The sequence below is a fragment of the Oncorhynchus kisutch genome, linkage group LG7 (genome assembly GCF_002021735.2).
Source record: "Oncorhynchus kisutch isolate 150728-3 linkage group LG7, Okis_V2, whole genome shotgun sequence".
Classification (NCBI taxonomy): domain Eukaryota; kingdom Metazoa; phylum Chordata; class Actinopteri; order Salmoniformes; family Salmonidae; genus Oncorhynchus; species Oncorhynchus kisutch.
In genome coordinates this window covers 34,874,224-35,018,402 of record NC_034180.2, presented here as the reverse complement: position 1 = coordinate 35,018,402, position 144,179 = coordinate 34,874,224, and the positions used below count along the sequence as shown (strand labels likewise).

At 43.4% G+C, this 144,179-nt stretch overlaps 4 protein-coding genes across 7 annotated transcripts; 3 read left to right on the top strand and 1 right to left on the bottom strand.

The window, feature by feature from the left end:
* The first annotated feature begins 50,177 nt into the window (after positions 1-50,177).
* LOC109893760 (cysteine-rich motor neuron 1 protein) lies at positions 50,178-96,986 on the top strand. The gene is made up of 15 exons (XM_031829004.1): positions 50,178-50,954; positions 55,519-55,680; positions 55,900-56,073; positions 64,899-65,141; positions 71,036-71,215; positions 76,201-76,404; positions 77,987-78,115; positions 79,057-79,210; positions 83,047-83,168; positions 84,344-84,562; positions 85,065-85,280; positions 91,674-91,895; positions 92,700-92,825; positions 93,325-93,503; positions 94,070-96,986. Exons 1-15 carry the CDS (start codon positions 50,666-50,668, stop codon positions 94,259-94,261), a joined length of 2,811 nt encoding a protein of 936 aa, XP_031684864.1. The 5' UTR covers positions 50,178-50,665; the 3' UTR covers positions 94,262-96,986.
* A 626-nt stretch (positions 96,987-97,612) lies between these two features.
* eif2ak4 (eukaryotic translation initiation factor 2 alpha kinase 4) lies at positions 97,613-120,035 on the bottom strand. 2 transcript variants are annotated; one of them, XM_020488086.2, is made up of 40 exons: positions 120,001-120,035; positions 117,891-117,965; positions 117,639-117,754; positions 117,229-117,331; positions 116,905-117,078; positions 116,742-116,822; positions 116,349-116,497; positions 116,159-116,259; positions 115,883-116,040; positions 115,227-115,765; positions 114,577-114,692; positions 114,299-114,453; positions 113,705-114,138; positions 113,545-113,608; positions 113,370-113,459; positions 112,975-113,097; positions 112,361-112,465; positions 112,056-112,122; positions 111,883-111,962; positions 111,463-111,564; positions 111,332-111,382; positions 110,923-111,159; positions 110,465-110,540; positions 109,917-110,038; positions 109,683-109,732; positions 109,397-109,565; positions 107,636-107,752; positions 107,434-107,499; positions 107,085-107,255; positions 106,804-106,938; positions 106,598-106,705; positions 106,208-106,336; positions 103,384-103,470; positions 103,054-103,166; positions 102,893-102,951; positions 102,370-102,473; positions 101,962-102,030; positions 100,369-100,413; positions 99,548-99,663; positions 97,613-98,067 (listed from the first exon to the last, which is right to left on the bottom strand). In XM_020488086.2, exons 1-40 carry the CDS (start codon positions 120,001-120,003, stop codon positions 98,010-98,012), a joined length of 4,917 nt encoding a protein of 1,638 aa, XP_020343675.1. In that variant the 5' UTR covers positions 120,004-120,035; the 3' UTR covers positions 97,613-98,009. The 2 variants fall into 2 exon arrangements, with proteins under 2 accessions (XP_020343675.1, XP_020343674.1); XM_020488085.2 differs by lacking the exon at positions 120,001-120,035 and having other exon boundaries at positions 117,891-118,300.
* A 67-nt stretch (positions 120,036-120,102) lies between these two features.
* On the top strand, positions 120,103-123,869 carry LOC109894530 (actin, alpha cardiac-like). The gene is made up of 9 exons (XM_020488091.2): positions 120,103-120,196; positions 121,271-121,421; positions 121,588-121,716; positions 121,864-121,974; positions 122,084-122,168; positions 122,572-122,733; positions 122,872-123,063; positions 123,180-123,361; positions 123,484-123,869. Exons 2-9 carry the CDS (start codon positions 121,293-121,295, stop codon positions 123,625-123,627), a joined length of 1,134 nt encoding a protein of 377 aa, XP_020343680.1. The 5' UTR covers positions 120,103-120,196; positions 121,271-121,292; the 3' UTR covers positions 123,628-123,869.
* A 2,650-nt stretch (positions 123,870-126,519) lies between these two features.
* Positions 126,520-135,955, top strand: LOC109894529 (rho GTPase-activating protein 11A-like). 3 transcript variants are annotated; one of them, XM_020488087.2, is made up of 12 exons: positions 126,520-127,265; positions 129,078-129,145; positions 129,285-129,381; positions 129,478-129,734; positions 129,840-130,003; positions 130,111-130,251; positions 130,414-130,488; positions 130,892-131,065; positions 131,167-131,305; positions 131,546-131,654; positions 132,552-132,669; positions 132,807-135,955. In XM_020488087.2, exons 1-12 carry the CDS (start codon positions 127,134-127,136, stop codon positions 134,324-134,326), a joined length of 2,994 nt encoding a protein of 997 aa, XP_020343676.1. In that variant the 5' UTR covers positions 126,520-127,133; the 3' UTR covers positions 134,327-135,955. The 3 variants fall into 3 exon arrangements, with proteins under 3 accessions (XP_020343676.1, XP_020343678.1, XP_020343679.1); XM_020488089.2 differs by lacking the exon at positions 130,414-130,488; XM_020488090.2 differs by lacking the exons at positions 132,552-132,669; positions 132,807-135,955 and having other exon boundaries at positions 126,523-127,265; positions 131,546-132,270.
* Positions 135,956-144,179: the final 8,224 nt, after the last annotated feature.

Genomic DNA, 144,179 nt, shown 5'->3' with positions numbered 1-144,179 from the left:
CGTTGTCTCCAGTCAGAGCTGACTGAGATCTGTGGGCTGAGCTGTTACCTGGGGCTAGGCAGGCAGGCAGAGAAGAGAGGCGAGGACAGGGCGGGCTCCTTTTGCCCAGCTCCTAAATTACAGTGCTGCTCATCTCACTGTGCCCGAGGCCATGTGTGTGCAAATACAGACAAACTCTCTCTGTTTCTGTAATCACACATACATACACACACATGCATGCACACACATGCACACACATGCACACACATACACACACATGCATGCACACACATGCACACACATGCACACCAACCCCCTCAGTTGCTTGCTTACTCACATACACACACACACACACTTATCTTTGAACACAGTGTCCTAGATTAGCAGCTATATAGTGGCCTTGGATGTCCTCCCCTGAGACACATGCAGAAATGATCCCATAATGGCTCCTGGCACTAAATGCTCCCTACTCTACTCTGCTCTACTAGCCTGGGCTCACTGTGTTCCCGGGGTGAGGCCACAGGGCATACCCGTGCACACACTCCAAAAACATCACACACACACACACACACACGCTCCAACCTCCTCAGATCCGCAACAACTGCTGTCCAGACCCCAATAGATCAGACCGTGTGAAAGGCGTGGTGGTCTATTATTCTCATTCAACATGGGAGCCTGCAGTGTTTTACAAGTCTTTATGCTTTGTAACAGCATTCACTAGACATGTATCACACTGAAGTACTTTCCTTGTTGAGTTATTGTGCCACCATGTTTTATTATGAGAAAACATGGTGGCATTATATTTATATAATATCATCACTCATCTCTACAGTGGTTTGTCTCTTCCATGTCAGATCACCTCTACCAGGCTGATCATAACAAATAGACTTCGATTTCGGACGTTTGAAAAGGTCCTGAGAATGTGGATATATGCCTTACCCGGTGATCACAGCAACAACAAAAAGCCGATTACCCAGCTCTAGGTCATGATGTTCAGAGCCGAAGTGGCTGCTCAGACCCTCCTGCAAAAATAAAAAGCCTTTTGTGAACTAACACTCACACTTGACTTTTCCCTCCCTTACTAGCCCTGAACTTGTTGATAGATATTTTATTGAGGGAAAGTGTACTTACTATGACTGAGATGTGTGGTTGTCCCACTTAGCTATGGGTGCACTAACATTAAGTCTCTCTGGAGTGTATGCTAAATTACTCAAATGTAAAAGTAAAAATGTGTCTATACCATGTCAGGTCATTGCTACAGTGATGTGTCTATTAGATGTCAGGTCATTTCTACAGTGGTGTGTCTATTCAATGTCAGGTCATCTCTACAATGATGTTTGCACACACTGTATATCGACTTTTTTCTATTATATTATCGACTGTATGTTTGTTTATTCCATTTGTAACTCTGTGTTGGTGTTTGTGTAGCACTGCTTAGCTTTACCTTGGCCAGGCCAGGACGCAGTTGAAAATGAGAACTTGTTCTCAACTAGCCTACCTGGTTAAATAAAGGTGAAATAGTTTGTCTCTGTGAATGGTTTGTCCTCTGAGAAGTCAACTGTAAATTACGGTGTTCCTCAAGGTTCCGTTTTAGGACCACTATTGTTTTCACTACATATTTTACCTCTTGGGGATGTCATTCAAAAACACAATGTTAACTTTCACTGCTGTACATTTCAATGAAACATGGCGAAGCCCGAAAATTGCCCTCCCTAGAAACCTGTGTTTCAGACATAAGGAAGTGGATGGCTGCAAACTTTCTGCTTTTAAACTCGGACAAAACAGAGATGCTTGTTCTAGGTCCCAAGAAACAAAGAGATCTTCTGTTGAATCTGACAATTAATCTTAATGGTTGTACAGTCGTCTCAAATAAAACTGTGAAGGACCTCGGCGTTACTCTGGACCATGATCTCTCTTTTGACGAACATATCAAGACTGTTTCAAGGACAGCTTTTTTTTCCATCTATGTAACATTGCAAAAATCAGAAACTTTCTGTCCAAAAATGATGCAGAAAAATGTATCCATGCTTTTGTTACTTCTAGGTTAGACAACTGCAATGCTCTACTTTCCGGGCTACCCGGATAAAGCACTAAATAAACTTCAGTTAGTGCTAAATACGGCTGCTAGAATCCAGACTAGAAACAAAATATTTGATCATATTACTCCAGTGCTAGCCTCCCTACACTGGCTTCCTGTTAAGGCAAGCGCTGATTTCAAGGTTTTACTGCTAACCTACAAAACATTACATGGGCTTGCTCCTACCTATCTCTCTGATTTGGTCCTGCCGTACATACCTACACGTACGCTACGGTCACAAGACGCAGGCCTCCTAATTGTCCCTAGAATTTCTAAGCAAACAGCTGGAGGCAGGGCTTTCTCCTATAGAGCTCCATTTTTATGGAATGGTCTGCCTACCCATGTGAGAGACGCAGACGCATCTCTTCAGTGGGTCATATGATTGAGTGTAGTCTGGCCCAGGAGTGTGAAGGTGAACGGAAAGGCTCTGGAGCAACGGACCGCCCTTGCTGTCTCTGCCTAGCCGGTTCCCCTCTTTCCACTGGGATTCTCTGCCTCTAACCCTATTACAGGGGCTGAGTCACTGGCTTACTGGTGCTCTCTCATGCCGTCCCTAGGAGGGGTGCGTCACTTGAGTGGGTTGAGTCACTGATGTGGTCTTCCTGTCTGGGTTGGCACCCCCCCTTGGGTTATGCCGTGGCGGAGATCTTTGTGGGCTATACTCGGGCTTGTCTCAGGATGGTAAGTTGGTGGTTGAAGATATCCCTCTAGTGGTGTGGGGGCTGGGCTTTGGCAAAGTGGGTGGGGTTATATCCTTCCTGTTTGGCCCTGCCCGGGGGTATCATTGGATGGGGCCACAGTGTCTCCCGATCCATCCTATCTCAGCCTCCAGTATTTATGCTGCAGTAGTTTATGTGTCAGTGGGCTAGGATCAGTTTGTTATATCTGGAGTACTTCTCCTGTCTTATCCGGTGTCCTGTGTGAATTTAAGTATGCTCTCTCTAATTCTCTCTTTCTCTTTTTCTTTCTCTCTCTCGGAGGACCTGAGCCCACGGACATGCCTCAGGACTACCTGGCATGATGTGTCCTTGCTGTCCCCAGTCCACCTGGCCGTGCTGCTGCTCCAGTTTCAACTGTTCTGCCTGCGGCTATGGATTCCTGACCTGTTCACCGGACATGCTACCTGTCCCAGACCTGCTGTTTTAAACTCTCTAGAGATAGCAGGAGTGGTAGAGATACTCTTAATGATCGGCTATGAAAAGCCAACTGACATTTACTCCTGAGGTGCTGACTTGCTGCACCCTCGACAACTACTGTGATTATTATTATTATTATTTGACCATGCTGGTCATTTATGAACACTTGAACATCTTGGCCATGTTCTGTTATAATCTCCACCCAGCACAGCCAGAAGAGGACTGGCCACCCCTCATAGCCTGGTTCCTCTCTAGGTTTCTTCCTAGGTTTTGGCCTTTCTAGGGAGTTTTTCCTAGCCACCGTGCTTCTACACCTGCATTGCTTGCTGTTTGGGGTTTTAGGCTGGGTTTCTGTGCAGCACTTTGAGATATCAGCTGATGATAGAAGGGCTATATAAATACATTTGAAATCAAATAAATAAATAAATAAATATGTCTATTCCATGTCAGGTCATCTCTACAGTGTTGTATCCATTAGATGTCAGGGAATCTCTACAGTGTTGTGTCTATACCAGGTCAGGTCATCTCTATAGTGACGTGTCTATTAAACAGCAGGAACTCTCTACAGTGCAATGTCTACACCAGGTCAGGTCATCTCTATAGTGATGTGTCTATTAAACAGCAGGAACTCTCTACAGTGCAATGTCTACACCACGTCAGGTCATCTCTATAGTGATGTGTCTATTAAACAGCAGGAACTCTCTACAGTGCTATGTCTACACCATGTAAGGTCATCTCTACAGTGGTGTGTCTATACCATGTCAGGTCATCTCCACAGTGATGTGTCTATTAGATGTCAGGTCATCTCTACAGTGGTGTGTCTATTAGATGTCAAGTCATCTCTACTTTGATGTGTCTATTAGAAGTCAGGTCATCTCTACAGTTATGTGTCGATTAGATGTCATGTCATCTCTACTGTGATGTGTCTATACCATGTCAGGTCATTTCCACAGTTATGTGTCGATTAGATGTCATGTCATCTCTACAGTGGTGTGTCTATACCATGTCAGGTCATCTCTACATTGATGTGTCTATTAGAAGTCAGGTCATCTCTACAGTTATGTGTCGATTAGATGTCATGTCATCTCTACAGTGGTGTGTCTATACCATGTCAAGTCATCTCTACATTGATGTGTCTATTAGAAGTCAGGTCATCTCCACAGTGATGTGTCTATTAGATGTCAAGTCATCTCTACTTTGATGTGTCTATTAGATGTCAAGTCATCTCTACTTTGATGTGTCTATTAGATGTCAAGTCATCTCTACATTGATGTGTCTATTAGATGTCAAGTCATCTCTACATTGATGTGTCTATTAGATGTCAAGTCATCTCTAAGGTGATGTCTCTTTTCCATGTCAGGTCATCTCTACAGTGGTGTGTCTATGCAATGTCAGGTCTTCTTCATAGTGTATAGTGGTGTGTTTATGCCATAGCGGTCAGCTCCTTAGTGTATGGTGCTTTGTCACTGCCATAGCGGTCAGCTCCTTAGTGTATGGTGCTTTGTCACTGCCATAGCGGTCAGCTCCTTAGTGTATGGTGCTTTGTCACTGCCATAGCGGTCAGCTCCTTAGTGTATGGTGCTTTGTCACTGCCATAGCGGTCAGCTCCTTAGTGTATGGTGCTTTGTCACTGCCATAGCGGTCAGCTCCTTAGTGTATGGTGCTTTGTCACTGCCATAGCGGTCAGCTCCTTAGTGTATGGTGCTTTGTCACTGCCATAGCGGTCAGCTCCTTAGTGTATGGTGTGTCATCCATGTTTGTGGGCCTGCAGTCTGACACAGCAACCAAAGAGGAGACATGTGTCTTTAATTAAAGCTAAGCTCTGTGTCAGTCTAATTGCTTCAAAAGCTGCAGCCTCTCTCTTATTGTTCTCCGGCCACATCAGACTAACACAAACTGGTTTCCTTTTCTTCTAATTTCTTCAAAACCCACGCTGTCATGCTATGGACCTATCAGCAAGGTTGTTGTTTTTTTGTCTCTACCCCTATCGCCCAGACACACACTCTCTACTGTAATGTGGAGTAGGTCTTCTGATGACCTCATAGTGGGTTTGATGTGGCAGAGGGTGTCACATTAGTAACCTGAGTCAGCAAATTCAGTTTCTGTCCTTTACTGGTTCTTCACCTTGACTTCACTGTGTTGGTACCCAAACAAAACTATTTGTTATTGTTGGTAAAAACACGATGTACCAGCATGAACCATCAATCACAAAAGAATCATACATTCTAACATTATGCAATGATACTTTTAATTGTGCAAATTACACCCCACTTCCTGTGTGTGTGTGTGTGTGTGTGTGTGTGTGTGTGTGTGTGTGTGTGTGTGTGTGTGTGTGTGTGTGTGTGTGTGTGTGTGTGTGTGTGTGTGTGTGTGTGTGTGTGTGTGTGTGTGTGTGTGTGTGTGTGTGTGTCTGTGTCTGTGTCTGTGTCTGTGTCTGTGTCTGTGTGTATGTGCATACATGTGTGTACACTACAGCTCCAGAAGTCTATTCTCTTTGATGTCCACAAAGTAGTGCCCTCATGTCCAGCCCCTCTCTGCCAGGAAAACTGGGTCCCCCAGGAGCCCCACTGGCTGCTGAGCGAAAAAGGCTCTTTTTGATGTTCTAAAGAGGGACGATCTCCAATGTAATTTAGCCTTTCATCTGCTCCTTCCTTTGTCTGTGATTCATCCAGACTTTGGCAAAGTTAGCGACCTTTTCACAAGTCCAAAGTAATATCATACAGCTTTAAAAATAAACAGCTCCTGGGTGAGAAGGGAAGAGGGTCCAATAACAATACACCAAAGGACTGGGCATTTGCTAGCTCTCACAATCATCATGTTATCCATCATCAGTAGTATACAGTAACTATTTTGTTTCATTTAAGTAAATGCTGCAATCAGATCAGAGTAATGCATACATGTGGTATTTGTTGGGTTTTGGTTATTATACACTAATACAAGTTTCAAATCACAAACTATCCACAAATCCACAATTGGGTCTCACTGCTGACACTATGGTGTTAATATTTGTGTCATTCTCAAAACTTTTGTCCACGACTGTAGATCTAACATCTTACTCCAGATAAAACATCTTACTCTAGATCTAACATCTTACTCCAGATAAAATATCTTACTCTAGATCTAACATCTTACTCCAGATAAAACATCTTACTCTAGATCTAACATCTTACTCCAGATAAAATATCTTACTCTAGATCTAACATCTTACTCCAGATAAAACATCTTACTCTAGATCTAACATCTTACTCCAGATAAAACATCTTACTCTAGATCTAACATCTTACTCCAGATAAAACATCTTACTCTAGATCTAACATCTTACTCCAGATAAAATATCTTACTCTAGATCTAACATCTTACTCCAGATAAAACATCTTACTCTAGATCTAACATCTTACTCCAGATAAAACATCTTACTCTAGATCTAACATCTTACTCCAGATAAAATATCTTACTCTAGATCTAACATCTTACTCCAGATAAAACATCTTACTCTAGATCTAACATCTTACTCCAGATAAAATATCTTACTCTAGATCTAACATCTTACTCCAGATAAAACATCTTACTCTAGATCTAACATCTTACTCCAGATAAAACATCTTACTCTAGATCTAACATCTTACTCCAGATAAAACATCTTACTCCAGATAAAATATCTTACTCTAGATCTAACATCTTACTCCAGATAAAACATCTTACTCCAGATAAAACATCTTACTCTAGATCTAACATCTTACTCCAGATAAAACATCTTACTCTAGATCTAACATCTTACTCCAGATAAAACATCTTACTCTAGATCTAACATCTTACTCCAGATAAAATATCTTACTCTAGATCTAACATCTTACTCCAGATAAAACATCTTACTCTAGATCTAACATCTTACTCCAGATAAAACATCTTACTCTAGATCTAACATCTTACTCCAGATAAAATATCTTACTCTAGATCTAACATCTTACTCCAGATAAAACATCTTACTCTAGATCTAACATCTTACTCCAGATAAAACATCTTACTCTAGATCTAACATCTTACTCCAGATAAAACATCTTACTCCAGATAAAATATCTTACTCTAGATCTAACATCTTACTCCAGATAAAACATCTTACTCTAGATCTAACATCTTACTCCAGATAAAATATCTTACTCTAGATCTAACATCTTACTCCAGATAAAACATCTTACTCTAGATCTAACATCTTACTCCAGATAAAACATCTTACTCTAGATCTAACATCTTACTCCAGATAAAACATCTTACTCTAGATCTAACATCTTACTCCAGATAAAATATCTTACTCTAGATCTAACATCTTACTCCAGATAAAACATCTTACTCTAGATCTAACATCTTACTCCAGATAAAACATCTTACTCTAGATCTAACATCTTACTCCAGATAAAATATCTTACTCTAGATCTAACATCTTACTCCAGATAAAACATCTTACTCTAGATCTAACATCTTACTCCAGATAAAATATCTTACTCTAGATCTAACATCTTACTCCAGATAAAACATCTTACTCTAGATCTAACATCTTACTCCAGATAAAACATCTTACTCTAGATCTAACATCTTACTCCAGATAAAACATCTTACTCCAGATAAAATATCTTACTCTAGATCTAACATCTTACTCCAGATAAAACATCTTACTCCAGATAAAACATCTTTACTCTAGATCTAACATCTTACTCCAGATAAAACATCTTACTCTAGATCTAACATCTTACTCCAGATAAAACATCTTACTCTAGATCTAACATCTTACTCCAGATAAAATATCTTACTCTAGATCTAACATCTTACTCCAGATAAAACATCTTACTCTAGATCTAACATCTTACTCCAGATAAAACATCTTACTCTAGATCTAACATCTTACTCCAGATAAAATATCTTACTCTAGATCTAACATCTTACTCCAGATAAAACATCTTACTCTAGATCTAACATCTTACTCCAGATAAAATATCTTACTCTAGATCTAACATCTTACTCCAGATAAAACATCTTACTCTAGATCTAACATCTTACTCCAGATAAAACATCTTACTCTAGATCTAACATCTTACTCCAGATAAAACATCTTACTCCAGATAAAATATCTTACTCTAGATCTAACATCTTACTCCAGATAAAACATCTTACTCCAGATAAAACATCTTACTCTAGATCTAACATCTTACTCCAGATAAAATATCTTACTCTAGATCTAACATCTTACTCCAGATAAAACATCTTACTCTAGATCTAACATCTTACTCCAGATAAAACATCTTACTCTAGATCTAACATCTTACTCCAGATAAAATATCTTACTCTAGATCTAACATCTTACTCCAGATAAAATATCTTACTCTAGATCTAACATCTTACTCCAGATAAAACATCTTACTGTAGATCTAACATCTTACTCCAGATAAAATATCTTACTCTAGATCTAACATCTTACTCCAGATAAAATATCTTACTCTAGATCTAACATCTTACTCTAGATCTAACATCTTACTCCAGATAAAATATCTTACTCTAGATCTAACATCTTACTCCAGATAAAACATCTTACTCTAGATCTAACATCTTACTCCAGATAAAATATCTTACTCTAGATCTAACATCTTACTCCAGATAAAATATCTTACTCTAGATCTAACATCTTACTCTAGATCTAACATCTTACTCCAGATAAAATATCTTACTCTAGATCTAACATCTTACTCTAGATCTAATATCTTACTCTAGATCTAACATCTTACTCCAGATAAAATATCTTACTCTAGATCTAACATCTTACTCCAGATAAAACATCTTACTCCAGATAAAACATCTTACTGTAGATCTAACATCTTACTCCAGATAAAATATCTTACTCTAGATCTAACATCTTACTCCAGTGCTAGTGGTACAGGTCTGGAGTAGGATGTTAGATCTGGAGTAAGATGTTAGTTCTGGAATAAGATCTGGAGTAAGATATTAGTACTGGAGTAAGAGAATAGATCTGGATTAAGATGTTAGATCTGGAGTAAGACATTCATTCTGGAGTAAGATGTTAGATCTGGAGTAAGATGTTAGATATGGAGTAAGATATTAGATCTGGAGTAAGATGTTAGATCTGGAATAAGAACTAGAGTAAGATATTTGTACTGGAGTAAGATAATAGATATGTAGATCTAACATCTAACATCTTACTCCAGATCTAATATCTTACTCCAGATCTATTCTCTTACTCCAGTACTAATATCTTACTCCAGATCTTATTCCAGAACTAACATCTTACTCCAGATCTAGCATCTTACTCCAGTACTAATATCTTATTCCAGATCTAATATCTTTCTCTAGATCTAACATCTTACTCCAGATCAGATATCTTTCTCCAGATCTAGTATCTTACTCCAGATCTAACATCTTATTCCAGATCTAACATATTACTCCAGATCTTACTCCAGATCTAACATCTTACTCCAGTACTAATATCTTATTCCAGATCTAATATCTTTCTCTAGATCTAACATCTTACTCCAGATCAGATATCTTTCTCCAGATCTAGTATCTTACTCCAGATCTAACATCTTATTCCAGATCTAACATATTACTCCAGATCTTACTCCAGATCTAACATCTTACTCCAGTACTAATATCTTATTCCAGATCTAATATCTTTCTCTAGATCTAACATATTACTCCAGATCTTACTCCAGATCTAACATCTTACTCCAGTACTAATATCTTATTCCAGATCTAATATCTTTCTCTAGATCTAACATATTACTCCAGATCTTACTCCAGATCTAGCATCTTACTCCAGTACTAATATCTTATTCCAGATCTAATATCTTTCTCTAGATCTAACATCTTACTCCAGATCAGATATCTTTCTCCAGATCTAGTATCTTACTCCAGATCTAACATCTTATTCCAGATCTAACATATTACTCCAGATCTTACTCCAGATCTAACATCTTACTCCAGATCTAACATCTTATTCCAGATCTAACATATTACTCCAGATCTTACTCCAGATCTAACATCTTACTCCAGATCTAACATCTTATTCCAGATCTAACATATTACTCCAGATCTTACTCCAGATCTAACATCTTACTCCAGATCTAACATTTCTATTGTGGAAAAAGGCTAGTGGTACAGGTCTGCTCTGGAGAGTAAACACTTTTCTAAAGCTACTGAATAGAAACCTGTTTTTCAGGATTCATAAGCGATTCGCTTTACCCTGGTGATTTATGGTCCAGTGCAGTAAAGAGTCCTAATAGTAGAGACCATAGGGGAGTTTAAAACTGAGTTTGCCAGGCTGTTTTCTTTAGCACGCAATTGGATTAATGTTTAACAGGCTGGCGTTTGGTTAAAGGGCAGACAGCTTTCCAAGTGGGCAACTCCCCCACCTCTCTCTCTCTCTCTCTCTCTCTCTCTCTCTCTCTCTCTCTCTCTCTCTCTCTCTCTCTCTCTCTCTCTCTCTCTCTCTCTCTCTCTCTCTCTCTCTCTCTCTCTCTCTCTCTCTCTCTCTCTCTCACACACACACACACTCAGATTAGATCAGATAGAACAAGAGCAAGAGAAAGCAATGTCAAGGGTCACTTTTCCATCTATGATGTATGGACATGGTGTGCCTCAGGCTGTGTGTGACTCAGGCTCTGAGTGACCCCATATCTTTCCAAAGCCACAGGGGGGTGGAGCCAGGGAAGTTTATGGGTATGACAGACAGGGGCATGTTGACCCTTGAGAACATTAGGCTGGTCAATTTTGACTCTCCAAGAGCAGAGTTAAATGGGTTAAAAGAGCCCTTCATAACTCTTCCCATAATCTTAACATTGACACAAATGAAATTAAATCAAAGTTTATTTGTCACGTGCACGGGATTCAGCAGGTGTAAAGAGTACAGTGAAATGCTTGCTTGCAAGCTCTTCCTTAACAATGCAGTAAACTAAGTCATATAAAATAAAAACACACAATAATCTACACTATATACAAGGCAACAGTTAAGGTAAGGCCATGTACACTAAGCAGAGCCTTCAGAAAGTATTGACACCCCTTGACTTTGTCCACATATTGCTGTGTTACAAAGTGGGATTAAAATGGATTTCATTGTAATTTTTTGTCAACGATCTACACAAAATAATCCATCCGTAATGTCAAAGCGGAAGAAAAATACACATAACATGATGCAGCCACCACCATGCTTGAAAATATACTCAGTGATGTGTTGTGTAGGATTTGCCCCAAACATAACACTTTGTATTCAGGACATTGTAACGGCGTTCTTCGTTTGTCGAAAGAGAGTCGGACCGAAATGCAGCGTGGTGGTTATTCATGATCTTTAATTAAGAAATGACGATACATGAAACAACTATACAAAAATACAAAACAACAAACGGAACGTGAAACCTAATTACAGCCTATCTGGTGAAACTACACAGAGACAGGAACAATCACCCACGAAATACAAAGTGAAACTCAGGCTACCTAAATACGGTTCCCAATCCGAGACAACGAGAATCACCTGACTCTGATTGAGAACCGCCTCAGGCAGCCAAGACTATACTAGACACACCCCTAATCAACCACAATCCCAATGCCTACAAAACCCCAATACGAAACACAACAAAATAAACCCATGTCACACCCTGGCCTGACCAAATATATAACGAAAACACAAAATACTATGACCAAGGCGTGACAGACATAAAGTCAATTTCTTTGCCATATTTTTTGCAGTATTAATTTAGTGCCTTATTGCAAACACGATGCACATTTTGGAAAAAAACTATTCTACACAGACATCTTTCTTTTCACTCTGTCATTCATGTTAGTATTGTGGAGTAACTACAATATTGTCCATCCTCAGTTATCTCCTGTCACAACCATTAAACTCTGTAACTGTTTTAACTGTGCTTCTCCACCTGCATTGCTTGCTGTTTGGGGTTTTAGGCTGGGTTTCTGTACAGCACTTTGAGATATCAGCTGATGTACGAAGGGCTATATAAATAAATTTGATTTGATTTGATTTGATTTTAACATCACCACTGGCCTCATTGTGAAATCACTGTGTGGTTTCCTTCCTCCTTGGCAACTGAGTTAGGAAGGGCGCCCGTATCTTTGTAGTGACTGTGTGTATCAGCCTGGTCTCATAGACTCGACTTAACATAGTCAATTTAAATCCGGGACACTCAAATTAATATGATATGTTTGATATCGTTACATGTAACAGATGGTCACTTACCCAAATGTTGCAAGTATGAATCCCATCTCAGACAATTTTTGTATTTTAGCTAATTAGCAACTTTTCAAGTACTTACTATGTTTTAGCTACTTGCAACTACTTAGCATGTTAGCTAACCCTTCCCCTAACCCTAACATTAACCCTTTTAGATAACCCTTCCCCTAACCCAAAGGTTGCGAGTTCAATCTCATCACGGATAACTTGAGCATTTTTACTCATTAACCCTTTTAGCCAACCCTAACCCTAACCCTTTTAGCTAATCTTTCCCTTAACCTGAACCATAACATTAACCCTTGAACCTAACTCCTAAAGCTCTAACCTTAACCCTAACCTCTAACCTAGCTAACGTCAGCCACCTAGCCACCTAACTAAACTTTGTAACATATCATACATTTTGTAATCTGTAACATATCATACATTTTGTAATTTGTAACATATCAGACATTTTGTAATCTGTAACATATTGTACACTTTGCAAATTTGTAACATAATATGAATTGTAATTTGTAACATAATATGAATTGTAATTTGTAACACATCATACTAAATGGGTGATGGAAGCCCATAAAATGATACATACCATACGAAACATAGCATACTGTATCATACTAAATGGAGTGTTTCAGATTTACTTACAGAATAATACAAAATTCTCTTAGACCAGTATAATTAATAACTGCACCATGCTCAAAGGGATATGCAATGTCTGTTTTTTTTACCCATCTACAGGCACCTTCCTTTGCGAACCAATGGAAAATCTCCCTGGTTTTTGTGGTTGAATCTGAAAGAAAATCTAATTTTAATCCATTTTAAATGAATGTAGAAAAAGTAATGGGGTATGAATTAGAGGTCGGCCGATTGTGATTTTTCAACGCCGATACCGATACCGATTATTGGAGGACCAAAAAAAGCAGATACCAATTAATCGGCAGAATTTTATATGTATTTGTATTAATGACAATTACAACAATACTGAATGAACAATGAACACTTTTATTTTAACTTAATATAATACATAAAGAAAATCGATTTAGTCTCAAATAAATAATGAAACATGTTCAATTTGTTTTAAATAATGCAAAACACATTGTTGGAGAAGAAAGTAAAAATGCAATATGTGCCATGTAAAAAAGCTAAGGTTTAAGTTCCTTGCTCAGAACAACGTTTAAGTTCCTTAATAGCCAACCAAAGGGTGGCTAACTTGAAGAATCTCAAATATAAAATATATTTGGATTTGTTTAACACTTTTTTGGTTACTAAATTATTCCATATGTGCTATTTGATAGTTTTTGATGTCTTCACTATTATTCTACAATGTAGAAAACAGTCGAAATAAAGAAAAACAATTGAATGAGTAGGTGTCCAAACTTTTGACTGGTACTGTATGTTGGAGAACTCTTGCGTAGAGAGTATGGCTGTTGAAAAGGCCACTTGTAGAAAACCTTACTTCATAACTTGGGGGAAGTCTGTATGACACCACACTCGGAAGTTTAAATACACCTTAGCCAAATACATTTAAACTCCGTTTTTCACAATTCCTGACATTTAATCAGAGTAAAGATTTCCTGTCTTAGGTCAGTTAGGATCACCACTTTATTTTAAGAATGTGAAGTGTCAGAATAATGGTAGAGAGAATGATTTATTTCAGCTTTTATTTCTTTCATCACATTCTCAGTGGGTCAGAAGTTGACATACTCTCAATTAGTGTTTGGTAGCATTGCCTTTAAATTGCCATCTATTTTGTGATGTGCACCAGTCCCTCCTGCAACACCCCCACAACACGATGCTGCCACCCCCATGCTTCACGGTTTGGATGGAGTTCTCCCCCTTTTTCCTCCAAACATAATGATGGTCATTATGGCCAAACAGTTTTAATTTAGTTTCATCAGACCAGAGGACATTTCTCCAAAAAGTACGATCATTGTTCCCATGTGCAGTTACAAACCGTCGTCTGGCTATTTTATGGCGGTTTAGGAGGAGTGGCTTCTTCCTTGCTGAGCGGCCTTTCAGGTTATGTCGATATAGGACTCGTTTTACTGTGGATATAGATACTTTTGTACCTGTACCTGTTTCCTCCAGCATCTTCAAAAGGTCCTTTGCTGTTGTTCTGGGATTGATTTGTACTTTTCGCACACAAAGTACGTTCATCTCTAGGAGACAGAACGCGTCTCCATCCTGAGCGGTATGACGACTGCGTGGTCCCATGGTGTTAATACTTACGTTCTCTTGTTTCTACAAATGAACCTGGTACCTTCAGGCATTTGGAAATTGCTCACAAGGATGAACCAGACTTGTGGAGGTCTACAAAAAAGATTCTGAGGTCTTGGCTGATTTCTTTAGATTTTCCCATGATGTCAAGCAAAGAGGCACTGAGTTTGAAGGTATGCCTTGAAATACATCCACAGGTACACCTCCAATTGACTCAAATTATGTCAATTGGCCTATCAGAAGCTTCTAAAGCCATGACATTTTCTGGAATTTTCCAAGCTGTTTAAAGGCACAGTCAACTTAGTGTTTGTAAACTTCTGACCCACTGGAATTGTGATACAGTGAATTATAAGTGAAATAATCTGTCTGTAAACAATTTTTGGTAAAATTACTTGTGTCATGCACAAAGTAGATGTCCTAACCGATTTGCCAAAACTATAGTTTGTTAACAGAAAATCTGTGGAGTGGTTGAAAAATGAGTCTTCATGACTCCAACCTAAGTGTATGTAAACTCCCTACTTCAACTCCATATCCTGGTTTGTTCTGTTAGAGAGCAGTGTAAGTAAGATCCTGCTCATACATCATTGGGTTACATTGTCCTAATTGCATATGAATTGGCAGCCCAGTTAGGGATTTTTTTTTTGTTCAATCTGAACCATATGGGGCTGACATTTTTTGTCAGACTCTCATTGAACAGACCTGCCCTCTTCCTCTGGTTCTTTTGTTCTGGTTCTAGAGGGGGTATCAGGGGACTTCTTATCACACTAACACAGGATACCACAGTGGTGTCATGGTGCAAGACAGGAAATGACAGTGTGGCACAGCGTTGTTTTCATAGGGAATGAGGATATGTCGTGACATACAGTCCGTAAATACCTCAATGCAAACCGGAATAGACAACACACTTTTGAGTTTGAAGGGGTTATTATTATGAACTGTCAATTGGCAAATTATTAAATATTTGTTTACTACACAATATCATTAAACATTGAGCTAGTGTGCTATGCTTTCAAACAACTGAATTATTGTAGAACTATGTCATGATTACACTCAACCTTATCTATTTCTGTGTGTGACCTTTGGGATTTAATGACAATAACCAGCTAGCCTTTCTCTCCTGTCTGCTCTGCGTCTCACCTCTACACTACAACATCTTTGCCAACCATTGATGAAGAAGAATTTCTGCTGAAAGAGAGGGCTGGGAAGAGACCCAGGCGTAGTGTAGTAGTGTAGGGTTTTGGTGTATGTGCTTTGGGGAGGGGGTGAAGTTCTTTGGTCAGGTCTGAGAAGGAGATGTGTCGTTCCACCAATTCGGTGCCTTTTGAGAAGTGCATCTTGATATTTTTAAAGTGTTTGATTTCACCTAATTTTAACATTCTGTCATAAAGAGCACATGTTCAACTTCTTAAAAAACATGTTGTCACATCTCAAGAACTATAGTAAGTGCCTATTAAGTGTCAAATAAAGTAACAGGGTTGATGATTTCTTCTTAAATCAGCCTTAAATCCTTATGTGACAGTGGAACAGGGAATGGCAATTGATTGGAAGCTTCACAAATAAAATGACAAATTGTTAAAAGGATTCTAACCTTTCTATCTATGGGTAATAGGGTTGACGTGTTGTGCTCGACCCGATCACTTTTCTACCACAGAATACTAGAAAATGCTCAAAAAGAGTACAACCAGCTCACTGGCATCTACTCTATGATTTCACTATTAGATGTTGACTGTTTTCTTTAAAGATTGTTCTATATACTGTATATAGTATATATATATATATATGAAGGAATAGTTTCACCATATTAAAAGGAGTCTTCAGTTCACGTAACAAGGTTGACCGTAAAATGAGGGACAGACGTAAATGAATCACTAATCAAATGAAATATTCATATTAAAAATAAGGTTTATTGAATTTATCTATGTTAAAGAGCACTTAATTTAACATTTTACTGCAGTGAGCTAAATTATCAGGAGTGTTTCATGGTAGTCTTAAACTAATCTACTATGACACAAAAGTCTACACCTCACACACATGGATAAGAGTCTAAAACAAATAAGACACCATGTCAGATAGAGTTGAAATGTATTACATTTTGAGTTTGCATCCCAATATTACACTTTATATACATCACAGAAGACTGCCATTTTCAATTATGAAAACTATTAATACCATTCCACCCATTAGGCCACTAGAGTGAGATTTGGTCATTCGACTGCAGGAAAGAGTTTTTAATATAACAGGCTTTTAAATTCTATATTGGTGCACAATTTCTACTTAAAATATCAAAGGGATGCAAAAGGCCCTCATTTCGTGGAACAAAATGGTGCAGTTCACAGGTGCAGTTCCCTCGAGCTTCAGTGGTTTACTGTGAGCACACACAGCTGTGTCTCATCTAATACCGTGAAAAAGACACACCAGACAAGGCAGCTGCCAAAGTGTGACCCTCTTCACATTTCATCCAACATCTATTCAGTGCAAAGTGTGACCACCACTCTCACCACCCTGCACTGGTTCATACACAGCTGTATTTTACTATGACCGATGTACAATGTTACCAAAGCCCAAAGAAACCCATTACACAGTTGTCTAAAAAACACACAGTTCATGTTGACTTAGCGGTATAAGAGCAGTAGCCTACGTGCTTTCTTCCCCACAGTGCAAAGTCATATCTGTAAAAAGTTCATTAGCTCATAAATCATAGTTAAAAATGTTTGTCTTGTGACTTGTGCCCAAAGAGTAGAGATTGGGGTCAGCCATGGTCATACTAACCCTGACCCTGTGTCCCTGAAGACACCAGGCCCCTGAGGTCAGGTGTTTGACCCCAGCAGAGCCCCTTCAAAAAAGCAAGCTAATGGCCTGTCACTGTCACTGTCACAGCCTGCCATGGGTCCCTATCACACTGGGCAGACTGGGACCACTGGTGCAAGGGCAGGGCAGAGACTGGGGTCTGGGGTCTGAGGGACAGAGCTAGGCCTTATTCACTCCCTTCTAACAATTATTCACCCTGAAACTTTGGCCTTATGAGTGCTTCTACCACAGCCTGTTCACTTCAGAATGTTTACTAGTGCAAGACAACAAATCAAATCAAATCAAAGTTTATTTGTAACATATGCTGAATACAACAGGTGAACAGTGAAATGCTTACTTACAGGCTCTAACCAATAGTGCAAAAAAGGTGTTATGTGAACAATAGGTAAGTAAAGAAATAAAAACAACAGTAAAAAGACAGGCTGTATACAGTAGCGAGGCTATAAAAGGAGCAAGGCTACATACAGACACCGGTTAGTCAGGCTGATTGAGGTAGTATGTACATGTAGATATGGTTAAAGTGACTATGCATTTATGATGAACAGAGAGTAGCAGTAGCGTAAAAGAGGGGTTGGTTGGTTGGTTAGCCAATGTGCGGGAGCACTGTTTGGTTGGCTCAATTGAGGTAGTATGTACATGAATGTATAGTTAAAGTGACCATGCATATATGATAAACAACAGTGAGTTCTGTAGTTAGTTGTCACATACGGATACAAGAGTTATATTGTTGAACACACCCTGAACACAGAATGATTTGTGTGGCAACTTTCAATGCACATGCGGAAGTGTGCAGTCACAGAATACTAATACAGGGATTTACAGTATGTAGCTGTGGCACATGCATATAGGGAATTGTGTGTGAATGGACCCTGTGAAGCAGAACAATGGCTCTTCTTCAGCTGGTCATGTGATGAGTGTACCTTGTGTGTGTGTGCGTGTGTGTGTGTGTGTGTGTGTGTGTGTGTGTGTGTGTGTGTGTGTGTGTGTGTGTGTGTGTTTTAGTGGCCCAGTCACATGAGGACAGTTCTAATGAGAAGCCATGCTTCACAATAGGGACCAGAGGCCAGCACTGGGCATGCAGCCCTAACCCCATGCAGACCCAGAGTGGACAACACACTGGGCAAAGTCTTCAAGAACGCTCAAGGTCTTCCCTTTATGGGAAAGGCCACGTCTTAACATAATGTAATTAAAGTCACAAGCCTAGTGATGCCTCAAGAATGGGGAGTCCTGGGAGTGGGACTTCTGAATGCTGGGGCACCTGGGCTTGCGGTTTTGAAAAGCCAATTGGATGGATAGAAGAGGAGAGATGTGTCATGTGACATGCAGCAGAGAGAGGATATTATGTATGCACTTAATGTTCTCCAAGATACAGGATATAAATGTTACACTGGCAGGAATAAGATGAACAATCCTTTTATTCCACAGGTGTCCCTGTGTCATGGAGATAGGGGGCACTTAAGTACAGTATTATAGTATCCCTGACTAGACAGAAAACTGGCTATTTATCTTGAGATTGCTTCACAGACAGACAGGCAGACAGACAGCTAGGCAGAGAGGCAGGCAGACAGGCAGGCAGGCAGACAGGCAGGCAGGCAGACAGGCAGAAAGCCAGCCAGACAGACAGACAGACAGACAGACAGACAGACAGACAGGTGCGCTATAGATACAGTACCTCAGGGAGGGTTGTACAGTTGTATCAGCATGAGTATCATATCAGAGGTAGAGTCAGACTGGAGGGATTCAGTGTTGCTACACCAGAGCACTGATACTATAGAGCAGAGCAGCAGACACATTCCCTTTAGGAGGCTGCTGGGTCTACTGGCCATAGACGGCCTGTTTAAAGACCCATAATCCCTGGTCCCTTCCGGGGGGCTTCACTCTGCTGGCCACGGCCCAGGACCCAGGTGATGCGATACGGGGGGGGGGGGGGGGGGTGTAACAGAGGTTATGTGGGGGTTGGGAGGGGGGACACACAAAGGCTCCCTTTGGAACGAGGCCAGCTGACTGCTCTTGGCATTGCCTGTTGAGTCTTTTGTGCAAAAAGACAGCTTTTGTATTGTTTGCTGTTTTCAAACCTGAAAACTTGCTGCAGTACAATGTATTGGGCCACAATTATATTTTAAATAAATGGAATCACTCAATTGAAGGAGTACTCAGACTTTCCTTACAGTTATTTTCAAAAACAACCATGTTGGCATTTTGTCTTAATTTTCTCCCATGGTAGTAATTAGAGAGGCAGATTAAACGTCTCAGCATGACTCAAGACCAGTCATCTCAGCCCCTTTCACTGCAGTAATTACTAGGCTTCCATTCAAGTTTCATTGAAATGGTTCTTTGGTCACATGATTAGGATTATGAAATCTCTTATCCCATGTGACCCCACAGTCAAGACCACAGCTCTAGGATCCCACAGATAAACAGGTAACTGCCAAAATAAAGGAAACACCAACATAAAGCCTGTTAATAAGGCATTGGGCCACCACCAGCCAGAGCACCTTTAATGCACCTTGACATAGATTCTACAGTGTCTGGAACTATATTGAAGGGATGCTACACCATTCATTTGCACACACTGTATATAGACTTTTTCCCTATTATATTATTGACTGTATGTTTGTTTATTCCATGTGTAACTCCGTGTTGTTGTTTGTGTCCTACTGCTTTGCTTTATCTTGACCAGGTCGCAGTTGTGAATGAGAACTTGTTCTCAACTAGCCTACCTGGTTAATTAAAGGTGAAATAAAAAATAAACAAATAAAACAAGTCTTCCACAATAATTTCTATAATTTTGTGTTTTGTTGATGGTGCTGGAAAACTCTGTCTCAGGCGTAGATTCAACATCTCCCAAAAGTGTTCAATTAGGTTGAGATCTGGTGACTGAGATGGCCATGGTATATGATTTACATCGTTGTCATGCTCGTCAAATTATTCAGTGACCACTCGTGCCCTGTGGATACGAGCATTGTCATCCCGAGCCATGGTAGCCAAAACAATGGCCTTCCCAGCATTTTATACATGACCCTAAGCAGGATGGGATGTCAATTGCTTAATTAACTCAGGAACCACACCTGTGTGGAAGTACCTGCTTTCAATGTACTTTGTATCCCTCATTTACTCAAGTGTTTCCATTATTTTGGCAGTTACCTGTACAAACGAGGCTTCACTCCTCAAAGGGATTCTACATTTTCAATCAATCTTACAATTCAAATCCATCTAAGATTTGAATGATATTTCTTCTTCCCTCTTAACTAAACCCTCATATATGGAGTGATGGTTTATTATACAGCATATTGATGAGCCCCAGAACCTTTATTACTTCTACAAAAAAGGAGGAAAAGCAACAATAAAATAAAAATCAACAAGGCTGTGCTTTGGTGTGATGTGGGCGAGAAGTGGACAGTTGGTCAGTATGATGCTGGTGTAGTGATAACTCTCTAATGTTTCTAGTGCCAGATGAATTCCCCTGAGCTCTCATCTACTATCCTAGAAACGTGCAGAGCACCTGATACTGATCCTGGTCAGTGCATGATGGTAGATCTGACTGGAGAAGGATGACTCTCTAGCAATCACACAGCTAATGAAAATCATGTAGAATCCCTCTGGCCAGGGAAATATGTTCAATGGGAAAAGAGTATGTGCTTCAGGCCGTGAGTGATACATTGCTTTCTAACCTTGGGGACTGTTGGGACGACAGCTGGATCAAAATACAGCAATCAATACCACATGCAGCCAAGGAGAAAATGCATGCAATTGGAGACCCCATAATATCTTAATTTCAAGTCTTCATTTCAAGGACATAACATTGGGTTTGTGAGGGAGAGTGTGTGGGTGTGTATGTGTGTGTGTTTGACTGCATATGTGTCAGAAAGACATAAGAGGAGGCAAAGCAAGAGAGAGAGAAAGAGTGACGAAGAAGATCTATTAAAACCATGTGTTTGGGGCAGTGCCATGTGTGTGGGTGCCAGACAGGCCAGGGGAGAGGTGGCAGAGATGCTGCCAGGCTGTGCGTTGGCACTGGGCTGCTCCAGAGCTCAGCCTGGTTTCAATCAGGGAGAGAAATGACAAGGAATAAACCAATGCGAGGAGAAGAGGAAGGCCTGGCAAGCATTAGTCATGGGGATCTGGAAATAAACGTACATCCCCAGCTGTTTCATAGTGCAATATACAATAGAGCAGGTGCAAGCTAATTAAAAATCCCTGCAGTAAAATTACATCAATATAGAGTAGTAAAGCATGGGCATGTAAATAGTAGAGCCAGAGACACACGGTCAGTAGCAGGGGAGGAGAGGATGAAGGCGGGAGAAGGAGGAGAAGAAGCAGGGTGTGGAGGAGTGGATGAGTAACCTCAGGAGTTTATGGGTCAGTATAACTCAGAGCTGAGTCTCTATCACCAAATGTGTTTTCTGTCATAGTGAATCAACCCCATGAAAAGAGGCAGAATTCACCTCAGTCAAACTTCCATAAACTCTAGCATTACACGCAGACAATCAAGCCTACACACAAACCAGCCATCTACAGAGGTACACTCTCACGCACAGGGGTGTGAGTCTGTCAACACAAGCTTTTGGCATCCTGCCAAAGAGAGATGGAGAATGAGAGAAAAGGAGGGAGGGAGAGAGAGAGTCCCACAGCCCAGTGCTTCTGCAGGTGCTCATGCTTCAGCCCGGGGGAGGAGCGGAAGAGAGAAGTGGGGGAGGGGGGAGCAGGCTTTGAGGGAGGAGGGTTGACAGAAGCACAAGCTCGGACACAGCAGCTCCACTCTCCTCCAAACCTCACCTGTTATTCTCCTAAGAAGAAGATGGGTAAATTAGGGCCAGGCCAGCACACATATAATGAGTCCCAAACACAGGTTTAAAACAGGACAGAGAGACCCAGCTCATGCCAGAGCTCAGAGGCTTGACAGTATGAGCCTTTGAGGATAGCGTGACATGAGGATATGTCAACAAAAGGAACTGAACCTTTTAAATATACAGTGTGTTTATATATATATATATACACAGCTGAAGTCTGAAGTTTACATACACTTAGGTTGGAGTCATTCAAACTTGTTTTTCAACCACTCTACAAATTTCTTGTTAACAAGCTATAGTTTGGCAAGTCGGTTAAGACAACAACTTTGTGCATGACTCAAGTAATTCCTCCAACAATTGTTTACAGACAGATTATTTCACTTATAATTCACTGTATCACAACTCCAGGGGTCAGAAGTTTACATACACTAAGTTGACTGGGCCTTTAAACAGCTTGGAAAATTCCAGAAAATGTCATGGCTTTAGAAGCTTCTGATAGGCTAATTGACATAATTTGAGTCAATTGGAGGGGTACCTGTGGATGTATTTCAAGGCATACCTTCAAACTCAGTGCCTCTTTGCTTGACATCATGGGAAAATCAAAAGAAATCAGCCAAGACCTCAAGTAAAATTGTAGACCTCCACAAGTCTGGTTCATCCTTGGGAGCATTTTCCAAACGCCTGAAGGTAATATGTTCATCTGTACAAACAACAGTACGCAAGTATAAACACCATGGGACCACGCAGCCATCATACCGCTCAGGAAGGAGACGTGTTCTGTCTCCTAGAGATGAACATACTTTGTATGCAAAAAGTACAAATCAATCCCAGAACAACAGCAAAGTACCTTGTGAAGATGCTGGAGGAAACAGGTACAGGTACAAAAGTATGTATATCCACAGTAAAACGAGTCCTATATCAACATAACCTGAAAGGCCGCTCAGCAAGGAAGAAGCCACTGCTCCAAAACCGCAATAAAAAAGCCAGACTACAGTTTTCAACTGATCACGGGGACAAAGATCATACTTTTTGGAGAAATGTCCTCTGGTCTGATGAAACAAAAATAGAACTGTTTGGCTGTAATGACCATTGTTATGTTTGGAGGAAAAAGGGGGAGGCTTGCAAGCCGAAGAACTCCATCCTAAAAGTGAAGCATGGGGGTGGCAGCATCATGTTGTGGGGGTGCTTTGCTGCAGGAGGGACTGGTGCACTTCACAAAATAGATGGCATCATGAGGCGGGAAATTATATGGATATATTGAAACAACATCTCAAGACATCAGTCAGGAAGTTAAAGCTTGGTCGCAAATGGGTCTCCCAAATGGACAATGACCCCAAGCATACTTCCAAAGTTGCAGCAAAATGGCTTAAGGACAACAAAGTTAAGGTATTGGAGTGGCCATCACAAAGCCCTGACCTCAATCCTATAGAACATTTGTGGGCAGAACTGAAAAAGCGTGTGTGAGCAAGGAGGCCTACAAACCTGACTCAGTTACACCAGCTCTGTCAGGAGAAATGGGCCAAAATTCACCCAACTTATTGTGGGAAGCTTGTGGAAGGCTACCCGAAATGTTTGACCCATGTTAAACCATTTAATGGCAATGCTACCAAATACTAATTGAGAGAATGTCAACTTCTGACCCACTGAGTATGTGATGAAAGAAATAAAAGCTGAAATAAATCCTTCTCTCTAATATTATTCTGACATTTCACATTCTTAAAATAAAGTGGTGATCCTAACTGACCTAAGACAGGGAATTTTTACTAGGATTAAATGTCCGGAATTGTGAAAAACTGAGTTTAAATGTATTTGGCGTAAGGTGTATGTAAACTTCCGACATCAACAGTATATATATATTCAGGTTGTTCAGTTTTAATATTTCATACACATTTCATGGTTTACAATTTAAGATGACTTCATACAGTAAAAAAATTTCAGACATCTTAAAGAACATTGTTAGAAGGCTATGCTTCTCAACTACTGGTCCCAGGGACCCAAAGAACTGAACCTTTTTAAAGACATCCGAAGCATCTTCTGCCACAATTAACGTTTTCCATAATTATTTCCAAGAAGTGAGAGAAATAAATATTTCAAATAAATCAACATGGACAATATCGTTGTCTTTCACTGATGTTTTATTTGCCTCTAACTTTCTCATTGTGATACTGTACCCTTCCCCCACTCTCTCTCTCTCTCTCTCTCTCTCTCTCTCTCTCTCTCTCTCTCTCTCTCTCTCTCTCTCTCTCTCTCTCTCTCTTTCTCTCTTTCTCTCTCTCTCTCTCTCTCTCTCTCTCTAAATGAGCCCTTCCACTAAAAAAGAGAGAAAAAACACATTGGCGGATTGTATTTGCTCAGCAGAATTTAATATGAGTCAGTTGGATGTGCTTTTCTCTAGGGCCAATCCCCTGGAGACACATCCATCTCCCAGAGATGTCCAGGACAAAGGGGAGGCTGGCCCTGCACAGCCTGACTGCAGCTCCAGCAGACAGAGGCCGCCTTGTCTGACAACCCCACAGAGCAGAGTGAGTCAACTCTCTGAGGAGAGGGAGAGAGAGGGGAGGGAGTGGTGGTGGAGGAGGAGAAAGTTGAAAGAAAGAGAGAAAGATAAATCAAGAGCTATAGAGTGATCGAAAGTTTCAAAAAAATATTTAAATAGAAGGGGACATGGTCGACAGAAACAGTAAAAAGATAGAGAGGGTGCTTTAAATACCAAGGAGGGGGGGGGTAGGTGTAATTGCTAACCACCCTAGACAGCCTTGTCAGATAGTGGCCACAGTGTGAAGACATGTTTATCTGCAGCGCAGAGCTGTGGCAGGCTGGGTCCCTGCTGGATGCCTGCTCTATTTCATTTCAATTCAATTTAAATGGCCTTTATTGGCATGGGAACATATGTTTACATTCCCCAAAGCAAGTGAAATAATCAAACAAAAGTGAGACAAAACAAAAAACATAAAACATTTAGAGTAAACATTGCACTCAAGAAGGTTTCAAATGTTATATTATCAGCTACGTAAAGCTTTTTTAAACAATATGCAAATAGTAGTAGTACAAATAGTAGTAGTACAAATAGTAGTAGTACAAATAGTAGTAGTACAAATAGTAGTAGTACAAATAGTAGTAGTACAAATAGTAGTAGTACAAATAGTAGTAGTACAAATAGTAGTAGTACAAATAGTAGTAGTACAAATAGTAGTAGTACAAATAGTAGTAGTACAAATAGTAGTAGTACAAATAGTAGTAGTACAAATAGTAGTAGTACAAATAGTAGTAGTACAAATAGTAGTAGTACAAATAGTAGTAGTACAAATAGTAGTAGTACAAATAGTAGTAGGGAAAGACAAGTAAACAGATAAATATTGGTTGTATTTCAAATAAATACATCTAATATTTGTCACATGCCTCTTAAACAACAGGTGTAGACTAACAGTGAAATGCTTACTACAGGCCCTCCCCAACAATGCAGAGAGAAACAACAGGTGCAGACTAACAGTGAAATGCTTACTACAGGCCCTCCCCAACAATGCAGAGAGAAACAACAGGTGCAGACTAACAGTGAAATGCTTACTACAGGCCCTTCCCAACAATGCAGAGAGAAACAACAGGTGCAGACTAACAGTGAAATGCTTACTACAGGCCCTTCCCAACAATGCAGAGAGAAACAACAGGTGTAGACTAACAGTGAAATGCTTACTACAGGCCCTTCCCAACAATGCAGAGAGAAACAACAGGTGCAGACTAACAGTGAAATGCTTACTACAGGCCCTTCCCAACAATGCAGAGAGAAACAACAGGTGTAGACTAACAGTGAAATGCTTACTACAGGCCCTTCCCAACAATGCAGAGAGAAACAACAGGTGTAGACTAACAGTGAAATGCTTACTACAGGCCCTTCCCAACAATGCAGAGAGAAACAACAGGTGCAGACTAACAGTGAAATGCTTACTACAGGCCCTTCCCAACAATGCAGAGAGAAACAACAGGTGTAGACTAACAGTGAAATGCTTACTACAGGCCCTTCCCAACAATGCAGAGAGAAACAACAGGTGCAGACTAACAGTGAAATGCTTACTACAGGCCCTCCCCAACAATGCAGAGAGAAACAACAGGTGTAGACTAACAGTGAAATGCTTACTACAGGCCCTTCCCAACAATGCAGAGAGAAACAACAGGTGTAGACTAACAGTGAAATGCTTACTACAGGCCCTTCCCAACAATGCAGAGAGAAACAACAGGTGCAGACTAACAGTGAAATGCTTACTACAGGCCCTCCCCAACAATGCAGAGAGAAACAACAGGTGTAGACTAACAGTGAAATGCTTACTACAGGCCCTCCCCAACAATGCAGAGAGAAACAACAGGTGTAGACTAACAGTGAAATGCTTACTACAGGCCCTTCCCAACAATGCAGAGAGAAACAACAGGTGTAGACTAACAGTGAAATGCTTACTACAGGCCCTTCCCAACAATGCAGAGAGAAACAACAGGTGCAGACTAACAGTGAAATGCTTACTACAGGCCCTTCCCAACAATGCAGAGAGAAACAACAGGTGTAGACTAACAGTGAAATGCTTACTACAGGCCCTTCCCAACAATGCAGAGAGAAACAACAGGTGTAGACTAACAGTGAAATGCTTACTACAGGCCCTTCCCAACAATGCAGAGAGAAACAACAGGTGCAGACTAACAGTGAAATGCTTACTACAGGCCCTTCCCAACAATGCAGAGAGAAACAACAGGTGCAGACTAACAGTGAAATGCTTACTACAGGCCCTCCCCAACAATGCAGAGAGAAACAACAGGTGTAGACTAACAGTGAAATGCTTACTACAGGCCCTTCCCAACAATGCAGAGAGAAACAACAGGTGCAGACTAACAGTGAAATGCTTACTACAGGCCCTTCCCAACAATGCAGAGAGAAACAACAGGTGTAGACTAACAGTGAAATGCTTACTACAGGCCCTCCCCAACAATGCAGGAAAAAAATAGAAACAGAATAGAAAGATAATAACACAAATGTTGTTTGTGCTCCACTGGTTGCCCAATTTTTATGGCAAGGTGTCCCAAATTTACTGCTGGGATTGCACATTGCGATATTTTGCCTAACAGATATGGGAGTTTATCAATGTTTGATTTGTTTTCCATTTTTTTGTGGGTCTGTGTTTTCTGTGGGAAATATGTGTCTCTAATATGGTCATACCTTTGGCAGGAGGTAAAGAAGTGCAGCTTAGTTTCTACTTCATTTTGTGGGCAATGGGCACTTTTCTTCTCTCAAGAGCCAGGTCTGCCTATGGCGACCTTTCACAATAGCAAAGTTATGCTCGCTGAGTCTGTACATAGTCAAGGATTTACTTATATAGAGTCAGTCACAGTAGTCACATATTATGTTACTGTGAATAATCTGTTTAGGGCCAAATAGTATTCCAGTTTGCTCCGTTTTTGGTTGATTCTTTCCAATGTGTCAAATAGCAATGTTTTTGTTTTCTCATAATTTAGTTGGGTCTAATTGTGTTGCTGTCCTGGGGCTCTGTGTTGTCTTTTTGTGTTTGTGAACAGAGCCCCAGAACCAGCTGGCTGAGGTGGGCTCCTCTCTTAGTTAATCTCTCTGTAGGTGAGGGCTTTGTGCTGAAATGTTTGGGCATCGCTTCCTTTTAGGTGGTTGTAGAATTTAGCAGCTCTTTTTGAATTTTGATCATTGGCAGATATAGCCGTTATTCTGCTCTGCATGCATTGTTTGGGGTTTTGTGTTGTACATGAAGGCATATTTTTGCTGAATTTTGCATGCAATATCAATTGGGTGTTTGTCCCATTTTGTGAATTATAGGTTGGTGAGTGGACCCCAGAACTCACAACCATAGAAAGCAATAGGTTCTATAACTGATTAAAGTATTTTTAGCCAGATCCTAGTTGAGTTATACATTCCTTTTGATGGCAGAGAAAGCCCTTCTTGCCTTGTCTCTTAGATCGTTCACAGCCTTGTGGAAGTTACTTGCGGGTTACAGGTTTGGGTCGAGGTAGGTACAACTCTTTGTGTGCTCTAAGGCAACAGTGTCTAGATAGAATTTGTATTTGTTTTCCTGGCAACTGGAACTTTTTTGGAACCCCATTATTTGTGTCTTACTGAGATTTACTGTCAGGCCCCAAGTCTGAAAGAATCTGTACAGCTCTTCTAGGTGCAGATCTTCTAGGTGCTGCTGTAGGCCCTCCCAGATTCTGCAAACAGTAACCATTTGACCTCAGAGCTCTATCTCTCTTTCCACTGCTCTTCACCACCTCAGTCATGACCGGCATAATGTCATATGCTGGATAAAGTGCAATGAACTAGCAAACACAGGCAAATGTATTTTACATACAGAACACAGGCATATGCTGTTTAAGGGTTCCTGTGTGGACTCTGGGGGAGGTGGTATCATGGTGGAGCAGCCCCCAGCTGTAGCACTGGTTAGTTCATTTCCTGAGCCCGCTCCTGGTACTGAAGGAAATGAGCAGAACGCTACACTCACTGGCCCTGACCATGAGGTCACACTACCTCTGCTGCCACAGCAACAAAACCAAGCTCAACCAATCACAGCCAGAGAGAGGGATGCCCAGGCTGCCAAATAGTATCTCAGCAGGGATGAAGTTAGGATGTACACCAGTGTTTATTCAACACCAAAGTCAGAGGCCCAGTGTGTTCAAAACCTGTCATTAAGACAACAGAATACAATGCTGAAACGATTGAGAGCTTGATGAGAGTTTAAAGTGAGAATTACACCAACCGTATTTGGTGTGGCATCACAGTTTGGAAACTAGCTCAAATGTAAAAGAGTCTGTCGTAAAATATTACTGCCAGTGCTGGTTGTCCATGGAGACTCGTATGCCACATTTTGTGTGAGATATTATCTATACCCAGGCAGTTTTTTTTAAATAAATAGTGATGGGAAGAGATTGGCAAATGAGGAAACCACTGAGAACCACTGTCATGAGGAATAGTTACTTATCAACACTGAGCCATCAACAAATCAAACTTGATTCCATTTAATGGCACTGTTCCTCCTACTTTATACAGTACCCTGTACTACACACAGAACCAGTGAACCTGCTGGGCGGTGGTGTGGCCTGGGTCACATTTAAACTGGATTACCTACAGATACCAATGACCAACCTCATTACACACTTACTCAATTATCTAGTGTTGCAAGGCTATGATTGGGGTCTGGGATATATGGAGGGGTGATGGGAGAAACAAACACGTGTGTGAGGTTAGTGTCTGTGTAGTGTGGATAGAGGAGGTGGAGGGGGTGTAGGGAGGGAGGTGCTGGTGGTGGTGATGTGTCTGGGCCTCACCCTAGCTGGGTTGGGGCCATGCTGCAGGTGCCACCAGAGTTCCAGTACTACGTGTGTCAGTCAGTAAGTGAGTGTGAGGCTCCAGAACAGGTGCAGTAGGTGGTAAGGCTGCAGGCTCTGACATGCCAGGAAACACATTGCTTTTGTGGGCCTTCCTTCCATCAACTCCTCTTTTCCTTGTGTCTCCAAACAGCCCAAGGGAGCAATGGAGAGGTCCAACCTGAATGTGTAATCAGAGCCTTGGCTCAGGAAGAGTACTTTCTTCATTGTGCAAGGAGGCTGAAAAGAGAGAGAGATCGAGAGAGAGAGAGAAAAGAGGAAGATATGTTGCACGGAGCAGGTTAGACGACAGAGGTGCGTGTGTTCTGTAAAAGGCTGGTGTTTTGGGGAGCAGTAAATGTGTAATCAGACCATGTAATAATAGACAGGCTTCCACCCTAAGGCTGGCTGTAGAACAGTCAGACACACTGCTTCCAGGGAAAAGAATCCCTCTGATACAGTCATTAATGACCCTGAGAATAGTAGAAGTGTGAAGTGAAAAAGAGGTATATGGTGCATTTGTGCGTGCACGGCTGCACACAGGCACATTAATACAAGTTAAAGAGAACGTTTCTGGTTTAAAGTTTGCATTCAGAGTGAGTCTTTCAAACTTGCAGACAACCCCTCAGCCCACTGCATCCCATGATACCAAACCCAGATGTGTTGCTCGTAAGCCAGTTTAAAGCTGAGTATATGACACTGTCAGCCTCTCCTTTCCACACCAAGCTCAGACATACTCATCCCCTCAGGACAAGGCTTACTGTGGTCGCTCACTCTTTCTGTCTCTCTCTCCCCCCTCTCTTTCTTCGTCTTTCCTTCCCTCTCCCCCTCTTCCTATCTCTCTCTCTCCCTCTCTCTCTCTCTCCCTCCCTCCCTCCTGGTCTCTAAAGTGACAGGTAGAGACAGAGGGCATGGGGGAGCTGGCTCCAGAGAGTCTACCCTTGCCTACCTCAGCAGAGTCAGTATGAAACATTGATTCACTGTGATGTGCTGCCCAGGCCCTGGCTGCAACACGCCACCTAAGTGTAAACAACACTCTAATAAAGACAGCTGTGTCTGAAATGGCACCCTGATCCCTATTAAGTGCACTATTTTTGGCCAAGGCCCATTGGAATCTGGCATATATTACTACTGTATATAGAGCATAGGGAATCATTTTGGAGGCCCCCAGTGTCTTATTATCTAGTGCAGGCTGGCAGGATACAGGACAGCTATGGTCAAGATGTAGTCAAGGAGCCTTGTAGTCTCAAAAGAAGTGTGTTGCTAAGCCTCAAAGGGCCAATCCACTCACATAACTAACTGATTTGTTAAAAATGGTGATATATCTCAGACAAGCAGTAATCATGAACACTTAAAGTAGCTTGCATGTCTGTTTTGTAACTTTGTATCTTAATCCAAATTGATGTGATATCTTCCCCACTGCAACTGCAAGCTTTCCAAGGCCAAGACACATTGTCATTCCACAAGAGATACTATGCCCTGCTTTTCGGCTGTAACACCAGTATTACACCAGTGTATACACCCTTGTATTAGATAAGGCCTAACGCTATCCATCGACCTGAGAGAAGGCAACATAAAAAGTTGGGTAATTCTGCCCTCGGCTGGCTGATTCAATCTACTGCAGCCCGTAAATTAAAAAATGTCTACTACAAGATGTACCAAAGTGACTGTTGAACATAGTTTTACAGTGGTGTATTTTACTGAAGTAAAACTACTTTAAAGTACTACTTAAGTAGTTGTTTTTGGGGTATCTATAATTTACTGCACTATTTATATTTTTGATTGCTTTTACTTTTACTTCACTACATTCCTAAAGAAAATAATGTACTTTTTACTCCTTACATTTTCCCTGACACCCAGAAGTACTCCTTACATTTTCCCTGACACCCAGAAGTACTCCTTACATTTTCCCTGACACCCAGAAGTACTCCTTACATTTTCCCTGACACCCAAAAGTACTCCTTACATTTTGAATGCTTAGCAGGACATGAAAATAGTCACGCACTTATCAAGAGAACATCCCCGCTCATCCCTACTGCCTCTGATTTGGCGAACTCACTCAACACAAATGCTTCATTTGTAAATTGTTAGTGTTGGAGTGTGCTCCTGACTATCCGTACATTTTATCGTGCCGTCTGGTTTGCCTAATATAAGGAACTTGAAATGATTTATACTTTTACTTTTAATAATTAAGTATATTTTTGAAATTACATTTATTGTGATACTTCAGTATATTTAAAATAAAATACATCTAAATTCTTCTCAAGTAGTATTTTACTGGGTGACTTTCACTTTTACTTGAGTCATTTTCTGTATCTTTACTTTTAATCAAGTATGACAATTGAGTACTTTTTCCACCACTGTAGTTATGTAACATATGGCATTGTACAGTGAACAAAGAAACAAGCAACATTTCGGGGGAACAGCAGGTGTCATTAAATATCTGTCACAATGGAACCAGTTACAGGTCAAAATATAGTTAGATGACATGTTTCTGATACGTTCTATATCTCATATTTTTAGACTTTCTATATGGAGAAGCCAGATAAGACGTCAATATGGAGAAGACAGCTGAGGGGTTAATATGGAGAGATCAGCTGAGAGGTCAGTATGGAGAGGTCAGCTGAGAGGTCAGTATGGAGAGGTCAGCTGAGAGGTCAGTATGGAGAGGTCAGCTGAGGGGTTAATATGGAGAGATCAGCTGAGAGGTCAGTATGGAGAGGTCAGCTGAGAGGTCAGTATGGAGAGGTCAGCTGAGGGGTTAATATGGAGAGATCAGCTGAGAGGTCAGTATGGAGAGGTCAGCTGAGAGGTCAGTATGGAGAGGTCAGCTGAGGGGTTAATATGGAGAGATCAGCTGAGAGGTCAGTATGGAGAGGTCAGCTGAGAGGTCAGTATGGAGAGGTCAGCTGAGAGGTCAGTATGGAGAGGTCAGCTGAGGGGTTAATATGGAGAGATCAGCTGAGAGGTCAGTATGGAGAGGTCAGCTGAGGGGTTAATATGGAGAGATCAGCTGAGAGGTCAGTATGGAGAGGTCAGCTGAGAGGTCAGTATGGAGAGGTCAGCTGAGGGGTTAATATGGAGAGATCAGCTGAGGGGTTAATATGGAGAGATCAGCTGAGAGGTCAGTATGGAGAGGTCAGCTGAGAGGTCAGTATGGAGAGATCAGCTGAGAGGTCAGTATGGAGAGGTCAGCTGAGAGGTCAGTATGGAGAGGTCAGCTGAGGGGTTAATATGGAGAGATTAGCTGAGAGGTCAGTATGGAGAGATCAGCTGAGAGGTCAGTATGGAGAGGTCAGCTGAGAGATCAGTATGGAGAGGTCAGCTGAGGGGTTAATATGGAGAGATCAGCTGAGAGGTCAGTATGGAGAGGTCAGCTGAGAGGTCAGTATGGAGAGGTCAGCTGAGAGGTTAGTATGGAGAGATCAGCTGAGAGGTCAGTATGGAGAGGTCAGCTGAGAGGTCAGTATGGAGAGATCAGCTGAGAGGTCAGTATGGAGAGGTCAGCTGAGAGGTCAGTATGGAGAGATCAGCTGAGAGGTAAGTATGGAGAGATCAGCTGAGAGGTCAGTATGGAGAGATCAGCTGAGAGGTCAGTATGGAGAGGTCAGCTGAGAGGTCAGTATGGAGAGATCAGCTGAGAGGTCAGTATGGAGAGGTCAGCTGAGAAGTGGTAGCTTCCCGGTGACAACAACCATCAGGAGACTTCTGTGAAGTAGTGCCAGTAGCTGATTAGAGAGACCAAGGTGATTTCAACATATCATACCCCTTGAGAGTGTATTCATACCCCTTGACCCCTTGACTCATTCATTACATCCTGAATTCATCTTAGGCAGCAATTACAGCTGTGATTGTTTCTAGATAGACACATGCTTTGTTTATAAATTATGTCTGAGTGTTGGAGCGTGCCCCTGGCTATCAGTAAGAGCTTTGCACACCTGCATTGTACAATATTTGCACATGTTTCTTTAAAAAATGTTCAAGCCTTGTCAAGTTGGTTGTTGATCATTGCTAGACAGCCATTTTCAAGTCTTGCCATAGATTTTCAAGCCTATTTAAGTGATAACTGTAACTAGGCCACTCAGGAACATTCAATGTCGTCTTGGTAAGCAACTCCGGTGTATATCTGACCTCGATATTTAGGTTATTGTCCTGCTGAAAGGTGAATTTGTCTCCCAGTGTCTGTTGGAAAGCAAACTGAACCAGGTTTTCATCTACGAATTTGCTTGTGCTTAGCTCTATTCTGTTACTTTTTATCCAAACATGACGCTTTGTATTCAGGACATAAAGTAAATTTCTTTGACACATTTTTTGCTGTTTTACTTTAGTGCCTTATTTTACAACATGCATGTTTTGTAATATTTGTATTCTGTACAGGCTTCCTTCTTTTCACTCTGTGATTCATGTTCGTATTGTGGAGTAACTACAATGTTGCTGATCCATCCTCAGTTTTCTCCTATCACATCCATTAAACTCTAACTGTTTTAAAGTCACCATTGGCATCATGGTGAAATCCCTGAGCTGTTTCCTTCCTCTCCAGCAACTGAGTTAGGAAGGACCCATGGACAGTGGGGAGAACAAGTATTTGATACACTGCCAATTTTGCAGGTTTTCCTACTTACAAAGCATGTAGAGGTCTGTAATTTTTATCATAGGTACACTTTAACTGTGAGAGACAGAATCTAAAAATCCAGAAAATCACATTGTATGATTTTTAAGTAATTCATTTGCATTTTATTGCATGACATAAGAATTTGATACATCAGAAAAGCAGAACTTAACTCTACATGCTATCTGCAAAATCGGCAGTGTCTCAAATACTTGTTCTCCCCACTCTATCTTTGTAGTGATTGGGTATATTGATACACCATCCAAAGTGTAATTAATATCTTCACAATGCTCTAAGGGATATTCCATGTCTATTTATTCTGATTTGTTTTACCAATAGGTGCCCTTCTTTTCGAGGCATTGGAAAACCTCCCTGGTCTTTGTGGTTGAATCTGTGTTTGAAATTCACTGCTCAACTGAGGGACCTTACAGATAATCATATGCTGTTGTGTAAAGTACTTAAGTAAAAATACTTGAAAGTGCTACTTACTTACTACACTTTACTATTCATATTTTTGACAACTTTTACTTCAGTACATTCCTGAAGAAACTGATGTACTTATTACTGCATACATTTTCCCTGACACCCAAAAGTACTCGTTACATTTTGAGTGCTTAGCCGGACAGGAAAATGGTCTAATTCACACACTTATCAAGAGAGCCTCCCTGCTCATCCCTACTGCCTCTGATCTGGTGGACTCACTAAACACATGCTTTGTTTGTAAATGATGTCTGAGTGTTGGAGCGTGCCCCTGGCTATCAGTAAAAACAATAAGGAATTTGAAATTATTTATACCTATACTTTTTATACTTAAGCATATTTTAGCAATTACATTTACTTTTGATACTTAAGTATATTTAACACCAAATACTTTTATACTTTTACTCAAGTAGGATTTTACTGGGTGACTTTCACTTTTACTTGTTTCATTTTCTATTAAGGTATCTTTTAATCAAGTATGACAATTGGGTACTTTTCCCACCACTGATCATATTTATGGAGTACAGAGATAGTCATTCAATAATCATGATATTATTTCTCACGGAGTGAGTCCATGCAACTTATTATGTGACTAGTTAAGTTATTTTTTTATTTTTTACTCCTGAACTTATTGAGGCTTGCCGGGTAGCCTAGTGGTTAGAGCGTTGGACTAGTAACCGGAAGGTTGCAAGTTCAAACCCCCGAGCTGACAAGGTACAAATCTGTCGTTCTGCCTCTGAACAGGCAGTTAACCCACCGTTCCTAGGCCGTCATTGAAAATAAGAATTTGTTCTTAACTGACTTGCCTGGTTAAATAAAGGTAAAATAAAACATAAAAAAATAAAGATAACAAAGGGGTTGAGCACTTATTGAGCACTCACTTAATTTACTTTGACATTTTGGGCTATTGTGTACAGGCCAGTGACACAAAATCTAAATTTACCACATTTCAATTTCAGGCTGTAGTACAACCAAATGTGCAAAAATTCAAGGGGTGTGAGTACTTTCTGAAGGCATTGGATGCTGATACGAATCAGCCTTGGGACATGTTGACACGAGCCAGACAAGACAACAGAGAGAGCAGCATCCCCTGGCCTGACAGACTCATGTCTAGACAGAGAGAAAGGCCCTTCCTATCATTGTTTGTTGGCATTTCACAGAAGGAAAAACAGGAAGTGATCTGTAGTCCGGCCAATAAAAACTGTGAGCCAACACAGCTTCCTGCTTTAGATCGCTCCTCAGTAGAGTCTGGCTTTTTCTCGTTTGGTGAAAAGTCTGTCCTCCGTCCTCTCTCCTCCATCCTCTCTCCTCCATCCTCGCTCCTCCGTGACCCAGAAACCGATAAGTGGTCAAGTGGTCGAGGAGTGTTAATTTGTTAGTAGGCAAATGGAAGACGGTCCTCCTCGATAGCCACCTTTCGGCTAGAAATCACAAACGTTTACTACCGCAGAAGAGTTGTAATATCGGTCACACCCCCTTTGAATCAGCTGCATTGTTGGAGGAGAAAAGCGTGCACACGTTTAAAAACATTAGGCTACTTATCATTTTATCTATAAAATGTCTTGCACAACTAACTTAATTTGCCTTTATTACTTTAAATATTTATTTTGAGATCCACCCCTGTAAACGTTCTTTGCCAGAGGAGAAGGAGCTTCTCATCTCATAGAAGTGCATTTTCGTCCACGTTCACTCTCCTCGCCGCCTCTCCTAGATTGCTTTGACCTTTTTCAAAAGGAGGCGAGAGAGGACGGAGGTGAGAGGATGCAGGCCTTAGGGTATAGGCTAGAGACTGGCAGCCATGACACATTGTCCGTAGTCCTGAATTTAGAGGCAAGATGATGCTGTATCTCTGAGCAACATCTTAATATTCATCAGTTTGGTTCAGCACACACACTGGTATCTTTTTAACCTAATGCATGAATGGGTGAGAGAGAAAGTGGTTGAGCAGGCAATGCCTATGGTATACCATTGGGAGGCAGCACCACATAGCGTAATAAGTACGGGTTAATTTACCAAAAATGGTGATAAGACATCCTGGCCTTCACTAAACAGACACTCACAGCAAAAGGCTTAGGGCTAAGCAACAAAACATTTTAGTACCCCCCTCTTGCCTTTCACAGCAAAACATTTTAGTACCCCCCTCTTGCCTTTCACAGCAAAACATTTTAGTACCCCCCTCTTGCCTTTCACAGCAAAACATTTTAGTACCCCCCTCTTGCCTTTCGCAGCAAAACATTTTAGCGTCTCCAATTTTGACGGCGGAGAGATTTTTTGTTTGTTTTAAAGTTCATTTCCTGCAATTTTACACATTCTGACATTGGGTGTAAAGAAAATGTTGCCGTTTAAAAGCAAAAGTTCTGCAATTCTACACATTTTGCAATGGGGTGAAGAGAAAATGTTGCAATTTTAGAACATATTTTATTCAGAGAATTTTATTGAATAGTTTGGGGTAGGCCTCATCTCTGAGAAATGCTCCTCACTGCCAAATGACAGGTTCCCCTATTTATTTAACTAGGCAAGTCAGTTAAGAACAAATTCTTATTTTCAATGACAGCCTAGGAACAGTGGGTTAACGGCCTTCTTCAGGGGCAGAAAGACAGATTTTTACCTTGTCAGCTCAGCGATTCAATCTTGCAACCTTTCAGTTACTAGTCCAACGCTCTAACCACTAGGCTACCTGTAAAACAGCAAGTGGGAGACACAAGGTTTAAGTTGACATATAAATACTCCCCTAGATTCATGCCCATTGGTTGAAGAAAGGGAAAGTGATTATTGTACGAGTGAGCCCATAGGTTAATCAGCAAGTGTGGTGGAATTGCCTTAGTGAGCCATGCTCATAGGCTGAAGTTAAAAGGTGAATGACATTCCACTTATGTTGCTTATGCCTGGAGCCGGCCATGATCAAAGCATAGGACTTATATAAGATAATACAAACATGTTAGAGTCCAGCCTCAAGGCTTCTTCCTCTATATTCTTGTCAAATAAAAATTATTTCCTACCTAACTCTAAATATTAAAATCAGCAAACTGCATGTACACATGTCTTAGAAATAACATTAAGCAACAATTATTTTCCGCCAGTAAGGTGGTTGTTTCACTTTAATGTTTGAGTTTGTGACACTGTAATTACGGGAGAATGTACAGCTGAAACAGGGAGCATTGACATTCCAGAGCCAGATGGATTTCTGACTATAAATCTAGAGCCTCAGTTACCTGGGATGGCTGCCTCCCACCAGCCGGACACTCAGAAAGGGCGAGAGGTTTCCAGATATGTTTACAATCAGGGAGGGAGACTAGCAGGCTATCTGGGTTCTGACTCCTGCTGATGTAAACGGATCCTCTACAAGCTATGCTGGTTCCATAGTGTCCCTGATCCCACATATGAAGTGACAGATTATAATGGGCAGGTGTTGTGGGAATTGGACACAATGTTTCTTTTAAGTTCCCAATCCGCTTTGGAATTCTCCATCAACACAAAGATTTACAGATTAAGCTTCTGAGAGGTCCCACTTAAAGTTCCATTCAAACATTACAGGGGTGAGCTAGTATGCCACTTACAAATGTCAAACAAGCTCATGGCCATCCCTCTCCAAGGTCATATTTTCCCAGTGGTAGTGAAGGGTGAGAAGCTCATAGTATTTTTTATTTTATTTAACCTTTATTTTGACAGGGAGTCAATGCTGAGACCAAGGTGTCTTTTCCAGATGAGCCCTGTATAGCACCACAATAAACATTAAAATACAATACACACATTCACAGTGGTGTAAAGTATTTAAGTAAAAATACGTTAATGTACTACTTAAGTCTTTTTTGGGGATATCTGAACTTTACTTTAATATCACTTTTATTTCACTACATTCCTAAAGAAAATTATGTACTTTTTACTACATATATTTACCATGACACACAAAAGTACTCATTACATTTTGAATGCTTACCCGGACAGGAAAATTGTCTAATTCACTCACTTCAAGATAACATCCCTGTCACCCCTTTACCTCTGATCTGACAGACTCACTAAACACATGCTTAGTTTGTAAATTATGTCTGAGTGTTGGAGTGTGCTCCTGACTATCTGTAAATACATTTAAAAAAACAAGAAAATGGTGCTGTTTGGTTTGCTTAACATAAGGAATTTGAAATGATTTATACTTTTATACTTTTACTAAAGTAGTATTTTACTGGGTGACTGATTCATTTTCTATGAAGGCATCTTTACTTTGTGTGACAATTGGGTACTTTTTCCACCACTGCACATCCATATACACAATAAAATACACATCATTATACACAAAAATACACAAAAAAACAAAAGACAATCATAAAAAACAGAGACATTCTCAGTAAAACAACCATCTGAAATGCCCTAAAGGCACTAATTCCTAAAATGTTTAAGTGTATTGTAAACCATTCCAAACGTAAGTGGCAAGGAAATGAAAGGCTGATTTACCTAACTCTCTAGACATTAAAGGAGTCACCCAGAGTAAAACAAAAATGAACTGGTCCTTTTTCATCTTAACAGTAATGTTCGGTAAGTTATAAGTTTGTAAGCCGTCTGTCACAGGCATGGTCCAGGTCCAGAGGAGCTCAGCCAGAACTGTAAGTAAAGCTTTACTCCTTACTCCAACTCTACATGAGTGAGTGAGTCAACAGGTCTGAGGTGCCAACCACCAAACCCAGAACCACTATGTGTCACTACATCTCTATTAGTGTGAGTGATGCTGTTGGTCCTTTTTTTGAATTAATAGTCAAGGTCAGCAATACCACGAGTGTAAGGCCCTAGTGTATGCCATTACAACTCTACACAGGCCTCTAACAAATCCTAGTAAAGTAAGCCATGCGGTAAGGCCTGCACTCATATGCCAGCCAATGGACCCCAGATGGAAAAACAAAGCTTGCCTCTTGGATTGATGTCATTTAAGTATTCAGTGATACGTAAATCTTGATTGAAATGTTTATAAACATCAAGAGGATACTGCTAGCCTGGCTTCATGTTGTAATGAATGTTTGATGCAACATTTAAAGTTTTTGAAATGCCCAGTCTGTTTCCCAGTAATGTTTCATGTATCCCTATACACGCCCCTGAGAAAGCAGGGATTAAAACATGCCCATTATCTTAACGGTTTAACAGTGTTGACGGGGTTACCTCTCACATGTTGTCAAGGGTCAGGCCTGATTTACTGCTCATGGGTACCCTCGCAATGACTGCCTGGTATTGTGATGCAATAATGTCCATGGTAATGTAGAATGTTCATTCAAATGATGCTAACTGATATAGTCCCAGTCGATATTAGATAGAACATTGCAGCCCTACCCACCAGTAGGGAAAACCAATTGTGGTTACCTACTGTAGGTTTCCCCATTGGCTCACAGCAAAATGTTGACCTTTTTCAAACTCAATTTTCTTGTTGTCTGCTTGTTTAAATCAATTACAAAAATACGTTGAAGAAAAGTCCAACATGTCTAAAGATTATTTTTCAACATTGCCTGATACCGAGCATTCTGACTACTTAAAAACACTTCATATTGTAAGGCTTCCATCATGCCCCTTTTCATGACGGTGCTAGCAGCTGCATGAATAAGTGTTACCGACTAGAACAATAACCTACCCAAGGCCAACAACACAAACAAACAGGCTTTGCAGCTACAAGTAGTGAGTGGAGTTACAAACAGACTATACTAAACAAGTTAAATGTCTAACTTGTGATTAAATGTTTTCCACACACATAGATACCTGTAGGCTACTTGGACACCTGGTCCCCACCAGTGGTATTCAGTGCCTCAGTGCCAAATACAGATGAAAGTTGCCCTATTTATTTGATCTTTATTTATTTAACTAGGCAAGTCAAGAACAAATTATTATTTACAATGACAGCCTAGGAAGAGTGGGTTAACTGCTTTGTTCAAGGGTAGAACAACAGATGTTCGATCTAGCAACCTTCCAGTTACTGGCCCAACACTCTAACCACAAGGCTAACTGCCGCCCCCCTTTAAGATTAGGGGGGACGATTATTATTTTTAATGAGCAGGCCTTATTTCTATTACAGCATATTGGATGACTGTAATTCATATTCCATTCACCCAGCTGAATGTAACATCGATAGGTTTAGAATTTTCCTTCTCGCCATCATGAGGTTGCTACAAAGTGACAGGCATTGACACATTCAATAGGGCCTTGCATACTCTTGCCTGCATCTAGCTGACCTACAGTAGGGTGTAATCATTAGTCCAACAGTTGCAAATTCAGGTATGTTTATCCCTGTTTCGTTCCGTTTGCTTACATTTAAGAAACATTTTCAACAGAATTGGTGGAATGAATACACCCCTGATCACATGCAAACAATTCACTTTCATAGCAGACCCATACAAACAGCATGATCCCTTTGATTATTGTTTAAATCCTTCCAGCATCCACACGCTCTCCTTCTCTTACCTTTCTCTTCGCTTGTGGACTTCAGTGCACAACATATCAGCTATCTGTGACCAGGCGAAAAATCCTTCCCTAGCATAGCCGGGGGACGTAGGGGTTCTGAGGGTACCACAGCACCCCCTGAAAAATAAGATTTTTTTTTTTTTAAAACAACGTAGTGCACTGGGTCTTTAATAGTCCTGTATTAGCAGACTGATATAGCCAGGGACTTGTTTCCATTCAGCCACAAGAGCATTAATGAGGTCAGGCACTGATGTTGGCCTAGTTCACAGTCAACGTTTTAATTCAAAGGTGTTCGATGGGGTTCAATCAATCAATCAATCAAATGTACTTATAAAGCCCTTCTTACATCAGCTGATATCTCAAAGTGCTGCACAGAAACCCAGCCTAAAACCCCAAACAGCAAGAAATGCAGGTGTAGAAGCATGATGGCTCGGAAAAACTCCCTAGAAAGGCCAGAACCTAGGAAGAAACCTAGAGAGGAACCAGGCTATGAGGGGTGGCCAGTACTCCTCCGGCTATGCCAGGTGGAAATTATAACAGAACATGGCCAAGATGTTCAAATGTTCATAGATGACCAGCCTGATCAAATAATAATAATCACAGTGGTTGTAGAGGGTGCAACAGGTCAGCACCTCAGGAGTAAAATGTCAGTTGGCTTGTCATAGCTGATCATTCAGAGTATCTCTACCGCTCCTGTTGTCTCTAGACAGTTCAAAACAGCAGGTCTGGGACAGGCAGCATGTCCGGTGAACAGGTCAGAGTTCCATAGCTGCAGCAGAACAGTTGAAACTGGAGCAGCAGCACAGCCAGGTGGACTGGGGACAGCATGGAGTCATCAGGCCAGGTAGCCTACGAGAGAGAGAGAGAGAGAGAAAGAAAGACAGAAAGAAAGAAAAAAGGAAACTCATTTCATGAAGCTCCAGACGAACAGTTCTTGTAGTGATGTTGTTTCCAGAGGCAGTTTGGAACACGATAGGGATTGTTGTAACTGAGGACAGATGATTTTTACACGCTACATGCTTCACCACTTGGTGGTCCCGTTCTGTGAGCTTGTGTGGCCTACCACTTCGCTGCAGAGCCATTGTTATTCCTAGACGTTTCCTCTTCACAATAACAGCACTTACAGATGACCGGGGCATCTCTAGCATAGCAGAAATTTTACGAACTGACTTGTTGGAAAGGTGGCATCTTATGACGGTGCCACATTGAAAGTCACTGAGCTCTTCAGTCCATTCTATTGCCAATGTTTGTCTATGGAGATTGCATGGCTGTTTGTTAGATTTTATACACCTGTCAGCAATGGGCGTGGCTGAAAAAGCCGAATGCACTAATTTGAAGGGGTGTTCACATACTTTTAGCATGTGCGATAGCAAGCCCATATGTCCGTCCTTACAGTAAAACCCCTGAAACACATCCTCAGGCCTGTAATATGGTGTGCCCCACACTGTCCACTCCATACACACTCAATACATAGCCCCTCTAAGCTGTAAAACATAGCCACTGTATAGCCCTGTAAGCTGTGGCCATGGAGGTGGCTCACTGTTTCACCATAGGCCCTGAACTGTGGGTCTGTGGAAGCCCTTCCATTGTGTCAGAAACACCCTCTGGCCCTGGCAAGTCAGTCACACACCAGCCAAGCCCTCCACAGCAGCAGGGTGTAAATCCAACAGCTATAACAATGGAGGGAGTGTGAGGGGCAAGCAGAGACACACTCAGGCCTGAGACCCCCCACCCTAATAACCCCTTCCAGCTGTACTGTAGGCCTCCTCATGTAGGGGATGACGAGCCTACCACCAGGGACCGTGTCCACACCCTGGAGTCAGGGAGCTGACCTCATGGACACGCTGGAGGTTGGGTGAGTTAGTCACAGCAGCAGTGCCCCTGAGTCAGTCCACCAGCACACTACACCCATTCAGTACCTGAGAATGTATGGTAACCCACCCTGCTCTCTGCTCCCTGCCCTGGTATTTACACACACAGACACGTACATCTACTCACTACACTCAGAAAAAATGGTTCCAAAAGGGTTCTTCGGCTGTCCCCATAGCATAACTATTTTTGGTTCCTGGTATAACTCTTTTGGGTTCCATGTATACTGAACAAAATATGAACGCAACATGTAAAGTGTTGGTCCCATGTTTCATGAGCTGAAATAAAAGATCCCTGAAATTTTAGGAACAAGTTTTCTCACATCCCTGTTAGTGATCATTCCTCCTTTGCAAAGAGAATCCATCCTCCTGACTGTCACGCCCTGACCTTAGAGATCCTTTTATGTCTCTATTTTAGTTTGGTCAGGGCGTGAGTTGGGGTGGGCATTCTATGTTTTTGTGTGCTATGTTTTCTATTTCTGTGTGTTTGGCCGGGTGTGGTTCTCAATCAGAGGCAGCTGTCTTTCGTTGTCTCTGATTGAGAACCATACTTAGGTAGCCTTTTCCCACCTGTATCTCGTGGGTAGTTATTTTCTGTTTTGTGTCTTTCTGCACCAGACAGAACTGTTTCGGTTTTCGTTCATTCTCTTTGTTATTTTTGTTAATCAGTGTTCAGTTCAAATAATAAAGATGAACACGTACCACGCTGCACCTTGGTCCTCCACTCCTTCCAACAGCCGTTACACTGACTGGTGTGGCATATCAAGAAGCTGATTAAACAGCAGGACCATTTCACACGTGCACCTTGTGCTGGGGACAAGAAAAGGCCAGTTTTGTGTGCAGTTTTGTGCAGTTTTGTCACACAACACAATGCCAAAGATGTCTCAAGTTTTGAAGGAGCATGCAATTGGCATGCATCCTGGAGGAATGCCGACCAGAGCTGAATTTAATATTTATTTATCTACCATAAGCCACATCCAACGTTTTTTTTTATTTAGAATTTGGCAGTACGTCCAACCAACCTCACAACCGCATACCATGTGTAACCACTCCAGCCCAGAACCTCCACAACCAGCTAAGACCAGCCAGCCACCCAGACACCTAATGAAATTGTGGGTTTGCACAACCAAAGTATCTCTGCACAAATTGTCAGAATCTGTCTCAGGAAAGCTCATCTGCGTGCTCTTCACAGATGTATACCGGTTTCAACTGTACCGGGCAGACGGCATCATGTGAGATCCTGAGGCCCATTGTCGTGCTATTCATCTGCATCCATCACCTCATGTTTCAGCATGATAATGCATGTCACAAGGATCTGTACACAATTCCTGCAAGCTGAAAATGTCCCAGTTCTTCCATGGCCTGAATATTCACCCGACCCAATGTCACCCATTGAGTATGATTGGGATGCTCTGGATCAATGTGTACGACAGTGTGTTCCAGTTCGAGACAATATCCAACAACTTCGCACAGTCATTGAAGAGGAATGGGACAACATTCCACAGGCCACAATCAACAGCCAGATCCACTCTATGGGAGGGTCAGCGTAGCAGATGTGTTGTTACCTACCCTTAACACCTGGGGTCGGCCTGTCAGGAAGTCCAGGATCCAGTTGAAGAGGGAGGTGTTTATTCCCAAGGTCCTATTCTTAGTGATGAGCTTTGAGGGCACTATGGTGTTGAACGCTAAGCTGTAGTCAATGAATAGTATTCTCACATAGGTGTTCCATTTATCCAGGTGGGAAAGGGCAGTGTGGAGTGCAATAGAGAAGATATCATCTGTGGATCTTTTGGGGCGGTATACAAAATTGCAGTGGGTCTAGTGTTTCTGGGATAATGGTGTTGATTTTGGCAGGTTACCTTGGTGTTCTTGGGCACAGAGACTGTGGTGGTCTGCTTGAAACATGTTGGTATTACAGACTAAGTCAGGGACAGGTTGAAATGTCAGTGAAGACATTTGCCAGTTGGTCAGCGCAAGCTCGGAGTACACGTCCTGGTAATCCGTTTGTCCCTGCAGCCTTGTGAATGTTGACCTCCTTAAAGGTCTTACTCACATCGGCTACGGAGAGTGTGTTCACACAGTCATCCGGAACAGCTGATGCTCTCATGCATGCTTCAGTGTTGCTTGCCTCAAAGCGAGTATAGAATTTCTTTATCTCATCTGGTAGGTTTGTGTCACTGGGCAGCTCGGGGCTGTGCTTCCCTTTGTAGTCTGTAATAGTTTGCAAGCCTTGCCACACCTGACGAGCATTGGAGCCGGTGTAGTAGGATTCAATCTTAGTCCTGTATTGATGCTTTGCCTGTTTGATGGTTTGTCGGAGGGCATAGCGGATTACTGTTTCACTCCTTGAAAGTAGCAGCTCTACCCTTTAGCTCAGTGCAGATGCTACTTGTAATCCATGGCTTCTGGTTGGGGTATGTATGAACGGTCACTGTGGGGACAACATCATCGATGCACTTATTGATGAAGCCAGTGACTGATGTCGTATACTCCTCAATGCCATCGGATGAATCACAGAATATATTCCTGTCTGGGCTAGCAAACAGTCCTGTAGCTTAGCATCTGCGTCATCTGGCCACTTCCGTACTGAGCGAGTCACTGGTACTTCTTACTTTAGTTTTTTTTGTAAGCAGGAATCAGGAGGATACAATTATGGTCAGATTTGCTAAATGGAGGGTGAGGGAGAGCATTGTACGCGTCTCTGTGTGTGGAGTAAATGTGGTCTCGAGTTTTTTCTCTCTTGTTGCACATGTGACTTCCTGGTAGAAATGAGGTAAAATGGATTTAAGTCTTCCTGCATTAAAGTTCCTGGCCACTAGGAGTGATGCCTCTGGATGAGCATTTTCTTGTTTGCTTATGGCCTTATACAGCTCGTTGAGTGCGGTCTTAGTGCCAGCATCGGTTGTGATGGTAAATAGACAGCTACGAAAAATATAGATGAAAACTCTTGGTAAATAGTGTGGTCTACAGCTTATCATGAGATACTCTACCTCAGGCGAGCAAAACCTAGAGATTTCCTTAATATTAGATTTCATGCCCCAAACTGACACAGACCACCACCCCTCGTCTTACCAGAGGTAGTTGTTTTGTCTTGTCGATGCACGGAAAACCCTGCTAACTGTATATTATCTATGTATTATTTAAGCGAAAAAACACAATTGGTTTGGAGAACGTAAAACGGCAGCCATCCCCTCTGTCACCATTCTATATAATGTATGGAGTAAAAAGTACATTATTTTATTTTGGAATGTAGTGATGTAAAAGTAAAAGTTGTCAAAAATATAAATAGTGAAGTAAAGTACAGATACCTCCAAAACAGATTTAACCTATCCAGGACTGAGGTTCCGCTAGCGGAATTGCAGGGCACCAAATACAAATCAACAGAAATCTCAGAAATCAAATTTCTCAAACATACAAGTATTAGGCACCATTTTAAAGATAAAATTCTAGTTAATCCAGCCACAGTGTCTGATTTAAAAAAAAATGCTTTACAGTGAAAGCTCCACAGGCGATTATGTTAGGTCACCACCAACTCACAGAAAAACCCAGCCATTTTTCCAGCCAAAGAGAGGAGTCACAAAAAACACAAATAGAGATAAAATGAATCACTAACCTTTGATGATCTTCATCAGATGACACTCATAGGACTTCATGTTACACAATACATGTATGTTTTGTTCGGTAAAGTTCATATTTATATCCAAAAATCTCATTTTACATTGGCGTGTTCTGTTCAGTAGTTCCAAAACATGCAGTGATATTGCAGAGAGCCACATGAATTCACAGAAATACTCATTATAAATGTTGATATAAATTCAAGTGTTATGCATGGAACTTTACATACACTTCTCCTTGATGCAACTGCTGTGTCAGATTTTTTTTTACATTTACATTTACAGAAAAAGCATAATCTGAGAACGGCGCTCAGAGCCCAAACCAGCCAAAAGAAAGATCCGCCATTTTGCGCAGTCAACATTAGTCATAAATAGCATGATAAATATTCACTTACCTTTGATGATCTTCATCAGAATGCACTCCCAGGAATCACAGTTCCACCATAAATGCTTGTTTTGTTTCGATAACGTCCATAATTTATGACCATTTATGTCCAAATAGCTTCTTTTGTTAGGGCATTTGGTAAACAAATCCAAAAGCGCGTTCTTGTCCAGTAGGACGAAAAGTTCAAAAAGTTATGTTACAGGAACTTGTCAAACTAGGCATAGAATCAATCTTTAGAATGTTTTTATCATAAATGTTCAATAATGTTCCACCGGAGAATTCCATTGTCTGTAGAAATGCAATGGAACGAGAGATACCTCTCGTGAAATTTGCATGACTGAGAACGAGGCTGCTGCCAGACCCCTTAGTCAAACAGCTCTCATCCGGCCCCCCTTCACAGGAGCAGCCTGAAACAACGTTCTAAATACGGTTGTCGTCTAGTGGAAGCCGTAGGAAGTGCAAAATAACCCATATCCCACTGTGAATTCGATAGGGGCTGAGTTCAAAAACTACAAACCTCAGATTTCCCACTTCCTGTTTGAATTTTTTCTCAGGTTTTTGCCTGCCATATGAGTTCTGTTATACTCACAGACAACATTCAAACAGTTTTAGAAACTTCAGAGTGTTTCTATCCAATACTAATAATAATATGCACATTTTGGCATCTGGGACTGAGTAGGAGGCAGTTCATTCTGGGCACGCTATTCATCCAAAAGTGAAAAGGCTGCCCCCCTATCCCAAAGATTATGTAGTACTTTAAAATAGTTTTACTTAAATACTTTACACCACTGGTGTGATGTCATTGAGAAGAGAAAAGATAGGTGATTGCCTTTTGGATTATAGCAATCTGCTATCGGCTATGGAGCATAGGGGGCTGTTGTCCTGATGCACATGCTGCTGTGCCATGCCACTTTAAGCATTTATACTTAGCCTGTTATTCTTGAAAAAGTATATTCAATTAAGACTTGTTTGTAAGTCAATTTCCTTTTTTCTTTTAGTCATTTATTCACTGTAGGACTACATACTGACGTCCTGCACTCCTGCACTCTGCACTTGGAGACCTTTTGCAAGGTTGTCTTCCTACATCTCCCTTGGCTATTTTGAGTCCGTTATTAGGCTACACACATACACACACTGTCTGAAGCAAATGTATTAATCTAGGAGTGATAGTGCCTGTTTGACAAAGATTTGGTAAGCATGAGTGTTTATGGGAACTAAACAATATAGAATGCCAGACAGAGGAAGCGATATGTGTAACAAACGTCGTAGGTGGAAGAAGGTGAGGACCAAGGTGCAGTGTGGTAGGTGTTCAAAAGTATTTTAATAGAACACTGAAAAATAAAAAAACAACAACGTGAACGAACGAAACCGAAACAGTTCTGTCTGGGGCAGACACAGAGACAGAAAGCAACTACCCACACCCCTAGTGGGAAAACAGGCTGCCTAAGTATGGTTCTCAATCAGAAAGAACGATAACCAGCTGCCTCTGATTGGGAACCATACCAGGCCTAAACATAGAAACACAACACCTAGACATACAACATAGAATACCCACCCACATCACACCTTGACCAAACAAAAAATAGAAACATACAAAGCAATCTACGGTCAGGGTGTTACAATATGACTGAAATCATAGATAGCTTCATCTTTGCTTACTGAATGATAATACATAACTCACTGTTGATGACAACATAATGACATGCTGTAAGCATGTTACCTCTTTAACAGAAACGCTACTGGTATGAACACCTTCCCTTGAAAATGAACAAATGTGTACACAAGGACTCGTTTATACTTTGCCAAATCCAGTATCAATCCCCAGTAGAGTTTTAGTGAGTAGCACTGTTTTCTGATCATGACCATACGCAGGGAGACATACTGTATACACAAAACAGATGCTCTCCAGGAGTGACAGTGAGCTGAAAAATATTCAATCATCTTTGGTGCTTTCCTTACAAGGAACATAAACAAATGTGGAAATATTGTGTGTTACGGGACCTTTTCTGGCCCAATATCTGGTGTGTGTCGTTGTAATAATGTGAATAAAAACAACTGATAGCCTATCTGAAGGTTGCCTGTCCTCAGTGAGAGTAGGTCTGAGTCCATGACCCTGACTGTCTGACATGGAGCTGGGGTCTCCAGCGGCCATCAGGAACCCCACTTTGAGCTGCAGCAGTGGACCCTCTAAGAGAGACCCACCATGTATCAAAAGCACCGAATGTCCAGTCTTAAGGAGTTATCTTTAACGGTAGCTAAATCATACTGAACATCTCAAGACAATGCACATGACTAGGGCCTGTAGCCAACATACAGTACATGTCTTAACTCTAGTGAGTTAAACAGCTAACAGGGGATGTTATACTTTGTAAACAGTATTGTGAACGACACAATATGACCTACCTCATATACACCTGACCTTGGTGTCTGCTGGTCATTGGCACCACTGATAGAGGTCTCCACGGGTCACTGCACTGTCTTTCGGGCAGGGAAAACTCAAGATGTGGCTGCACCTTGCTTAACAGCTCTCTGAAGTGGTCAAGGGCTATTGGATAGGCAGATAATGCGTTGACATTGGCCATTAACTAGAATTATCGGTATTGAATGATGTCCAGTGCGCAACTATGGAAATGATATCCCAGAAATGAAGCAATGTGCCCAGCATGTTGTTATGTTTATGTTTGACTGAGATCACATCTAAATGCTACATCAGTTAAGTTACGGGCTTCTTTCATGAGATGCCCTAGTGTGCAGCCTACTGATTGATCAATAGCTTATATGTTGAAGTGCATACAAATGTAAAAATCTATTTGATATTTCAGAATCAGTTACAATGAGCATGTAGGCCGAACATAATCAACAGTTGAATTGAAATCGAAAATAGCATGTTTTTCTCAAATGAAAATGTGATACTTTTTTTACAATTAATTTGTCGTTGAAATAAAAGTATATGAAAAGAAAAAGCGGAAAGAACATTTCGTTCAACGGAATTTCAAGGTTATTGCGAATACGCTACCTATTGCGCAACAAAATGAGAGGACCAGCGGAACGATTAGAGGATATCTCAATTCAAATCCTCCCTCCGTTCGCTACTTGTGATTGGATGGCGTACACCAGGCTGGGCGTACATGTCATTCAAGAGGAATGGGTGCAGCTAATGTCTATGCCTGTAATGTCAATTTGGGTCTCAGATTGCATCCCGATGTTTCGGTTTTAGGGCATCCTCACTCCTCTCCAAACGCAGAAGACTCACACTATGTGGTTGTCGTAGGACGCAGCTATTATTTTACTTGAAACAACAATGAAAGTGCACCTACCTACAGTAGGCATTGAATCAGTTTTTCTGAGGATAGCCCATTGCCAGTAAAAGGCAAGCCAGCCTACCGGAGAGACCAAACCAGGAGCATCCGTGCACTTTCCCGTGCACTTTCCGAGGTAGCCTATTCTCGGGCAGCATGCTGCCTAGGCTATTGTAAATGCACTGACAGCGCAGGCACCAACAATTTTTCTCATTCCATTTTAACCGTAACGTTATAACTTCTGGAATTACATCTAACGGACCTCGCGGATTTAATTTGGCGATTTACTTGACAGAAGGAAATTGTTTGCTTAGACCTAAATTTTTAGCATAGGCTACCGATCTTGGGCTCATCATCATATTTGAAATATGTTCAGGAAGTGTTTGGTCGAGTTCTTGAAATTTTCAATTCTGGTGCGTGTGTTGGTGTCTCATGAATGTACGCCATGTGATCTCCGGACGTGTCCCCCGAAAGCCTGCGAGAGCGGTCGGACTCTGGCCAGGGACCCCTGCGGATGCTGCGATCAGTGTACCCGGATGGAGTGGGAGCCATGCGCCGGCCAGGACTGGGCACTGGGCTACTGCGCCTTGGGACTAACCTGCGCGGCTGTCAACCAAACGGGAGCTGTAACGCTCCCTGATACAGGAGTTTGTAAAGGTGGGTAGCCTATGTCTAAAATAAGACTTCACGTATGAATAAAATAGGCTCAATTTAATGTTGGTCTTGTTTCCCATTCTGAAATGTAAGCATGACCTGGAATGGCACAAACATCTTTATTCTATAGTAGGCTAAAGGGACAATTCCATGATAACGGAATTACGCAGAGATTTTTCAGCAAGTAGACATTGTGCATAGAGGTGTATGGTTTGTTAAACTTCTTTGTCAATGGTTTTTGTTTGGCATACATTTTACAGTGAAAATTCAGAGCCTCATCATAATTTTGTTATTGTGGAATTGCCCTCAGGCTTCTAGGTAATTATTTCTCATTGATTGAATCCAGGCTGTATCACAACCGGCGGTGATTGGGAGTCCCGTAGGGCAGCGCACAATTTGACCAGCGTCGTCCTTGTTTGGTCGGTGTAGGCCGTCATTGTAAATAAGAATTTGTTCTTAACTGACTTGTCTAGTTAAATAAAGGTTACATTTAAAAATGGAAGAAAAAAAACTAAATTGATAGAAGAATGGGAGGTTTTGACATTGAGGTTTCAGCAACACGGTTATTCATTAAACATCACTCTCAGCTCTGGGCAGAAAAGTCTCCATAGTAAGTGATTATTCTAATTTAGCTTGAGCACACCACAGTGGCCAGCTAGTTCATGATTCCATTGACTGTGCTGGACATTGTCTCTAAGCTCTGTGGACTGGTTGAAGCAGGTCTACAGGTTTAAGTAGCTCTTGACTGCCAACAGAGGACCTCATGGTAGACTGTTCATTTCCCCTCTTGAAACCTCAGGTTTCTTCCCTTGCAGGCATGACAATAGGTTTGGCAACAAACCTTTGCACCATGCCTCCACGTCAGTATTACTTAAGTTCAGGCTTCCCTGCCAGGGCCCAATTTGAACCTCTTAAAAGTTAATGACTATTTTCATTTGTCTGATGTAAAAAGCATGGGCAGCCTAATAATGGGAAATGTGTATCTGTGCGTGTACACTTTACTCTGTCTTCATTTGATCCTGAAACAGGTTAGCTGTCCTTGTAGAAAGTTATGTGGTTGCACAATCAATGGGCTTGTGATGTGCCTCTGAGGGCTTCCTTGGGGTCAAGGCAAAATGGCAAAAGACTCACCAGCAGGTTTTCATTGGCAGATTTATCTGAATGACCTTACCATGAATCCCACTGTGGTCTCCCTGCCTTCCCTCCTATCAGATCCATGTCCTATACCAGTCCTTTCTGACAGTTTATTAAGCTGTTGTACACAATATATCCCTGGCTCCCAGGAAAATTATACTCCAGAGGATGGCTCTCTAAATCCTTTAGGGCTTCAAGGGTACCGATCCATGACCTGTGTCTGTGTGTGTACGCGCGTGTGTATGTAGCATTCTAAAAGGCAGAACAGGAGTTGCCCTCTGAGAGAGCTGGGCATGGGGCATGGTCAGGATCACATCAAGCACCAGCCAGTCCCTCACCTGGACTCTGTCCAGGCTGAAACAAAGCAATTGCATGGGACTGACATTACCAGAGGTGAGGAAAAACAGTCCCACGTTGGGGCCAGATCTTCATGATCCTGCCCTCCATCATCACTTGGAGGGGTCTAGTGGTCCTGGGTCTCCAGGGTGTCCCAGGAGACAGTGTCCCTGATTACAGGTTATGCTGGTGTAACGGATGTGAAATGGCTAGCTAGTTAGCGGTGGTGCACGCTGGTAGCGTTTCAATCGGTGACGTCACTCGCTCTGAGACCTTGAAGTAGTAGTTCCCTTTGCTCTGCAAGGGCCGCAGCTTTTGTGGAGCGATGGGTAACAATGCTTCATGGGTGACTGTTGTCTGCAGGCCTTAATCCCCCTCCATACCCATAGCTACCCCCTCTGTCAAATTAGCAGCTTTGAACGTCTCTAAATGATGAATGCACTAATTGTAAGTTCTTCCGGTTAAGAGGGTCTGCTAAATTACTAAAATGTCTAATGTAAAAGTTAATGGTTTCCATGATTGAGTCGTGCCTCTGGTCCTCGTGGCTGCGGGACCCAGCACATGCAGAGCCCGCCCCCCGGTGGGGTTGGCTAAATCAACACCTCCCTGTGTGTTTGCAGAGGCCACGAGTGCCAGGCTGATCTGGGATTTCCCTCACAAGCCGGGGGGTAGGGTCTTAAAGTGATTAGGGTCGCAATCAGGAGTAGGGGGTAAATGTTTCCAGTCTCTGACCCCTGCTTCTCTCTCCGCTCCTCTGCTCTAAGCCTTGTTGTTCTGGGTGGTCAATATGGAAGGGCAGATTGCGAATTGACATTAGGCCTATACTATTTTAGCCTGAATTCAGCGATGTGTCTTGCTGAGAAATTGACCTTTTTTGTAAAAAGAAAAGTCTGGAAACCTGAAAGGGGCTGAAATACGGGACATACATACAGCTGTGTCTGTCCCAAGCTCATCGGTGCGGAAAACTGTAAGGCACCGTTGAAACAATGTTGTAAGTTCGCTAGTAGGCGGAGAAGAGAGATGAATGCGATTGAAAGAACCTGAACCAACTGTCACTGTATCAGTACACAATTACATTTTTCTAAATAGGAGAATGGTTCAATTAGAGACCCCCTACCCCCAAAGTTGGACTTTCATTACATTTATGGGATCTCATGTCTGATTTGGGGGTTCTGTGTTCCCCCCGTAATTCGCACACTATGGAAGGGAGGTCGAAGAAGGTAGACCATGTCTTCAGGTGAGATCTGTAGTAGACAAACATGTGTACAGTCAGTGAGAAAATAGCTGATGCACATGATATTGAACAGAATGCTAAATATCCAGTAAGTGTATGCTTATGAGGACTTTTATACTATGTGCATACTGTATGTCAAGTGCAGCCAGTTAAAGTGGTTGTGTATTGTTATGACAGCTATGATTAGGGAAAGTTGCCTGTGAATCCAAACACGTAACTAATTGAATCCCCAAAGGGTTTTTCACCACTTGAGTGATATCGATGTTTGGCCCAGGGTGTTTTTATTTTGTCTGTCTCACTGTGTTAGTGCCACCTCTTCCCTCTCCAGAGCACTTAACAATACCACCTCACAGAATGTCTGTCCTCAAGCGCAAAGACTGGACTCTGCGTCCTGTCCAGTCCACTACTCCTTCTAATCCTGTCCACTTCCCTCTTCCTCCAGCATTATCTAATGTTTCAAAGACTTCCTTTTGAGCTTGCTATCAGCCAAAGAGCCTCAGAGGTCAACTTTCCCAACGCAGCTCTGGATGCCAAGACAAGCAGTCTCCATGGCTGAGAGACGCAGCAGTGATCCAGGCCAGCTGAGTGGGGTCATATCACAGCCAGAGGGTCAACCTAATCATTAATTAACTACAGTAATTAGAGGTTCACCCCCCCTAACCTCTCATTTTGCTTTGTCTACCTCCTGCCTCCTACTCCTGGAGGCCCCCTTTAGCACCCCACAGACACACTCAGACACCCACCTTCAATGACTGCTATTTAAAAATACCCTCCCAGGCACAGAAAGGCCCAGAGATGGAACAAATGTGGAGGTGGGGATCATTTTAAAGTAACAGGAAATAAGAGGGAGAGTTTTGGCGTGGCAGGGGAGCTCCGTTTGAAAAGCCTGCCTGCCCCTCTACTCTACCCAATGTCCTGGCTGGTTTAACTCACAGGGACCATGACTGTCTGCCACCCAAGATCACTTATAGAGTCTCCAGAATTAGCACACCAGAGAGAGATGTGGGTTTGTATAGGTGACCATTATAGGCTACATACAGAGCACTTCTCAAGCACCACTTCTGAAAGGAATGACTGAATGTGCTGTACGATAATAGAAGTTCATCCCTGCTTTCCCTTTGTTTGGTATTAATAAATGAACAACATACATTTTCTTAAGTATTTTCATTATCGCCAGCCTAGATGTCCATTCATATACCATCATTTTTAATCATCATTGTCTCCCGGCCCCTAGCAGAGTATGAAAGCAAGGCTTCCCCTTCTGAGAGGAAAGAAGAAGTACACCTTTACTCAACGATTACCGCTCTATAGTGTTTTACCAGTTTATTTAGCCCAGCTCCTGTAATACATTCTGATGGGAACACTACTACTCATACTTCTAAATGTGTCTGTGAGAGAAGCCAGAGTATTTTGATAAGCAGTAATCACTACTCTGTTGATTGAGGCCTGGAAGACAAGCTGTTGAAGGGAGAGGAGAGGAGCGGTGTGTTGTGTTCTGTTTGAGCCTGTTTATGAACACGACCACCCTGCGGGATCCCTGAGGAGCAGAGAGGCAGCTGGCGTGGTGGGTCCCCTGTCTCCCTCCATCCTCCACCCCCCATTGTCATTAGATGTGTTTGTTTGTGTTGAGCTCAGCCTGGAGGAGCTAGCTACAGTATCTCAGAGGTAGGGGTAGAATACATACGGTAAATGGCAGTAGCAAGGTAATGCATGGCAGGAACAGAACAGAGATGTCTGCTCTGGATCGCTTTGATGATGCTTCTCTTCTCCCCCCATTCCTCTCATATCCCCCCCCCCTCTCCAGCCCCTCCCCTCTCCCTCTTCTTTCTTTTCCTTTAATATCTCATCTCCTCCTTTCCACAGTTCTGCCTCACAGTCCGGAGGCTGGGTTGGAGGATGAGCGCTGCCCCCTGCAGACAGGCTGTGACAGGGCCGGGGCCATGTGTGTGTGTGACGCCCGTCACTCCTGCCTGGGCTCCTTCAGCTACCCTGACATGGAATCCTGCATGAGGGCCAGCAAGACGGGTGAGTTTCCCACAGATAGCCGTCAGGAGCAAAAAATACAATCCATTGAACATTGCTAATCCATACCAGATGTTGGACGCTGGTGACTAATGCTATTAACATGTCATAGTGATGACACAGGCTCAGTCTGAGGGTGGCCCCAGCATGGATCTGTGTGGTGCCATTGTCAGTGACTCATGATGACGGACTACGTCCTGTCCCCTCTTCTCTTTCTTTTAGAAGGCCATAGACATGAGCACCAGGAGAGGCAGAGGGAGAAGTTTGTGGGACCCTCCGACCCAGCCTGCATGTTTTCTGGGTGCAACCTGACAGCACAGGGCTGTGTGTGTGAATCCCAGAGCTGCCACTATCACTCCTCCTACATCAACCACAGCCAGTGCCAGGAGGCCGCAGGTAACCTAGAACTAACCTAAAACTAACCAACAACTGCTCAAGTCATGTTCCACAAAGGTGGCTGATACAGTAGCTGATACAGTGGCTGATGCAGTGGCTGATGCAGTGGCTGATACAGTGGCTGATACAGTGATACAGAAAATGCATATTCAAGAACAGAGCTGACCTTATTTATCCTACAAAATCCCTGTCTTTTACACTATCTCTATTTGAGTTGAGCTCAGCTTATTAAGCATATGTACCCTATGTACCCTAATATATCAAATCTATAATCAAATCAAATATATCAAATATATAGCTTGAGTTATACCTGACTCATGTCTAGGTTGAAAAAATACAGTTTAAGACAAAGTAATAATTCCATGCTGAGCATTCAAAAATAAGCACATTCACTGTGCCAGCACTGTTGCTGATTATACAGGATTAGCATTGATAATGTGACCAGTGGTCGGGAAATCAAGTAACAAAGTGTCTGTAGATCATCTGAAAAACGTTTCAATAAGTAGATTTACAGTAAAACAGTTATGATGTGTGTTTGCTGAGTAGTTAGCTGAAATTCATTACGATGGTGTTTATTCTCCACTTTGATGGAAAACTTTCTGTACTGCTAACATTCACTTCCAGTCTAGCACTGGTCCAATGAATTTGTTTATTTTCTAACACTTCTGCATGGAATGATTACATTGTCTTAACCTTCTCTTCAACCTAGACCCTTACAGTACAGCGAGTCAGCACAACCTGTGAAAAATCACAGAGGTGTAGTAGACAATCAGTCAGTCTATTCCAAAGTCCTTTCCATGTCAACACCGAGAGTCACTATAACTATACATTCATGTACATACTACCTCAATTGGCCCGACCAACCAGTGCTCCCGCACATTGGCTAATCTGCATTGTGTCCCACCACCCACCATCCCCTCTTTTTATGCTTCTGCTACTCTCTGTTCATCATATATGTATAATCACTTTGACCATATCTACATGTACATACTACCTCAATCAGCCTGACTAACCGGTGTCTGTATATAGCCTTGCTACTCTTATTTTCAAATGTCTATTTACTGTTGTTTTATTTCTTTACACACACACTAAGGGTAAGTACCCATGTAGCTGCCTCTCTGACTGGCACTTCTAAGTAAGAATTGTTATTGAGGTGGGTTCTATTTCACCCCTTTGACAGAACTGTGTGAGAGATGCATAAAACCAACATGGCAGCTCTCTGTATGTATAAAGAACATTGGTCTCACTGAGAAAGTGCCAGTGAGTGAACTCACAGATTCTCTCCTGCTGTGTTAGTGGGAAGATCTCATCATCCGCTTCATAATACTGTGTAGCCATGTTGTGCCAAAAAGCTAGACTCACGTCAGTTTACTAAGAACATTTGTTGAGTTTAGGAGGCCCAATTCAAGACAAGTGACTCGATCCACAACTAAGACATTTGTTTTAGCTTTGTTTGTGCTTTCATCCCTTTTTTTCTTTGATAGTTCAGTTGGGAAATGTGTACCATTCCTGATAATGAAAGGTCTGATAGTATTGTAGGATGTGCCATTTAGCAGACGTTTTATCCAAAGCGACTTACAGTCATGCATGATTATTTTTTTATTCTTTTACATATGAGTGGTCCCGGGAATCAAACCCACCGTCCTAACATTACAAGAACCATGCTCTACCAACTGAGCTAGAGAGGACCACAAAATGTGTAATCTTCAGTTATATGATCTGCAAACAAGATCTACAAACAAACAGGGTTGTTACAGAGCATGTACAGTCCCTTGGCTGTGTATTTGGATACTTGTACTGAGCTGTTTGTTCTGTACATTCCTCTAGCAGTGTGGAAAAGTACACATACTGTATTATTGAGAGACAGTGTCATTGCCCTCTCCTGTGTCCCTATGAATAATATACAAGTCCTCTGCTGCATTTCTCAACTTCCAGTTGTCTAGAGCAGCCAAGAGAGGACCACAGCGTGAAATCACAACACTGAAAACAGTAAACAACATTTCTCTGCAGCTCATGTGTTGTCGCTTCTCCACACACCCTTCAAATGGCCATGTATTAAGTAAGGAGGGTGTGTGTGTGTTCAGGGCAGTGATAATGAACTTGTTTTGTCTGACTGGCTTGGCGGAGATCTTGCTGTCTGTCGTCAGTGCTTCCGTTATGATGAGTAACCCTGAGTGCAGTGCTCCTGAGAGGTCATGGAGCTACCCATCTGATCAAGGTCTGATTTAGGTCTGGGTCAATGTGTCCCTTAGCTTGTGATGTCTAAACATACTGAAAGCTCTGCTTTCACTGCATGAGAGTTACAGTGATTCCAATCTTCACATGCAGTTGAAGATGAAAGCGGACCTTGTTGCCAGTACTTGAAGCACTTTTTCAGCCATCCATTTGAACATAACATCCTCTGCCTCTGCTTGGGGCTTGTACATTCATTCACACATGGTAGTGGTTTGGGACTGGCTCTTAATCCTCGCTCTGACTCAGAGAGTAGAGTAGCCTTCTGAGGCCAGCCAACTGTCCTGGCTTGTGTTCCTGTTTACTGTTTGTTCGAAGACTTGGGGCACAAACCTCGTTTGTAGCTTCACTGTCTGCAGCGCCTGATCACCAACAGCCATCTCTTAGTATCGCTAAGGGCTCTCTATATATGTACTGTCAGTATGCTGACGCACATCGTTGGACTTCAGACAGGGGTCAATGTCATGTTGGGTGCTGGGAGGTGACATGAACACAGGCACACTGTGTTGCTGATGAGGAAGTATTAGACTGAATCTCTGAGGATTGATCAAATTAGTGGAAGAGGAGGAAGAGGTCAGGCCAGGGAGCCAGCTAGGGGAAGCCATTTTGACAAGTTATTTGTGTCAAGTGCAGGAAATGGTCTGGGGCCTGTATTTAGTTCTCCGGCCCTGTGTGTACATTTATGGCTTTGATGAATTATACGCCTTTGAGCTGCTGTGCACAAGGAGTTTCCCCATGTGGCCTTCAGAAGAGGAGCTTGTTCTGTAATACTTTGATTGATGTTGCTGATATGACCTGATGTTGTAATGGCCCTGCGGAGAGCGGCTCTGGGAAAACAGAATGCAGATTTAAGCCTGTGGGTTGTTACACAGCTATTGTATGTCATATTACATCGATGTACTTTAAACTCCCAACATGTGACTGGTCCTCATGGCTAACCTCAGAAGGTTAATATGGGTGAAATGGGGCAGTATTAATGTTTAGTATAAGTGTATACTTTTTAAAAGAACATTACAAGGGAGGAAATGGAGTTGAGGTGGGTCAGACACTGGAGCCGTGCCCACCATGATGCCATGGTGCAAACAGACCTCGCCACCACAGAGTTGGCCCACCAGTAGTACCACACTCCCTCCCGCCCGTCTCCTTCCCCTGAAAGCATCATTAGTTCTGCTTGGCTGCAGCCTCTTTGTGGCATCACTATTACTCGCCAGTCCAGACCGCCAGTAGCTGGCAGGGGTGCTAGACGTCTCTGTGTTTGTGTGTCATCTGCAGAGGCTATGGCCTCTGTCATGCCCAGCGAGCCTGCTCATGTTCCTGTGTGTGTGTGTGTGTGTCTGTGTCTCTTGGCAGTGATTTCAGAGGGGAAACAAAACACAGTTTATCTGTTGGCTCAGACAAAGAACTTCCCGCTAGGCAAAGTGGGATCGCTGTCTCAGCCTGTTGTCCTCTCACTGCTCCCAGTCACCCAGCTGATAGCTCTAGGCAAAGTGGGATCGCTGTCTCAGCCTGTTGTCCTCTCACTGCTCCCAGTCACCCAGCTGATAGCTCTGCTTACCAGGCACCACAACTTTTCCCAAGCCCTGCCCCAACCCAAGCCCCAGCTGCAGAGCGTAGCACCGTACTCCCCTGGACTGACTGGGCAGCTGCAGAGCGTAGCACCGTACTCCCGTGGACTGACTGGGCAGCTGCAGAGCGTAGCACCGTACTCCCCTGGACTGACTGGGCAGTTGCAGAGCGTAGCCCATACTCCCCTGGACTGACTGGGCAGCTGCAGAGCGTAGCCCCGTACTCCCCTGGACTGACTGGGCAGCTGCAGAGCGTATCCCCGTACTCCCCTGGACTGACTGGGCAGCTGCAGAATGTATACCTGTACTCCCCTGGACTGACTGGGCAGCTGCAGAACGTAGCCCCGTACTCCCCTGGACTGACTGGGCAGCTGCAGAGCGAAGCCCCATACTCCCCTGGACTGACTGGGCAGCTGCAGAGCGTAGCCCCCGTACTCCCCTGGACTGACTGGGCAGCTGCAGAGCGTAGCCCCATACTCCCCTGGACTGACTTTTATGTGTACAGCCCAATTCATATTTTATGTTCAGTTTCTTCTAAGGCAGATCCAGAGACCTTTAACTCATTTTGAAGGTTCCCTCATGGCCAATTTGTTACTGTTCTATTCAACTTGGACCATACTTGTGCCATCCTTTCACTCCCATGCATTTTGTGCCAGCTCTGTAGTAGACAATTGTCCATAGAAAAGTATTCTCTGCAACATTGTTCAGCCCATTCAGCATGATAAAAGCTCAGCCTCTACTTTCACTCTCCCTGGCCCAATCTCATCTGACAATACGAAGAAGGCTGTGTTGAGCTACTCTGAGCAGAGAACACTCGACCCGTGATCCTGGGATACCAGGATCACGTTTTTCATCCTCAAATATTTAGCCTGAGCGTGAGAGAGCGAGGAGCTGTGAAGTGTGTGTGTGTGCGTGTGTGCGTGTGTGCGTGTGTGTGTGGACTGTGAGCTGCTGCAGCTCTCTCTCCTGACACACTGCCCTAACCAGAGTGTGATGATCACACGTCTATGTTTCCCTCTCCTGTGACCCTGTGCCTTTTGCCCTGAACCACCTCCCAGACTTAGTTCTTTAAAATAGAGAACAATACAGACATTTGTAGCCTCAACCACCAGTGGGCAAGCGGCCAGTCCTCCACAGCTTACGTGAGAGATGAGCCTGATGGGTCCCTTTGCGGACAAACTGTATAAAACCAGAGGATGTACCAGAGGCCCATGGAGGGCCGCTGTACTAAGACAGCTTTGTTCTCCACTGACTTGCTTCCAAAGTCAGTCACTGAACAAAAGTCACATTGTGCACTTGTTCCATGAGTAAACTCAGGCTGTCAACACAGCCTCCTCTGCCTACCAGAGCTGCTTCAGTCAGATGAATACTGTGCTCCTTGTGCTCTGTGTAGAAAAAAAGCTCATTTACATAGAGGTGTTTTCCTTTCCCGAATGGGCTTCTCGGAGATGCCAGAAATATGCATTGTTTACAATAGCCCATTCTGTGGTAATAAACCAATTTCTAAATCCTACCTCAAGCCCAACTTCAGGGTGCGTGTGGGTGTGTGTGCGCATGTGTACGTGTTTGTGTGCGTATTAAGGCTTTCCCTAAGGAGTGGCTAGGTTTTCCATACTATCTCACCACCACAACAAGAGAACGTTTTGACCATTCTACAAACTGAATTTATTAAGCATGCCAAATTAGGTCTTTGTGTTCTTGTTTGCGTAAGCTGGAGAATAGCCACCATTGTAATACAGAGATTGCTTTTGTGACCACTGACTAGCTAATTACCCCATTGGTGCTTCGAGATGGAACACAAACAGAATGTGCTGAAATCCATCCTCTGAGTTTACCATACTGTTTCCATGCTCTGTGTCTGCCCTATTATGTTCAGAAATGGCTACAATATCATTCATTTGAATGACAATAGAGTGTCTGGCAGCTGGTTTTTCCCAGCGTACTCCAGTCCCCCCATTGTTAGACATGAGTAAGCAATCTGTTTTCTTTGACTGGGGCACACAGAAAGTCTTATTCAATGCAAACGTTGCACAACATTTTATTTATGGCCACATCACTCTGTTAGACAGCAGCACGCTCTGTGTTACTGCTATTTGATATAAAACCTCTGACATCAGCCTGTAACTGAAGTTTATTTAACTCAAATGCAGGAATTAGGACAAACAACGTTAAATGGGTCTAATTCAGGGGAATTTCCCCCCTTCTCTCTGACACTATTCAGTAACAGAGTTGATCAATACAAGCTTTGTGCCTGCCCCGACTGTTCACAGGTTCCTAGAGCAAACAGTACAGTGCAGATACCTCATGCCCATGCACTATTTATTCAGGGAAGAAAAACTCCAACACTTCCTTCATCCTCAATTTCATCTGTCAGATATCTCCCCCAAATATGACTCTCCTGCTCAAGTCACAACTTAACTTTTACGGTTCAGGCAAACTTCAAACGACTGCATAGATGGAAGATTAACATGCCGGGTGAGCATTGGGTCGCACCGATGTGTTCAACCCTTGAGGGTTTGACTATTGAAAGTAATACTGCAATCATCGCTGTATGTGGAGTTGAACTGTCTGTCTGTGGAGCAGAACCTGGGCTCCAGTCCCTCTGTTTGCCATTTCAGTTTCCCATCTGGTAGGAACAGCCTCAGGGATCCTCTTTCAGGCCCTCAAATGTCAGGGATGAGACACATCCTCTGCTAGAGTTGTGTTGCACCAGGGAACGCCAAAAGTCTGGGAAGGACATCAACAAACTAGCTTCTGAAAGAGCCACAAACCCCAAGCCTTGTTACACAATTTCATTCTATTTCATTCTCTTTCCACCAAAACCATAACGCATGCAAAGATTGTAAAGTATTCTTCCCATACGCAATCATAGCCATTACATTTCTCTCTCTTATGAGGCAATTACTTATTTATTAGCTTCATGGCATTTCCTTTCCTAAAGGCCCAAGGGAAGACATTAAGTAGAAACGTAATTACCAATTTTCTCCACTGTCATCAATCATACAGTGCTTTATTCCTCCCTTCCTCACACTCTCTCCCAGTCCTTCGTAACAGCCACAGGTCTAACCCGGTATCCTACAAACAGGAGATCTGTGAAATTATTTAGCCATCGACAATTACAGTGCCTTCAGAGTGTATTCATACCCATTGACTTATTTCACATTTTGTTGTGTTACAGCCTGAATTCAAAATCGATTAAAAAACCATCTGCTTTAGGTTATTGTCCTGTTGAAAAGTGAATTAATCTACCAGTGTCTGGTGGAAAGCAGACTGAACCAGGGTTTTCTCTAGGATTTTGCCTGTGCTAAGCTTCATTGCATTTCTTTTTTATCATGAAAAACTCCCCAGTCCTTAACGATTACACGCATACCCATAACATGATGCAGCCACCACTGTGCTTGAAAATATGGAGAGTCTTACTCAGTAATGTGTTGTATTGGATTTTACCCAAACATAACACTTTGTATTCATTACTAGAATTTAATTTTAAAAAATGTACTATTATTTTTCAGTTTTTGATTTGTTAAAAAAGTTTGAAATATCCAATAAATGTCGTTCCACTTCATGACTGTGTCCCACTTGTTGTTGATTCTTCACAAAAAATACAGTTTTATATCTTTATGTTTGAAGCCTAAAATGTGGCAAAAGGTCGCAAAGTTCAAGGGAGCCGAATACTTTCGCAAGGCACTGTATATTTGTAGTGACTGGGTGTATTGATACACCATCAAAAGTGTAATTAATAGTTGTTTTACCCATGTTGGCAAGGTATTGGAAAACCTCCCTGGTCTTTGTGGTTGAATTTGTGTTAGAATTTCTTTTTTTTACCCTGTTTTCTCCCCAATTTCATGGTATCCAATTGTTTTAGTAGCTACTATCTTGTCTCATTGCTACAACTCCCGTACGGGCTCGGGAGAGACAAAGGTTGAAAGTCATGTGTCCTCCGATACACAACCCAACCAAGCCGCACTGCTTCTTAAGACAGCGCGCATCCAACCCGGAAGCCCGCCGCACCAATGTGTCGGAGGAAACACCATGCACCTGGCAACCTTGGTTAGCGCACACTGCGCCCGGCCCCCCACAGGAGTCGCTGGTGCGCGATGAGACAAGGACATCCCTACCGGCCAACCCCTCCCTAACCCGGGCGACGATAGGCCAATTGTGCGTCGCCCCACGAACCTCCCGGTTACGACAGAGCCTGGGCGCGATCCCAGAGTCTCTAATGGCACAGCTGACGCTGCACTATAGCGCCCTTAACCACTGCGTCACCCGGGAGGCCCTGAAATTCACTGTTTGACTGAGGGACCTTACAATTATCTGTATGTGTGGGAAACAGAGACAAAGTAGTCATTAAAAAAATTATGTTAAACACTATTATTGCACACAGAGTGAGTCCATGCAACTTATTATGTGACTTGTCAAGATCATTTTTACTCCTGAGCTTATTTAGGCTTGCCATAACAAAGAGGTTGAATACTTATTGACTCGAGACATTTCAGCTTTTCATTTTGAATGAATTTGTACAAATTTCAAAAAACATTATTCAATTTTGACATTATGGGGTATTGTGTGTAGGCCAATGACACAAAATCTAAAAGTCTGAGTAAAACATGGCCTTGTATTAATGGCTGGTGAGATGGAGAGCCTATTTGGATTGAGAGCTGGATCCAGTGGGTGGGCAGGCAGGGATCAGGAAAGGTCTTAGACAGGATGTGCTGAGATGTTTGTCGTGTCTAGAGACGAGCATAGCTCTCACTCTCCGTCCTAACAGGATGCTGTAAAGCTGTCACGGAGTGAAGGGGATCTGATGACTGCAACATGAGCAACACTGTTCCACTAACACTGTATGCAGGCCAGGGAGCCCCACTCCCCTTTTCCCACTCCCCTTTTCCCCTGCCACCTAGCAAACAGTGTGGGCACTGTTGTAGCCTGGAGCTGGGTTGAAGGTGGTGCTACAGAATGCCTTACAGAGGCTTGTTATTGTATGTGACTGACTCTGTGTGTGTGTGTGTGTGTGTGTGTGTGTTTCAGAGGAGCTGAAGTGTGCCGCGACCACATGTCCTGCTCTGCCGGTACCTTCCTGTCCCGAGGGCTCGGTTCTGACCAAGAGCTACACTCCCCCTGCTGGCTGCTGCCCCACTGTGCCCCCCCAGTGCACCTGTGACCTCCGCGCGTGCCACAAGCCCCAGTGCCCCTCCGGCCAGAAGACTGTACCACTCAGTCAGGCCACCGGCAAGCCAGGAGACTGCTGTGACATGTTCGAGTGCCAGAAAGGTAACATATATAACCATAGCAAGCCATGAATTTGATGAGAGAAGTGGTGCTGGTGTGAAATTTAAGTTCTGTGATGAAAAGGAGAGTCATTTGTTGTCCAAATACATTTTTATGGGGTGTAGCCGCAAATAATCTCAACGCCACAAAGCATATTAAACATAATGGATCTCATGAAGCGTGCTCACAACTGGTGTTCTCACCCTCTGTGTGTGTGTGTGCGTCTCTCTCTCTCTCTCTCTGAGAGAGAGAGAGAGAGAGAGAGAGAGAGAGAGAGAGAGAGAGAGAGAGAGAGAGAGAGAGAGAGAGAGAGAGAGAGAGAGAGAGAGAGAGAGAGAGAGAGAGAGAGAGAGAGAGAGAGAGAGAGAGAGAGAGAGAGAGAGAGAGAGAGAGAGAGAGAGAGAGAGAGAGAGAGAGAGAGAGAGAGAGAGAGAGAGAGAGAGAGAGAGAGAGAGAGTGAGTTAATGGGAATGCTTTTTATGTGCTCCAGTCTTCCAGGGGGAGTGTAGTCGAGTCAGGCAGGCCGGCAGGAGCTGAATGGCGGCTGCAGAGGCTAGGGAATCAGTGTTTTGATAACAAGTGTCTGCTGCTCTTTGGGTCTGAACTGGACGCCTTTTGTGCCTCCCCTACTGGCAGTTAGCTCTGCATGACTGCGTCCACATTAGAAATCACACAGAGAGGGACTGAGGATGAAGATATGGCACATACCCCCTTAGTATCCCCCAAGACCTCCCCAGAAGGTCTTTGGGGATATGTGTTGGGTGCAGTGGTGACTTTAGCATGTAAATATTGGTGGGGCAAATTCAAATATGCATGCCAGCAAAGCCACCTCACAACACAGCACTAAACAATACATTAATTGCACTATAACGGTGACAAACGGTTCCCACAAACTATTAGGGCCTATATAAAGCTGTCCCAAAAGCAGAGCTTTCTTTTCAGCATCATGGAGTGAATCCTTACCACTGCCACACCTGATTATCAACGGAGCCTTGTTTGGTAGCGAAACACTTCATTCAGCCTCACTTAATGCCTTTACAAAAAAGATGATATGGCTGACTTGCTTAAACAAATATGATTTCTACTGACAATTGAGATGTACAAACTATGGCTTAAGGGAATGATGAGCGGATGAGAGGCAATCTGTAATTTCGATTAAGACATTAATGCTTGAGCTAAGACGTACGTAGTCAATATAACTATTTGTTCAGCACTTTTGAAATGTACAGCGACAGAATTCAGAACATGGGCCATTCTTACAGTATTCTTATACCCTACTATTATACAGTATTCAATACCCTACTCAAAAAATTGGATGCAGTCATTCACAGTACCATCCGTTTTGTCACCAAAGCCCCATATACTACCCACCACTGCGACCTGTACGCTCTAGTTGGCTGGCCCTCGCTTCATACTCGTCACCAAACCCACTGGCTCCAGGTCATCTACAAGACCCTGCTGGTCACCATAGCAGCACCCACCTGTAGCATGCGCTCCAACAGGTATATCTCTCTTGTCACCCCCAAAACCAATTCTTCCTTTGGCCGCCTCTCCTTCCAGTTCTCTGCTGCCAATGACTGGAACGAACTACAAAAATCTCTGAAACTGGAAACACTTCTCTCCCTCACTAGCTTTAAGCACCAGCTCAGAGCAGCTCACAGATTACTGCACCTGTGCATAGCCCATCTATAATTTAGCCCAAACAACCACCTCTCCCCCTACTGTATTTATTTATTTATGCTCCTTTGCACCCCATTATTTCTATCTCTACCTTGCACATTCTTCCACTGCAAATCTACCATTCCAGTGTTTTACTTGCTATATTGTATTTACTTTGCCACCATGGCCTTTTTTTTGCCTTTACCTCCCTTATCTTACCTCATTTGCTCACATTGTATATAGACTTATTTTTTCTACTGTATTACAACTCAAGGGCAGAATACTGACTGTATGTTTGTTTTACTCCATGTGTAACTCTGTGTTGTTGTATGTGTCGAACTGCTTTGCTTTATCTTGGCCAGGTCGCAATTGTAAATGAGAACTTGTTCTCAACTTGCCTACCTGGTTAAAAAAAGGTTAAATTAAAAAATATATTTAAAAAATCTCCTTGTACACCAAGTCAGAACCATAGGATAAATAAATGGGGCATAGAAGCAGACAATGAAAGCTTTTACAATAATCATGGATGACATTTCTCTAACACAGGCTGTAGGCTACATGTACACCACCAAGTTAGTACAGTATGAGAAGTTGTCAGGGAGAAAGAGACCAAAGTATTAGAGTGAGGCACATGGCCTACTAACATCTTACTACACAACATACACTTAGAATGAATTTCTTAGCTACAGTATACATATCTCCCTGGCATATTACATAATTTATTCAGTAGCATAAAATACATTTTTGGAATCACCTTGTTGTGCTGTCTTCACTTGAACAGTACGGTGGTGCGGCGGTCTTTCTTGTGGGCAAATTTTGTCATCAAACTTTGTCATCAAAGTCTGACATTCTCTGGATTTATGGTGCTTTCAAGACAACTGGGAACTCTGAAAAAACAAGGTTGAATCAGGACGTCAATGATCTTCAGGTCAGAGCTCTAAAAAGAGGCCAGAGATCCCGCCGTGGAATTCTGAGTTGGATGACCATTCAAAACGTATCTTCCCAGTCTGAGCTCGTTTTTTTCACAGTTCCCACTGGTTTTGAACATGGCAGAAGTCATGCTGGATTGATAGCATGCCCAATGTATTCAACCTTTGGTGTTGCATGTGAATGTTTATCCTTTTAAGCTTGGAAAAGAGACCCTTAAACCCAGACGTGGACCACACACCCACTCCACTGAATATCAGGCTAGTGATTGCTTTGCAATGCTTGCAGTTAGCCAATTTGCAATTTTCAACTTGTTGTGTAATGGTTATGTCCAATGGCCGATGAGCACCGATATATTTTGTCTATAATTTCTCTTCATATGACAAGGCTTGAAAATGATTTTCCAGTAGATTGTCAACTTGATTCTTTACGATGACTGCTTGTCTGGCTTGATTTTGAAAGTATGATGTTGACATGATCAGTCCAATCAAAGCTATGGTAGATATAACGTGATTTGATGTCATTTTACCTGTGGCCAATGACCTTAAGCCTTCTTGGAATAGCACTTCTAATGTAACTCTATGGCAGCACCCAAGGGGCTTAAATTTTCGGTCTCTACCCAGTAGATTTTGTGGTGACGTAGTGTCCCCATGAGTGACAGAACACTGAGCCAATCATGATGCAACTAGAGAACATTACCATCTATGTTCTGTATTTTCCGCTGGCTGCCCCACCACCTCAGAAAGCACTGAGCTAGGATGAAATGTTTTTTTATGTGGCTTTATTAACTCAATTATTTATTTTTACATGGTTTGCAAACTGATATGTGGCATGTATTAATGCCAAAATAACATACAAAACAGGCAACAACAACAAAACAATTGTTTTTTGTTTTGTTATTTTTTGCTAAACAGGTGGGGCTCAAAATGAATGACTGTTCGCTAATGGTTGGGTCACTCACAAACACTAAAGCCCATCCACAAAACAAATTATAATCCGATTCATTAGTCACAAAGTTTGGGATTCCTAGAGTATTTTGCAATGGAACACATAATAGTACCCAACTTTCAGTGACCTAAGGCATTGAACAAATGTTTTTACAGACCTGAGGTTGGCTTTTGGTGGGTATTTGGTCAGGGTCAGTGTACAGAGTACTATGACAATGGGTCTGACCTGTGTGTTTTGGCCATGTTTGACAAGACGTTTCTAGCTCTGGCTGAAGAATGGGTCTGGGTGGCTGGGCAGGAGCTGGCATGGCCTTCCTGACCTGATGTCATCTGATATTACAGATGGTTCCAAACGACCATGTTAACAGCAGCCTACTGTTTATCAGCCCTTCGACGAGCAAACAGTATGGACTTCATCGCATGTAGCATTTAGGTTTAACCACAACTTGATGTAGACTAGTATGGTACTTGCTTTCCAAGAACATTAAAGCTGTGAACTTGAATCAAGCTCTACAACCACACGAAGTGTCTAGCAATTTTAATCAAGAATGCATGGTTAGAAGTCTTGATGTGCATTATATGGGAGGAAATTGGATTCACCAGAATTAATATGCTGAGACCTTTCTGCTCCATTGAGAAAATTCCCTCAGATTTTTTGTTTATAATTTGGTTTTACATTTTTGTTTGCTGGAAGAGACGGTCACACCATGTTGAATGTAATGAATGTTTTAGGGTGGGCCAAAGTCAGGGTTTCATGCAGGGGCGCAACTTTGGTTTTAGAAGTGAATTCAGTCTGATATTTTTTTAAATTTTTCGTCCAGTCGGATAAAAGCATGAATGGAATTTAGTGTTCCAGCCTCCAGTTTGTTTTAGGGATTACCATGAACAAATACTGTGGAAATCACGTGAACATCCTGCCTTTTGACTTCCTATTTTTTCCATGCATTTACATTTCTGTCTGGCAAAGTGCTTATTGTATTTTCTCGCAGGCAGGCAGGCAGGCAGGCAGGCAGGCAGGCAGGCAGGCAGGCAGGCAGGCAGAGAATCCCTGCTTTACTTTCAACTCAGTTGGCCCACCTGCTTTGTATTAAAGTGCAGGGCTGGTCCAGGGGTCAGAGCAGTGCTCTACCAGGGTATGGTATACAGATGGAAACCTTAGTGGGGCTAGCTACATCTGTTAGCATCTGGGCAGTTATTTACCCATCCTTCTCCTCCATGGCATATCAAACCATGACTTGTTTACATAATCACTCTCCTGCAGTAGCTAAATCATCATGGTTTTGATGAGAAGTTAATGTGGTCTTTCAAGACCCTGAGTCATAGGCATTGTCAGTGAAAGTGTCAAAGACAAATGGCTGTGGTAATCACTGAGTTAGTTTGTCAACATCCCCTCTTGTTTATTTGGCAATAATACAGAATCCATTTTAATGAAATTATGGAAATTTAATTGATGGAACTTTAATAAACTAAATAGAGAATGGGCTTGTCCTTCACCGCTTGCACACACACACACACACGCACGCACGCACACACACACACGCACGCACGCACGCACGCACGCACGCACGCACACACACACACACACACACACACTATCTCCCGGAGTGTTCCAGGAGTATCGCGTGCAGTGAGTGGACAGTTGTGTCTGCGAGGCGGCTGCTCGGGCTTGTTATGAGTCTCTAATGATCCGTACGGTAGTCATTGTTCTATGGGCCGGCGTTTGGAGACAGACAGCTGAGGTTTCCGGTACTTACGCTGGCTTTACTGGGCCTGTCTGCTCTCTGCATCCCAGCTCTGCAGACCACACTGTACCAGCACAGTCTGCTGCTGTTTTCTTTTACCCAGCGCTGGGATGAGCTGAGCTGAGCTACGCCGCGAGTGCTGTCTCCACCAAGACTTCACAAATCTCTGCTGAATTCCACCTAATGGAGCTGGTTTCATTGTCTAATGCTGTTGGAGCCCAGTGCACAGGGCTCTTGGCCCAAGTGCCTAGCTCCACACGACTTTACCACAACACAATGCTCTTCCATCCACAGCTAAGTACACTGTAATTATTGCTTCTGAGTTAATACACGGATACAGAAGCAACAAACTCATTCTGTCCCGGGGTGGATAATGTATTTTATACATACCAAATGGGATGGTTTAAGCATAGTATGTTTATTTATTTTATTGATTTATTTAAACCTTATCTTACCAGGTAAGTTGACTGAGAACACATTCTCATTTACAGCAACGACTTGGGGAATAGTTACAGGGGAGAGGAGGGGGGATGAATGAGCCAGCCGTTAGTGTATGTTAGCCATCAAGAGCCCTACATATCGTTCAGGTTGACAGAATCTGTTTCCTCTTCCACTTTCCCAGTTTCTCCCAAGTGTGTCCACAACGGGAAGGAGTTTTCAGAGGAGGAGGTGTACCGTATGGACACGTGCTGGCTCTGCCAGTGCCGAGGAGGGATATCCTTCTGCTCCAAAGCAGAATGTGCGGAACTCGACTGTGAGAACTTCTACATCCCGGAGGGAGAATGCTGCCCAGTATGCATAGGTATGTAACAGTATAACTTTAGACCGTCCCCTCGCCCATACCCGGGCGCGAACCAGGGACCCTCTGCACACATCAACAACAGTTACCCTCGAAGCATCGTTACCCATCGCTCCACAAAAGCTGCGGCCCTTGCAGAGCAAGGGGAACTACTACTTCAAGGTCTCAGAGCAAGTGACGTCACCGATTTGAAACGCTATTTAGCGTGCACCACCGCTAACTAAACTAGCCGTTTCACATCCGTTACAGGTACACACATCAAAAGTTAAACAACAGTATCTATAACAGATATAGATGTTTTATAGATAAGTGAGGTTTTGTATGACACAACTAGATTTGTGGAGGTGAGCTGACACAGTCAGGGAGGCCGTTTGTGATTAGTGTTGATTGTGGCCAGACTGGCAAGGGGGGAACTAGGGAGGCAGGGGGGCAGACGTATCGAGCACATAAGGCTTTAGTGGCCTTACCTTAATCGCTTCCGTTTACATCCAGCTCGACTCGAATCATTAACATGCTTCACATACAAGGACCGGTCAAAAGAATTAGCAATGTCTAGGAAGTCAGGAACATAAACCTCCTTTGAGTGACTGCTTTGGCTTCATTATATCTGGTAGCCTTAATGGAGGTTGACATGTTTGTACCTGATCTCCTCACTAAAACACATGTCCTCAGAGGCAGGCAAAAACCCTGGTACCTGCGGTTGGAGCTGTTGAAAGGGTTTGGGCAGCGCATGTGGACAACAAATGACTGTCTGGTGAAGTACACTGTCTGGTGAAGTACATTGTCTGGTGAAGTACACTGAGCAAAAAAATAAACACAACGTAACAATTTCAAAGATTTCACTGAGTTACAGTTCATATAAGGAAATCAGTCCATTTAAATCAATTCATTAGACCCTAATATATGGATTTCACATGACTGGGAATACAGAAATGCATCTGTTGGTCACAGATAAAATAAAATAAAGTATGGGGGTGGAACAGAAAACCAGTCAGTATCTGGTGACCATATTTTGCCTTATGCAGCGTGACAGATCTCCTTCGCATAGAGTTGATCAGACTGTTGTGGCCTGTGGAATGTTGTGGAATGTTGTCCCACTCCTCTTCAGTGGCTGTGCGAAGTTGCTGGATATTGGAGGAAACTGAAACACGCTGTCGTACATTTTTAGCTTCCAGGAATTGTGTACAGATCCTTGCGACATGGGCTGTGCATTATCATGCTGATGAATGGCACTACAATGGGCCTCAGGATCTCGTCACGGTATCTCTGTGCATTCAAATTGCCAAAATGCAAATGATAAAAGGCAATTGTGTTCATTGTCCGTATCTTATGCCTGCCCATACCATAACCCCTCCACCACCATGGGGCACTCTGTTCACAACGTTGACATCAGCAAACCGCTCACCCACACAACACCATCTGCCATCTGCCTGGTACAGTTGAAATCGGGATTCATCCAGGAAGAGCACACTTCTCCAGCTTGCCAGTGGCCATCGAAGGTAAGCATTTGCTCTCTGAAGTCGGTTACGACGTCGAGCTGCAGTCAAGTCAAGACTCTGGTGAGGACGACGAGCATGCAAATGAGACTGTTTCTGAGACTCATCATTGAGACTGTCTCTGTGCAGAAATTCTTCAGTTGTGAAAACCCACAGTTTCATCAGCTGTCTCAGACGATCCAGCAGGGGAAGAAGCCGGATGTGGAGTTCCTGGGCTGGGGTGGTTACACGTGGTTTGCAGTTGTGAGGCCGGTTGTACTTACACATTCTAAAACGTTGTTGAAGACAGCTTATGGTAGAGAAATTAACATTCAATTATCTGGCAACAGCTCTGGTGGACATTCCTGCAGTTAGCATGCCAATTGCACGCTCTTTCAAAACTTGAGACATCTGTGACATTTAGTGTTGTGTGACAAAACTGCACATTTTAGAGTGGCCTTTTAGTGTCCCCAGCACAAGGTGCACCTGTGTAACGATCATGCTGTTTAATCAGTTTCTTGATATGCCACAACTGTCAGGTGGATGGATTATCTTGGCAAAGAAGAAATGTTTACTAACAGGGATTTAAACAAATGTAAATGTTTGATATTTTATATCAGCTCATTGTTCAGTGTATAATGCTGATGGTGGTAGCCAGATTTGTCTGCCTGTGTTTTTGTAATTGATCAGACACATGAGAGGGAGGGAGACAGGGAGGTTATTGGAGGTCAGTGTCGGAGGTACACCTGGAATGTTCAGCCCCTGAGATGGTGGGGAATGCTTTCATCTTGTACCCCTGCTTGGCCAAAGCTCCAGTCATTGAGGAGGCTATAGTCAGAGTTATTGTGGTAAGCTGGGGGTGGCACCTGGTTCATGGTCGTTATTAAGAGGAACATCCGGTTCTGTGCCTGATAGCTGTCTCATTTACAAGGCACAGCTGTATACCTGTTCTAATCCTTTTTGTAGGCTGGTCAAGTCAACTAAAACCCTAAAAGTGCTTGAAGGCTTGTGTGTGAGTTCAATGTGTATTTTTAGACTCACCATTGATAGTGTGAGAGATGGATAGAAAGAGAAAGAAAGGGATAGATAGAGGGATAGATAGAGAGAAAAGCAGAACTGCTTCATATTCGTGGTAATCACACCCAGACGGAGGAATCACAGCAGCCAAATCTCTGCTGGAATCAAAATTGACAAATAGGACGTTGGCCTTAGGGATACCCCCCTTCTTCACCACACACACACACACACACACACACACACACACACACACACACACACACACACACACACACACACACACACACACACACACACACACACTGCTGCTGTGGTAATGGCCTGCCTCTGTTACCAATAAACAGTTGAACAAAAAACAATTATAGTTATTTAAACTCTTAAAGTCATCAGAACAGGTCCCAGAATTCTAAGCACAATGTGTTTTCTGGGTTGCTTCTTAAACAGTTGGCTTTATTATGTTGCTGTTCCTAGACTTCAAACAAATGGGTAAAACCGCATGTTATGCATGAAATGCTCTTGAATGGGATTTCTTGCTTTGGAGTGAAATTTTTGACGGTGAACCCTGAACTGGCCTTTGGCCTTCGGGGGCACTGGTGAAACTGGATCTGTGTGACATGCACATGGCTGAGGGTAACTCCTCTTAAAGGGAATGACTGGACACTGCAGAGACAGGAAATTAGATATGTCTGTCTTGCTTTTAATGAACTAATCTCGCTCCAATATGAAATTCTCCGATACCATGCTCTTCCATCTAGCTCGAAATACATACATTATACATTAGACCTACACTATATGTACATGAGATCCCTGTACAGTTTCTTTACATCCTCTCTGACTCCTTAAAGAGCTTTGGAGTGTTCTTCCACCGGTCTTGGTGGTGACCAGTTTCTCCTGGTCCCTCCAGCAATATCCTGCTTCTCACACCTCTGATTCCACACACTACTTTGTTAACTCAATTATGTGGATATGTACATACAATGAGTATACAAAACATTAAGAACACCTGCTCTTTTAATGACAGACTGACCAGGTGAATCCAGGTAAAAACTATGGTCCCTTATGAATGTCACTTGTTAAATCCACTTCAATCAGTGTAGATGAAGGAGGAGACAGGTTAAAGAAGGATTTTTAAACCTTGGGACAATTGAGACATGGATTGTGTATATGTGCCATTCAGAGAATGTGAATATGTGGACGTCTATAAGTCTATAAGTACCTAGGTGTCTGGCTAGACTGCAAACTCTCCTTCCAGACTCATATCAAACATCTCCAATCGAAAATCAAATCAAGAGTCGGCTTTCTATTCCGCAACAAAGCCTCCTTCACTCACGCCGCCAAGCTTACCCTAGTAAAACTGACTATCCTACCGATCCTCGACTTCGGCGATGTCATCTACAAAATGGCTTCCAACACTCTACTCAGCAAACTGGATGCAGTCTATCACAGTGCCATCCGTTTTGTCACTAAAGCACCTTATACCACCCACCACTGCGACTTGTATGCTCTAGTCGGCTGGCCCTCGCTACATATTCGTCGCCAGACCCACTGGCTCCAGGTCATCTACAAGTCCATGCTAGGTAAAGCTCCGCCTTATCTCAGCTCACTGGTCACGATGGCAACACCCATCCGTAGCACGCGCTCCAGCAGGTGTATCTCACTGATCATCCCTAAAGCCAACACCTCATTTGGCCGCCTTTCGTTCCAGTACTCTGCTGCCTGTGACTGGAACGAATTGCAAAAATCGCTGAAGTTGGAGACTTTTATCTCTCTCACCAACTTCAAACATCAGATATCTGAGCAGCTAACCGATCGCTGCAGCTGTACATAGTCTATTGGTAAATAGCCCACCCTTTTTCACCTACCTCATCCCCATACTGTTTTTATTTATTTACTTTTCTGCTCTTTTGCACACCAATATCTCTACCTGTACATGACCATCTGATCATTCATCACTCCAGTGTTAATCTGCAAAATTGTAATTATTTGCCTACCTCCTCATGCCTTTTGCACACATTGTATATAGACTCCCCCTTTGTTTTCTACTGTGTTATTGACTTAATTGTTTACTCCATGTGTAACTCTTTGTTGTCTGCTCACACTGCTATGCTTTATCTTGGCCAGGTCGCAGTTGCAAATGAGAACTTGTTCTCAACTAGCCTACCTGGTTAAATAAAGGTGAAAAAAAAGAGGGTGAATTGGCAAGACTACATTTAAGTGCCTATTAACGGGGTATGGTAGTAGGTGCCAGGTGCACCGGTTTGTGTCAAGAACTGCAACTCTGCTGGGTTTTTCATGCTCAATGCTTTCAACACTTTGGAGAGTCCATGCCCAGACTAATTGAGGCTGCAAAACAATCCTACAGTTGTGTGTCATACAGCATATGTACCACACAGTATTTACAAGTAAGGATGGTATACCAAAGAGCACAGTATAGTTCCCACACTTCTCTCCTTCTGATCCCAGCCTCTATCTGTGTCTCCCTCTCTGTGTGTCCAGATGTGGAGCTCCTGTCTATGGATAGCACGGAGGCCAGCTGCTGGGTGAACAACAAGCTGCGTGCCCACGAGGAGCAGTGGAAGGAGGATGACTGCACCTTCTGTCAGTGTGTGGATGGAGACCCTCACTGTACCGCCATGGCCTGCAAACAGAGCTGCCAGAACCCAGTCAAGATCCCAGGAGAATGCTGCCCCTTCTGCGAGGGTACGGAGAGAGAGCGAGACACACACACACACACAAACAGTCGCACACACACAAACAGTCGCACACACATACACACCTGCTTCATAAATGTCTGATCATATTGTACCTAATCACATACAGCGTTGAAGTAGTTGGAGATTTAAGTTTGAAAACAGCAAGGAACAAGTCCAATTTTAGCATGTTCTAGACATACCTCTTATTGTCAAAAGCAACCAATGTCCTCATAAGGAAATATCTGACGTCGCACTTCTCCAGAAGCTTAATATTACATGTGCAAGCAATTGACATACCATAGGTTTTAATGGTAGATTGAATGTTCCTTTCATCTAGCCTAATAGGGCTGTAAAGACTGTATAATATAATGTATACTCCGTTTTTAATCTAATAACATTTTTGAAAGCACAACAACTTCAATGTTTCTGATGTTTAAGGATCAGGGGCACCATAAATTGTATCTGTCATTTCATTGAGCTCTACATATGGCCAACGTAGTGTATCTGCTAAACTGCTGTCATAAACAACTTACAACTCGGCAGATGATTTTCAGGAAAACACCCCCATTAATGCAACCCCCTCAAATGTCAATGTAGCTATATCAGATGTGCAACAAATCAATGTACAGTACGTCCGCCAATTGACGTCTTCATCTGTAAATGGAACAATTCCTACTTCGTTGGCCCAAGCTACAATTCAGTTCTGTTTTACAACACAGTCACTTTGAGCTTAGAACCTGACTGGTGGAACAGAACTGTGGGATAGTCTCTCCCCCTGCAGCTATGTAGAGGCCATGTTGGTGGCTCATTAAAGGGGAGGCCGCACAGCTTTCTTCCACTGCAGGCTCCTTTGTTATTTTTTATTGGTCCAGACTGCAAAATGAGACCCACCTCCATGAGGTGCAGCTTAGACTGAGGGCTTAAGGCTGCTTAATTGGAGTGGATCACTGTTTTTTGTGAGCATAATTAGTTACAGCTTGTTTGGTGCTCCTCCCACTGAACGTGGCAAGATAATGGGCTCCCACCCAAACCCCACCTTAACATCCTCTGGTTGTGGCTCATACATGTGTGACCCAGGCCAGCAAAACACCTCATCGCTGACCGGCCCCAGTGAGGATGAGGCCCTGACCAGGGCCAGAAGCCCTCTGGGTCTGTCCAGCGCCAGCCTCTGACACACCAGACTCCCACATAGGGCCTCCTCTGTTAGGGGAGAGAACCAAGGCAAGGCGTGCTCCTGCACTCCAGGTCATTTAGACAATATGTGAGGTGCTCATTCATCAGAGCCCTTTGATAGAGAGCACCTACAGCATCTTCTGTAATGGGCCTGCGTTTATCTCTTATCACAGCACTCTCTGATGGGAGCAACGTGAACACTGAACTATTTCTGTTGGCATGGAGATAGATGTGTAACATTGCGTGTGTCTAAATGTATGTTTCTTTACTCTGAACTCTCAATAAAGCCTCATTTCAGAATAGTATGACATGTCTGTGAGTGTTATAGGCTTCATAGTGTCAAGTATAGTATGGCATGTCATAGAGAGTTATAGCAGCATCATATGAAGGTTATAACCTACTGTTCTATCTCACAGAGCCTTCGTATGAGACAGTGAGCCCCATGCTGTGTCCTCGTCTGGAAAACTGCTCTCGATCAGGGAAAGACTGTCCCTACGGCTTCCAGCAGGACAACAACGGCTGCCTGCTCTGCCAGTGCCTCAACCGTGAGTCTCATACTGGATGTAAAGGGTTAAACCCGGATACGCAAACACACACACACTGTAAACACACACACACCGTAAACACACACATACTGTAAACACACACAATACCGTAAACACACACACACTGTAAACACACACATACCGTAAACACACACACACTGTAAACACACGCATACCGTAAACACACACACACACTGTAAACACACGCATACCGTAAACACACACATACCTTAAACACACACAAACACTGTAAACACACACACTGTAAACACACACATACCGTAAACACACACAAACACTGTAAACACACACATACCGTAAACACACACACACACTGTAAACACACGCATACCGTAAACACACACATACCTTAAACACACACAAACACTGTAAACACACACATACCGTAAACACACACACTGTAAACACACACACACACACTGTAAACACACACATACCGTAAACACACACATATTGTAAACACACATATACTGTAAATACACACATACCGTAAACACAAACATAATGTAACTTGCTTAAAATGACGATTCCCTGGCACGTTATCTCCATAACACAGACATAAGCAAACACACTAAGAAATATCTGTGGCGGGGCGGCAGGGTAGCCTAGTGGTTGGAGCGTTGGACTAGTAACCGGAAGGTTGCAAGTTCAAATCCCCGAGCTGACAAGGTACAAATCTGTCGTTCTGCCTCTGAACAGGCAGTTAACTGACTGTTCCTAGGCCGTCATTGAAAATAAGAATTTGTTCTTAACTGACTTGCCTAGTAAAATAAAATTAAAATAAATCTGTCGCACCTCATGTGTTTCCATGGCTGTGTAGTATTTTGCCGTTTTAAGTTGTAGGAATTCTCAAATGAAAAACCCTAATGCAAACTAACATGGTGTTGATGGTAAAATGACCTCCATGTGAACTGTTTCAGATGAATCCTGCCCTGACCTGGGGGCATATTGCTCCCTGCAATGCCCCATGGGATACGAGAAGGATAACTTTGGCTGCGAGGTGTGTGAATGCAGCTCTCCAATGCCCAAGTGCCGACCCCTGACCTGCAGCAAGACCTGTCCCTACGGATATGTGTAAGTCCTCTGAATGGTCTCCACATCTTCAAGTTAAGCACTGCTCATTATTCACCCCTTAGTTTCCACTCTGATCAAAGGCTGTTACAGCCCCATTGGTTACGACTGAAGGCCAAAGCCTGAAGTAATGGTGATTTGTCTGGTTTATTATTGACATGGGCCCTAACATACAATCCGGTCTCTCGTTAGCTGGAAAAACACTCTATGTTTGTACTATGTAGGTATAAATAGGGCTCCTCCTCTCATTGTTTGTTTTGTTCAGTCGTGTATTTTGTAATGATGCAGACTTCAACTGTGTAAACACTTTTATTTTTTGATTTTGGTTATTTGACAAGTGCGCTACTACTCACACTGTGAAATCTTTGGCTCTGGCAATGGAACACAAGCGTGTCTTGGCTGACAGGACTATCAGACTCTGTAAAAACATGACTGTAGATCAGTGTGTACAGACAACATCATCATTCTCCAGGTGGAGTAGTTGGCAGGGTGCAGATACAGGTCTCAGTGGGCAGAGAGGAAGTATACTGTTACACACCTGGCAGCCTCACCTTCTCCCCACCTGCTCAGATCTAAAGGGTCAATCAGGGCCAATCAGGGGCCAATCTATGTCTCTGTGTGACCAGTGCAGTGTCCGGTGCTTCAGCCTCTCTACCCCTCCCCCCACACTCTCATTTCATAAATCATCTTTCTGTCTCAAAACAACGATCAAAAACACATCCGCACAAAAGCGGTCTCTATGAAGTGTATACAGTGGGATTCTTCTGGTATCTGAACCATGCTCTCTGGAGCCTCTGCTCAAGATGGGCCTGATAAGTCTGCACAGGATGCCAGCAGAGAGTCCCCCCGAGGGGGAAGAGGAGCAGGAAGCATTCATAAGCACCAGTTCAGGGCCGGCTTCAGAAGTCTGAATCCTCGATGAGCCAAGCAAAGCATCAATCTTCTAGCAGAGTGGTGATCCTATAATGGACTAGTGAGAAGATACAAAGAGGTGGCACAGAGACGGCTTTGAATAAATTGGCTGCATTTATAACCTCAACAGAGAACTCAACTATATCATTTTTTGCCTCAAACACTATCCTTGCTATGTATGAACAGTCCAGTTCTCTTATCTCCATAGGGTAGAGGGGGACATCATGTAAGCAGTGAGCAGTGGGCTGTCAGAGTGGGTGAGAGCCCTAAAGGTGTGTTTACATTGACATTTGGCATAGTTGAACGCCTTCGAAAAGGACACAAAGGGGGACTTAAAGCGTTTCCCCTCCTCAATGGATCTAAATCATCATCGGACCTGATAGGAAATGCACGGAATTCTCCTGTTGTCCAGCACGCTGGAATTTGTGCAGAGCCAGCAGTCCCAGCCCCAGAGCCCAGCGCTGTGCACGAAATTCCACACACCACCTTTAAACAAAGCCCAGTTACCAAGATGGCCAGACTCTCTGTCTCTGTGTTTGTACACTGAGGGCCCAGCCAGCTCAAAGCTCAGCCTGGCCTCTCCATATTGTCATTACTGCTGAATCAGTAGAGATGTGACCACTGCTAGTGGCAGGGCTCTGTCTCTGACTGCCTCTGGGGGCTGTAGTAGAGCGGGTCGAGAGCTTCACGTTACACGGTGTCCACATCACTAAGGATCTTTCATGGTCCAAACACACCAACACAGTGGTGAAGTGGGCACGACAACACCACTCAGAGGCTGAAAATATTTTGTCCTAGGTCAAGATCTTCAAAAAGTTGCACCATTGGAAGCATCTTGACTGGCTGCATCACTGCTTGGTATGGTAACTGTTTGGCATCTGACTGCAAGCCGCTACAGAGGGTAGTGCTTATGGCCAAGTACATCACTGGGGCCGGACTCCCTGCCATCCAGGACCTCTATACCAGACGGTGTCAGATGAAGGCTCTAAAAATTGTAAAAGACTCCAGCCACCTAAATCATGGACTGTTCTGCTACCGCTTGCTGTGCGGTAGCAGAGAACCAACAGGAGCCTGAACAGCTTCTACCCAAGCCATAAGACTGCTAAATAGTTAGTTAGTTAGTTAGTTAACCAAATAACAGTGGTGTAAAAAGTGCTCAACTGTCATACTTCAGTAAAATGTAAAAGTAAATATTATATATCAAATTCCTTATATTAAGCAAAGCAGAAGTCACAATTTTCTTGTTTTAAATTTAGCCAAGGACAGACTCCAACACTATTTGCAAACACAGCATTTGTGTTTAGTGAGTCCGTCACATCAGAGGCAGTAGGGATGACAACACATAATATTGATAGGTGCATGAATTGGACAATATTGGGAAAGGGGGAAACCTAGTCAGTTGTACAACTGAAATGTATCTACTGCATTTAATCCAACCCCTCTGAATCAGAGAGGTGTGGGGAGCTGCCATAATTGACATCCACGGCGCCTGGGGGAACAGTGGGTTAACTGCTTTGCTCAGGGGAAGAACGACAGATTCTTAGCTTGTCAGCTCGGGGATTCGATCTAGCAACCTTTCGGTTAGTGGCCCAACACTCTAACCACTAGGATACCTGAAATGTAACGAGTACTTTTGGGAGTCAGGGGGAATGGATGGGAGTAAAAAGTACATATGTTCTTTAGGAATGTAGTGGAGTAAAAGTTATGCAGATATCCCAAAAAAAATCTGTCACTTTATTCCTAGTTATATGTATATATTTACCTTAATTACCTCGCACCCTTGCTCATCGACTCGATACTGGTACCACGTGTATATAGCCAAATTATCGCTCCTCATTTTGTATCTATTACGTGTTTTATTTTTCTATTATTTCTCTTTTTTCTTTCTCTCTGCATTGTTGGGAAGTAAGCATTTCACTGTTAGTCTACACCTGTTGTTTACGAAGCATGTGATGAATAACATTTGAATTTGGGTTCATTTCCTGTTTTATTCATGTGGCCTACAGAGACTAATAGTGTAATTAATCCAACCTAACGGAATCCATGTTTAATTGAAAAAGGCCTTATGGGTTACAGATTCCAGAAAAAGAGAGTATGGGAGACACACAGAGAACGAGACAGAGAGACTGGAGTTGTAATAGATGAACCCATCTGGATTGGGCATTTCTCAACCTGCTGCTCGTCTATGTTTTATGACCTCTATATTTGGATCCAACTAGGTCACATGCTCTGTGTCCGTTCCTAACTCATCTATGGTTTGTTATCTCTCTGCGTGTATCTTCCTTAGCTTTCGGCCATTCAGTGGAGGTTTAGTTTATTTCAGAAGCCGCGTAGATCGTCTCTCAAACTCTTCCGGGTTTGTTTTTCCTGCGTCATCCCTGTGTCTACTCTATTTACAAATCTGTTTGTCATCAAATCAACCATGATGAGCTCGTAGTTAATGGAGAGCAGGGCCCTTCAGTCTCCTTAATCAACCTGGCTGCATTAATATCATCTTTGCCCTGCTCTGGACCTCGCATGTCAGCCAAAGGCTTTGGTAGCAATACAGTAGCCATCTGAATAGGTTGAATCAAATGGAAAGCATATGAATTTGCTTTAAACCCAGTGCCCTAGACTCTAGCATTGGTATGGTGTGTGTGCCGTGCACCATGGGGCTCTCACGTGTTCCAGGGTGCTGCTTTTATCAGGCCTCTTCAAAGCCAGCTAATATAGCAGGGGGAAAACAGAACCATATGTCTATTATACCAGACCTGACCATCTGGTTCCATGGCAGTACTCCACCAGACCAATCACAAGATCACTGGCTATTGAGCTTTCATTCAAATATGAGTTTAATATGCCCCATTTGAGATGTAAAATGGCATTCTTATTGTTCCCTCCCTCATTACATATCTGATAGACATATGTGTGCTCTATCTATCCCACAGGAGGAATAAGCACGGCTGTGAGATGTGTCGCTGTATCAAGTGTCCCCCCTTCACCTGTGACAAGAACTGCAGCGATGGCTACCGGCAGAACAGGAAGGGCTGCTCCATTTGCATGTGCAAAGGTATGATTCTCATCTGTCTGTCTGTCTCATCTGGTCCGCATCAATATTAATCCGTCTGGGTCAGCCGGTCACACGACTTCAGTTCAATAACAGTAGTGTGTGTGTGTGTGTGTGTGTGTGCGAACGAGTGTGTGTGTGTGTGTGTGTGCGAACGAGCGTGTGTGTACACATGTTTGTGTGACCACGTGTGTGTTGGTGTGTGTGTGTGTTGACTTTCTATCACTATGTAGCAGATTGGATTTGCTGGAACCATTAGCTGATCTGCTGTGAAGCCTGTTATGGAAGGATGTTTTGACTCTTGTGTTTTATTTAGCTACCGCTGAGGCCTGTGTGTGCATGTCGGATTAGATTCACCAACCACACAAGTTAAAGCAAGTTTGGACGGCTTATTTATACTTTTTTATGCGTTTATTTAATTTTTCCAGTAATATTATAAATATTTTAGCTTGGAATGTATTTGGGGGTTCTTGCTCAGTAAGATGGCGGTGCAGTGGCACCCCATCATGTTTATCTTATTTTGAGACTGTTAGATCAGTTACTCAGTGGACTGTTAAAATATTTATGGATAGGAAACTTTTTTGTGAAGTGTACCTTTTCCCTTTGTATAACAGTGTGTTGAGAGAGAAGAGACACAAACATCTGCCCTGGATGTGGAAACATGATGTGATTCACTGAAATTCTACGTTCTATCAAAAACACTGTTCTCCCCAGACTTAACAGCCACACTGGGTTTATATCCCACTTGGGGGCCAGTTATTGGCAGATGTGGGGTTTCATAACCTCAACCTATCTCTCAACAGAAACAGAGCACCTCAGTTTTGGGTCAGATCCCAAAAACTTCAGGGAAATGATTAAACTTTATTTATTAAATGGATTATTGTGAAATAAAGAGACTTTAAAAGGAAGAGCACATAATGGTGCTTGGTGAAGGTGGAGCTGGGAGGAACCAGGGATGGTTAGCAGAGCTTTCTCGTTAGCCTCCAATGGACCCAAGACAATAACATTGGATAGCTTTACTATTCATTGTAAATTATTATTCTGAATGACATTTCCACTTTGAATTCATGGGCGTTTCCCATGCCCTGAAACATCCCTGTTGATGGTTTCTCACAGGTTCAAGTCACCAGTCTCCCTCCCTTCCTAACGTCTGTCTGTGTTCATGTTTTTTTTTCCAGAGAGTGACCACCTGCCACGCACCACTGCCCCCGCCCCCATGCCCAGCAACTGTCTGAACTCCAACAGGCACCACTATGAGGAGGGCGAGAGCTGGCACGATGGCTGCCGAGACTGCTACTGCCTTGCTGGGAGAGAGATGTGTGTGCTCATATCCTGCTCTGTGCCCAGTTGTCCCAACCCCGTGGTCAGGCCTGACCAGTGCTGTCCCACTTGTGAAGGTACGTCTTGTCTAGAGCCGGCTGGTCTATCAACACACACACGTCTGGCAGTTCACAGTCCCATAGGAGCTCACACCCTAGAGCCCAGTCCACTTACTGCCCCATCAGTCAGGTCTCAGGCTCCATGAACACTCACACTTTGTGTTGGTGTAAGGAGCAACACACACTGATACACAGTTACACACCCACGCCTTTTCATCCACACCCCTCAGAGTCACTGGGGATATTTATAGGGGAGTGACTCAGTGGACTGTTCAAATATTTAAAAGTGAAAGAATGTCTACAACTTTCAGACTAACTCCTTACAGATATCAACCCTATTGCAGTCAATTGTTTTATCTGTACTGTTGTACTGGACTAGAGGAAAGTATGTCCGAACACAAATTGTTGTGTAACTACCGAGCTTAGTTCTAGTAAGATGTGAACCTTATTCTTAGTAGTCTTTCATGTGTTATTGTGTTACTGTTATCTGCCTCTCATAACCTGTGTGTTGTCTGTCCAGATGAGTCAGGCAGTGGTCAGCCAGAGGGCATGGACCTGGTGGTGTGTCGAGCCCCTGGGGGGAAACTCTATGTGGAGGGAGAGACCTGGAACCTGGACGAGTGTACACGCTGCACCTGCAGGAAGGGCCGCGTCCTGTGCGACACTGAAGTGTGTCCCCCTGCTGTGTGTCAGGCCCCAACCAGGAACAGGGACACCTGTTGCCATGTCTGCCCAGGTACAGTACCTTACATCCCCCGCATCTGTCATAGGCTGCTTTACTAGGAAACCTCTAGTACTAAGCCATTTTCTTCTCTGTAAATGTAGAACTCTATCATCATCATACTAGCCTTGACAAGAGCAATTTCAGATAATATCAAAAGCACTTACATCCAGGAATGATTCCAGAAGCGATGTCAGATTGTGATCAGTATAGAGTGGGATAAATTTGATCTGGAGCCATTATCAGCAGCATGTGGTGGTGGATTGAGGGTCTTGCCTTGTCTTGGTGCATGTTGCAATCTGTCCCACAGTTTAATGTCAGTACACACAGGCTAATAAAGAAACCAGACCAAACCGGCTGGCTTTACATGGGGATATATCCTCCAGAGAGGAACACATGGGTACAAGCCTGTCTGTTTCCACTAGTCACACATAAGAACAGTATTTTTCATGGCAATGTGATATGACTAGGAAAAACTCTAGGCCCTAGTTATAGCCTATAACTAGTTTCTCCTGGTCAGGTCTAGGGTTGCAAAATTCCAGGCACTTTCAATAAATTCCCTGGTTTTCCAGAAATCCCATTTGGAATCAAGAGGGAAAATCCAGAAACCTCCAACCAGGATTTCTTTAAAACCAGGCAATTTATTAAAGGTTCCCAGAATTTCGCAACCCTATTCAGGTCATGTGACCTCACCAGCTGCTGAGAAGAATAGAGTTGGACCAAGTAGGCCACTGTCCCCCCCCCCCCCACCATCTCCCCTACCCCTCACTCCTCCCCCCCGTCCCATCACCACCTTCCCCCACCACCACCTCCCCCCGCCCCTCACTCCTCCCTCCAGCCCCCCAAGCAAGAGCCTCACAAATCAGAAATGCATGACAGCCCCTGAAACCCACAGAGCCTCCTTGGGAATGCTCGTCTAGTTGCGTTATCACCACATCTCCCACCACAAAATCAGATTGTAAGAGGCAGCCCTTTGATATATGTATGGTTCTGTCTCTGAAGAATGTGGGAATAACACACATTTCAATGACAGGCCCCTTGATGTATGTGTACATTGTGGAAGAGTAAGAATGGCGCTGGAATGGATAGCTGCCGTTTTACAGGCTATTTTGAGTGGGATTTTTTTTGTATAATGTTTACACCATCATTATCTATGACCGTAAAGAGCTTCTGGACATCAGAAAAACGATCACCAATGTCGATTTTGATGAAAATGTCGAAGTTGGCGGCGCTGAACATGCTGCTCACCACGGACCAGCCCCCAGTCCCAAAGACTTGGAAGAGAACGAGACCATAGTATTTTCCAAGAGAGTTTTCATCAATATTTTTGGTAGCAGTTTATTAACCACTACCAACCGATGCTGGCAGTAAGACGGCACTCAACGAGCTGTATAGGGCCATAAGCAAATACTAATCCAGAGTCGGTACTCCTAGTGGCTGGTGATTTTAATGCAGGAAAAGTGAAATAAATAAGGTGGCGCCGAAGAAGAAGGCTGCCGTTTTACGTGTCCCCAAACAATTGTGTTTTTTTGTTTGTTTGTTTGCTTTGTTTGTAACTTATTTTGTACATAATGTTGTCGTTACTGTCTCTTATGACCGAAAATAACTTCTGGACATTAGAACTGAGATTACTCACCACGGTCTGGCAGAATCCTTTTTTTCCTTTAACGAGTCTGACGAGCTCGACGTGAATGTTATACTGCTCTCCTGGGAAAAGGCCCAGATCCCCGTGATTTGCGTGAAGAGAAGGCAGAGAAAAAGGGGCAAAGGGCAGGCTGCCTTATAAGAATTCATAGGCGATCGAATAAACCCCCCACGGCGGACAATGTATTTTTGTAAATAACAGCTGGTGGACAATATCTAAGGAAGTCTCGAGCTATTGCTCGCCTGAGGTAGAGTATCTCATGATAAGCTGTAGACACTATTTGTAGACACTATTTACATAGAGAGTTTTCATCTGTATTTTTCAGAGCTGTTTTACATACCAGTACAGACTGAGGCTGGCACTAAGGCCGCATTGAATGAGCTGTATTCCGCCATAAGAAAGGAAATGCTCACCCTAGTAGCTGGGGACTTTAATGCAGGGAAACTTAAATACGGTTTACCTCATTTCTATCAGCACGTTAAATGTGCAACCAGAGGGAAAGAAACTCTGGACCACCACACACAGAGATGCATACAAAGCTCTCCCTCGCCCTCCATTTGGCAAATTTAACCATAATTCTAACCTCCTGATTCCTGCTTATAAGCAAAAATTTAAGCACTAAGCACCAGTGACTTGATCAATAAAAACGTGGTCAGATGCAGCAGATGCTAAGCTCCAGGACTGGAATATGTTCCGGGATTCCTCCAATGGCATTGAGGAGTACACCACATCAGTCATTGGCTTCATCAATAAGTGCATCGATGACGTCGTCCCCACAGTGACCGTATGTACAGTAGGGCAAAAAAGTATTTAGTCAGCCACCAATTGTGCAAGTTCTCCCACTTTAAAAGATGAGATTTTCATCAAAGGTATACTTCAACTATGACAGACAAAATGAGAAAAAAAATCCAGAAAATCACATTGTAGGGATTTTTAATGAATTTATTTGCAAATTATGGTGGAAAATACGTATTTGGTCACCTACAAACAAGCACGACTTCTGGCTCTCACAGACCTGTAACTTCTTCTTTAAGATGCTCCTCTGTCCTCCACTCGTTACCTGTATTAATGGCACCTGTTTGAACCTGTTATCAGTATAAAAGACACCTGTCCACAACCTCAAACAGTCACACTCCAAACTCCACTATGACCAAGACCAAAGAGCTGTCAAAGGACACCAGAAACAAAATTGTAGACCTGCACCAGGCTGGGAAGACTGAATCTGCAATAGGTAAGCAGCTTGGTTTGAAGAAATCAACTGTGGGAGCAATTATTAGGAAATGGAAGACATACAAGACCACTGATAATCTCCCTCGATCTGGGGCTCCACGCAAGATCTCACCCCGTGGGGTCAAAATGATCACAAGAACGGTGAGCAAAAATCTCAGAACCACACAGGGGGACCTAGTGAATGACCTGCAGAGAGCTGGGACCAAAGTAACAAAGCCTACCATCAGTAACACACTACGCCGCCATGGACTCAAATCCTGCAGTGCCAGAAGTGTCCCCCTGCTTAAGCCAGTACATGTCCAGGCCCGTCTGAAGATTGCTAGAGAGCATTTGGATGATCCAGAAGAAGATTTGGAGAATGTCATATGGTCAGATGAAACCAAAATATAACTTTTTGGTAAAAACTTAACTCGTCGTGTTTGGAGGACAAAGAATGCTGAGTTGCATCCAAAGAACACCATACCTACTGTGAAGCATGGGGGTGGAAACATCATGCTTTGGGGCTGTTTTTCTGCAAAGGGACCAGGACGACTGATCTGTGTTAAGGAAAGAATGAATGGGGCCATGTATCGTGAGATTTTGAGTGAAAACCTCCTTCCATCAGCAAGGGCATTGAAGATGAAACGTGGCTGGGTCTTTCAGCATGACAATGATCCCAAACACACCGCCTGGGCAACGAAGGAGTGGCTTCGTAAGAAGCATTGCAAGGTCCTGGAGTGGCCTAGCCAGTCTGCAGATCTCAACCCCATAGAAAATCTTTGGAGGGAGTTAAAAATCTGTGTTTGCCCAGCAACAGCCCCAAAACATCACTGCTCTAGAGGAGATCTGCATGGAGGAATGGGCCAAAATACCAGCAACAGTGTGTGAAAACCTTGTGAAGACTTACATAAAACGTTTGACCTCTGTCATTGCCAACAAAGGGTATATAACAAAGTATTGAGATAAACTTTTGTTATTGACCAAATACTTATTTTCCACCATAATTTGCAAATAAATTCATTAAAAATCCTACAATGTGATTTTCTGGATTTTTCTTTCTCATTTTGTCTGTCATAGTTGAAGTGTACCTATGATGAAAATTACAGGCCTCTCTCATCTTTTTAAGTGGGAGAACTTGCACAATTGGTAGCTGACTAAATACTTTTTTGCCCCACTGTACATACCCCAACTAGAAGCCATGGATTACAGGCAACATCCGTACTGAGCTAAAGGGTAGAGCTGCCGCTTTGAAGGAGCGGGACTCTAACCTGGAAGCTTATAAGAAATTCCGCTATGCCCTCCGACGAACATGCAAAGCGTCAATACAGGACGAAGATCAAATCGTACTACACCGGCTCTGACGCTCGTCAGATGTGGCAGGGCTTGCAAACCATTACAGACTACAATGGGAAGCACAGCCGAGAGCTGCCCAGTGTCACAAGCCTACCAGACAAGCTAAACTACTTCTATGCTCGCTTCGAGGCAAATAACACTGAAACATGCATGAGAGCACCAGCTGTTCCGGAAGACTGTGTGATCACGCTCTCCGCAGCCGATGTGAGTAAGACATTTAAACAGGTCAACATTCACAAGGCCGCAGGGCCAGACGGATTACCAGGACGTGTACTGCAATCATGCGCTGACCAGCTGGTGACTTCACTCACATTTTCATCCTCTCCCTTACCCAGTCTGTAATACATACAGTACATGTTTCAAGCAGACCACCATAGTCCCTGTTCCCAAGAAATCCAAAGTAGCCTGTCTAAATGACTATTGCCCCATAGCACTCACATCTGTAGCCATGAAATGCTTTGAAAGGCTGGTCATCAACACCATCATCGCAGACACCCAGGATTCAATCCAATTTGCATACCGCCCCAACAGATCCACAGATGGCACAGTCTCTATTGCACTCCACACTGCCCTCGCCCACCTGGACAAGAGGAACACCTATGTGAGAATGCTGTTCATTGACTACAGCTCAGCATTCAACACCATAGTGCCCTCCAAGCTCATCATTAAGCTAAAGACCTTGGGACTGAACACCTCCCTCTGCAACTGGATCCTGGACTTTCAGAAGGGCCTCCCTAGGTGGTGAGGGTAGGCAACAACACATCTGCCACGCTGACCCTTTACACAGGGGCCCACAGGGGTGCGATCTTAGTCCCACAAGTACTCCTTGTTCACCCACGACTGCGTGGATGCGCACGGCGACGATGAAACAGCCTGTACGGAGGAGGTCAGAGACCTGGCCATGTGGTGCCAGCACAACAACCTCTCCCTCAATGTCAGCAAGACAAAGGAGATGATGATGGACTACATGAAACGGAGGGCCAAGCACGCCCCGATTCACATAGACAGGGCTGTAGTTCCTCGGTGTCCAGATCACTAAGGATCTATCGTCGTCCACACAAACCAACACAGTCGTGGGTGGCAGGAGGCTAAAACGATTTGGCATGGGCCCACAGATCCTCAAAAAGTTATACAGCTGCACCAGTGAGAGCATCTTAACTGGCTGGATCACCCCCTAGTATGGCCACTGGCTGCATCACCCCCTAGTAAGGCCACTGCTTGGCATCAGACCACAAGACGCTACAGATGGTAGTGTATACGGCCCAGTACATCACTGGGGCCGAGCTCCCTGCCATCCAGGACCTCTATACCAGGCCTTTTCAGAGGAAGGCACAAAACATTCTCAAAGACTCCAGCCACCCAAATCAAAGACTGTCCTCTCTGCTACTGCACGGAAAGCAGTGCCGACGCACCAAGTCTGGAACCAACATGACCCTGAACAGCTTCTACGCCCATGCCATAAGACTGCTAAATAATTAGTTAAATAGTTAATCAAACAGCTTCCCAGACTATCTGCATTGACCCTTTCTGCACAAACTTTTATGACACATCACATAGGCTGCTGCTACTGTTTATTATCTATCTTGTTGCCTAGTCACTTTGTTCCTTAGTTCTATGTACATATCTACCTCAATTACCTCATACCCCTGCACATCGACTCGGTACTGGAACCTCTTGTATAAAGCCAAGTTATCGTTACTCATTGTGTATTTATTATTACGTGTTTTACTCTATTTCTCTTTTTTCTTTCTCTCTGCATTGTTGGGAAGGGCCTGTAGTAAGCATTTCACTGTTAGTCTACACCTGTTGTTTCTCTCTGCATTGTTGGGAAGGGCCTGTAAGTAAGCATTTCACTGTTAGTCTACACCTGTTTTTTACAAAGCATGTGATGAATAACATTTGATTTGATTTACATTAGTGTTGAGGTGTGTATAGTCTAACTAAGCTTTTGTCACAGACAGGCCATTGATCTATGGGCCTATGGCTATGAGACACAGAGATAAGCCTGAGAGTTAACTGACACAGCTCAGCACAGCAGCCATGTCTTCCCTAGTCCCTAGTCATCAGCTAGCTTCCTGCTAGAATTTACCATACAGTAAAACCATCTTATTGCAAACACGGGTGAACAGTCCTAATAACCACTCTGGATTAACATGTTATACTGCCTTGGTGTGCCTCTCTCTCCATCCTTCCGTCCACAGAGGACAAGCAGGGTCCCCAGCTCCCGGTGAGCACCAGTCAGCAGGAGTACTGTATCTCCAGCGAGGGAGATGTGCTTTTGGCTGGGGACACCTGGAAGGCCAATGCCTGCACCAGCTGCACCTGCAACAATGGAACCATTCAGTGTTTCTCCCAGCGCTGCCCGCCTGCCAACTGCAGGGTGCCCGTCCTGCGCAAGGGCCAGTGCTGCCCTCACTGTCTGGGTAAGTGAATGTGTATGTGTGAGAGTGAGTCTGTCCGTGGAACTAAACTCCTGGGAATGTCTAGATGGGTGAGAGCACACTGCCTTGTTAGCCTCTCTAATGATATCCACTGTAATTCTAGTGTGTAGTATATTTGTGTCTTGTGAAAAATCCCATATTAAGTATGCATTAAAACAAGTTATTCCTTTGGGACAAGGTACAGCTTGTTATTGAGAACATTATTATTCACAGTGTAACTTGTAGGAAGGGAGGAACAGTTTTCAAACCTAGCTAGAATAAAGCAAGCGTGTGTGAGTCGCGTTCTGGGGGCCTGTTTCGCTGGCACTGCTTGGGCAAACACCGTTACTCACAGCAACATTCCATGTGACACAACTCACTCAGAGTGAAAACATTCCCCAAGCATCCGCACATTCACACGTGTTTCCTGTCTCCGGCTGAGCCGACCCGCCACTCTCAATGCCGGCACAGGAAGGCAAAGCTCCATGTCAGCTTTTCCTATAGAGGAAAACCTCGGCACAGGCATACATTGTTCCCTCTGATTTGTAACCGTTTCATCTCAGCTTTGTTTTGGTTATTTGCTCGGTGGAAAACAGCACTTTTACATAAGACTCTTGACAAAAGGAGGTCATGGAAGCTTAGGGAACACATCCCGTAAACACACCTTATCTACAGACACTCCACCCAACCATAACCTTCTGTTACATTGATCTGGAATGTGGGATTTGTTTTCAGCTCAAGTGTGTTTGACATTACGTACGTGGGTTGCTTTGTGACTTATTTGTGATTTTCTTCTTTGGTTTACAGAAATGACAACCACGTCTGTTCCAATGATGGTGTCGACCAAGGCCCCCAAGACCAGGGTTACTACCACAGTGGACAATACAGTCTGGATCACCACTGTCCCTTTGCCTCCTATTATTGCTGCTACAGGTACTGTCTGTCTGTCCATCTATCTTTCTCTCTTGCTCACCTTCTCTCTTCCACTATTTCTCTCACTCACTCACTCACTCACTCACTCACTCACTCACTCACTCACTCACTCACTCACTCACTCACTCACTCACTCACTCACTCCTCCTATGGCCCACAGAGATGGTTAAATGATAGGTTACTGATAGGTAACAACTGCTTCAGACCTGTGACTTGGTATCATTGTCCATACTTTCCCAGCCAGCCTGTTGAGGATGTTTACATTGTTGTGGGGCAATGGGAATGCAAATGAGATAAATGCACACTGACACACATTCATCTGGAGACTGTATCTAACGTATTGGCCAGGGAAAACTGCCAAACACCTAGGAAGGACATGAGCTGCTTTTTCATTTCAATTGATTAGAAGGGGAATAATGTAATGTAAATATTGGCCTGTGTGACAGCAGTATGTGTTGTCCAGTCTGTGGGGGAGAGCTGATATTGATATTCCCTGCAGATGGTAACAACCTGGGAGAGAACATCCCCAGTCAAACTGAGATGGCTCTCATCTACCAATCAGCTGCCTGGATACTGGCCGGTCTCCTCCTGGCCATCGTCATCTTCCTCATTGTGGCAGTCCTCATTAACAAGAAGAAAAAGTGGGTGCAGATGTCGTGCTACAGCGCCCCCAAGAAGGTGAGAGGCATTGTGGGTAAAGCCGCTCATTAGGCCCAGTACTGTACGTACAGCTTGCGGAAAAAGACTATTCACAAATGAATTGCAACCCAGCACCGAAATGCCTCATGATTCTGCCCGATATGTTGGTATGGGGTTGCTGCCCAAACTCAGACCACTATGGTGCTAAATCATAGCACCATAGCGGGGCGGTGGGCCGTTGTTTTAGGATCTAATCTGTGGGTGGGTCGTGGGTTTTCCTTGATCTTCCAGCTCCTGCTACAATTCATGTTCAGGGTGTCATAAAGTAGGGATTAATGTATTTTTCCAGCACTTAATTCTGATGGAGCACTTTGAACTGTGTCAAGTTTATCATAAAATGTGATCGTTTTACAACGCCCCCATGAAATGAGATTAGAGCAGCACAGAAAATCGTAATTCGTCACATGGTTTCCGAAAAAGTCTCTCCCGTCCTAACTAGACATGATAACACAAAGCAGTAGGATTCAATCAATGTAGCTGACAAGACCTGTTGTGTGAAAATAAAGTAATTGATATTTACATTTTTTCCTTTCCTCCTTTCCTAGACTGTGATCCTGAAGAAGCATGCGAATAAGAACTCGGTGGTGTACATGGAACCTTCAAAGGAGAACAAGTTCCAGAGCGTGAAGAATGACTGTGGCATCAACTTCTCCCCAGAGATGAGCTCACCATGTGGGGAGAGGATGCTCATCCCCCGGGCCAAGCTGAGTACAGGCCAGGGCAGGGGACAGCGCTAGACCCCCCTCCCCCTAAACACCAACCCCCGTTCACCAGACCCCCAAACTCTACACTGCCCAAAGGGCTACCAAGCACCACCTCTTCTCTCTTTCTCACATTTTCATGGTGATCGATCCACAACAATGCAATGCAACTGCCTGTTGCTTTATCATACTGCTGGTACAGTGAGGAGAGACTGGGGAGGCAGGAGGATGTGGCCATTATGGGACTTTGCCATACAGTTCACCACAGACAGAGTGACAGTAAGCCAGCGAGGCTGCTAGTCAGCCAGAGAGGCTGCTAGTCAGCCAGAGAGGCTGCTAGTCAGTCAGAGGCTACTAGTCAGACAGAGAGGCTACTAGTCAGCCAGAGAGAGCTCTGAAATGTGAACATGATCATCATCACTTCTCACCTCCTCTGGAACTAGAACATGAAACTAATAGGAGGAATATAACAGCTTCAGGACAGGGGTTTGGGTTCTAGTCGAGGGTCTCTAGTTTGCTGTTTTCTATGTGCCGCAGCACAGCAATCAATTCATCAACAATTGTTTTAGTGATGCCAATTTAGCCGGTCTTCCAGTTGTAATCAAAATTGGATGGGAGGGTAAGTCAATTATCAGATGAATGGCTAGTTCCATGACTCGCTCCTCTCCCCAGTCAATGACTTTGAGCAGCATCAGAACCCAGCAGACTATGGCCCAGAAAAATAAAGAAACCCAAACTCCTGCTTTAGAACGTGTGGTTTCCATCTTAGTTTAAAAATATATATATATTTCTGTGTAATAGTTGTAGTGTTTTTCTTGGTCAAGCCTCGTTTTTGTTATGGAAGTCTCCATGGTGGCAAGATTAAAACATTGTAAATGCCAGACTAAACATTCCCCATCGATGCAAAGGAATGAAACTCTTCTATTCCCACTTACTGTAGTGGTTTCTGGCTGCCTCAAAGGTGATGACCAAAATCATTCCATTCTGAAAACAACCAACCACCCTGGGAAGAGGGAAAACAGTGTGAATGTATTCTGCTTCCGCTGTGAAGCCAGCGTGTCTGTCTGTAATACAGTAAGGTTCTTCACCCTTCTGTACTCAACAACTCCCTTTAGAAGGAATCATCCCATTGGCTGGACTTCATCTACAAATGGGAATGGACTTCAAGATTAGGTGGATTAATACTAATCCAGACTGTTATTTTATAGCTTGCAGATAAGAGGACTCGTTACAGGAAACTACAGAAGCAGTTCCAGACATTCTGGAGTTACTCATGAGGAATGTCAACATACAATAAGCCTCACTTATATAACTTCATTTACAGCTGTGCGTAAACATGAGCTACTGTTTCCAGAGAATGTTAACATACATTAGTAGCCTTTATTTTATAGCCTTAATGTTTTTCATATTTCCTTGTTTCTCCTGTAATGACTTGTGCCATGTATTCCATGCCAAGGTCACCTGACTGAAGGTCTCCCTATTCCCACCAGTTTATAACATATTACAATGAACAGGGGCAAGGGTCTCAAGGAGACTCTGCTATGAAATGCAAATAATGGTACATTCCAACAGCGCATGTTCGTAAAATGTAGCACTTTTGTTAGGATCCAGTGTTTTAAAAAGCTGTGGGTGAGATTCCTGGCGGGATAAAGGCCTAATCAAGGATTTGATGGGCATATTTAGCACATGGAGGTGATGAATCACTCAAGTAAACATAATGGTGCAGCAAATTCTAGGCTTATTTAACAATCTGATCAACCTAGTGAAATGGATGTGCTTCAGAGCATTACAAAACAGACTGGGGTTTAATAGGAAATCGTTGGATCTGATTTCATAGTTACATTGCCAGTCTCTCGATACAAAGACCATTGTGATGCCAAAACTGTGTGGAGACAAATACAGATTTCTACTGAAGAGTTTCAAAAGTAATTCAGTAGATTTGGGTCTGTTTGATTCACAACCATGTGGCTTAAATTAAGGGAAGAGGAGACTTGTAAAAGTTATTTGTTTTTCCTATGTGTAAAAAAGGTAGATAAAAGTAGGACAGAAGTGTACCTTATTTATTTTTTCACATAGCTTTATTTATTAATACTAAAGTATAGTTTGAGTTCATGACATGTTTTTGGCAAATGAACTTAGTAGCCAAAGCTGCTGTACATTTTCGATATTGTAAGCCATTTACCATTTCCATCTGCTTTGTTTTTCAAGCCTATTTATTTTACTGTTGCAAACTGTAAATACATGTTTCTTTGCTGTTGAACTGGAACATTTATACTTATTTTGAAAAACAAAAATGACCTTTTAACGTTTAACATTTGGGAAGACATTTCAGTGCTTGTGACATTTTCATGGTGACATGTTTGCAATGAAAAGTGTGACGGAGCTGGCTGATGCATCGTGCTTTTAAAAAAAGACTGGAAATCCCAACAAATAAAATAAATATCAACTTAGCAACAGTTGGGATCAAAAGAGGTAACATATCATAGCATGGTTAGATATGACATCTGTTCCTTTATCTACTCTTGCCCAGTGCTGCCGAAGGGGATCTGCTTCCTGGGCTCCCAAGTGGCGCAGCGGTCTAAGGAGAGGTGTCACTAGTCCTTGGTTCAAATCCAGGCTGTATCACATCTGGCTGTGATTGGGAGTCCCATAGGGCGGCACACAATTGGCCCAGCGTCGTCCGGGTTTGCCAGTCATTGTAAATAAGAATTTGTTCTTAACTGACTTGTCTTGTTAAATAAAAAAATCTTATCTCACTTAAGTTTCCCAAAGGTTTTAAAGTTTCCTTTCTCTTAAGCATAGTTGCTCTAATATCCTTATCCGTGTTGTGTTAGCAAATGGGGAAGACCGGGGATGTGTATTTGGTGTTTCTCACAGCCCACAGGACTATACAGATGAGGCGTGAGTGGGGAATGCAGCGGCCAGATCTCAGTTTCACACTGTAAGCTTCATAAAACCAGACAGAAAACCAGAAAGGTTTGGAACCAGAAAGGCTTGAACAGACAACCTGAAGAATTCCGTTTGACTTGTCTGTCACCGTTTGCTGATAAAGCTCAACATGAGGAAGTGAAGATTGGTCCGAAAACACAAGAAATCAACCATTTAAGGAGCTTTTTCTCAAAGATTAGCTTCTTACAGCATAACGGTTAAACCAATTATTAGTGTGGTCACAATGGCTTTTTGATACCATCAGAGATCACATTCAACAGGAACATTTTGTGAAATTCAGAGTACTAGTCAAACACCCCATCTCAGTAAAATAATATCCACAGTCCATAGCTAATTATCAAGTTTGTCAGCTAAATCCAAGGTTTGAGCTACTTTGTGTTATGAACACATTCATTGTTTTCGCAGACTGGGGCATTCTCAAAGAAGAGAACCACAAACTGAGGGAAAATGGGATTTATTGCCATTATTAATCATGTCACTTAAAAAATATGGAATTGGACATTATTTTCAAAAACATTATCTGCAATCAAAAAAAACTTCCGCTTCAGAATGTATATGAGCTGTTCCATTAAGGCAGGTACAGTAAGGTTAGAAACTGTCTTGGTCTTGTGGTAGGGAGTAACACAATGCTGTGAGCTTCAGGGTAACAGCTGATTGTACCTGGATTACATTTCAACACTTACTTTTGAATTTGGGTTCACTCTGAAAAGGAAAGTCACAGAATAAAGCTGTCAACTTCTTCAAACAGATACTGTTTCACAAAATTCAAAAGCACAGGAAGCCCGTTGTGCTGGGAGCAGCTTGGAGCTTGTCCTGGGCAGAAACATCTTCGGTTTCACAGAAGAACCTTGTAGTAATCATCCTTGTAGCTGTACAAAACCACCACAGCAACTCTGCAAAGACAACACACTCATCAAGTCAAAAACTTTAATGTATGTCCAAAACAACCCCACCATGTGTCCACTAGCAGACTGTTGATGTTTCCATATGCAAAGGGGAAGTAGAACACTTGCTATGGCGATCAAAAACAGACAATAACCTATAACTGTTTTATTGTGTAAGTGTACCACACCAGATAAAGTCTGTTTAGCTGTTTAACTGGCCAGTTCATTGTGTAAAAACAGCCTAATTGGACTATTTCTATTCATTGTCACCTTGATCATTATTGGCCCTAGCTTTCCATTCTTTTACAGGGCATTTCAGATGACCTGGGGGGGGCAGCTAGTCTGTTTTGAAGTACATGAAATAGTGGCTGTAGCTGTAAGACTGGGGCAGCTCAATGACTGTGGGGCCCTATGGGTAGTTTACAGGCACAGTGCAGCCAAGTGACTGTTGACTACTGTGGCCTTTGGCCCACTCATCTTGTCTTCTCTGTGCCCTAGTTCCAGCCAAAACAAACACAAAAACACCCACTGTGAATATCTCCATTGTTAGCGAGCCCAAATGATGTTGTCAGTAAACACTTTTCCCTTAACGGTGAATGAGTACACACAGGAAATTAAAACCAACTGCTCTGGACAGTCTGCGAAGAGCCCAGCTGGAACCAGAGAAAGAGGCTCTAGCTTTCTCCCATTCATAAAAGAGAACATCCGTCAAATCCTACATGTTCCTTGTTCTGAAAATCCAAATGAAGCTAGGCAGTGCAAAAAAAATAGAGTTTAGCCTTGTCTTTGAGCAGGGCTATAGGCAGTGAGTCTGATATTAGCCCAGGCTCCTGTAGACAGCTTGCAGTGGGGCTTTAGCCCTGCCTGTGACCTGGCCTATGGCCCAGGACTCTAGGTGTCACTCACAGTGGAAACAACCAGACAGCAGACAGATAAGCAGTCCAAATCTTTCCCCCAGATTCCAAATGGAAATCTGATTATCTGAGGAGTTGTTTTAGAGACTATAGTTATCTCTGACCTGATCATCTGTTTTAGAGACTATAGTTATCTCTGACCTGATAATCTGAGGAGTTGTTTTAGAGACTACAGTTATCTCTGACCTGATCATCTGAGTTGTTTTAGACTATAATTATCTCTGACCTGGTCATCTGAGGAGTTGTTTTAGAGACTATAGTTATCTCTGACCTGATCTGTTTGAAGAGTTGACTGACATCCACCTACCTGGGGTATGGGCTGGGGTTTTCTGGTGTTTGCTGGTCACAAAAGGAAGTCTGGTTTTTAAAGGGCCTTTAATGGTCTCTACCGTTTTCCTCGGGTTTCATGATTTTTAATAAAAAGGCGAGTTGGGCCTGAGTCAGGCACTGGGAGCACACAGGGGCGAGGCGATGGGGTATACTGCCCTGCTCTCTCACACTGGCTGGGCTCGCTTGCCCTGAGACACCCATACGCTGTTCAAAACAGCCCAGTAACCACAGGTACAACTACGCACCTTTTCATGATTTTGAAGCGGTGGATCTCCTCGCAGATGGACTTGAGGTAGCGCTGCTTGGGGAGACGCGACAGCAGATGTTTAACGCTGATATTGAACGACTCATCTCCATCAAACTACAGACAGAGAGAGAGATCAGACATTCAACATAGCCACTATGATCAAACAAACACGGTTGTTATTGTATTTGTCGTTACCGTGTCGGAGACTCCACCATCTGCAGTTAATGGGGGGAAATATAAAAGAGGGTTGTGGATTTTACACATTGTATATTTTTGCCTGTTGAGACTGGAGGTTCTGTAAAGCTGCTTGGATAGTTTAGAGTCTCAGGCCCTCAATGCTCTGTGGGGTAATTAGTGTGATGGGGGGTTTCCTATGGGTCTGGGCATGCACACTGTGTATTGTAAGTTGTTTTCTCTGACACTCAATCACAAAGCCATGTATGATGTGAGAGTGGAACTGTATAAGGTTGCCATTCATTCTATGCTTTGTCTGCTAATATAAGCTTGTGTTTGGAGCATGTTTTTAAAATCTTTAACACCATATCATTTACATTCTCTTTTTTTTTTTTTTAAGTTTGGCAGGCGCTGCAGCCAGGAATTTGGAATGTGAGTGTTCACACCTTGTCCCAGCTGATAGTTGGGTAAATCTGTGGTGTTTACTCCCCTCCCCAGACAAGGCTAAGGAAGGAGTCAGGACTCCCAAATGTTTCCTCTCCGCAGGCCTGACCCCCCTTCCTTCCCTCCCCTACTCCATCCTGCCAAGATGTACTTTATTGGTTGTGCAGATGGAGGTCATGATAAGCAGAGCTGGGTACAGACCTCCAAAGACAGGAAGTTGATGAGGGTTTCCTTCGGCAGGTCCACCTGGGACGGAACAACAAAGGGAGGTGCGTTAGACTCCACTAACACAACGGCTGTTACTGTATCTCACCATGTAATCTCAGACCACACTGTACATAGCATGCTGTCCTTTTCCTTAGGAAGTATATGTAACCTCAGCCACAGCACTCAAATATTAGCTATAAATATTCAAGACACATTCCAGAATGGCACAAAACAGAAGGTTCAGTTCCCTCAGCTCAAGGTCATGAAGATCATTTGCCCACTGTGCTGTAGCAATTTAGTCAGAGCAGAACATAGACTTCTGTTCATTATTCTTCATTCATGGTGCTCTCACCACCACTGAGTGCACTACTGTAACTCATTCATGGTGCTCTCACCACCACTGAGTGCACTACTGTAACTCATTCATGGTGCTCTCACCACCACTGAGTGCACTACTGTAACTCATTCATGGTGCTCTCACCACCACTGAGTGCACTACTGTAACTCATTCATGGTGCTCTCACCACCACTGAGTGCACTACTGTAACTCATTCATGGTGCTCTCACCACCACTGAGTGCACTACTGTAACTCATTCATGGTTCTCTCACCACCACTGAGTGCACTACTGTAACTCATTCATGGTGCTCTCACCACCACTGAGTGCACTACTGTAACTCATTCATGGTGCTCTCACCACCACTGAGTGCACTACTGTAACTCATTCATGGTGCTCTCACCACCACTGAGTGCACTACTGTAACTCATTCATGGTGCTCTCACCACCACTGAGTGCACTACTGTAACTCATTCATGGTGCTCTCACCACCACTGAGTGCACTACTGTAACTCATTCATGGTGCTCTCACCACCACTGAGTGCACTACTGTAACTCATTCATGGTTCTCTCACCACCACTGAGTGCACTACTGTAACTCATTCATGGTGCTCTCACCACCACTGAGTGCACTACTGTAAAATGTCCTTTGCAGGAAATCATAGAACTGTCAGAGCTGATTTTCCATCTATGCATTAAAATGTTGGTTAAATTGCCTTTTTCTTTAGTTAGGGGTATTACCCATGACAGACGGGTAGCATTACTGCTGATGTAACCTGGAAACAGACTTCTAGCTGTCAGTAAATACATACCAGCATCAAGGTGAATATGTCTGTTACGCTTCAATAACTCACGCTCCAGCATCTAACCCTCTGATGTGAACCAGACACAAACATATGGACTGACAAATGTATCTGTCGTATCAGTAAATAATACACGGTATAATTTACTCTGTGAATATCTCCTTTCAAATTGACTACGAAACCACAAATAAACAAAATATGCTAGCAATTTAGCTCCAAATGACATGCTCTCTCCTTCCGTTTTCTGTTTTGGAGCGACTGGAATCACTTTGTAGCCATCTACCTCCAGGAGAGCTCTGGTAACCCCTCTGCATGCAGAGAAAAACAGAGGGGAGGACCACTAGTCCAACTGATCGGCTAACCTCCGTCCTCGTTTCACGCACAGATCTATTTCATACATGGATTCAACAGATAAGGTGTAGAGGTGGGAAAACAGAAAATGACTTACAGCCAGAACTTCGATGTCATTGCTCTTGCTCTGTAAATTGCTACCTAGATTCTGCAATCTGGTTTGTATCTGAACAAAGAGAGAGAGAGAGAGAGGGGGAAAAGGAGTAATTGCTCCCATGAACACAATGAAACTGGGAAACAAAAGCCACTTCATCCTCACATGCAATCCGTCTCTACGCGAGCCAATGGGGTTTAAGCCTGGGCTGGCGGCGTGTAAAAGGCGGTGCGTTGTCTGACTGTGACGAACGCTACAGTGAGACAGAGCTGGGAACCACAGACAGAGAGGGAGAGAGAGGGCGAGGTTGTCCCGGTCTCGTGATCGGCTGCATGACTTGGCTCGGTCCGTCTGTCTGTTATAGCCTACTCCAGGAGAGGTGTGAGTGACATATGTGATTGATTGACAGACCTGGGTCTCGTAGCGTCGTCTGGTGCTAGAGGACACCTTCTCCGGGGTGAGGAGGTTCACATTCATGTTACTAGAGGCACTGCTCCCATGCTGCTCTGATGATCCTGTCAGATCACAACACACACACACACACACTCCTAATGAGACCATGGCAATATGTCAGAGCTGTTACAGCCTTCTCCCACCACCACCCACAGACACCAGTCGACTGAGAAGCCATCATTGTTAGCCAGACTAATAAGTCCAGTGTGTTGTATTAAGGTTTATATCTACTGTACATCTGAGCCAGAGGTGAGAAATGTAACACTACCACTAATCACTTTGTAGTTCACATATTCACCATCACTCTTTGATTATCCATTTAACAAATGGATAACCATGTTATCATGCCACCATGTAGGGACTTAGACCCAGAACAAAGTAGGTTCATAGGAAACCAGAGGACCATAATTACTGCTCTGCTCTCTCTCAAAGGTAATGGGGTCATCCTTGGACACAGGGTCAAGAGGCTGTTCAACTGTACCTGAGGTACTGACGAGTGATCCCTTGGAATTCTGAAGAGAGACAGTCTCAGAGATTTCCCTGTTGGAGGAGAGACAAACATCGCTGTGTCAGTCTCTTTCCCCAACTTCACTGGAAGTGTGGAACAGAGTTTGTGCGTGGGCTAGTAAACCGTGTTGTCACCTGACATTTCTCTCCTCATAGAATTTGGTCCGACATTTCTGAACAATGTGATCCACAAGGTCAGACTCTGGAATCCTCTTCTCTGACTGCCTTTCCTTCTCAAAGGACTTGACCTGGGGACACACAGTGGACAGGGAGGGGAATCAGACCTGCTTCCAACACACACGGTCACTCAAAATTCTCGTATTTTGGGGAATTCATATCAATACCATATACACTGAGTATACCAAACATTAGGAACACCTTCCTAATAAAGAGTTTCCCCACCCCGTTTGCCCTCAGAGTTTGAGCATCTGGACAAGCTTTATATAAATGAATAGTTATTATTACCTTGATGTAGTACCCCTCCTTGTCTGAGACCAGGGCCATGCAGGTGATGCCAGCCTGTCTGCAGTGCTCCAGCAGAGTCTCCTGGGACTGAACACAACACAGTCAGATCCAGGGAGGAAGAAAACACTACTTTGTAATAGCCAAGTGAAAATATGGTATATACTGCCCCCAAGATGATGATGTCCCAATGGGCTCCAGATCCTGCAACCTATTTCTACACCCAGATGAACATTTACAGTTACTACTACTATATGTGGATTGACCAACTGTATGGTTTTGGTGAATTGTAACCTGCATGTACTTACAATAGAGCAGGGTTCCCAAACTGGTGGCCTGCGGGCAGAATTGGGCCAGCGGAAGGTTTTATTTGGCCCCGAAACCCCCCCCTCCCCAAAAAAGTTGCATTTTCATTGTTGGACATAAAAAACACACCAGGAAATCTGTTCAAGTATTTCCACACATTATAGATAGATCGTTTACAAATGTGATCATATACAAATGTAATCAAGGTTTAAAATGATTATGTTTTAGTCAAATATTACATCTATTTGGGCTTCATGCTGTCAATTTGCAGTCTACAAATGATTTGTAATTATGTTCCAACCATCCCCTCAAGAAAGAAAATTGGCCTTCAGCTGAATCTAGTTGATGATTCCAGCGGGGTTGTGGTAACAGTGAGCTAGAGTTGTGGTAACAGTGAGCTAGAGTTCAGTGGTTACAGTGAGCAAGTGGACCCCTTCAACACCATACAGTGAATTCATTTGAGGATAAGCTCTCCTTCAGCTCCATGTTTCTCCTGTAATATGACAGTGGGGTTATGGGAAAGTTAGTTTGTGGCGTATTTATCAATGTCGGCTGTCTGTTTAAGAGTAAGAGTTGTAAGCAGTTCTGGTGGTTTAGTGGTGTGCTGAAAGCTGGGTTCAGGCAGGCTTCAGTGGCTTTCCTGTGACTCATCAGTTCCTGTGCAAACGGAGAGTGTGCGAGCAAACGGAGAGTGTGCGAGCAAACGGAGAGTGTGCGAGCAAACGGAGAGTGTGCGAGCAAACGGAGAGTGTGCGAGCAAACGGAGAGTGTGCGAGCAAACGGAGAGTGTGCGAGCAAACGGAGAGTGTGCGAGCAAACGAAGAGTGTGCGAGCAAACGGAGAGTGTGCGAGCAAACGGAGAGTGTGCGAGCAAACGGAGAGTGTGCGAGCAAACGGAGAGTGTGCGAGCAAACGGAGAGTGTGCGCCGTACGTGTTGGACAACACGGCAGGAATGTAATAATAAAAGCAGAAAACGCCCCCATTTAACACTGAGATCAGAGCAAGTGATGTGGTGGGAGAGAGAGAGAGAGAGCAGGGGTGGCAGAGATACCACTGGGCCACGGCAGCATAAAGCCTGGAAAATTAAATGCGTGCTGGGGGAACACTTCACTTGTGCCTCATAAATTCCTCCAGAGTGGCGGAGAACCAAGTTTAGCTTGGAACGGAGAGCAACTCTGCCCATTGCACACACCTGGTCCTGTCCGGGTAGTGCACTCACCCGTGGCTGTGTGTGAGCAGCAGAGCTGATTTATCCTAATCAAATATAGACAGACAGGTTTCAACTGGCAGGCAATGCTGAGTCAGAACAGAGCAGCAGACGGACTCTGCTGAGGAACAATCCCTGTACTGTATATCATCGCTCTGCTCTCCAGCGGTCTCTCTCCCCACCAGCTTCCTCACAGCAGCTCTCTCACTGAGACCGCCGAGGCTATAGCTCTGCCACTGTGGATGCCTGAGGGTAGACCAGCTTTCGGCCATATGCCTCCCAGCTGACCTCAGGTTTCACCATATTTGGCTAGAAAAACTAAAAAGAAAGGAACCATCTCCGGACCATAAATGATCATTTACTGGAGATGTGTCCAGTAAAAGCAGTGCATGTGAAAGGTGTTAGGAGGGGAGTATCACAGCACTTAATAAACTCTGAACACTGGATGTTGTCTCTCACCCTCCCCCCAGCTGGCTGGCTGGTCCATAAGGCAGGCATCCCTAACAACTTGGAGTGACATGTTGTTCCTTTCCAGCAAAGCAGCGTGAGCTCAGACAAAGCAAAGCTTTTAATTGCTGCTTGGGGCTCAGGGGGATGGAGTTGGGCAATCAGTGACGTTACAGAGAGTCACCGAGACAGAAACAGAAGAGATCAAATGAAAAGTAGAGAAGAGAGGGGGGACACTGGAGTGGGTGGAAGGAATGATGGAGAGGACAAGGGAGAAAAGGGTGAGGTAAACAGAGGGAAAAGAGGATAAAAGAAGAGAACAAGAGGGGAAGTTTCAACGTAAGAGAGAGAGGAGAGCTGTCAGCTGCACGCTAACGCCAGGTTATGGGGGCCAGGCAGAGAGAGACACACAGCAGTAGTGACATACAGCTCCTGGCCTGAGATCAGGCTGTCACATAAACATGAAGAATGGGACGAGGCATGGCACCAGAACAGCAGTCACACTACACCACCCACATGCAACAGGATGACAACAAGTACACTGAAACACATTGAAACTCTTCTCAAGATAAAGTTGGTCAGACTTCAACTACAAACTGAAAATAAAAACTGTGTAGAAAACTCTATAAAGTAACAGAGATATATTTCATCGTATTTCTAAAACAAGCTACACTAAAAGGCTTATACAAGTAACCTCAAAATGGATCCCATTCCCCTGAGTGTTTACAGGCCCAGACACTGTCAAGGTAAATAACTCGGGCAGTTTGGACTCCCTGTCCATGTTGGGTAGAAGAGAATAGAGGTGTTGCCCCCTGTTGGTTAGATATTGTCACAGCAGAAGGTGCTACAGGCTGCTCATCACTTACCTGTGACACATCATAGACGATGTCAGCAGAGACCCCTGCTGTCCACAGCTTCTGGATCACATTGATGGCCCTGCCCATGGAGGTGTGGCCTACAGGCACCACCAGCACATCACACGAACTGATAGAGGGCTAGGAGGCAGGGAGTTAGGTTTAAACACACACACAGAGCTCCACACAAATTCAGTTGATTTGATTACAGAGGGTTCGGGGGTAAACCCATCAACTGTCATTCTACAGTATAGAAATATACAGTCGAGCCTTTCCCAAAACAGCAACATTTTAGAGGCAGGATAATAACAGAAAACTTTAACGGAGGCTGAAAGTAATAAGCCATCCTCAAATATGACCTTCTGTGTCTGTGGGTCATTATCACTGATGAAGTGTTCTCACCGGCTCCTCCATGTTGGCCAGGGCAGCACAGACCTTGTCCAGAGCCACACTGGCCCCTACTGCCGAGGGGACAGGAGCAGAGGACGCTGGACCACGGAACTCAAGGATCTACAGGAAGAGAACCAGAAACCCTGATAGTTCAACACTTCCAAGGACCTAAGTTGGGACATAATCTGTTGGCGGCATGGGTAGGGTGGGGGCATTACCAGGTGGTCGTATCTCCCTCCTGCAGCCACGATGTCTGGCACTGTGCGTCTGCGTTTCTTGATGAAGGCCACAAACTGGAAGATGACCCCACAATGGTGCTGCACTTTATATACCAGACCCAGATTGACCACTACCTAAAAGACACACACACGAGAGAATCAATCGATCAATCACTCACTCACTCACTCAACAGCAAAACACATTTCAATACCATTCTCTCCATGCACTTCATACACCTGTGGTAACAATCAAGATGGAGGGTGAGAGGGAGTAGCAGTACCTGCAGCTTGACGCCCAGTCTCCTGAGCAGACCAGTGAGCTCCTCCAGGTCTCTGAGGCCCTGCTTGGCCAGCTGGGTTACGGCAGTCTTTTGTTTGGTCAGAGAGGTGATGAGGGGGACCAGGTCCCGAAGGTCTCCCTTTTGCTCTATGTATTTATACAGCGTCTGCAACTGGCAGGGAAAGACAGACAACATCAGACACAGATCTGAACAGAGAGAAAATACAGTATCTGTAGCTGAGAGCAAGGCAATGTTCAAGAAAAGCTGACCAGTATCTTCTCTCTGAGCAGAGTCACAGTGGACACACTGATGATTTCACCAGACATGTCATGCAACAGTAGATACTTACACTGTTGTTGGACAGAGAGAGGTTACAGAACTTGGCCTCCACCTCTCGCCTGGTCAGCTTTTCACTCTATGAACAGAGACAGAATACCATTTTATAGTTCCACTGGTAGAACAAATATGTTACGGACAAAACTTCTACCACACAATCTACGCATGCATGGTGTATGTTTCATTTGCACGAGTGCGATGGGCGGAGTACTAACCATGGCTTCACAAAGGATACTGGAGGCGTGGCTCAGCTTGTCCTCTGGGACTCCGCTGTGTAGCAGGATGGCCTTCAGCAGACTGGTGTGGTTCAGGTAGATGTGGTAGTTCCTCTCCTAACACAACACACACAATACACCATTACACCACACCGCACCACACAACCAATACACCTGAGCACAAATACAATCCTCATCCATAAACCACTACTGTAGGAGGACCTCTCATCCCTAAACCACTACTGTAGGAGGACTTCTCATCCCTAAACCATTACTGTAGGAGGACTTCTCATCCCTAAACCACTACTGTAGGAGGACTTCTCATCCCTAAACCACTACTGTAGGGGGACTTCTCATCCCTAACCCACTACTGTAGGGGGACTTCTCATCCCTAACCCACTACTGTAGGGGGACTTCTCATCCCTAACCCACTACTGTAGGGGTACTTCTCATCCCTAACCCACTACTGTAGGGGGACTTCTCATCCCTAAACCACTACTGTAGGAGGACTTCTCATCCCTAAACCACTACAGTAGGAGGACTTCTCATCCCTAAACCACTACTGTAGGAGGACTTCTCATCCCTAAACCACTACAGTAGGAGGACTTCTCATCCCTAAAGCACTACAGTAGGAGGACTTCTCATCCCTAAACCACTACAGTAGGAGGACTTCTCATCCCTAAACCACTACTGTAGGAGGACTTCTCATCCCTAAACCACTACAGTTGGAGGACTTCTCATCCCTAAACCACTACAGTAGGAGGACTTCTCATCCCTAAACCACTACTGTAGGAGGACTTCTCATCCCTAAACCACTACTGTAGGAGGACTTCTCATCCCTAAACCACTACTGTAGGAGGACTTCTCATCCCTAAACCACTACTGTAGGAGGACTTCTCATCCCTAAACCACTACTGTAGGAGGACTGCTCAGTGAAATGGCCACAGAGGCTGGCTGCTGCTCTCTCATTCAGTGACTCACACATTCTTAACAGCTTTCTCACACAGAGAGAGGGAATATACAGTAAATGGTGCAATCAGGGAGAGGGCCTTTTAGAGTGGGCCTGGAGCCACGGGGGTCCTCTGGCTGTAACAGGGCTGGGGGGGACTGGGCTCATGCTGAGTGAACTGGGCCTACTGTACCAGAGTTTTTTCTGGATCAAAATGGAGCTTAGGTGGTGAGCGTGGCAGGGATTGCGGTCGGCCTGGATGAATTTTAGAGAACATTTTAGAGGCCCCCATCTTGACGTTGTAGAGACATTTTTGCTTTTATAAGCCAATTTCCTGCAATTCTACACATTTTTCCATGCAACAGAGAAGAAATGTTGCAGTTTTAAAACAAATTTAGTGTGATTTGACATATTCTGCCATGGAGCTGAGAGAATATTTTAAAGTTTTAAAGCTAATTTCCTGCAAATCTAAGCATTTTGCAATGGCTAATGCTGTGTTCTAACTACACTGGTAAATTCTTTTTTTGAATTTTCAATTCTCCCTGACTGTCTAGATTATATTTAGGTGATTGCTAGTTTTCAAAGATTATATTCTTAAAAAATACATAGGCAATTTATCTTTTCTACATATCTGGTTTTAGTCATTTACGTTTACACCGAAAGTGTTTTTCCCACCCAAGAATTTAAATGGCAGAAAAATCCCTGTGTAGTGTCCAGGGAGTGAACAGGCCTGTGACCTGAACTAGACTGTGACAGGGGTAGTACCACGGTGAAAGGAGTGAGCCAGACAGGAAGTGGTCCAGTACTCGTACCTGCAGGACACTGAACTCCTGGATAATCTCTGAGATGGTGAAGATGGTCTCAGCGTCAGGCAGCAGGCTGTTGGTGACAGGGACAATGACATCAAAGGAACACTCCAGCAGCTCCCTGGGGTGAGCCCTGTCTGGCTTCCTGGGCCGGAACACACGCTCGATGCTCCACCTGCGCACACACACACCCCGTTACATTATGCTGGATATAAACACATGCTCGGATGACATGCAAAGACTGAACATGCATAGACTCAAGAATTCAGTGATTGACTCCTATGAGGTTTACCTCTTGAAATGGGTAATATTATTTCTGGCCACAAATCTTGCGAATGCCATCTGGAATGGAGACAAAAGAGAGACTCAATAAACAGTGCATGCAATACTACAATAACTCCCTATATGGAAACAGACAGTTAGTCCCTAGGATGTTCCAGGGTTGTCCTGAGGTTATCCTGGCTCTAGTCCACTCTGATTGCGTGCCACGATCACGGTGTAGTACTTCCTGCTTCTTGATGCTCACCCGGAGGTCGTAGGGCAGGGTGACCAGCATACCGCTGTGGTCCATCAAGCAGGCCAGCTCACTGCCCTCATACAACTTCCTATTCCTGGGGAGCAGCAGGGGGGTCTGGAGACGCACAGCCCCTGGACAGACAGCCACAGAAACACTATGTTTAATGTATGTTAATAAGTTTAATGTACATAAAAATATAACCTCAAACACAATATGGAAGTTCAAATTCAACCAGTGGCACACTGAAATATATATAAATATATATATATATATTTGACCTGGACGAAGCAGATAATATATAAAATATATAAACTGAATAAACAACTCAAATAAAGAATCGCAGCTGTATAAAGGTCTATAACATGTATATATAACCAAACATCTGCCTAGAATTATAGTCACTAGAGACAACAGTATATATGGGAGCAGATGTTGAAGTCAAGGCCCCCAGTGAGGTCTTCATAACAGCGAGTTAGAGTGGAATGGGTCAAGTCGTTTGCACAAGAGAGTAAACATGACTTCAGCTCTTAAAATGGGACAAAAAAGTCCGGACTCACCGTGTTTCTTGAAGATCCTGGTAATTGTTTCGTACACATACTGTTGCAATTTAGCACTGTTGAAATTAAAACTACCCTGCAGCAAAACAAAACAAACGCAGTCTGTTATGAATAAAAAGGCATCGATTAAAGCTTAAACAATCCCAGCATTATGTGGAACAGATGACGGGAGAACTGCAACGGAACACAGGACCAGCATCATTACTGTGTCTACAGTGACACCTACAGGAGGAGATGGGTAGCTCTTCCCACTTTGGACCATTCTGTTCTGAGCATTCAAGACAAATTCTCCAATACTTGTCTGTCACAAACAGTGGTTTGAGACGCTATGAAACGGCAGAAAGAATAATCGTACCCAAGCTTTAACGTCTGGTTGGCTTTGTGTTGTGTTTGTGTGGCTAGGTTTGAGGGGTCTGGTCCAATGTGTCGGTGTGTTGGCCAGGGCAGTTTCCTAGTACCTTGTGGAGGTCGATATCGTAGGTGTAGTCCATGACGGGGGAGGTGTTCTGGGAGAACAGCTGGTTGACCATGGTGCGGTAGGCCTTGCCATTGACGTTAGCCATGGTATGCTGCAGGACCTCGTGGAGCTCTGACTCCTCCATCTGGGGCGGGGGCAGCAGATCACTCTTCAAGAGCTCCTGGGCCGTGGGACGCAGGGCCGGGTCATGGTTCAACAGCCAGCCAATCACCTTCCTCTGAGATAGACACAGGGCTAAGGATCAGTCAATCGGCCCATACCGTGTAACGTCACTAAACCTCCCATCGTCAAACTATGTGAACTACTTCTACTTTATACATAGCTTCACAAAAACTCACAGAGCTGAGAGTATAACTTGTGTAACATGAATAGAATATGTCCTTAGTCACCTGCATTCCACTCTTACACTCAGGGAAGTCTTCAGGGAAGTGGATGTCCTCCTGCAGAGTGGAATGACAGAGTGACGGTGATGAAAGATGATTGAGACCCCCCCCGTGTTCCCTTTGCTGGACAGACTCACCATGCGCAGCTGACTCAGGACTGAGATGCGTTCAGATCCGGTGGTCATGGGCCGGTAGGACATCTCAAACAGGATGATACCCAAGCTAAACAGATCCACTTTCTGAGGATAAAAAGACATCGTGGGTTGAACCCTCTCCCCTTTTACATCAGGTTCATACAGTCCATTCAGAATGATATATTTCCTAGTGAGAATACAGTAACACCGTTGGGAAAACCTTGAACTGCCTAAAATGACGGAGGACATTAGTCTGTGCTCCACCCAGGAGTCAAGGGCCTTAAAAAGTCATTATAAGATAGTATAATTATTTTAAGACTTCTTTTGAGATATTTTATGAATGATTGTACTGAGACAATACCTCCTTATTTTGTTCCTCTGAATTTACTTTGGTGCTTGTTCCATTCATACTGTATTTCTTACCTGGTTGTAAGTGGCTTTAGTATTTCCTTGCACCTCTGGACTGACATACAAGGCAGTACCAACCATACCAGTCATATTCCCTGTTCAGAAATAACAAAATATGAGCTTAACAGAGTCACAAAGCCTGAAACACTTGGGGCAGTTTGACGTGGAAGGAGGTTGCTTCTCAGTACCTGTTGGGTCCGATTTGAGTATCAGAACAGAGCCACTCTCCTCAATATCCAGTTTACCTGCTGCAGCCTATGAGGAGATTAAATGTACAGTCAAAACCACTTATTTGTTGATTCTTGACTTACTTGGGCTTGCAGAGAAGGCAATAACACATTACAATTCTGACATCAAGACAAAAAACACAAGAAATACATCAACTTGATACAGCGTCAAAATTCCACTTATAGACCTCAACATGAACTTCAAGGTATCAGTTAATTAATCTCTATCACCAGGAAACAGCGAAGCGGAGGACATTAAGGCATACCACATTAGCAGGATGGTCTGTGGCCAGGCCAAAGTCTCCAATTTTCACATGGTCCTGAGAGTCCAAGAAAATGTTGACAGGCTTGAGGTCTCGATGAATCATCCCCTGTTGGAAGGGTGATGGGGAGGTGATCAATTAGTGCTAATTGGAACCGTGTCTAGAAGCATGTCATGCGGGTAATCATAGTTGTTCTGAGCCATGCTGTGACAGCTTGGCTTCTTGGTGTAGAGGTAGGAAGGAACATGTATGCCAGAAGATTTGAGCGTTTGAAGAAATGAGAAGAGGATCCTTTAAAACACCGTTTTGCATCAAACACATTTCAAAACACTTCATACAGCACAAATTATATCCCATATCAATGTCCACCGTGAACCTAGCAAAACCTTTCTTTGACATTGGGATCTGAAGACTTAGCAGATACTTGGAGTGGAACAACATAATCAGAAGCAGTGACTGTCCTGGACTTCCTACTTCTTAACCGAATGTGACCCTCTCTCGCTCCACTCTTCTCCAACTCTATGATCTCAACATGATATCTGTTTTCCACACCCTGAAGCAGACACTGAACCCTACAGTGCACTCTGATTAGGGGAGATGGGGCTTTACAGACAGACCTGTTCGTGGATGTAAGCCAGGCCATCCAGGATCTCCCTGAAGAACCTCCACAGGCGACTGTTGTCCTGATGGAGGCCCTGGTCAATGGTGTCTCGCAAAGTGCTTTTTTCACAGTATTCCATCTGGAGGGAGGAGAGAACACAGGTTAGATCAGGGTTCTCAAAGTGGGTCAGGGTGTCCACGGTCAGAGCAACATTTTTTTTAATAATAATAATAATAATAATAATAATACATACATACCACATATATATAAGTTGTGTTCTGATTATGAGGGGGTCCCTGATTCATTTTGTGTCACAGCCCAAAAAGTTTGAGAACCCCTGGGTTAGATGTCAGACATAAAACAGTGCCCTCTAGTATGGTAATAGTTCAGTGCTAGTGAACTGAGCCTTACCTGGATGTAAAGGTAATGTGCTATGAGCTGTGGCCTCTCCGAGTCTGTGCTATCTATCGTGTCATCCCCCACTCTCTTGCTTGGCTCCTCCTAAGGAATGGAGATTACATTGAATGTAATTGGTGAAATTGTACACACTAGTAACACACACTTTGGCAATAATGTGAACACTAACCTGAGATATGCTGCCATTCCCATTGTCAAAAATGATGTCACTCTCTGAGTCACTGTTTGACGGGCTACACGCAAACAAAACAGATAACAAGAAGTGCATTTTATTTCAGTATATCAAGTGCACAGGGCACTGCATCAGATGTACCCTTAGAGGAACTCACAGGAACGAGGCACAGAAGACATCCTCTTCATCATCATCGTCCTCATCGCTGGTCTCGTGGCCACTACACTTGGCGCTAGAGGACCTTTCGATGGAGGTGCTCCACTCCACCGAGCTGGCTAGGGCGGGGGGAGGGGCGTTGTCCTCCACGTTGTCAAGAATGCTGAAGCCCAGCTCGTTGAGTCGCAGAGAGGGGGCTCGGACCTGGGGCAGTTTCTCTGCTGTGCTCTTGGGCTCGGAGCTGTCTGAGCTCAGGACCCCCGTGGAGGGGGTCTCGTGCCTCTCGATCCAGGCGTTGTAGTAGCGGACGATGTTCTCATGGTTGAGGCGCGACAGCAGCGTCACCTCACCTTTGATCCTACGGAACTGCTTACTGGCTGGGTTCACCTGGATACGCTTCACAGCATAGTAACAGCCATCCAACTTGTTCTGGACCTGCACACAAAGAGAGCGGTATGGACAGAGAGAAAGAGAAACAAAGATGGGTGGGGAGACAAGTGAATACAAACATTATGTGAACAATAACCATGGCCTAAAAGAAAAGGGGAAGGCTATGAAAGCTACTGTCAGCTATGCTATATTAAACATGGTTTACCTTGATAACGGCACCAAAAGCTCCTTTCCCCAGCAGCTGTAACTCTTCAAACTCATTGAAGTAGCGTGAGAACTGCCTCTGCAGCCCAGTGCTGAACGGAGCATTGAGGATGTGACTGTGAGGGATGACCGACGACGCAAAGTCATCCCCATTGTCTGGGAGAGGACAGAATACACCAGTCAGGACTCTATATGGTGAATCACAAGTCTGAACTCTTAGTGTGTGACTTTAAAATATCTAGTGGCTCTGTTCTGAACTTTGTAAAGAGAAGTTGTCACCTTCTGGACTAGCATCCTGGCACTGTAGAGGGGTCTTTGGAAGTGGAGGGTTGAGGAAGGGGTGGTCCAAGAGCTGCTGGGTGTTCCAGCGGTCAGCATCATCCAGGCACACACACCTACCACACACACAAACAGTGAACGTTGCATTACGCATGGAAACTTCCAATAGAGCTAACATTCCTGGCAAGGCCCACTGTGGCCATCAACATCTGGTCCACACCGTGTTACTCTGCATCCACACTACACTAACACTGGTACCCAAACACAGAGGACGAACTCTGACAACCAACCGCTGATTAACACATTGTCACATGATAGGAGGACAATAGGCCAAAAGGCACAGGAAAGTTAAATACATCCAATTGAACCTGTATGTGCAGTGTGCCTGGTTTCTATCACAAGAATAATAAAGCTGACATGTTTCCTAAATCATCTAGCTAGATATACCAAAAAACATGTGCTAATGAGTCATAATCTGTAAAACACATTTTAATTTAACCACAGAAAAATACAAGTTTTAATTGACTGACACCATAAAAAAGTGAGAAGGTCCAGGCATGGAAGAAGTGGCTGAGACTGGGCTGTCTAGCTGTCACTGAGACTAGCTGTCTGGCCAAACTGAGTTGATGGTTATTGTCAGGCAGGCGTACCTGTTAAGGAAGTCCTGGAAGTCAGCTGGCAGGCTGGTGGGCACAGACACAGGGTACTCCCTGACCTCCTTCCCCTGGCTCAGTGCCAGCAGCATAAGCCCCATGCTCCATACGTCCCCTTTCTTCCCAGCCTTGGTGGGAAGCATGTCCTCACAGAAGTGCACGCGGGCCTGCACAAAGATGTCCTCATTGCAGATGTCACCCAGTCTCTTGGAGAGGCTGTAGTCTGTGAGACGCACATTGCCCTGGTGGTCCAGCAGCACACTAGAGGCGCCCAGCTGTTTGTGGACAACAGAGTTGGAGTGGAGGTAGTCGAGGGCAGCCAGGAGCTGGGTGGTGAGCAGGCGGAGGCGCTCTAGGGGGATGGCAGTCTGGCTGGCCAGGCTCTGGCTCAGACTGCTGCTGACCCCGACATACTCCACCAGCAGGTCCACCACCAGGCAGTCATCCCTCTCACTGGAGCTCAGGGCCTGGTAGTGCACCAGGTTAGGGTGCTCCAGCTTCAGCAGGGAGTTCAGCTCACTCTCTGCTCCATGGATCTATAAAGACATGGACAGAGGGTATTACTTCGTGTGTAGGCATCTGTGTTACAATATCTTTAAATCTATGACTATAGCATCTGAAGTCAGGAAGGATCTCAGCAAGGAATTACTCACCTGCTTTTTACAATTGTCAATCTTCCCGTTTTCCTCGCTGGTGAAGAACTTGCCAATCTTCTTGTTCCAGCGTAGGATCCACTCGTATACTACAGCAAACTCTCCGTTGGTCGCATCGAATGCATTATAAACATTACGGCCAAGCCTCTCACTCTCCCCTGCCAGAGACACAGACACATAGCATACTGAGGCGCACAACTCAACACTGACAGTACAGTAAACTACAATACAAAACAACATAATGAGAGAGATTTACAGGAAATTATAATCTCTTACCCAGGCACTTCCCTCTATGCACTACGATGTCCCCCAGGGTACTGTTGCTGAAGTGAAGCACTTCCTGTGAGCGTTGGCTATCCTCGCTGTATGTGTCCCGTCTGGTGACAACAAAAACAACATGCAAAGTTAGCTCCGTGTAGTTCAGGGACAGAGCTATATCTTAGGAATGTATGTTGCTGGTCCGTGCCTGTGGCGGGTGTTCGAGTTGGTTCGTCTCCGGTGGTTGGCCCCTTTTCTGGGTTCAGTGAGCTCAGGTGGAGGTCCAGGGGAACAAGGTGAGCTGCCCAATACAGAACAACTTTCTATGGCAGGCTGGTCCAAACTGTCAAAGCGTTCCTGGGCAATCACAAAGCCAGAATCTGTTTACATTTCATGCTCTGTTTTGTATGGAGGTTTATTTTTAATATGTAGGTCAAGTCAAGCATGATTTTAATTTATTTGGTTTCAAACAATATTATATTAATTGATGATCAGTATCCTAAAAACCTAAAGTCCGTCACTTTTCCAAAGAGGGATAAGTAAGTATTGGTTCTAAAAAGTGAGTTGGCTAAATGTAAACATTTGAAGATTATGAAGGCACCTGTTTGGCCATTTCTTTCCTCTTCTTCTCCTCTCGTTTCTCCTCCTCTCTTCTTTGGATTTCAGCCATGATCTCACATTTCTGTAGAGGTGAAAGGGTTTAAAGATATAGTACATTTGTGTGTGTGTGCGTGTGTGTGTGTGTGTGCGTGTCTCCTCCTCACCGTCTGCTCCTCCTGCCAGAGGCGTTGATCCAGTCGCTTTTGCTCCTCCAGGGCTAGCCTCTCCTGCTGCAGCCGCTGGTTCTTCAGCATCTCCTCATGGAAGGAGCTGGACGGACGCTTGTTGTGTTCACTCAGAAATCCCTGAACATGGTCGGCCAGCTCATAGATCATCACCTGGGGGAAGAGAGGGGGAGGTGATGGAGAAAATATGTCATTTTGAGACTTACACAATGACGTGACCAAAGCAAAACTATAATTGTAGTGTCTAAGGGTTCAGTGGAGATGTTGGTCATCTGTCTGCCAGCCTGTAAAAGACTATCTCACCTCCCCACATCGCTCTGCAGCCAGTTTAGTGAGCTCTGTCTGGAGGTTCTGGAGGTTGTCATTGGAGAGACCTTTGGCATTCTTTAAGTCAAGCTCTGGAGGCCTGTCTCCCAAACAAACAAAGGAATGAATGCTTAAAAACATATACCATTTTGTTCCAGACAGATTAAATGATTAGGCGATTGTATCAACCCGAAAAACACGTTGAACTACAAATCAGGCACAGTATTCCTAATGCCAGAGGTGGCAGCTGTTATTTATATTTCATCAGACAGCAACAGCTGGCCTGACTACACGTGGCCCCAATGGTGTATACTAGGGAACATTATCTAACATTATACATCTGAATCTAGGGAAAGATATACTGTATGACATGCATTCCATCGATGGATTGATCTAATGATACTCACACATCTGGGTACGTTGGTGGGATTTTGACCTGCAAGTCCACTGTCACATAACTTTCCTTCCCATTGCTTAGTCCGTTAGGTCGCAGGCACAGGTATACCTCGGGTGGCCTTTTGATCTGAATGAGGAGAAAGCAGAACACAGAAGGACACAAATATAGGAATTATTGTTGGTGTAATCAACACCACGTCGCATTAGCAAGTCAGCAATGAGGAACTCTATTCATCAAACAAATGTGTTGAAAGTAGGCCTACCTTCCATGGATGGTTATTCCGCAGATCCTGAAAATCATCTCCAAAAATGGATGCAAGCGCTTCTAGTTCGTTTTCCTGTTGAACAGAATAGTCGTCGGTTCCACTCCCAGCTGCAGAAGTCTGATGACAACTCATCCTACTAGCTGAGCTACATGGACACACATGTCTCGCGCATACACCCGTCTTAATATCGAGGCGAATTAGTTACAACCTATTGTAACACTCGTCTTTTGTTACATAGTAACATTACAATATCAACCTTGGATAAAGTTACGCGATCAATAATGTATCTGATTCCAAAACGTTGAACTTCCAGCATTGACAGCACCACGGAATCACAACATAGTCGCAACGCTGGTGCATGGCATGCGTCATACGTGCCGTCGCAGATGTAACGTCATTTACGTAACATTTCCAAAACATAACTGTAGATGGCAGTAATGCACATCGCTAAAGAAAAATGAAATAAAACATTAAATGGAAGTTATGCAATTCATCACACATCTGTTCACCTGACTTCTTTATTATCAACCACAATTTGCAACCACAATTTGTTGTGTAATTATCAAGGCCAATAATTCCTGTCTCACGTGACTCAATACTCTGGATGATGGTGATGAGGAGAACGAGCGGCTAAGTAGGGAAAACAGGCCGTAATAAAAAACAAATATTCTGGTTAAAATATTTTTATAACAGATATTCAATGGTATAAGTTATTGGTGTAAAAGGCTCTGGGTGTGATATGAGAGTTCAAAGAGATGCCTATGCTCAGAACAAGCTGTGTGACATTGAGTTGTGTGAGATTCTGAAAATGATCTTTCAGATAACATCCGTGTGAGTTTAACTGTTAACTCCCATCACTCATTGGCTGGCAGAAGAACATAATTACACTGCAATGGAATTCTAAACCATAGCATCCAACACCTATCTATCTGTGGACATAGAGAGAAAGTAACACCTATAAATAGGCAGGCCTAACATCCAGTGGGACAGCCTAGAGGGAAAACTGCTCTCATATAATCCAACTATGGATATAAACTAACAGAGTCCAAAGACAACCATCTGCTACAGTGTCCCCTGTCTGTTATACCTGCCTTACAAGTCCAAATATACCTGACAACATCAGATGGACGACTGCCATTGATAATGCACTGTGCCAATAGTGCTCAGTTCAGTAATATGGGTAAAACATGTTATAGAAAATAATCATTTGGATCATTCAATAGGTGATTGATTTTCTCAATACATTTGAAAAGGTGAAACTTGAAAGACTATTTCCTCATAAGGTACATTGAGAAAAAATAAAGGCTGTTGAAGGGGGTGGGATGAATAAGGATCTCAGTTTGCAAACTCAACAAGGGGGGACCCCACTGGATGGACATTAACGACACCTGTTACACACCATGACCCTAAAAGGAGAGAGCAGGACCAATCAGGGCTCAGCACGGTGGACGCAGACCAGTCAGACCGCCAGCTCGGAAGAAGGACGAGACGTCATAACCCTCAGCTGTTCACCACATTTAGGGGCTCAGCTCACATTCCAGCAGCAGCCTGGCCCACTGACATATACAGTGTTTTACTGACTGGACCAAAGCCTCTCTTTTTCATCTCCTTAACAAGGCCCACAAGTCTACTATTTCCGCTCTTACCTAGTGAGTGTCAACGAAAACACTGTGACACATCTGCTCAATTTTTTTCGAGAGAATTGTATGATGTACAATTTCAGTAAATGTCTTAATCACTTTTCAGATTTCTCACAAACCCTGTCCTTTAAAACAACAACACCATCAATCTAAATTTACAATGACCAATGCACCTTTTTGTGTGATTTCAGAAATCATGACTGATCAGAACCTTGATTCAGAATTATTTAGTGTCAAATGGATGCACTGAACTTGCTATAATTAAACTATTCTGTTTGTAAAAAAACAAACAATTTAAATGAAAGCTTTACCTACAGAAAAGTATTTAAATAAAGAAGACCATTGTAATTGCATTTTAATGGTCTGACACCTTTGTAACACCCAGACATCTTAATAAAACAAAACATTCCTTTTCAATTCTCATCTCTAAAGCATATCAGTCTGGCATTTCTCAGGAAGCATCTCACCATTTTTGAGGAGTTCCATCTCAACCAATCGCATAATTTGACTTGTAGGTTGTTTTCCTTTTTTCTAGCAGCTCTTATTTGGAATTGTGTGAACTCCAGGCTCCACCCCTGGTCCCCAGACCCCACTCTTATTTAAGGGGTCCTCTCACCCTCCTCCTTTGTCCCAGTGGAAGCATCAGTCTTGCGCTACAACTTGGTGAGTGCATATTTCTGTATATTACTACTTATTTCTATGGAAAACATCAGACTTTGTGGGGACTAAGTGTCCACATTTTAGTTATATGAGTACATCTTAACCTGGCGCTGACCAGACAGAGCTGGTCTCTGACATTGGATGACATAGTGTTTTCTACCTGGATGGGTTGTTTGTAGCTTTATTGAAGCATGAACTAGAAATACACTTCAAACTGAAGTAACTGCTTATTGGAATGGATTCATGCTATCTCTCCAAAATAATACAAGACATTCAGCTGTTCAGAAATAAATGATTTATCATCAGGTGTTGGTGGGGAGGGTGCCGGCAAATACAGTGTAATAACTTAGTATAATAACAGTTACCGATACACTGACCAACGCTGGTTTGGTCAGGAACATTGAGACAGAACTAAATTGTGTCTAATGAATGAAGCCATTATAGGCAGATGGAGCAAGGAGCCATGCTGTAAACAGAGGTGCTACAATGTGCCGACAGCTGCTCTCTGGGTTGGCTCCAACTCTCCCATGTCTGAAATAGTTCCAGATAGGGATCCATGGAGGTCAATGTGGCACTTGGTGTAGCTGTGCATGGAGCAGCCAGGAGGTGGAGCTTAAAATAGATAGCTGGTCTTGCTTCCTGCTTCCACTGATATGCCCCTTTTTGGAGCTACCTAGGCAGCCCTATAATGTCCCAGGAACAATCATGACAGCTGATACATAGTATCAGTAACTTCACAACATGTTTGGGACAAAAATATCATGGGAAACATTGTAGATAGCTGATATTTGAAATACAAGGAATTGATAACATTTTCAAAATAGTTATAAGACAAGTTGTACGAATTTGACTACAGTAGTAAAATAAATATATTATTCCAAAAGATTTTTTATTCCAAGAAATGCTGTATATCGGATGCGAACATTTTTCATGTCAGTACAGTAATAAATCTGTGGTTGTGAACAAACCAATTAGGATAGGCTTGCTTGAAATTCTTTCAATGGTGGTGGGGGGGGGGGGGTGTTGCAGCTGTTCCCACCACTCAGTCTCACCCCTGTGTCTCTCTGTCACACACAGACCATCCCAGTAAAGCCTAACCATGTGTGACGACGACGAGACTACCGCCCTTGTGTGCGACAATGGCTCTGGCTTGGTCAAGGCTGGATTTGCCGGAGATGACGCTCCCCGTGCAGTCTTCCCTTCTATTGTTGGAAGGCCCCGTCACCAGGTACTGTACCATAATGTAACTGGGGCGGGTATAGATTGTGCCATTGTACGGACACACATTTATAGGGGGAAACTGTCAAAAAGGGTGCAGTATGTTAGTATGCAGTCTGTCATCTAGGCTACAGTGATGATTGTGTCACTCCTAACCTCTCTTCTTTCTCATCCAGGGTGTGATGGTGGGTATGGGTCAGAAGGACAGCTATGTAGGTGATGAGGCTCAGAGCAAGAGGGGTATCCTGACTCTGAAGTACCCCATCGAGCATGGCATCATCACTAACTGGGACGATATGGAGAAGGTGGGTCCTAAATTACTACACACTTCTTACAACATCTTGCTGAGTTTTGGCATTGGCTTTGGCACAAGACTAGAGTGCCAAGAGAGCAAGATAAACACATGCAGCATAATAACATAATAAACAGGGAACTCTTTCGTATCCTTGCAGATCTGGCACCACACCTTCTACAATGAGCTGCGTGTGGCCCCTGAGGAGCACCCCACCCTGCTGACAGAGGCTCCCCTAAACCCAAAAGCCAACAGAGAGAAGATGACACAGGTACTTTTAACTCCATTATTCCCCCCACTTTATTTCAAATCCAAGTCTTTTGTTAGAGCATAACAGTCCAGCAAACTTCTGAAATGTCTCTCTTATTCTTGTGTTTTAGATCATGTTCGAGACCTTCAATGTTCCTGCTATGTATGTGGCCATCCAGGCTGTCCTGTCCTTGTACGCCTCCGGTCGTACCACTGGTCAGTATTCCAGGACACTGCCTTTTATATGTACCAATGTCAACCATGGATAGTTGCTATATTACTGAAACAATATGTAGGTCGCTTCCACACATTAGTGGTCAACATAACAACAGGAGACAGCTCAAATCAAGGTGATGCACACGAATAACTATAGTGTTGAGTAAGTGAGCTGTTTAGTTGTCAGAGATAGCTAGATTAATTGTTCCTCTGTTGTCAAGGACATGTTAATCCCTGTTTGGCAGGGTGTGTGGCACACCTGTAGCCATTGATGTCAGTGGCATTGTTTGTTTATGATGTGACGAATGCTTGGAGTGATTCCCATATTACAGCCGACCATTCCTGTCAGTCATTCCTGTCAGTCATGTCTGACTGACTAGCGTGCCTTGTCTGCTCCCTATAGGCATTGTGCTGGACTCTGGTGATGGTGTGACCCACAACGTCCCCATCTATGAGGGTTATGCTCTTCCTCACGCCATCATGCGCCTGGATCTGGCTGGCCGCGATCTGACTGACTACCTGATGAAGATCCTGACAGAACGTGGCTACTCTTTCGTGACCACCGGTAAGGAGAGCTAACTTCTGTCAATGACGTTATGCCTCATTTTTTATATCATTGTAATTTCTGTGTGTTTAGAGCAATCTCTTGCTGTGCAGTTCTGTAAATGTTCTCCCTCTCATCATTGAAACGTGCCCCCCTTAGCTGAGCGTGAGATTGTGCGTGACATCAAGGAGAAGCTGTGCTATGTGGCTCTGGACTTTGAGAATGAGATGGCCACCGCTGCCTCCTCCTCCTCCCTGGAGAAAAGCTACGAGCTTCCTGACGGTCAGGTCATTACCATTGGTAATGAGCGTTTCCGTTGCCCAGAAACCCTCTTCCAGCCTTCCTTCATTGGTAAGTCATACCTACAGTATGCATTATGCATTATGGTTGCAATACAATGTGTTATTACAGTGAATGTTTTTGTGTTGCCGTGTCAATTAATGGACTTCTGTAATATCTTCTACCAGGTATGGAGTCTGCTGGTATACATGAGACCGCCTACAACAGCATCATGAAGTGTGACATTGACATCCGTAAGGACCTGTATGCCAACAATGTGCTGTCTGGTGGTACCACCATGTACCCTGGTATTGCTGACCGTATGCAGAAGGAGATCACAGCCCTGGCCCCCAGCACCATGAAGATCAAGGTGAGGGACAATCCCGCCATGTTAACCTTCATGAAGTTAACCTTCAAGTTAATTGTCATGTTCCGATTTACAGTGGGTCTACGTGAAACTAAGCAATTCCCTGTACTCTGTTTATCTTCTAGATCATCGCTCCCCCCGAGCGTAAGTACTCTGTCTGGATCGGTGGCTCCATCCTGGCTTCCTTGTCCACCTTCCAGGCTATGTGGATCAGCAAGCAGGAGTACGATGAGGCAGGCCCCTCCATTGTCCACAGGAAGTGCTTCTAAACAATCAACCCCCCCCCTTCACCCATACATTCATACTGTGTTGTTTACTGTATATACATGTACTGTTGTAATAAAAATAGATCCTTTTAAGTACATTTGTTCTAAACTGTTTTCGGCATTGTTATAGGCCTATCAAGATGCCATACGCCAACTTTAATCAATTTATCTATTCATCTATATATCTATCTGAAATGTGCATAGAAATTGAATTTTGAAAAAGTAAATACGATTTTTTGTATTCATATTTTCCTTTGACTGATTGTTTGCATTTAGTAGACTATTTTTTAAGATACATACAGTGGGGCAAAAAAGTATTTAGTCAGCCACCAATTGTGCAAGTTCTCCCACTTAAAAAGATGAGAGAGGCCTGTAATTTTCATCATAGGTACACTTCAAATATGACAGACAAAATGAGAAAAAGAAATCCAGAAAATCACATTGTAGGATTTTTTATGAATTTATTTGCAAATTATGGTGGAAAATAAGTATTTGGTCAATAACAAAGGTTTTTCTCAATACCCCTATTACTAGCCTGTTCAACCTCTCTTTCGTTTCATCTGAGATTCCCAAAGATTGGAAAGCTGCCTCGGCCATGCCCCTCTTCAAAGGGGGAGACACTCTAGACCAAAAATGCTACAGACCTATATCTATTCTACCCTGCCTTTCTAAGGTCTTCGAAAGCCAAGTTAAGAAACAGATTACCGACCATTTCGAATCCCACCGTACCTTTTCCGCTATGCAATCTGGTTTCAGAGCTGGTCATGGGTGCACCTCAGCCACGCTCAAGGTCCTAAACGACATAATAACCGCCATCGATAAGAGACATTACTGTGCAGCCGTATTCATCGACCTGGCTAAGGCTTTCGACTCTGTCAATCACCACATTCTTATTGGCAGACTCAATAGACTTTGTTTCTCAAATGATTGCCTCGCCTGGTTCACCAACTACTTCTCTAGAGTAGTTAGAGTTGAGTGTGTCAAATCGGAGGGCCTGTTGTCCGGACCTCTGGCAGTCTCTATGGGGGTGCCACAGGGTTAAATTCTCGGGCCGACTCTCTTCTCTGTACACATCAATGATGTCGCTCTTGCTGCTGGTGATTCTTTGATCCACCTTTACGCAGACAACACCATTCTGTATACATCTGGCCTCTCTTTGGACACTGTGTTAACTAACCTCCAGATGAGCTTCACTGCCATACAACTCTCCTTCCATGGCCTCCAATTGCTCTTAAATGCATGCTCTTCAATCCATCGCTGCCCGCACCTGCCCGCCCGTCCAGCATCACTTCTCTGGACGGTTCTGTTATTTATTTATCTTGCTACTTTGCACCCCAGTATCTCTACTTGCACATTCATCTTCTGCACATTATACCATTCGAGTGTTTAATTGCTATATTGTAATTACTTTGCCACCATGGCCTATTTATTGCCTTACCTCTCTTATCTTACCTCATTTGCACATGCTGTATATATATTTTTCTACTGTATTATTGATTGTATGTTTGTTTATTCCATGTGTAACTCTGTGTTGTTGTATGTGTCGAACTGCTTTGCTTTATCTTGGCCAGGTCGCAGTTGCAAATGAGAACTTGTTCTCAACTAGCCTACCTGGTTAAATAAAGGTGAAATATAAAAATAACAAATACCTGGTAATGCTGGATCACAGAAATACCCCGTCACAAGGAACAGACAGCAGCCCTGCAATGGTGTTCATGGGAAGACGTACAAAGACACTACTTATAATGAGTGAAAATCTTCTGAGACCGGGGATGGAAAACTGTCAGCTGGAGAAGTTCAAAGAAAGACAGTGGAAACAGGCAAAGTACTACGACACCTCTGCTAAGGATCTCACAGAGCTGCAATGAGATGACAGGGGGAGAGTTCAGCCACTCACAGGACAGAAACAGTGGTGGCAGAGGGCCACAGTAGTCAGACCTGTGGAGCAAAGGTCCTATGAGGTGAAGACAGAACCAGGACAAGTCTTCAGGAGGAACAGGTGACACCTGTGGAAGAGCGGAGAAATAGAGGAGGATTTCCCCACTGTTGAGGAGCCTGGCACATAGCCAGTAAACAGGGCACCAGCTGACGCCCAGCAGGGTAGTGAACACAACCTGGAGGTGAACACTGCACATCAACAAGAAGATCCAAACATCTCAGGTCAAGCACCTCCTGATGTAATCAACACAAGGTATTGTATAGGTCTTCTGATGGCCCTACACCTGAATAATGAATGGACAGTCAGACAGTAAACAAACATTCAGTTCACATTTAAGTTTATTGCAGACATGGACTACAAGCCAAAGTTAGATGGAGTCTGCCCTTGTAAAAAAAAAAGAACATGTAGCAATATTGATGTTACTCATATTGATGTTACACAGGAAACGGAAACCAGTGGTTACTTACTATAGTAATGTGCTGGTTGACAACATGCCTAGTAAAGTTTGCTTATATATCTTTGTCTGTCTTGACTACAACGCAAAGCATATTGAAACAGACAGCAGGAAGGGGCAGAATAGAAGAGGCCATTGTTACAAGATTAAGGGTGAGTAAGACTTTAAATATGATAGGAAATAATCTGACAGGAAAGTGTGATTATTGCCAGGAAACAGAGACAGGGGAGCATGTATTTTTACAGTAGCTTGTGGGTGCTTTATATGCACCACAGTCAGTTATGATTGCATGTCAACTTATATTTATTAAATAATTATTAACATATGTCTACTGTATGATGTTTTAATAGAAAAGGGGCTGAGTTAGGATTTAGTTTCTCAGTCTCTGGCCCACACTCCAGTCCATTAGGTCGCGGTAATGCACCATAATGTTGGATGCCAACAGCCGATAAACCCCAACGAAGAAGAAAAATAACATTGTGTGGGTCTTAATATTTTGAACCCACTCTAGCCAATCAGAGCGGGGCATGTAGAAACGCTTTTGCCGTTTAAAAGATGTGCCGAAAAATATTTCAGGGGAACGTAGTCTGCAAGCAATATAGCTAGCTAAGGCATATCAGATTATATAAAAACAAGAGAATAGCTATGTATTCAGGTAAATGCTAGAATACAGATTTAGACATACGGTAATATAAATGAGTTATGGTTAGCTAGCTATGAGAATTGTTAACGTTAGATGATATCGAACGTGGGCTAGTCACATGAGAATGATCGCGCCTAGCTGGGTCGATTCTGCTGGGACTGGATAATTGGCAGTGACTCGGCGGTTGCTTTTAGGTCGACCTAGCTAGTTGTAAGTTACGTGTAGAATGATTTGGTATGTCAAGTTAGCGAGATTGTTTTGAATGAGAAGGGCATACGCAAAGAATTGTTGGCGATTTAAAAGGAAGGAGACGTGCGGACGTGGGTTACGATAACTCATTTAGCTGTTATACTGACGCGTTAGATTCAAGAGGGATAATAGTAGGTAAGCATAGACCTGCAAGTTGGCTAAGTTGGTACAGTATGTGTTGAAAGTTTAAGAAGGTACAGTGAAAGTAATTTGTAAAGTTAAAGATGAAGGTAATGGAAAGAAATGTGATGCGCCTGGCTATTGTGCAACACCTTCGTACTGCTTATGGGATAAAGACTAAGAATTGGAACAAAAACAAAACACGCACCAGCTGCAAGTTGACAGCTAACAACAAGGTAACTAAGTCTATTTTTGTTTAGCTTACAAGATAGATAAACACTCAAATGCTTAACGTTACTCTTAGACCGAATTGTCAAACTTTGGTTGTAAAACAGTGCCTGAATGAGTCAGTTGGTGGGCTAAGTAGCTAGAAACATTGTTACAGAAGTGGTTTGTTTTTGTAACAGATTAGTGTAATTTAGGCAGCAGGTTAGGATAATTCACGTCTCAGGTTATAACAATGGTAACGAAGTGGTGTGAAAAGAGTCCTTTTGAGAACCATTCTGGCTGACTAGCTAATTTGCATTCAGTCTGAGCACTTTTGTTAGCCTGTCATTGTAATTCACGTTCATTGTTGGATTAGTCTGTCCGTCTGAATTGTGTTGGGGGTTCATAACTAGCTAGTTAAGTGCATCAAGATGGCCACCATTCTTCCTGTACCCAAGAAGGCAAAGATAACTGAACTAAATGACTACATCCCCATAGCACTCACTTCTGTCATCATGAAGTGCATTGAGAGATTCGTCAAGGATCATATCATCTCCATCTTACTGGCCACCCTAGACCCACTTCAGTTTGCATACCGCAGGTCCACAGACGATGCAATCGCCATCACACTGCCTTATCCCATCTGGACAAGAGGAATACCTCTGTAAGAAGGCTGTTCATTGACTAGAGCTCAGCATTCAACACCATAGTACCCTCCAAAAGCATTATCAAGCTGGAGGCCCTGGGTCTCAACCCCGCCCTGTGCAATTGGGTCCTGGACTTTCTGAAGGGCTTACCCCAGGGGGTGAAGGTAGGATACATCTCTACTTCACTGGGGCCCAACAAGGGTGCGTGCTCAGCCTCCTCCTGTACTCCAGTTCACCCACAACTGCGTGGCCATGCACGCCTACAAACTCAATGATCAGGTTTGCAGACAACACAACAGTAGTGGGCTTGATTGCCAACAACGACGAGACAGCCTACAGGGAGGAAGTGAGGGCATTCGGAGTGTGGTTTTTGGAGAAAACAACTCACTCAATGTCAACAAAACAAAGGAGATGATCGTGGACTATCCACATCGAAGGGACAGCAGTGGAGAAGGTGGAAAGCTTCAAGTTCCTCCGTGTACATGTCACAGACCAACTGAAATGGTCCACCCACACGGTGTGGTGAAGAAGACCAATAAAATTTGATTTGAAGTGAATTGTTGCAAATGATTCAAATGATTGACAATAGTAGACACATTTGGCATACATAATAGTGCAGTGGACTGTTTAATTGGGCTTGGTGCTGAGACGGTAGTACAAGGCACATGCTTGCCTTTAGGCAGTTAGCCTGATTTGATTTCAGGCAATTGGTTTGGTCCATTAAACTTGTACTTTCCATGGGACAGGTGAAAATTACTGGCAGAAAATGTACCAAGTAAAAGGCACAGGGCTGTCATTGTACTGTAGTAGGCTATAGGCTGTTGTTTTTCAAAAGCACAGCTAGGCACCTATTTTCCAGTCTCCCTCTAAAATACTTAGCGGAATGTTTGACGCTTGGCAGCCACAACATAGCGCTAGCTTGTATTTGATCAGGTGATGAGTTACTAACTACTTCCTTGGGTAGGGGAACGCTAACTGTTGTAAAACAGCTTTCAGGGCCTTCTGTTAAATGGGGACAAATCCCATGTAAAAACTTGTGTCCTTTCACAGACATTTCCGTGGCGGGAAGTTGGATGGGATACCAAGTCGAAGCTTATTAGTGAGCTTAGGCCTATGTAGGATAATTTGACCAGCTACCATGCAAAGCCTTCCTTGTTGAAATCAAACATGAACTTGTTTTATCATGTTTTCCAGGTGAAAGTGTTTGGTGTACCGCTGGAGAGCCTTCTGCAGTACAATGTGGAGAATGCGAATATACCATGGTAAGATAAACACCTGTCTTAGCTAGAACTTGTACTTTCTAACAAAATATTTTGTCGTCCTTCATTTGTGCGTGTTAGGCCAACATTCTCTGTCCTTTTTTTTTTGGTCTAATGTTTCTCCCATCCCCTTGTTCTCCAGCTTTCTCATAGATGCATGTGCAAGTCTGCTGGAGCATGTGGATACAGAGGGCTTGTTCAGAAAGTCTGGCTCTGTTGTTCGTCTGAAAGCACTCCGGGTGAGTGATGGCTGGAGATTGACCTTGCTATGAATAGGAAGGCCCTGGCTGCTCGAATAGTTAAACACAAGGCCGGATTGTTTTTTTTCTGTGCAGGTGAAGTTGGATAAGGGTGAGAGGTGCCTGTCCACTGCCCTGCCATGTGATGTGGCTGGCTTGGTCAAGCAGTTCTTTAGGGAGCTGCCGGATCCCGTTATGCCTACAGAGCTGCATGATGCCTTCCTCAAGGCCCAGCAGCTGCCCACAAAGGAGGACAGGACCTATGCCACCCTGCTGCTGTCCTGTGTACTGCCTGACCGGAACATGAGCATTCTACGTTACTTTTTTGGCTTCCTCAACAAAGTCTCGGAAAGGTATGATTTCACAAGTTTGTCTCATGAAATAGTATCATTTCACACTGTACCATTTTGGACTTGGTCAATCATTATTTCTCAATCTGGTTTTGCTTTTTCTCTCAGGAGTAGTGTGAATAAGATGGACAGCAGTAATCTGTCTGTGATCCTGGCTCCCAACCTCTTACACGCTGGAGACGGGGCAGACAAGATGAACGCCAGCACAGAGAAACGCCTCAAGCAACAGGCAGCTGTGGTCCACTGCCTTATAGAACATGCTTCAGACTTCGGTAGCAGTTCAAGCCTTGTTATTGTAGTGTCATCAATCAACTGGTGATTGAAAGTTAAAAGGGAATGTTCATAGCAAACTGTGTCTAAATGTGTCTCTGTGTGGTAGGTGTGGTACCTCAGTTCATCTTGGAGAAGATTCCAGCCATGCTGGGCTGTGAGGCAGATGTTCTGTTCCCTACTCTTGAGCGACTAGAGGACTTGGACACAAATTCAGGGGCCAAGAGGAGATGCAGGCGCAGTCTAGGGGGTAAGATACCCTGGATGAACATTGCTCGTAGAATATATATTTTTTTTCCAGCATTGGGTTGTCTTTGAAATTATATTAAACGATCCAATGTTATAGGCTTATTCTTCCTCCTCTGTAAATCTCCATTGAATTTCAAGATATGGAATGGTTTTTGCATTGCAGATATGGTCAATGGAGCTCTGAATAAGTTAAAAACAAATAGAACACCCACAAATACTCCCCAGTCAGACAGATATGGTAGGTACCGAGGTCATGTTTCGCCTCCTGCCGTCGAATGAGAGCATCAATGCCCCGTAGCTCTGACACATTCATTTAATCCAGCCTGCAACATGGAATCAGCTGCTTGTCTTTCACAGAAATGCAACTCTTAATTTAAATTTGTTTTCAGATTTTCTTTTCATTTGCGCTTATGTAGTGAATGCGTAGTTTTTTTCCCCGCTATTACATTACTGATTTGATGCCTGCCCAAATTGTCTTGCCTACTCTGTCTGTGTGCTTGTTTTTGGCTTTAATTTTCTTAATCGACGCTAATCAAGAATTTTAGCTAATTATTTCAGCTGTTCTGAATATTTATCTGTGGGAGACTATGACCTAATAGTGAATTCATTCTTGTGATTTTTTTTATTTTTTACCCCACCAGTCTTTTCTTCTGCAACTCCTGTGATAATTACTCCCAGCTCCAAGAGAGAAATTCCTTTGGAATCTGGTCATAGTTATGGATTCTCCAACAAGAAACGGCGATCCATCAAAAATAACCTTGGTGTAGAATTATTTCCTAATTCTCTGTTCGGTGGAAGCTCCACTCCTGGACCAGGTAACTCCACAAGGACTCACAGCTGTATTTAATCAAAGTTTTTTACATTTTTTACTAAAAAAGTATTCATGTGCATTGAGTGTGTTGCTCCCGTTTTTCAGGATACCTTGACCCAAGTGCCTCAAAATCCCTCGACTCCTCCCATAATGCTTTGGCCTTAGTTGGGAGGTCCAGCGGGCAGTCTGCCAGCTCTGCAAGGAGAAAGAGCAAACGACTGAGTCGCCGACATTTTGTCGACAGGTACATACATCATATGGTTTATCAAAGGCTATTTCCTGATCCTATGTGGAATTGAAAATGTATTGCTCAAGCAGATGACAACTTATGTCTAAGCTGATAACGATCTCAAATACACCAACTTTTTCATGTCACACTTCTCTCTGTTGCATCGGAGGAGAGGCCTTCTTATTAAATGTTTATATTGTATAATATTTATAACTTGACAATGGTTGAAACAGTATGTTCTTGGCTGTTTTTCAGAGTAGAGTCAGGGAAGGCTGGTTGCTTCTCTCCCAAGGTCACCAAGAAAGAAAATGTTCGCAAGTCCCTGCGCCTTCGCTTCAGCCTGGGCAAGAGCAGCAGAGATCCTGTAAGTGCAGATACCCATGTATGACCTCACACTGATTATCTGCCCCTCAAATGGGAGGAAAAGACTGCTCTCAATCCCAGTCTTGACGATGACCCCCCCCCCCTTAGCAAATTGACTAATTGTATTAATCAGAATAAATCATCTACATTTATGCTTGGGGTACAATTTTGCACAGTAGCACTTATTTCTAATCTTTTTAGGTTCTTTTTTTTTGGCTGTTGATTTTATAACAGTTTGGGCATATGTTTACTTTCAGTAATGCATGCTCAGTTAATAAATTGACTGGAGACCATTTTGAGGTTGTGAGCTTCTACTTGACGTAAATCAAACGTTCTTGTTTTCAAGGCGAGAATTCCGTTATTTTTGCATGACTGTTCTGTAACATTTAATGGAATGTTGATACTGATAAACTAGTGAACCAAGATGTTTGTATTCTCAATTCTAGGATCTGAAATATTTAATATAAGTGAAATCTAACATTTTAAGACTTTAATATATTAACCAAATATTATATTTACCTATACTGAACTGTAACTTGGTTTATGCATGGGCCACTTTATAATGCGCATACTGATGTATATTTGCAATTTAATAAAACAATATTGACCAACACTAATTTCATCTGAGTAACTTTTTACCATACACCGAAGACCCTTAAATTATGATGCATCAGATTTTCAAAACAACTTTATTTGTCACATGCGCTGAATAATACAAGTCTTTACTATGAAATGCTTACTTACAAGCCCTTAACCAACAGTGCAGTTCAAGAAGAGTTAAGAAAATATTTCACATAACTTAACAAGGTTTTAGTGTAAGGCAACATTATATGATTAACTAAAAAGTACATGACTCCATCCCAACAATGTAATTTCTTATTCCATGCTGGCGATTCAGAGAGAGGGTTCAGAGTTCATTGGTTGGCGACTTGCCACTCCAGAGAGCACCACCAGTTTTTGCTTCAAAGACGCCAAATTTAGCCCTACTGTTTTGCGAAACAAGAGTGCCTCAAAGGGTGAGTCGCTTTTTAAAAACCTACTAACATTATTTATAATGTACTTTCATAATTTGTGCTAAAGTAATGCATGAAATGGATCAGTGTTTGTTGTCCCTTGTGGGAAGTGATGTCTGCTAATGCCCACTGCTCCACAGGCTCCAAGTTTTACAGTAAGTCAGAGGACAACCTGCTAACCCCCCAGTGTGACGGCAGTGCCCTCCGGACGTCTTGGAGTGGGGAGACCCCTGACGAGGGCCATGTCTTCAGCGGAGGCTGCTTCACCGACACCCCCATTAACATGTGTCTGAAGAACAACTACTACTCTGAGCCTGCCATCGTGGTGGCCAAGCCCCCCATGGTGGCCAGCTTCCCCAAGAAGCTGTGCTGTGCCTCCAGAGCTGAGAGCCTCGAGAGTGAGTGCTCATTCAGCCAGACTCTGACCAGGCCCACCCTGCTCAAGATCAAAAGAGCCTTCACTGAGTCCGGCAGCGACCTACAGGGAGTACTGAGGGATGACTGTGCCCCCTCTGAAGGGGGCAAGGCAACACAGCCTGAGAACACTCAAACCGATTCAACAGATTCAACTCCTTCTGAATCTTCTACACTCAAAGGTGTGTCACCAAACAAAGAGCGTTCTGGCATGCCTACTCCTTGGAGGCATCTGGCTGATGACCAGAACATCACATTTGGTCAGATTGAGTTTGTTCCTCTGTCTCCCTTGTATATAGATAGTGCCCTGTTTGAAGTGGGAGGATGTGGCAGTCTGTCAGAGAAGGCCTGTGACTGGTCACTGTGTGCTGGTGACAGGTCTATAGCGGGAGAGGCAGATACTGTGGCTGAGCAGGTGAACTGCAGCAAGCTGATCGATGCCCTGGACATCCAGAGCCCTGCTCACTTCACACGCAGCATTGCTGCTGGGGTCCAGTCCACTCCATACAGAGCTTCAGGGCTGGAGTACTTTCAGGAGCTCAAGACCCCTCTTCCCCCTCTGGGTACAGTGCCTGTAATGGTACATGTTGAGGCTATGGCATCCCCAGAACCCAGTTCCCACCCCCAGAGGCAGGAACAGCAGCCGTTGGAGCTGCCTTCCCCAGGCATCCTGGAGACCCGCAGGCTAAGGGTGGTAGACCACATCCAGAGCTTCAATAAGCTCACCCTGTGTTCACCCAAATCACAGGCCAAAGCAGTCAGGTCCCCCCTCAAGTTCCAGCGTACTCCTGTGCGTCAGTCTATCCGCAGGATCAACTCCTTGCTGGGGGACAGGTGGCCTGTCCTGGCTGGTATCACCTCCTCCAGCCAGATAACCACCATCCCTGTGGGAGAGGCTGTCAGCCTGGAGAGTGGCCTGTCTGCTGGGGCTCAGCGCCAGCCAAACGTTCAGGGAGGCCCCACACTTGACAAGGTCCGCTCCACAAAAACCTGCTCTCCTCCAGTCCCACCCAAGAAGCCAGCCAGCATCGCCGGCAAACCCAGGAATTACACTCTAAGCGATGTGACCAACAAGGTACAACTGAAGACCAAAGGTGTGACACCTGTTAAAGACCCAGGAGGTGAAGGTGAGAGGTCTGTGGTACAACAGGTGGCTGAGAAGGATGTGTATTACTACAGAGGCTCCCCCAGGAACCTCCTCAACGAGGGCAGACTGCTGTCAGCCACCAAGCCCATAGACCTCTAGTCTAGTAGAACTCACCCTTCACTATGCAGGTCTCCCTATCTGGATATATATACTGTCTCATTGTATAGCTTCAAAACATTCCCTCAATTTTTGTGTCTTCAGTTGTTTTCAGGGATTTAATTTATTTTGCTTCTTAGATGCTGTTCTTTGAGTGCTTGGGGTGACTGATCTGTTGCATTGCCTTACTAGTTTACTCTGTTGGTAAGAGAGTTTTGCACATGCATATCAGTGTAAAGGAATGTGTTTTTTTTTTTTAAGGTGTTTGTAGTCTGTTAGACTAGTGTGAAAGGCAATTGCTGAACGGTTGGGTGTATGGCTTGAAGGTGTTAGAGTTAAAGGGCAACACCACTTTATAACCAGTTATTATGCTGTTCGTATATGCCCCACCATAAGATCTGAAACTAATTTGTCTGTCATACTGCATGATTCCTAGTTTTTGTCATTTAAGCTTCTGCACTGCCCTCATCTACAGTATACTGCAATTCCCAGGTTGCGTTTCACCTACCAGGATGCAATGCTCCATCTAGTCGACAGTTAGCTTTACAAGCTTCATCTGAGTGCATTTCATATTATAATGCTTGCATGTATATCATGCTGAATATATGTTCATCCCACTGTCACCAATCAACTGCATTTAGATGCTAACGAATGCTAAGCATAAGTTACTGTATCTGATGGTTAGCTAGCATTCTAGCTAGCCTGACTGCTACATCCGAAATAGGTTTTTGCAACCATAACAGCTGAGTTTAATCTTAGCTACTGTCTTAAACAACATGTAGGCCTGTTACAACACATTAATTATGACATTTACAAGCAAAGCACTATGGAATCCTAGTCTCTCATTTAAGCCTGTATATTTTGTGCTGACATTAGCAATGCTAGCTAAGTAGCTAACCCTGTTCCATTGGAAGTAGTGTGCTCAACAATAGCTGCCAAATATAGCCTTAGCAACCATCTAACAATATTAGGCCTATTGGAACTAATGAGAATCTAGTCTATTTGGAGCTGCAACTTTGTTGGTGGTGGGAGTGGTTTTGCCAAATGGAATCATGGCAATTTGAGCCTTGAACAACAGAAACACATGGATGTAAACTAGCTATACATATCTGTAGGTTTTTGAGCGTCTATTTATTTACAGATGTTATTAGACGAAGACAACCGATCAACATATGATCAGAACTAGATGGGTTATATCGATAGCTGAAAATGACTGTCCATTTATTTTATTAGTCAGTAAATAATCTGGTTTTGCGCATCACTAAACAGTCAATATACATGAAATCATGAAGTTACACAAACTGTAAGACTTCATAACAACCCAGATGTTAGAAGTGCCAAATTTGCCCGTGAAGGTTTTATTTTTGCTTTTATTTATTTTTTCATTGCGGTCCTAATTTGGTAAAGGTCTATGAAACTGTTTCCCTGCTTTTATTTTCTATAATTACTGTGTTAATTTGCTTTGGATTAAACATGTGAACTGACCAAGACACCTTCAGGGGGGGAATTTATGAATAAAACTTGTCAAGCCGTATTTATTTAAAGCACCTCTGTATTGCAGTCTGACCATTTCAAAACTTGTCATTTTTGTTAAATACACTGCTCAAAAAAATAAAGGGAACACTTAAACAACACAATGTCACTCCAAGTCAATCACACTTCTGTGAAGTCAAACTGTCCACTTAGGAAGCAACACTGATTGACAATAAATTTCACATGCTGTTGTGCAAATGGAATAGACAACAGGTGGAAATTATAGGCAATTAGCAAGACACCCCCAATAAAGGAGTGGTTCTGCAGGTGGTGACCACAGACCACTTCTCAGTTTCTATGCTTCCTGGCTGATATTTTGGTCACTTTTGAATGCTGGCGGTGCTTTCACTCTAGTGGTAGCATGAGACGGAGTCTACAACCCACACAAGTGGCTCAGGTAGTGCAGCTCATCCAGGATGGAACATCAATGCGAGCTGTGGCAAGAAGGTTTGCTGTGTCTGTCAGCGTAGTGTCCTGAGCATGGAGGCGCTACCTGGAGACAGGCCAGTACATCAGGAGACGTGGAGGAGGCCGTAGGAGGGCAACAACCCAGCAGCAGGACTGCTACCTCCGCCTTTGTGCAAGGAGGAGCACTGCCAGAGCACTGCAAAATGACCTCCAGCAGGCCACAAATGTGCATGTGTCTGCTCAAACGGTCAGAAACAGACTCCATGAGAGCCCGACGTCCACAGGCAGGGGTTGAGCTTACAGCCCAACACCATGCAAGACGTTTGGCATTTGCCAGAGAACACCAAGATTGGCAAATTCGCCACTGGCGCCCTGTGCTCTTCACAGATGAAAGCAGGTTCACACTGAGCACATGTGGCAGTCTGGAGACGCCGTGGAGAACGTTCTGCTGCCTGCAACATCCTCCAGCATGACCGGTTTGGCAGTGGGTCAGTCATGGTGTGGGGTAGCATTTCTTTGGGGGGCCGCACAGCCCTCCATGTGCTCGCCAGAGTTAGCCTTGACTGCCATTAGGTACCGAGATGAGATCCTCAGACCCCTTGTGAGACCATATGCTGGTGCGGTTGGCCCTGGGTTCCTCCTAATGCAAGACAATGCTAGACCTCATGTGGCTGGAGTGTGTCAGCAGATCCTGCAAGTGGAAGGCATTGATGCTATGGACTGGCCCGCCCGTTCCCCAGACCTGAATCCAATTGAGCACATCTGGGACATAATGTCTCGCTCCATCCACCAATGCCACGTTGCACCACAGACTGTCCAGGAGTTGGCGGATGCTTTAGTCCAGGTCTGGGAGGAGATCCCTCAGGAGACCATCCGCCACCTCATCAGGAGCATGCCCAGGCGTTGTAGGGAGGTCATACAGGCATGTGGAGGCCACACCACACACTCCAAATCCAGACCTCCATGGGTTGATAAATTTGATTTCCATTGGTAATTTTTGTGTGATTTTGTTGTCAGCACATTCAACTATGTAAAGAAAAAAGTATTTAATAAGAATATTTCATTCATTCAGATTTAGGATGTGTTATTTTAGTGTTCCCTTAATTTTTTTGAGCAGTGTAGAAAAATATGTTTTTCTTAACTTGGGAACAATTCATAATACTGTCTGCACACATGCTGTTTAGGACATATCATATAGGGCAGAGTTCCCAAACTGGTAGATTTTAAAAGACGCATTTAAAAAAAACAGTAAATCCATTCCACGTGATTAGAAGTTTTGGAAATCTGTTCCAAACTATTCCCATGCATAATAGAGAGATGTGATCATGTAAATAATGAAAGGTTTGACATGATTGTTTTAGTCAAATGTTAAAACTGTTTGGCCACCTGACCATCCTTCATGAAGAATTGTCCAGAGGCTGAATCGAGCCAATCACCTCTGGTAATTGCAACTTACTTCCAGAAGGGGGTGTACTAAAATCACTTGTTGGGGCAGCTGCAATGTATACTGAACAAAAATATAAATGCAACATGCAATATATTTTTTTTAATGTTCATATAAGGAAATTGGTCAATTGAAATAAATGAATTAGACCCTAATCTATTGATCTCACATTACTGGGAATACAGAGATGCATCTGTTGGTCAGGATACCTTTAAATGCTGTTTAATCAGCTTCTTCATATGCCACACCTGTCAGGTGGATGGTTTATCTGGCAAAGGAGACATGATCACTAATGGATGTAAACAAAATTGACAAAAGCTTTTTTTGCATATGGAACATTTCTGGGATCATTTTTATTTCAGCTCATGACACATGGGACCAATACTTTTCATGTTGCGTTTTATATTTTTGTTCAGTATACATTTTGGAGTATATAAAAATGGTGGAACAACAATTTGGACCACAATATGCTATGAAAGTGACTATGTGGTGGCATCAGGTGATCATTCCAGACATTTGATAATGCCATTGGTAAAACATCTGTTCATTTGGCAGTTCTGTATTGGTTATCCCTGTCAGGTATTGTTGCTATATTGCTATGTGCACATGTAGAAAAAATATCCCTGGTGCTAGAACTGAGTAAACATTAACAATATAATGCAAAACCCAAACTGCACAGTGCAGTAGAAAATCAAACCCAATGACCAGTCCATATCGTAGCGTATTGCTTTCTAAATAGACATATAGACAAAGAAAACAATTGGAGCATTGGCCCTTACCCTAAGAAAGGTAGAATGAACATTACTAAGCGATAGACGGTGAAGAGAAGCGAGAGACGCATTGCCGACTAGTTTGTTAGCCAACATAAATTGCTTAGAAAAAAAGAGAGTATATTCAAGTTCATAAGATTTAAACAAAACTAGACATCTGTTTTGTGACAAAACTGCACATTTTATTTAGAGTGGCCTTTTATTGTTCCAGGCACAAGGTGCACCTGTGTAACGATCATGCTGTTTAATCAGCTTCTTGATATGCCACACCCGTCAGGTGGCTGGATAATCTTGGCAAATGAGAAATCCTCACTAACAGGGATGTAAACAAATTTGTGCACAAAATTAAAGAGAAATGTGATTTTTGTGCATATTTCTGGGATCTTTTATTTCAGCTCATGAAACATGGGACCAACACTTTACATGTTGTGTTTATATTTTTGTTCAGTGTAGCAGCACTACTGTATTTCATATGAGATTTGTCTGTGATTTATGTGACTGCTTAATCCAGCAGATGGTGCCCTGTCTGTCTTTTTGAGAATGTCTGTGCCACAGGCTGACACTACTCTCACCTACAAGGTAAAGAGAAGCTTGTGAAGGCATATCACTATTGATCCATAGGAATGTAACGGAATTTGGATAACAAAATTTGATCAACATGATATCACTATTCCTCTCAGTTGAATCAAAAGCTTGTCTGATAACCTCAGGCAAATGACCTTTACCACTGCACACATTTAGCACTGGTCATGGAATATTCATGAGGACATCAATAAATAAACTATAGTTGTTATTTAGGTGTTTAGACCTCAAACATTATAGACAGAGGGGAGGGGATATGTGGATATGATTGAATACTGCGCAATGGTCACTATCTGGAATAAAAATCCTGGATAAAGTGCATATGTAGTGCATAAGATGTCCCTAACGACCCACTACACACATCAGCTATGTGGTCTGTTATCCAATTAAAAATAGACATTTGTAGATTGTTTTATTATTTGAGACTAATTTGGGTTAAAAGGGGAGACCATTTTTCACTAGTTTAGATTATCAGTAGGCTATCAAGCCATGATGGCGTGTTAAATCTGAAAATAATAATTGCACACAATGCATCCTGACGAGGTCTTGTCAACTAATTGAATTGATTCAGCAATAGGAATACCATCGCATTGCTGGCACGTCAATTAATTGCCTTCACACCACATTCACCACAGTCCTGTGCACAATCGTAATGTGCGCTGCATGTCTTTTTGTTTGAAAGCCCTTTATATTATCATGGCTTTGCATTATGTTGACGTTGCTGCGAATATTGGCCGCCAACCATGTGTTGCGCAGATGGGGCCAGTAGACCTACAAATAATGCACTACTCTGACGAGCAACAGAGTGGAAATACTCAGGATTACGGTTATAACTACAAACATGGCCTAATCAACAAATCCACTCCTTTCAGAACTCAACATATCCTGTGCAGACCTTCAGCGTAGGCGCTGTGCCAGTCATTTGGCACACGGGTGTGGATATATATGCCTCAGGAAAACGCCTGACTACCGAATATGAAGTAAAGTTTCCTAAAATAATCAAAGGTGTAGATTACTGTGACTGGTTTATCCGATAGAAAAACACATTTGTTTTATTTTTATATTCTAAGATGCATAGCTAGCAGTTTATTTGCCAAGGTGAAATATGGATCGTTCCTGTCCTCAACAACGTGTAGGCTCTAAACTATAGGCCTACTAAAGCTTAAACATAACATATTGACGCACTGTCTTTGCCCCATAATCATTAAAAGTACTGTTTATGAAACGGTCTTAAAAGGTGTAAATGGACGGGAATCAAGTGAGACAAAGGAGTCTATAGGCGGAAATGTCAGGAATAAAATGTGACTTGTCTTGTGGGGCTTATGTTTTCATTTCGAAACAATCCATTTTTGCCGTGGGGTGTGTCGGGCTTTTCTCTAATAGATATTCAAACGCCATGCTCATTTCTCAGCATTTCTTTACAGCACACGTGTCCATGACAGTTTCCAACGCACTAAGCAAGAGCTAAAAAAAATCAACTTTTGTCTGTTTTCTATAAGGCTAAACATACGTCTAATTGAAATCAAACATTTCTCAATTTGGCGAGACAGGTGACAAACACTTCGGTCAGAACATTTTGTGATTTAATTTAACCTAATGTTTTGTGGCTTATTCGTTTCGCAATCGTAAATAACAATTTGGGTTTTGGCAAAATAATGCATCCAAATAAATACAAATCTTTTTTTAAATTTTGTATTTCTCCAAATCGGGAACAGGTCACTGAAATTATAATTTCAGGATACAGAACATGATACATTTCGTATTAACACACCCCATACTACCTAGCCTAAAATGCTAATATCATGATTGGATTGGGGAAAGTTTGAATAATTCAGTAAATACGTTTATTCTATTGGAAAATGAATTTAACTGCAATTTAGTCTTGTGGAACTATGCCTATGCTATGAAATGTGATCAATTTATTCAGAGTCTACCATTTACTTCTCATGAATATATTGCCAAAACTAGCTCTGTCATTATAAATTGAATCAATAAATGGTAGCGTGCAATCCAGTTGGGCCACATGCATTGTTAGCCTATTTGTGGTAAACTTTCTTATAGCCTACAGTCCTATCACATGGCACTGTATCAATAGGCATCCCCAAAAGGGATGAATCAAATCAAAGTGTATTGGTCTCATACAGATGCACTGAAATGCTTGTGTTTGCAGGTCCAACAGTGCAGTAATGCCTGTAAATACAAAACAATAAACACATAATAAAAATGTCCGGAATAGTGCATTAACAAAGTATTCAGACCCATTGACTTTTTTACACATTTGGCAACCTTAGTCTTATTTTAAATTAGAACTTTTTTTATTTCACCTTTATTTAACCAGGTAGGCTAGTTGAGAACAAGTTCTCATTTGCAACTGCGACCTGGCCAATATAAAGCATAGACATTTGACACACACAACAACGCAGAGTTACATGTGGAATAAACAAAACATAGTCAATAATACAATAGAAAAAAGAAACCAAAAAGTATATATACAGTGAGTGCAAATGAGGTAAGATAAGGGAGTTAAGGCAATAAATAGGCCATAATGGCGAAGTAATTACAATATAGCAATTAAACACTGGAATGGTAGATGTGCAGATGATGAATGTGCAAGTAAAGATACTGGGGTGCAAAGGAGCAAAATAAATAAATACAGTATGGGGATGAGGTAGACAGATGGGCTATGTACAGGTGCAGTGATCTGTGAGCTGCTCTGACAGCTGGTGATTTTTGCAGTTCGTTCCAGTCATTGGCAGCAGAGAACTGGATGGAAAGGCGACCAAAGGAGGAATTGGATTTGGGGGTGACCAGTGAGATATACCTGCTGGAGCGCGTGCTACGAGTGGGTGCTGCTATGGTCAATATGAAGTGAGGGCCAACCAACGAGAGCATACAGGTCACAGTGGTGGGTAGTGTATGGGGCTTTGGTAACCAAACTGATGGCACTGTGATAGACTGCACCCAATTTGTTGAGTAGGGTGTTGGAGGCTATTTTATAAATGACATCGCTGAAGTCGAGGATCGGGAGGATGGTCAGTTTTACGAGGGTATGTTTGGCAGCATGAGTGAAGGATGCTTTGTTGCAATGTGGGAAGATTCGATTCTAGATTTAATTTTGGATTGAATATGCTTAATGTGAGTCTGGAAGGAGAGTTTACAGTCTAACCAGACACCTAGGTATTTGTAGTTGTTCACGTATTGTAAGTCAGAGCTGTCCAGAGTAGTGATGCTGGACGGGCGGGTAGGTGCGGGCAGTGATCGATTGAACAGCATGCATTTCGTTTTACTTGCATTTAAGAGCAGTTGGATGCCACGGAAGGAGAGTTGTATGGCATTGAAGCTCGTCTGGAGGTTAGTTAACACAGTGTCAAAAGAGGGGCCAAAAGTATACAGAATGGTGTCGTCTGCGTAGAGGTGGATCAGAGAATTACCAGCAGCAAGAGCTGCATCATTGATATATACAGAGAAGAGAGTCGGCCCTAGAATTGAACCCTGTGGCACCCCCATAGAGACTGCCAATGGTCCGGACAACAGGCCTTCCGATTTGACACACTCAACTCTATCAGAGAAGTAGTTGGTAAACCAGGCGAGGCAATCATTTGAGAAACCAAGGCTGTCGAGTCTGCCAATAAGAATGTGGTGATTGACAGAGTCGAAAGCCTTGGCCAGGTTGATGAATACGGCTGCACAGTAATGTCTCTTATCGATGGCGGTTATTATGTCGTTTAGGACCTTGAGCATGGCTGAGGTGCACCCATGACCAGCTCTGAAACCAGATTGCGTAGCGGAGAATGTACGGTGGGATTCGAAATGGTCGGTAATCTGTTTGTTAACTTGGCTTTCGAGGACCTTAGAAAGACAGGGTAGGATAGATATAGGTCTGAAGCAGTTTGACTCTAGAGTGACACCCCCTTTGAAGAGGGGGATGACCGCGGCAGCTTTCCAATCTTTGGGAATCTCAGACGATACCAAAGAGAAGTTGAACAGGCTAGTAATAGGGGCTTTGGTGGGTTGCTGTGGAGGGTGCCGTGCAGTTGACCGGGGTAGGGGTAGCCAGGTGGAAAGCATGGTCAGCCGTCGAGAAATGCTTATTGAAATTCTCAATTATAGTGGATTTATCGCTGGTAACGGTGTTTCCTAGCCTCAGAGCAATGGGAAGCTGGGAGGAGGTGCTCTTATTCTCCATGGACTTTACAGTGTCCCAGAACTTTTTTGAGTTTGTACTACAGGATGCAAATTTGTGTTTGAAAAAGCTAGTCTTAGCTTTCCTAACTGCCTGTGTATATTTGTTCCTAACTTCCCTGAAAAGTTGCACATCACGGGGGCTGGTCGATGCTGTTGCAGAATGCCACAGGATGTTTTTGTGCTGGTCAAAGGCAGTCAGGTCTGGAGTGAACCAAGGGATATATCTGTTCCTGGTTCTACATTTTGTGAATGGGGCATGCTTATTTAAGATGGTGAGGAAGGCACTTTTAAAGAATAACCAGGCATCCTCTACTGACGGGATGAGGATATGTCATTCCAGGATACCCCGGCCAGGTCGATTAGAAAGGCCTGCTCAAAGAAGTGTTTTAGGGAGCGTTTGACAGTGATGAGGGGTGATCGTTTGGTCACAGACCCATTACGGATGCAGGCAATGAGGCAGTGCTCGCTGAGATCTTGATTGAAAACAGCAGAGGTGTATTTGAAGGGCGAGTTAGGATGATATCTATGAGGGTGCCCGTGTTTACGGATTTGGGGTTGTACCTGGTGGGTTCATTGATAATTTGTGTGAGATTGAGGGCATCAAGCTTAGATTGTAGGATGGCCGGGGTATTACGCATGTCCCAGTTTAGGTCACCTAGTAGCACGAGCTCAGAAGATAGATGGGGGGCAATCAATTCACATACGGTGTTGAGGGCACAGCTGGGGGCAGAGGGTGGTCTATAGCAAGCGGCAACAGTGAGAGACTTGTTTCTGGAAAGGTGAATTTTTCGAAGTAGAAGCTCGAATTGTTTGTGTACAGACCTGGATAGTAAGACAGAACTTTGCAGGCTATTTTTGCAGGAGATTGCAACACCGCCCACTTTGGCAGTTCTATCTTGGCGGGAAATGTTATAGTTAGGGATGGAGATTTCAG

Excerpts from the sequence above, each read along its gene's own strand:
- LOC109894529 (XM_020488087.2), top strand. The coding sequence starts at position 127,134 with ATGAAGGTAATGGAAAGAAATGTGATGCGCCTGGCTATTGTGCAACAC. Across the intron at positions 127,266-129,077 it reads AGTTGACAGCTAACAACAAG|GTGAAAGTGTTTGGTGTACC; the intron begins GTAACTAAGTCT and ends CATGTTTTCCAG. Across the intron at positions 130,252-130,413 it reads ATGCAGGCGCAGTCTAGGGG|ATATGGTCAATGGAGCTCTG; the intron begins GTAAGATACCCT and ends TTTGCATTGCAG.
- LOC109894530 (XM_020488091.2), top strand. The coding sequence starts at position 121,293 with ATGTGTGACGACGACGAGACTACCGCCCTTGTGTGCGACAATGGCTCT. Across the intron at positions 121,717-121,863 it reads ACTGGGACGATATGGAGAAG|ATCTGGCACCACACCTTCTA; the intron begins GTGGGTCCTAAA and ends GTATCCTTGCAG. Across the intron at positions 122,734-122,871 it reads CTACTCTTTCGTGACCACCG|CTGAGCGTGAGATTGTGCGT; the intron begins GTAAGGAGAGCT and ends TGCCCCCCTTAG.
- eif2ak4 (XM_020488085.2), bottom strand. The coding sequence starts at position 118,025 with ATGAGTTGTCATCAGACTTCTGCAGCTGGGAGTGGAACCGACGACTAT. Across the intron at positions 113,460-113,544 it reads GGAATGGCAGCATATCTCAG|GAGGAGCCAAGCAAGAGAGT; the intron begins GTTAGTGTTCAC and ends TCCATTCCTTAG. Across the intron at positions 107,753-109,396 it reads AGGAGTTCAGTGTCCTGCAG|GAGAGGAACTACCACATCTA; the intron begins GTACGAGTACTG and ends GTGTTGTGTTAG.
- LOC109893760 (XM_031829004.1), top strand. The coding sequence starts at position 50,666 with ATGTTCAGGAAGTGTTTGGTCGAGTTCTTGAAATTTTCAATTCTGGTG. Across the intron at positions 50,955-55,518 it reads TGATACAGGAGTTTGTAAAG|TTCTGCCTCACAGTCCGGAG; the intron begins GTGGGTAGCCTA and ends TCCTTTCCACAG. Across the intron at positions 85,281-91,673 it reads CTGTTGCCATGTCTGCCCAG|AGGACAAGCAGGGTCCCCAG; the intron begins GTACAGTACCTT and ends TTCCGTCCACAG.